At 53.6% G+C, this 140,160-nt stretch overlaps 2 protein-coding genes across 3 annotated transcripts; one reads left to right on the top strand and one right to left on the bottom strand.

The window, feature by feature from the left end:
• Positions 1-1,683: 1,683 nt before the first annotated feature.
• SCNN1G (sodium channel epithelial 1 subunit gamma) lies at positions 1,684-12,539 on the bottom strand. The gene is made up of 13 exons (XM_054993522.1): positions 12,466-12,539; positions 11,801-12,128; positions 10,419-10,719; positions 9,958-10,151; positions 9,287-9,387; positions 7,911-8,074; positions 5,435-5,533; positions 4,881-4,998; positions 4,166-4,244; positions 3,678-3,735; positions 3,090-3,151; positions 2,873-2,948; positions 1,684-2,758 (listed from the first exon to the last, which is right to left on the bottom strand). The coding sequence occupies exons 1-13, from the start codon at positions 12,506-12,508 to the stop codon at positions 2,357-2,359; spliced, it is 2,025 nt and encodes a 674-aa protein (XP_054849497.1). The 5' UTR covers positions 12,509-12,539; the 3' UTR covers positions 1,684-2,356.
• Positions 12,540-46,143: 33,604 nt separating this feature from the next.
• On the top strand, positions 46,144-102,555 carry USP31 (ubiquitin specific peptidase 31). Of its 2 annotated transcripts, XR_008597963.1 has the most exons (17): positions 46,144-46,850; positions 62,847-62,984; positions 63,374-63,462; positions 64,101-64,193; positions 65,096-65,231; positions 65,604-65,748; positions 65,998-66,169; positions 66,441-66,552; positions 67,048-67,142; positions 67,575-67,652; positions 68,035-68,164; positions 68,519-68,638; positions 69,010-69,235; positions 94,137-94,295; positions 94,759-94,911; positions 97,058-99,078; positions 99,795-102,555. XR_008597963.1 is itself a non-coding variant. In XM_054993045.1 (16 exons), the coding sequence occupies exons 1-16, from the start codon at positions 46,200-46,202 to the stop codon at positions 98,578-98,580; spliced, it is 4,020 nt and encodes a 1,339-aa protein (XP_054849020.1). In that variant the 5' UTR covers positions 46,144-46,199; the 3' UTR covers positions 98,581-102,555. The 2 variants fall into 2 exon arrangements, 1 of the variants encoding a protein (XP_054849020.1); XM_054993045.1 differs by having other exon boundaries at positions 97,058-102,555.
• The last annotated feature ends 37,605 nt before the right edge of the window (positions 102,556-140,160 follow it).

Here is a 140,160-nt window from a genome sequence, read left to right as displayed (position 1 = left end):
GCCTGGGCCCTCTCTCTGGACCAGGCAGGCAAATGGGCCGGGAAAGGAGGGTGGGCCTTTGCCAGTAGCTGGCTGCTCAGAGGGAGCTCCCGCGGAGGGGGCCTGCTGCTCAGGGTGGACTCTTTAAGATGTGAGACGCTGCAGAAGTGGGAGAAGTACAGAAGAGACAACCCGGATGGTCAGGGGCTGGAGCACCTTGCCTGGGAGGAAAGGCTCAAGTACCAGGAGCTTTTCCATTTAGAAGAGAGACAACTAAGGGGGCGGGGGGAGGTCGTGACAGAGAGTTATAGAATTATGCACAGGGGGGGGGGGTTAGGGCAGAGAGAGGCGTTTTTCTCCCCAAATCCTGGAACTTGAGGGTGTTCAATGAAACACATAGGTAGTAGATTCAGGAAATAGTTATTTACACAATGAGTAACGAAGATGTGGAAGTCGCTGCTAGGGGATGTAGTGACAGCCACAGGCACAGATTGCATTAAAAGTTGATGAGAGATTAATGGGGGAGCCGTCTCTCGGGCTACTAGCCACGGGGACTAAAGGGAGCCTCCACATTCCGAGGCAGTCAACCTCTGAGTCCCAGTGCCAGGAGGCAACTTTGGGGGAAGGCCTTGGACTCCGTGCGCCGTCTCTTGGCCCTCCGGGGCAACTGGCTGGCCCTGTGTGCGAGGAGATGCTGGACTCGATCAAGTCTCCCAGGTCTGATCCAGCAGGGCTCTCAGGATGTCCTCAGCAGCAGCTGCAAGCCCAGCGTCTGCTGGGGGGCCAGGAAGGAAAACGCCGCCTGCCTCTTGTTCTGCAGTTGGTAGCTGGGGATGGGCACCAAGGTGCCCGTCTCTTGTGTACATTTACCATTCTGAGGGGCAAAGGCTAGAGGGCGTTTCCTGGGAGATCTGCCTCTGTCAACCAAGCCAGGAAATGGTGGCAAATCCCCAAGGAGGCAAGCAAGGCCCCCCCCCACACACACACAGTCATTACCCAGGAAGGGGGAACGTGCTGCACAATTGCGACTGATGCAGCTGCTGTCAAAAGGAAAGCAACACCCCAGCCTGGTACGGAGCCAGTGGCAAAGGCCGGCCCCGGCCCCCCACCCTCCCTAGCCCTGCCTGGCCCCAACTGCCACTGATCAGGTGGCACTTCTGGTAAACACACCGGCTGACAGCCCACACCCTGGGCAAAGCACCGAGAACAATGGATGGCACCGAACCTCCCTGCGATTGCAAACTGGATGCTCAGAGGTGCCAAGAAGCCTCCAGGAGTGGCTCTGGCTCCCCAGCAATCACATGGGCTCAGGATCATCCATTTTGTTAGTTACATGTATAGGCATTTGCACCCCTTGGGAACCCTCAATGGCTTACAACACACCATTTAAATAAACCCTCCTTGCTGCGCACGACACCCCAGGCTAGGCCTGTACCCTGCGGCCTGGCAAACCATGGGCTGGAGTCGAGGGTGAACAGTCCGGCTCGGCAAGTGTGTGAAGGGAGCTGGGGGCTTTCTGGGGTGTCAGGAGGTCAGGGGGCCCCTCCTTCCTGGGGGCAGCAATGCTGCAGGCTTTGTTCTGGGACCCACCTGGAGGCAAGCCCACTGCCTGTTCCTTATTCTTGGGGAGCCACAGAGGAAGAAAGGGGAGGGGGTCTCACGGAGATCTTTCCCGCCTTCCCACTCCCATTGCAAAGAGAGAACTTTTTTAAAAAAACATTTATTCAGAATCTCTCCCTCTTTACACACTTCCCAGGTTCGGGTCTCTGCAGATGTTAAATAATTTCACAGAAATGAAAGGCAAGAGAATGCGCTGAACACTCAATTAGGGACCTACAAAACACCCACGCCCAGGCTCTTCCGTGGATGGGCCTCGCAGTGGGGCATACTGGGGTGGGGGGGGCGGTGGGGCTGCTGCTTAGACCACAGGCGTTGCCAGGAGCAGAGAACCCCCTGCAGCGGGTCAGAGGGGTTCCTGTTGCTTACGTTGCTTATGTCCCTATTGCTCCGCCTGATTGCAGCTCCAGAGGTGGTCACCCCTGCCCTCCCCATCACCCCAGCTAGCTACCCAGCAACATCACACAGGGTTAGCTAGCCGGCCAGGCCTTCTGGAACACCGTCTGGCCTAGCTTGCAGGAAAACTGTGGCAAGCTTGGGGGGCGGGGAGGAAGGCCAGTTCCACCGACAGGCCACGGGCGTGGCCTGGACTCCACCCACAGCACGAGGGCTGGCTCACCGCCTGGGCCCTGAGAGTGCAGTGGCCCCCCCAGGTCTGCTCACAGGAAGCACAGCCTACGCCCGGCTCGGCCCTCCTGCCACGCTCACACAACAGCCCCCAAGCCCCACCCGAACCCTGCCCTCTGTCCCACGCTTGTCCTTAAGGGGCTCTGCCCTGGCAAGTGTCAGGCATCTGGCCCTCAAAGGTGCTGTCCAGGTGCAACGTGCTGTAGGTGGGCGGGGGTGTCCGGGGAACTTGGCTATCCCGGGGCAGCGGCAGCCGTAGGGCCGTATTGAAAGTGGGCAGGTCGTCGTCTGTGGTGCAAGTGGGATTGTCGTGGCCCTGAGAGCCTGGGGGGCCATCCTCAGGGCACGCTCCGGGCTTCAGGCCTGGCCCGCCTCTCTGGCCCTGCCACCATTTCTTGGCCTTTTGCCAGCGGCGACGTAAAATGATGGAGGAGGTGTCGATGAAGAAGACCTCGATAATCTCGATGACACAGACCACGGAGCAGCTCATCCAGAGGCCCAGCTGGCCCCCGAAATTGGAGAGGAGGATGACGATCTGGGGAGGAAGGAGGAGGGTCACACAGCCACGTCCGTGGGAGGGGGGAGTCCCCAGAGCGTGGGCAGGGAGTGTGGCACATCCTTTACCAGAACGTGGCAAAGCCAAACTCACGCTATTTGCCGGGTTCTCCTCAATCAGCCTCTCGTTCAGGTCTTTGTAGAACACCACGAGGTTCGCCAGGTCTGTCCTAAGGAAAGAAAGAGGGAAGGGGAGGCGGCGAAACCAGACTAGGACAAGGAGGCCAGGCCAGGGGCAGGATTGCTCCTGGCTTGGTGAAGGCCTGAACTGTCACCAGGGGAAAGAGGGAAGGAAGGAAGGACGAACCTACTTGTTTAAAACGGCCCTGCTGTCCTTCCCTCTGTTCCAAGTGAGGGCCCTGAGCAGCCAGCCCTTTAAAGAGAGGACAGACATTCAAACGCTTGGGTGAGGGGCTCTGTCAGCCCTCCTCTGCACCCCCTCCTCAGACCCATGCCCTCAGCCGGATCCTTCCTCCCAGGGCTGCTTCTCTGGCCAAGGTGCTCAAGCAACGGCTGAGGGCTGCCCAATGAAGAGGGAGCCAAAGACACCCCCCCCACACACACAGCAGGCCAGTGCTGCTACTGGCCTGCTTCAAGCTGGGCCCCTGCAGCTTGTGGCAACTCCGAAAGACAGGAGTTCTGTTGCTTGGAGTGCCAAACACCTGGGCCCACCCCGGTGCCCCCTTCCCCCTTGGCATAGCTCCCGTGTGAGTCTCTGAGGCTCTCACCCATCTCTCTCTTACGCATTCCAGCCAGATCAGAGGAGAGACAGGTGGATCCATTTTGTACACCACACAGGGCAGGACTGGAGCTCATGGAGCATGCGGCCTGTGGAAGAGCTCCACTCCGGATCAGAAGCACAACCCACCCAAAACCACCAAGGCAGGACCAGGACTCACTTCAGACACCGTGGATGGCCACTGAGCGAGGCTGGTGGTGAGCGTCCATTCCTTCAAGCTGTGGGGACAAGCCAGGGGTGGATTCTTAAACAGAGGCTGACAGGCCCACAGTTGCAAGGAGGGCTCCCCCCCCCGACCCCAAGCCCCCCCTCCCAGCTTCACACCCATCCCTCCTCGGCCACATTTGCCTCCCGCCACCTCATCGTACTGGAAGTACCAGGGTCGACCCAGCTTTGCTTCCAGGCTTTGACAAATTCAGGCTAGTCTGGGAGAAAATCTGGGAGCCACAGAGAGGCCACAGCCTTACAGAGGACCCAGCTACACCCAGGGATGTTTCACTTGAGATCTAGCCAGCTCAGCTCAACTTCTGGTCCCCCTCCCTCCTCCAGCCAGAACCGTGCAGAGGAATCCACGGGGAAAGGGCGGGCGGCAGTGAGCCCGGCCCACGAGACCGGCGGGCCCAGAGCCAGCGGTACCCCCCCCCTTACCTGCAGGCTTCCTTGCAGATCTGCTGGCAGCCCAGCTTCTCCTTCACAAAGTCCTGGTGGAGTTTGTAGTAGCAGTACACTGCAAGAGAGGGCCGCGAGGGAGGGTGAAGGGCCGGAAAGCAGACCCAGCACCCTCCTCCCGGACATCACTCATGCGGGCCGTGCAGCGTGGCACACGGCGGGCTGGCCCTGCCCAGATACGCAGAAGGAAGGAAAGCCTTTGGCTCGTGTGACACGGAAGGAGCTTCCGGGCACCGTGAAGGGGGACTGAGTTCTTGTGGCAGAAGCAGCCGTGGGACTGGAGCCCCCTTGCAGTTGGAGGCAAGGAAGGGGTCTGCCACAGACAGGTGTTGAAAAAAACGAATTGTCATGAGAGGGCTGGGAAGTCACAGCGGCACCTCAGGCTCTGCTGTGGGCTAGATAAGCCCACCGAGGCTTCCGCACCGTGACGGGGGGGGGCAGTTCCATCTCCCTCTGCCTCAAAGCAGGCTGCACCCCACAGAGGCGCCTGCCACCAAGCAAATCTCTGGGTCTTTATGGCACCCCATGGCTGCTCTTCTGGAACACGCCATTTGCTGAAAGATCCGGGGGCAGGGGGGAGCTGCCCAACTCCCCTCTCCCCCAGAGTAAAATGAGACACATTATGGACTGAGCTTCTCCCCCCAGACCCAAGAGCCGCGGCTAGAGGCGGGGGCAGCCGGCACAGGGGACTTACTCCAGTTTGGGTACTTCTTGTAGTTGCAGAATTCCGCGTTCCGGGGCAAAGGCTGAGCATAGTGGGCGCAGCCACACCGCTCCACCATCAGCTTCTGGAAACAGGAATGCAGGCAGATCTGCAAGGGAGGAGGGAAGCTGCTCAAAGGGAGACGGGCTGGGCTGTCGGCTGCCCCTCGCGGTTCCTTAGGGGCAAGAGAAATGCACTCTTCCCATGCTTAGAGGCTGCTGTTCCAGGACTGAACCTGGCTCTGCAACCAGGGGCTGGAGTGAAATGCCCCGGGAATGGCCGGCTGAACCCCGACATGTGAGACCACCTTCACCTCAGCAGAAGTCCCTGGCAACCACGAAAGGCTGCCCTGCTTGCCCGTGGGGAGGGCCAGCAGCCTTGCTAGGGGGCGGGCGCCTGCTCTCTTGCCCCGGCCTGCACACAGGACACGGCCCAGGAGACCCCAAGGGGCGCTGGCTGCTCCCTGAGCTTAGCCCCGCCCCCACTTGTGCGTGCGCAGAAGGGGTCCTCCAGCTCGGCCCTGTGGGATGCCGAGAAAGACTCACCTGCAGAGAGTAGCTTTTATTGTACAGATTCTCCACAGGGATGTCTTCCCCATTCTTTGTGCAGTTGCTATAGGGCTTGCTGAGCCGGGTAGACGTTGTCTGCAAAGGAGGAAAGGGGCGGGTGGGTGGGGCGGCTGGAGGAAGGGGCTTTGGGGGGCAGGGGCATGGCAGCCTGGCACCCGTGCTCCCCCTCGAGCTGCTGCCCCCCTGCCCCAGGCGTAACAGAGGCCAAGATGTAGAGGGTGGGGGTGCTTGGGCCCCTCTTGGAGGCAGGAGACCCTTTGCCTTTGGAGCTCCAGAGTGTCAGCCAATGGCTTTAGGGTGTGCTCTAATCTCCTTCTGAAAAGCCACCAAGACCCCCAAGGATAGTCCACATCGCCAGCGCCAGAAAGGACACAAAGAAAGAGAACGGCAACTGTCCAGCTGGTCCTGAAGGCGGATTCCTGCACACGCTGCCAAGGCCCCCCAGCCAGGAGTGAAGCAAGTCTCCTCCGGGGCCGAGCAGCAGCGGCGCAGAATGAAGCCAGGCAGAGAAACGCCTCTATTGACGGACGGCGGGTGACGGCCCTCCGGAAAGCCCCTCTCAAGCCAGAGGCGGGGGACATGCAGAGCGTGCACAACGCAACACAGGACAGTTTCAACAACCACATCCATGCCACACGGACTGCCTCTGAAAAAAATTCTAAAGCAGGCCAGTAAAGGACGTGGTGCCTCGAAAAGGAGGATTTCAACTGGCAGGAATACTCCTGCTCCACTGCTCTTGACGAAGCTTAAGTAGGAAAACAAAGCCAACTTCCAGAATGTAGTAAAGTGTTTTATAAAACATTACAGGTCTTGTCTTAACAGTCAGCTTTGAAAAGGTTTAATTACTATCAAAGAAATGTGAAAAATCAAGCTGCCTGGGTCTCTCTCTCTCTCTCTCTCTCTCTCTCTCTCTGGATCAATTATAGTTTCTCCAGCTTCAGGAGGTGCTGGGAGGAAGTTCTGATTCCTATGGGTATGTTCCTCAGAAGAAGAACAAGTGCATCGGTTTGAACAGGCAAGCCGCCCTACTTCAGTTGGGCCAGGATCAGGCCGGCCCCTCCTTTTGGAGCACCACGGCTTTCTTTCAAATGCAGACAAGGAAATGCAGACACTGGTGAATTTATAGGCAGGGCAGCAAATCTCTTTTCTCTGCTGCCGTCTTATCTTTAAATGTGCCCACCCTTTTAGCTGCTCACGCAGAAGGAACGTGCATGCTCCTGCACTCCTTTGCCCCCTGCCCTCTCTTTCCTCCTCTTGCCCCTTCCCTTCCCCGGGTGCACAGCAGCTCTCACTGTGGGAAATGTGGGAAATGAAAGAGCGGCGAGGGGCGGGGGAGAAGGGAGGCATAGGCAAGCCCCTTAAGTTAAGCCTCCGCCGCTTTGGGAATCCATTTGTTGGCTGAGGAGGGGAATGAAAATACCATCCAATTAAGTCAACCAATATATTTTAACAGAGGAGAGGGAGAAAGAACGTGAAATGAAAAACATAACCAGGTCACCTCACTGGAAAAGTCCCAGGAAGACGCTTGACCGTTTACTGAGCTCACCCCGTTTCTTGGTCTGCACTTTCTCCTGGGAAGAGCACAGCGCTGCTCTCTTGACCCTCACCGCTCTCGCGCAGGGGGGGGGGTCCACGTTGGGAATGCAAGTGGCAACCCCCCCCCAGCCACCACCCTTCATTTTGCCTCTGCTCTGACAAGGTCTGCCCCACAGGGATGCAGCCTCAATCCGAGAGGCTTGGAAGCAGTTTTCCCCTTGCGCCGGTAAGCTCAGCCCGGACTCCCACCTGCGCAGCTTGCAGCACAAAATGTGAAGCCCAGCCTAGGCTCAAGCTTCCTTGGAGGGTGCAGAGGGAAGCCCCTTGGGAGGCCACAAAGGTGCTGCTAGTGCAGGGACAGCTGCAGGCACAGAAAGCATAGGCTGCTGCACCCACTCCCTGCTCTGCGGAAAAGGAGGCGCAGGCTTCGGATTTCTATGGAAGTTCACGTCCCGCCTACACCTCCTCTCTCAGCACAATGCAATCTCAGTCAGCCTTTACGGGGAGGGGAAGGGGAAGGGTGAGAGAGAACGCCTCTTTTCCTTAATCCAAGATCCCATCCCGGTAGCACCTGAGCCAGTGCCCTGACTCCGCGAGTCTTTTCTTGCTGTTACAGCTGGAGCTCAAGATAGGCGAGGGAACTTGTGGGGCTCCAGTAGATCTCCTGTGCTCCACAAAACCGTCTGCGACTCCATTCCACCTCCCTTCCCCATAAACATCACAAATGAAGGCTTCCCCCCCCCGCCCCCCAGCTGCACAGAATTTAGAACAGTGCAGAGTTGTCTGGCTACATTTCCCTGGCCTCCGTGGGGCAAGACACGCTTTCCCCAACAGACCTCTTGCCCCGGCCCCTGCTAGCACTGAGCGCCAGCACGGGGAGGGAGCGCCCTCCACTCGCAGGAGCCCTGTCACTCACAAAGTGCATCCCAATGGAGGTGGCCGTGGCCGTCTCGATCTCAGTGCCGATGTCCTCAATGAAGGGGTACTCGTCTTGGTCGTGGACCACAATCTTGGCTCCCGTGGATGTCACCAGGAAGGGGTTGTATTCGGCTTCCTCTATGTACAGGATCACCTGCAGCCCTGAGAACAGGAAGGGACAGGAGGTGGGGCTGCCCTTCTAGGAGAGACATGGCTGCCTCTTGCAACAAAAGGCCATCTCAGGTGGCGCAGGGCGTACTGGTGAATGTTTAGCTGCCCTTCCATACCTGGCCTTCACCCAGCAAGAGGGTCTTTTAAAAGGTCCGCACAAACCAGATAATGGAACAACCAAGATAAAATTCTCATTGAAAAGTCACCCAGTCAGTTCAAGCAGCCCCCTAGAAAAGCCCGGCTGTTCCCCTCTGGCAGGGCTGGACTGAGGTTTGAGCCTTGGGCTTGGGGTGACCTTTGTGGCCTGAAACACGCTGGCCACCATCACCGGAAGAGCAGGCAGTGACATCGCCGCCATGCTCAGCCCTCCATTCCTTGTGGCAATTCACAGGGCAAAGGACTTCACTGCTGCCCATTCCATAATGGCTGCGAGACCCCCACACACTTTGCCCTCCCCTCCTTGCATTCTCTACCCATTCTTCACTCCTCCCCACTGCCCCCCATGTCAAGCAACGGAGGAGATGGTGGGGGGAACCTGTGGTGGGTCCCAGTAGACCACCCGATCCCTTCTACAACCAGCTTTGGCTGCCTCCGCTGATTGGTTCCCGGACAAAGTAAGCGAACACCCACAGCTCAGGCAGCAGAAACCAGGCAACCTTGAAGGCAAATCTTTGAGGAGGAGGAAGAGAGGCCGGAGGGCAAACCCATCAGATTTGGGTTGCCAACCTTCAGGTGGAGCCTGGAGACCTCTCGGAATTACAACTCGTCTTTGATTAATGGAAGTTCATACCCCGGAAATCTAGTTGGTCTTTAAGGGACCCAAAACTGATCTCCTGACTAGAGAGACCAGTGTCTACCCTGGAGAAAATGGCTGCTTTGGAGGGTGGACTCTATGGCATCACATCCCTCTGAGGTCCCTCCTTTCCCAAAACCCGGCCCTCCCAACCGGGAGTTAGCAACCCTTCCTCAGCTTCACCACTGCTGGTCACAGAAAGAACGTCAGTGTAAAAGAGACCACAAAACGTTTTTGCAGGGAAAAACACCCACGAGGCCCCGGCCCTTCACGGCCCTCAGCCCACACTCTGGGAAGGGCTTTCCAAGCCCACCCTGCCCCCGGGGTGTGTGTGTGTGTGTCAGGTGTCACACCTTTGTCCAGCCTGCCTGGGAGCCTCCCTGAAGAGCCAGCTGCCTCCTCGCCCTTACCGTACTCGCTGCCGCCAGTGGAGGTGTTCAGGGTCTCATCTTTCTTGCTGTTGAAGGTGTAGCAATTTCCATGGAGCGGATGATCGAAGGAAGTGAAGTTCCTAACAAAGGCCAAGCAGACCTCAGTCACCGCTCAGCGTCTGCCTGCTTATTTTAAGGCTGTAGGCTTAGCCTACGTATGTTTACTCCGAAGTCAATCCCACTCTGTTCATCAGGGCCACTCATAAAGCTCTAGATGAAGTTTGAATGGTGGGAGTGTTAGTAGGGTCCAGCTCCAGCCAGCAAAGAACGGGATCAGGAGACATTTATTGCCATGGTCAAAGAGGCCAGGATTCAGTGGGGCTTGTTGCAAAGTCACCACCTGGCACAACGAGAACACTGAGCGCAGTGGCACAGTTGTGTGACACCCCTTCCGGGACTGAACTTCCATCCTCTCGAACCCCCGACCCCTGTGAACTAGGAACAAGGGGGGGAACCCAAAGCTTGTGACGTGCAAAGCTCCACCTGTCCAAAGGCAGGCAGGCAGGCAGGCGGGGTATCTGGACACCGGCCCAGCCTTCTTGAGGACTCAGGAGAAAAGCTCCCGTCCCTAGCGCCTGCACCCACTGCATTCTTCCGGGGCAAGGCCTGAGTCGTTCCCCAGCCCCCGCTGGCACTCTCCCGGGACTGACCGGGCATCGCAGGAGACCCCGTCGAAGGAGCAGCTGAGCAGGAGCTCTTCTGCTGAGTAGCTCATCCGCCTTTTCTCCTCGGTATCCATCTGGGCCATGATGTTCATATAGTGCAGCTTGTACCACTCCTGGATGGCGTTGACTCCGGAGCTGAAGGTGTAGAGGACGCAGCTGCGGTTGTCGCTGGAGTCACACTGGGCGGGAGACAGGGAGAGGCCTCACTCAGGCAAGGTGGGGCTCAGTCAGGGCGGTTTCCATGGCGAGGAGCAAAGCAGCGACTCCCCCGCCAAGCCACATTAGCTGTATTTGGTGAGGCTGAAACATGCTCCAGGGGTTCAGGCTGCAGATCCCCTCTACCAGGGGTTGCTTGACCCACAGAACTCCTTTTTGCCTTGCCCCAACCGGCTGTAGGGCCAGCTCTTCCCTCCTATGCCCAATGGCCCCATGGTGGATAGACTCACCAGTTGAAAGCCCACAACATCTTTGGGGTTCTTCACCATGCTGGAGCCTTCTGGGACAACCACCTTGCCTGCAATCCGCCGCCGGTGACCTGTGGTAAGGTCCACGGCCGTCCTTTGCTGGAGGTTCTCGACCTTCATCAGGGGAAAGCGCTGGAGGTACTTGTTCTCCCCCAGGCTCTCAGCAGGGCCTGCCTCACGACGGGCCCTGGCCTGGGGGCCGCCTGAGAAGTCATACAGGGACTCCAGGGCAGCCATGGTCTGCTTGTCCAGCTCGGCCAAGTGCCCCTTGATGGCGCTGTACCTGCAAGAGAAAGGGAGCGGGTGGGCATGTCAAGGCAGCGGCAGGTGGCGCCGATTCTCACTCTCTGGTGCGGAGCTCTATGCTAGACTTGCCACAAGAGCTCCCAGGCATCTGAGGGGACAGCCTGTTAAAATTAAAACCGGAAAATTCTGGCTTTGAACTCAAATCCTAGGCAAAATAGCCCACTGAGAAATGTTAATGCCCAAAGAGGCCAGAGGCATGGAGTGGGACAAAGGAGCCAGAACCGCGAGGAGGCGAGAAAGCCGTTCAGGCCTGCGGAGGAGACACGTTTCCTCAGGCAGAGGGAGGGCACAACCCCTAGGCAATGCAGACAGTTTGGAAGTTTCTGTTCCGTCCCCAAAGAAACTGCAACTTTTTACCCTCCGCTCAAGCGCTGAGCTACAGCAGTTCTCTTTTGACTTCCCTTTCTATCCCTCTGCGGGAAGAAGAACTCGGCGTCTCCCAAGATCTTCTTGCCAGCATTTTGGACTTGGGGCGGTGGGCGGTGCTGGCTGCAAGCCAGGAAGGCTGAGGTGCGAATCTCACCTTTGCCATGAATCCTTGGGGAAGCTGCCAGATTTATTTCAAGCTCATAGAATGACGAAAAATGTAATAAACACCAACAAGATACTGTTATAAAACTCTTATTTAGTTATTTTCTTCCCAATGGGGACTCAACGAGGCTTCGGCGTTGTCCTCGCCTCTTCCAGGTCATCCCCCCAAGAACCCCCCCCCCGTGAGGTCAGTTGGGCTGGAAGCGAGTGGGCCTGGCCCCAGCTCACCCAGCGAGCTTCCATGGCGGAGCCGGGATCCCAGCCGGACTTGCCCAGAGCCTAAGAAAAACCGACCGGAAGGGACAGGCTCTGCAGGCCGGCCGCTCTCCTTCGGCTCATGACTGCGGCAGCATTTCCCCCAGAGGCCGTCCAAAGGGCGGACCCAGCAGCGCCAAGGCAAACCCTTTGACAGGCCCAGGCCCCAGGGATCGGCGGGGGCGGGGTTTCTACCGGCTTCGCTGGGCCGAGGCGCTTCAGCGGGGCCACCACGGGGAAGGCAGCGCAGCGCAGCCCAGCCAGGCGCTTACTTGTACGGGTTGATGTTGCAGATGGTGACCGCCGGGAAGGGGAGCTTGTGGAAGCGGACAGTGACGGAGACGGAGGCGGCGTAGTAGTTGAGGATCAGCTGGGCGCAGTACCACAGGATGAGGCCCACGGCCGTCAGGGTGAGCAGGATCCAGAGGGCGCGGCGCAGGCGCCCCCGCGACACCACGATGCGCCGGCAGCCGTGCGTGTTGGTGTTCATGCAGTACCAGCGCATCAGCTCGCGCAGCGTGGGCGCCTGCGGGCCGGTCACCGGCAGCGTCTTCTTCAGCTTGGCCTTGATCTTCTCCGCCGGAGCCAGGCCGCCGGGCTCTGCGGGCGGGGAGCGGGAGAGGCCGCGGTTAGGCGAGCGGGAGGGCGGGAGGCCCCCGGGGGGAGACGGCGGGGAGAGAGCGCCGCGAGCCTCAGCGCCGCCCCCGCCCCCGCCCGAGGCCCCGCCGAGCAGCCCCGGCAGCTGGCCGAGTCGCCCAGCCCGTGGCGCCGCCGCGGGGAAGCCCTTCTGCTGGAGCGGAGCGCGCCCGAGGCCGCCTCCCCGCCTGGGCGCTCGAGCGAGGCGCCCTCCCGCCGCCCCTGACGGCCAGCTCGCTGCAGCCCAGCCCGGAAAGGCTCGCCGGGTCCCGCCTGAGTCCGCGAATGGGGCGCGCCTCACCTGCGGGGCCGCCGCGGGCACTGGGAGCCGGCGGGAGTTGCATGCTGCCGGCCGCGAGCACCTGCCGCCACTGGCGCCGGCCGCCCTCCGCCGCGGCACTTGCTGCCCCGCCGGCCCCGCCCCGCCCCGCCCTCCTCGGGAGCGCCGCCGCCGCCGCCGCCTGCCCTGCAGCGCCCCCTGCCGGCCCCGGAAGGCCCGGCCGCCTGTCCCGGCTGATGCGCCGTCCGCGCTGCGGCTGGGGAGGAGCGCCGGGCCGGGGCCGACGGAGCAGGGCTGGGCGCCCGGCGGCGCCTTCCCTCCGCGGGGTCTCGGCGGCTGCCGGCCGGGCTGCGGGGGCTTCTGCTGGGCCAAAGGCGGGCGGCTGGGCATCGGCACGGATTTCTTGTCCGCATTTTGAATCTAGAACGAGCCTGAAGCCGCGTAATCTGCCAAGGGAGCGTTAATGGGGCGGGTTACAAGCAGGCGTCCTGGTCGAGGTGCATTTGCGGGGGGGGGGGGGGGACCGCCTTTGCGATGCGACGAGGCGGCGGGCAGGAGCGCGCCGGAGGTTTCTCTGCCTGCGATTGTTTCTATCCCAACCACGGGAGGGCCGGTGAGGAGGAAGCGGCTCTAGGCTGAGCTCAGCCGGAGTGACCGCCCCGAGACCCCCTGCTCGGGAAGCCGGCCCCGGCCGGGCGCCACCTTCAGGCACGAGGTGTGCTGCCCGCCTGCCCCGGCCACTGGGCCAGGCTCTTCCCTCGGCTCGGAGGCGGAGCGCGGCTGGGCGAGCGGGAGGCGCCGGCTTCAGGTCTTGGCGTCGGTCAGAGACCAGGTGATGGGAGAGCCACGCCTCCGCCCCAGCCCTGGGTGGCCCCGGCAGAGGAGGCGAGACAGCCCGGAGCTGGGCAGCGGGGCGGCTGCTTGCCTCTGCGCGATCCAGCGTGGAACCCCCCCAGCTCCGTTCGTGTTCATGACATCCGTGCTAGACGCGCTCATCGGCTTCTGTTGCATTCGCTGCAAAAGGCATTTCCGAATCCTTCTTGGTTTCCCATGAAATTGTCACGGATTGTATGTATCCCTCACCCAAAGAATGCTCCCTGTCCGATTTCTGAGAGACGGGCTTGTGTGTGTCCCAGTTTTATAAAGAACTGAAATGGAGGTTCATGATCTTAAATGCCAGAGAAGAAAAACCAGGATCCACACGGATTCTCACGGATCCTACAGGGTTTTTTAAAAAAAATAGGACACCCACAAGTGTAACATCAAACCACATCCCCCTGCCAGGTCCACAGACTGAAACGTAAAAAAAAACACAGATCCAAAAAAATGTGGCTCGACTATGGCACACAAGTGTAAATCTGAGGCAGGGATCCTCATGAATTCATAAGATTTATACTTCTAAACAAAATAAAAAACATTGTAGAGCCTGTCGTACTCTATAGGCAGTACCAAAACACCCACACGTTCCCCACTTCATTGTATTTATTTCTTTATGTCATTTATAGTCCACCTTTCTCACTGAGACTCAAGGCGGATTACATATGGTGAGATTGGTACAATCAGTAGCAAGGACAAGAACAGGACAGTGTCAAGGACATTTCCATAAACAACATCATAGGGTAAATGAATACAAGTTTACGAAGACATAGCATTAGCAAGGATCCACTATGTGGATGAAGAATCGCTGAAACAGAACATAATCAATTCTAGGGCTTACATTAAACAACGTGAAGCGCTGGTGGTACATAAGAGTATTTAAAGCAACAGATAATATGTAAGGCAACTTAGTGGTGAAGTCTTTGGTTCCTAACTCATTAGCAAAACCATACTGCTAAAATGTGGTTTGAAAACGCAGATCCTCAGGAATCCTCTGGATTTTTACATAAGGTCACCCAAAACTCACCATCCAATGCCAATCATGGCCATAGCCAAAGACTGAACCACAAAAATCACCCACCCATCACTTGGTGGTACCACCATGCCGCAAAAATGTGGTTCAAAAGCATGGATCCACTAGATTTTTGAACTGATTCACCCAGAACTCACCATACAATCCTATGCCATGTCCATAGCCACAGACTGAACCACAAAAATCTCCAACCCATTACTTCGTGAAGTCACCACAGAACAAAATATAAATTAGAGGAACAGATCCTCATGGATCCTCTGAATTTTACATTGGGTCACCCAAAACTCACCATCCAGTCCCATACCATGCCCATAGCCACAGACTTAACCACAAAAAGATTTTTACATGTGGTCACCAAAAGTCACCATACTGTCCCATATCATGTCCATTGCCTCAGATTGCACCCAAAAAATCATGCACCCACTCCTTCATGGCACTCCCATGGCGCAAAAGCGTGCCTCGAAGCACAAATCCTCATGGATTCTCTGCCTTTTTATATGGGGCCACTCTAAACTTACCATGGCTCGTGAAGTCCAGTGGGGTGAATCGGAAGGAGTGGTGGCAGGGATGGGCAGCAACTTTAGCAAATGGTGCCCCTGGCACCTGGTGGCCACAGCTCAGCATCCTGCTTAGGGGTGGCCTGCCCACCTACTGCAGTCCGCGACTGCTGGCGAAGGGGTATGCCCAACAGGCAGGAGTGACTGTTATGCAGATCCAGTTGCCATCCATGTGCCGAGTCAGTTGTTGCTCATGGTGGGAGGCCAGGACAGGCCCTGTCCCCGGCTGTGGGCATGCTGTGACCACCTAAGGCCCCTGCTGTTTTGTCTGCAGTTCCCCGCCGATAAGGCCAGACAAGCCTGGTGGTGACGTTGAGCATGGCTTCACGATGTGGTCACCACTTGGTCCGGAAGGCTCTACATCTGATGACGCAGAGGCCATCAGGCTGACATCTCCTTGAGGGCCAGATGGACTTACGGCTAAATTTTATAAGACAATGGCTAATGAACTGGCACCATTCCTAAAAGAGGTGATGAATGGGGTTTTAAGGGATCAAAGGATTCCAGACACTTGGAGTGAAGCGAACATATCATTGATCCCAAAAGAGGGCCAAGACCTGACTAACGTGAAAAATTATAGACCTATATCGCTACTCAATAATGACTATAAAATTTTTGCGAAGATATTGGCGGAGAGATTGAAGGGGTGGCTCTCGGAAGTTATAGAGGAGGAACAAGCAGGCTTTTTGCCAGACAGACAAATAAGAGACAATTTAAGGACAGTGATCAATGCTATTGAATATTATGACAAGCGTTGTGACAAAGAGGTTGGTTTCTTCTTTGTAGACGCTGAAAAAGCGTTTGACAATTTAAACTGGGACTTTATGTTTGCCACTATGGAAAAGCTACAATTGGGAGAAAGATTCATCAGAGCAATTAAGGAAATTTACAGAGACCAGACTGCAGCAATTGTGGTGAATGATGAATTGACCAAGAAATTGACGATAAGTAAAGGAACAAGACAAGGTTGCCCGTTATCTCCATTGTTGTTCATTCTAGTATTGGAGATTCTGATGATACAAATACGTCAAGATGAGGAAATTCGTGGAATAAAAATAAAGGACTATTCATATAAGGTCAGAGCATTTGCGGATGACATAATGTTAATTGTAGAGGACCCATTGGAGAACATGCCAAGAGTGATAGATAAGATTAAGGAGTTTGGAGACTTGGCAGGTTTTTATATTAACAAAAAGAAGTCAAAGATATTATGTAAAAATATGACTAAGCAGAAACAACAATTATTAACGGAAACAACGGACTGTGAAGTAACAAGTAAAGTGAAATATTTGGGAGTTGAATTAACTGCAAAGAACATAGATCTATTCAAAAACAATTATGAAAAACTATGGACTCAGATAGAGAGAGACTTGATTAAATGGAATAGACTGAATTTGTCATGGTTGGGCAGGATTGCAGCAGTTAAGATGAATGTGTTACCAAGAGTAATGTTTTTGCCACAGACAATACCAATCATCAGAGACTCTAAACAATTTGAAAAATGGCAGAGGAAAATATCAGATTTTGTTTGGGCAGGCAAGAAGCCTCGAGTGAAAGTGAAAGTTTTACAAGATGCAAAGGAAAGAGGCGGAATGCAACTGCCCAATCTGAGACTTTATCATGATGCAATCTGCCTAGTTTGGTTGAAAGAATGGATGACATTAAAGAACAAGAAACTACTAGCCCTAGAGGGATATAAAAAAATATTTGGATGGCATGCATATTTATGGCATGACAAAGTAAAGGTCAACTCGATGTTCCTGCATCACTTTGTACGGAGAAGTCTATACATAATCTGGAAGAAGTACAGAATTTATCTACAAGAAGGAACTCCCTTGTGGGTGGTTCCGTATGAGGTGATAGACCCGAGAGCTGTTGATAATGAACAACAATGTTTAACGTACAAAGAAATAACTAAAACTGAAGCATCCAAACTCAGAATAAAGACACAAGAGGAACTATCACCTAACTACGACTGGTTCCAGTATAGACAGATCAGAGACTTATATAATTCGGACTCTGTAAAGGGAGGTATACGAATAGAGAATTCGGAACTAGAGCAGACCCTTCTTAATTTAATTTAATTTAATTTATTATATTTATATTCCGCCCTCCCTGCTTTCGCAGGCTCAGGGCGGATAACAAATACAAACATGTTTAAAAACATTTAAAAACATTAAATAATACATTTAAAAACATTCTTACAGCGCAATCCCATGGCCGGCCCCAACGCCGACGCGGCTGCACTGGTGGTGTGGTGGCGCCGCCGGGCCGGATCCTGTGCTAGCAAAGTGTGGCCGCAGCGGCGCCCGCAGCAGCGCAGAGATGCAATTTTGGAGAACCAGAAAGTGTTGTGGGCGGGTCTGATCCACGGCCGCCGCCAGGCGCAGCCAAAGGGCGCTGTTCCTGACAAGCGTCAGGGGGAGGGGCCAGGAAAGGTGCAGCCTATGGGCAGCACGCGATCCCGGCCAGGCCCCAGAGCAGCAGGCAAACCGCGCCCATGCTGGCAGACTGCCTCGGCTCGTGTGTCGGGCGGGGCTCGCAGTCGGGAAGGAGAGGGGTGGGCGTAGTCTGAGAAGCCTTTCCCCCGTTTGCCCAATGTAGCACCAAGTCCGTGGCGGCCGCATCCAGAGAGGTTGGCATGGGACTGGCAGGCGCCCTGCCATGAGGAATCCAGGGCAGCAGCCAGTCTCTGGCAGCAGGGGACAGCCCCCAAGTGGCGCCGAAGGGGAGGGCTGGCCTGAGGCCGCCACCAAGAGGCAGACACAGCGGGCCTGCCCCCTCGTCCCCATCCCAAGGCAAAGAACACAGACACCCATTGCACAGAAATCAGCCTTTATTATTATATCATCCCACCTCCCCCAGCAGACGTGAGGAAGGGGAGGCGTGTAGGAGAGCCGCCTGTGCAGCAAAACACCCCACCCCACCCCCAAGGCGGCAGCGGCGGTCACCGGCGAGGCCGGCGGCCAGACCCCCTTGGCCGTCCACGGGCCCGGCCTCTCGCACGCAACTGGGCCCGAGGGAGGGGTGCCTCTGGGGCGGGTGGAGCTGCTGCAGCGGGTGGGGCTGGAGGGTCGAGGATGGCGACGAGCCGCCCGAGCAGGGCTTCGGCACGGACTTGAGAGGCACGGACCCCTTCCCCCACTTCCAGTACCGCAGCCATGAACTCCGGGCCGCGGTTGTTCGCCTCCTCCCATGCAGCGTGCACCTCTAGCCGCTCCCTCTCGATCGCCACCCACATTGCGGCTAGTGTCGGGGGAAGCCGCTGGGCAGGGCGGGGGCCGCGAGCCCGTGCGCCTGGAAGGATCCCCTCCATGGGCCCCTCCCCCTCAGAAGTGGAGCCAGGTCCTTCCCGCACACGGCCCATGGCACCCGGGGGCGGGGGGGCTGGAGGGGATGGTGCTGCAGGCTGGGACAGCTCCTCGAGCGGCTCTGTCGATGAGGTGTCCTGAACCGGCGGAGTCCCAGGGCCACCTTCACCCTGCACCGACACAGGGAAGCCGAGCGACTGCAGGAGAGCCGCTCCGGCAGCAGAGGTCCTCCGGGAGGGTGGCAGCTCGCGCAGCTGGGCAATCACCTCCCCGCCTATCTCCAGGCGCATGGTCCCTGCTGGAGCGAGACATGGGTGGGAAGAGGCCCCAGGGAGGGAAGAGCAGCGGCCCAACATGGGCTGCCACAGGCCACCGAGCCGGGCCAAGCACACCCATTCCAACTGCGGCCGCAGCCCCTCGTCTTGAGACCGGTCGGCGCCATGAGTGGCCTTGGATGTGTGGCCGAGGCCGGCGGCCGAGCCGGTCCCTGGCCCCACCAGCAGCAGGGCCACAGATACATACCGTGCTCCGGATCCATGCCCCCCGACGGGCCCGGTTGAGGCTCCTCGTCGCTGGCAGCAGGGGCTTGCTGTGGCGGTGGAAGGGCTGCCTGTTCCTGGGCCCCGCTCTCTGCCAGGGGGGGCACAGACTCCGCTGCCTCTGCCTCCGCCTGGCTTGGGTCTGGACCCTCAGGGGCCGTGCCTACTCACGGGAGAGGCCCTGTCACACATGTGCCACGATCCATACGTCCCCCCCCTCGCCTCCCTGAATCCACAAATACTAACCGGGCAGGACCTCAACGCCCAGGCCGCCCACCACCGCCTCCGGGATGACCGCTCGCATGACCGCCTCTGGGCCTGGGAGCCCCTCGTCAAGGGCCCGCTCATAAGGAACCCCCTGAGACATGAGGAGGCGCACTCGTTTGCGCGCGGGCCCGAAAGAATCATTCCAGCGCTTCATTGCCGAGTGAGCAGTGCGGGGCGCGTTGCCCACAGCCGAGACCCTGTCAGCTGCCATCTGCCAGAATGCCCGTCGTCGAGACCGGGACGAGGCGCCCCTGTGCGTGCTCAGGGCGACCTCCGCATTCTCCACCACGAGCCCAAAAAGCAGCACTCTCTCGGCCTCTGTCCAGTTTGCCTGGCGCTGGCTTCCGCCGCCACTAGTGCTCTCAGCAGACATGGGGGTAGTGCCCGCTGGAATGTCCGGTCCCCGAGATAAGTGGTGGGAACCAGCCACCTAGTCATGTGCTCACCCATCCCCTCGGCAAGATGGAGGAGGGCACAGGGGGTGCAGGACCGGGAAGGGTGGCTGGGACGGCCCATGCAGTGGACAGAGGACCTGCTCCTGAGCACCACTTGCAACGGGCCGCTGAGACCGGTAGGCCTGCTGCTGTGCGTGGGGGGGGGGGTTCAGGGTGCTGGAACTCAACCTGCGTTCCTTCCAGGCAGGACCTTGATCATCCCCGCCTGGTGCCCGCCACTGCCGCCGCGGCTCCCAGCCATCCGGACCAGCCACCTCCTGCCAGCCATGTTTGTCCGAGCGGCCCTCAGGCGGCGCCGCCTCAGACGCCGCCGCCGGTTCCAGGCCAGGGTGCCATCCCTGCTCCTGGGCGACATGACTTGCCTGGACCGCTTCCGCCTGGACAGGGCAGCCATACAGGCTCTGTGCGAGGAGCTCGCGCCCGCCCTTCAGGGGCAAGCTGCGGCTCCCCGGGGCATCCCCGTCCTCCAGAGGGTCCTGCTGTCCCTCCGCTACCTTGCGACCGGCTCCTTCCAGGGAGTCATGGCTGAGGCCTTGGAGGTCTCCCAGTCATCCGCCAGCCGCTGCCTGCATGCCTTCCTGGACGCCCTAGTTGGTCGGATCCGTGAGCACATCCACTTTCCCACCTCGGAGGCAGAGTTGGCACCCATCCGGGCTGGCTTCTCCTCCTTTGCAGGCTTCCCCAATGTGATTGGAGCAGTCGACTGCACGCATGTGGCCATATGCGCTCCCAGAGAGGAGCCGCAGGTCTACAGGAATCGGCACTGGTTCTACAGTATCAACGTCCAGGCAGCCTGTGACCACCAGGGGATCTTCACGGACCTCGTTGCCAAGTTCCCGGGAAGCGTCCACGACGCACAGATCTTCACCACCTCCGGCCTGAACAGGCTCCTGTCATCATGGCCTGAGGGGAGAGGCTGGCTCCTAGGTCAGGAGTTGGTGGGGGAGCTGTGAGGGGACGGGGATGGGAAGGGAGATCCTAACTCCGCCTCCCCTTGCAGGTGACCGTGGCTATCCATTGCTGCCTTACCTCCTGACGCCATACCCTGCGGATGAGCCCGCCGACAGAGCCAACTACAACCAGGCCCACCGGCGCACGAGGATGGTGATCGAACGTGCTTTCGGTCAGCTGAAAATGCGCTTCAGATGCCTCCATCACACGGGCGGCCGCCTGGCCATGCAGCCGTTCACCGTCGCCAAGCTCGTGGCTGCCTGTGTCATGCTGCACAATATTGCCGTGCGCCAGCAGCTCCCCTTGCCAGCCACAGAGGGCCCAGGCGAGGACCCCTGGCTGCCACCCGCCGGTCGCCATTCTCCTGACGCCCCTGCAGAGCCCCAGGAGCATGACCGAGCTGTGCGAGACAGGGTCGCGGAGCACCTGTGGCATGCTGCGCGCTGAGGGCCATGCCTGGCCATGGGGGGCTCGGCCGGCCAAACACTCGCCCTTTACGCCCCTATGGTGTCCCAGGCGGCCCCTCCGAGTCCCCGCTCCCTCAACCCCTGCATGTAGAGAGCATGGGAAAGCCGCCCCGGCCAGCAGCCACCGCCCCCCATGGACGGGCTGCACGGGAAAAGTGGTTAACGAACTTGGCTTTATTCCCAATCGATTCCAGGGCCGCATCAGGCGCCCAGAGAGCAGCTTGCCAACCCAGAACCCCGGCCTCAGCAGCCAGGAGGGTGAGGGCTAGGTAGCGCGTCGGAGCAGGGGGAGGCCAGCGGCCCCGCCACGGCATCCCCGTTACAGAGCAGGGGCCCGGCTGGGGTCCAAGATGCCTGTGCCTGGGATGGCATATCGGCAGCTGCCCGGCCGTCTGCGGGGACGGGCTCCAGCTTCGGCCGCTTCCTGCCAGGCCCCTCCACTGGGTCACCCTCTGGGTCTTCAGCGGGTGGCGGGTAGCGGGGTGGAGACCAGGCGGTGAAGCCCCTCCCAAGTTCCTCCTCATCTGGCGAGGGGCTCCGGGCGGGCGCCGCTGTGGGGGCAAGAGGTGGGGGATGGGAGCGTCAGGGCCCCTGTGGGCTCTGGGGTTGTTGTCGCGGCCGCAGGCCGCCCCACCCCACATGCCCGTGCCCCTCCTGTTGGCGAGACTCACATGGTGCCGCTGCCCGCGCCTGCTGGAATGCCCCGTGAACCCGGTCCATGGCAGCCATCCACCTGTCATTGATGGTCCCTGCAGAGGGGGGAGAGAGGGAGGGGGGGCACCCGTTGGTGGCAGCCCGGCATCTGCTGCAAGCACCTGCAACCTGCGCCTCGACGGAAGTGGCTGGGACGCCTCCGGGCCCTTATGGCCTGCCCTCTGTGGCAGTGGAGGAGGCTCCCTGGATGGCGCCGAGGACCCTGACTTACTGCGCGCAGGGCCCGCAGCCACCTCCTCTTCCAGGAGGTCATGCTCCACCTCGCACAGCGCCGTGTCTAGCCACGCTCGTATGAGGTGGGCCTCCTCCGCACGGCCAGGGAAGAGCTCCTCCAGGTAAACTGGCCGCGCAGTCATCGCACCCTCATCTGCCAGGAGGTCATTCCCGGCTGCCTTGGCAATGAGCTGGGCCCCGAGCCTGGCCGCCCACTGCTCCCGCCACCCGTCGCCCTCCATGCAGCCGGGACCGCTGTGGGTATAGTGTTTCTGTGCTGCCCACCGAACTACACCGCCCGCCGGCATGACCTTGGAGGGTCTGAGATGTAACAATTCCCTATCTTCTGTCTGGCAGCTGCATAGTTCATGGATAGGTTCAGCACAGGCCCCCCCCCGTCTCAGACCTGTGGGTTGGAGGGGAGGGGGCCGTGATGGTTGGCTTCCTATGGCCCCAGGGCCCTCTTCCCTTGCGGGGATGCTGTGCTGCTCAAGTGCATCCTTGCGGGACGTGAACCCTTGGGCCTGGCTGTACGTTGCGCCGTGGGACTGGGAATAAAGCTCATCTACACATGGACCCGTGTCTTCCTGCGATACTTTGGTGAACTGCCAGCCATATCCTGCCCTGGCACCATGAGCGCATGACCAGGCCCGCGGTGACAGTGCATCCCTTCCAAGGGGGGGGGGCTTAGGATGCACAAGGACTGGCCAGGGGCCGCTCTGGCATGTCTTCCATATTGCCCTAACGCACCTGCCCTGCCTGGCATGCCGCCCTGAGCTGGGGCAGTCACGCAACCTGCCATCGGGGGGCCCTCCCGGGCCTGGGGTGGCCACCCAGCCTGCATGGCCCGGCCGGGGAAGGGGCACGCTGTGGCAGCCAGCCGGGAGGCCTCGGGCTCCCGCATTTTAGCCACTTTGCGCAGCTGATGCGCTCTTCCACTGCCCCTGTGGGCGGGGCCAGCGGCCTTCCCTGCAGGATTGGCGGGGCTGGCAGCCTCGGAGTGGTTCCCCCCCCCCGGCAGGGCAACGCGAGTGGCCACAATTGCTGAACGCAGGAGACGGCGCCGAGCCAGGGCGGAGCCACGCGCAGCCTCGGACACACCCCACCCCTCCCAACAACCATGGCCTGTTGGCGTGGGAGGCTGGCAACTGCTCCACGGGATTGGATGCGAGGCAGGACGCCCTGGGGTGGAAGGTGTTGGAATGACCAATGGGGCTGCTGCAGACGCCCGAGGGGCTGGACCCACTCTGGGAGGCGGCCGCTCATGGGACTGTGTTGCTGGGGCTGCGGCTGCGATGGGGGCGACCCTCCCCAGGCGCGCGAGACCTCCTGCCCGGGATATGGCATCCGCCTGCCACCACCCTGGATTCTCCATTGGTGGGGGCTAGGGTTCCCGCGAGTGGACCGTTTCCCCTGCCATCTCCCGCCCCCTTGCAGCGGCAGCTCGCACCACCCTCTCCCTGGCTTATCGGGTGCCAGCTACTCTCCCCACCGGGGATTGATCCCCCTCCCCGCTCACATGCCCCGCCCCAACCCTCTACCTGGCCATAGATGCAGGGGGGTTAGCCGTGTTAGCCTGTGGTAGCGAATTCAAAAAGGGTCCCATAGCACCTTTAAAACTATCCAATTTTATTGTGGCACAGGCTTCTGAGAATCAAGTTCTCTTCGGCAGATGGGTGGTACAGACACTGGTCAAATACAGAGGAGGAGGGGGGGAGGAGGAGGGAGGGAGGGGGTGGGGAGGCAAGACGGGGTGTGTCGGATACATTTGTGGCAATGTGCAGGTGGGGAGATGTGACGGGAGTGTTGGGGGAGGGGCGGAGGACGAAGTCAGACTCGCAGACACAGAAAACAGTTGTTGTACATCTCGTTTTATTGCACTGGAAAGAGCGGGCTTGCGTTTAGGCTGGCGAGGGAGCCGGAGCATTCCACACAGCCCTCCTTCCCGCTCGGAGGGGCGGGGCTGGGATGCAGGCCGCGGCGCGACGGTGCTTCCTGGGCTGCAGCCAACCGTCCGTCAGAGATGTTTGGGGAGGGCGGGGCGCGGGGGAGCAGCCATGCCCTGGACGTGCCTGTGGGGGAAAAAGACACGTGTGGGCTTTGCCTCGTTCCACTGGCAAGGCAAGCCCCACACTCCGCCATCCGGGGGGGGGGGTTGCACATGGTCGAGGGCAGCAGCTGATGCATGACGGTCTGGTGAGGATGCACTCGGCCTTGGCAAGCCTTTACCTTTAAGGGAGAGAATGAGCTGGTCACAACAAACACCTGGCCACATGTGGTTTTCGAGGCGCCTGCCTCTGAGGCAGCCAGGGGCGGCCGTGGTTGCCCCCCACCCCTGCTGGGCCTCACCCAAAGCGGCAAGTGAGCGGGTGGGTTCAGGTGAATGGGCGGTTTGCACTAATCTGCGGAATGCCCCCCCACCTCCTCCTTACCTGTCAGCGCTCCGTCGGTCATCACCAGGTGGGAGCGCCAGAGTCAGGGCACCTGCAAGGAAACGGGAGAGCATGCGGTTAATTTGCAAAGTGTCATTCCCTTCTGCCACGGAAGGGTTAGTTTGTTTGTGCTTAGTTAGAAGCAACTAGCATGCATCAGTTAGCTGTGGAGTCATTCTTTCTATCACGGTAGAAAGAGAGTTAGGCAGACATTTGCACCTCTTCCCCTTTATGCGAAGTTCCCCCAGTTTTTCGCAAAGTCCCCCGAGTGCATTCTGCGCCTGCCAATGTGAATGCCCTCAGCCAGTTTCGGTTTTCAAAGGGGCAATGCCACTCAGCAGACGGGCAGAGCCTCCGGCCGAGTGCTCACTTACCTGGGGGTTTGGGCGGCGCTGGCCGGATGTTTTGTAGGGCGCGGTCGCAGGTGATTGGGTGCAGAGAGGGGGGCTCGTCCACGCCGGGCGCGCACGCTGATTGGTCCCCGGGATAGTTCTCATCCTATGCTCCTTCGGGCCATAGGGGCGGGGCGAGGCGCTCAGAGAGGGGGCTGATTTTTCGCCGTTCCATGGACGCCTATGGGCTACGCCTTCTTTTTCCGTGGCGTAGCTTTTTTGCGCCGCTGTGGGCGTTCCCGCTTCTGGAGGAGCTTAGGGAGCGGACTAACTCCGACCCCGCCTTGCTCCCCGCCCCCCCCTGCGTCGGCGTAGGGCTCTACGCCACTTCTGCGCCGCCGCCCGGGCGCCTGTGGCTTGCACCGGTGCTGGCCCGCCGGCGGGCCAGCGCCGCGTCCCAGCGCAGGCGGAAGGCCACTTACGCGGGCGTACGGGCTAGATGCGCCCTCGCAAGCCTTAGTTCGGTTCCTGTTCACTTTCCGTGCCCTTCTTAGGATTGGGCTGCCAAAGAAGATAAGAAAAGAATATCCAAGGTATACCAAGTACTGCTGAAGTGGTATACCGAGGATGAGATAGTTAAAACACAAATGGTGAAATGGGCTATAAACTTTAATAAAGAAATAACAATGGAGGCATGGGAATACTTGTGGAAAACTACAATGAAGACAACGACGTACTAATATCAAAGAGAACATCTACAAAATGATCTATCGTTGGTACATGACACCAAAGAAGATTGCGCTAGGGAATTCGAATACTTCTAATAAATGCTGGAAATGTAAGAAGCATGAGGGCTCCCTCTATCATATGTGGTGGTCATGTGAGGTAGCTAGGCAGTACTGGGGGGAAATAATAAGAGAAATGAGTGAAATTTTACAATTTCAAATTAATAAGAACCCAGAACTCCTGCTACTGAACTTGGGAATGGAGGGAATTCCAGCCCAATACAGGACGTTGATATTTTATATGACAGCAGCAGCTAGACTTTTGTATGCGCAAAAATGGAAAGTACAAGAAGTGCCAACTATTGAAGATTGGATTTACAAATTGCTGTATATGGCTGAAATGGATAAGATGACAAGAAAACTGAGAGATCTGGACTCAGGGCAGTTCAACACAGACTGGGAGAAGCTGAAACAACACCTGGAGAAGAAATGGGAGGTGGGAGGAAAACTGTGGCAGTTTGAGAACTACTGAAGCACTGAAGTAGAGGGGGGAGACTTTACCGGGGGGAGAAGAGATAAATGTGAATTAATAAGTAGTCAGATTAATAGATTGATATATATATAGATATATATAGGTTAACAAATAGAACATAGATAGAAAATAATTAACTATAAGGATTAAATATAAGGATTGATTAACTAACAATATTTTCTTTCTTTTTGGTAAGTTTTGTACCAAACTGAATGTCTGAAGATATAGATGAGTCAAATTGATTGACTACGTGATGAGAGATATATAGAATTATTACAAAAAGATAGAATGAGTAATATATAGAGAATAAGTTCAATTGTTTGATATAAATGAATGTATGATCTATATGGTTTATGATATATAGAAATATTCGAAATTGAAAAATGGGATAAATTGTTTATCTAAGATGGAAACAAAGACTTACAGTTTGGGCATACAATGTTAAAAATAGTTAAGGATGTACTGCTTAGAATAATGGAGAATATATATTTGTTTTAGATAGAGGAAGCTAATAAAAGTAAGGGAAAGGGGACAAAGGGTTGGAAAGCTGTTGGAAGTCAACAAAAAGGGGGGGAAGGGAGGGGGTTAGAGATGAAAAAATTGGGGAAAATTGAATGTAAATGTAAAAATAATGGATTCTAACCCAATAAAAAAATTTTTCAAAAAAAAAAAAAAGGCTGACATCTCCTTGGAAGTGGCGGCGGCTGGATCCCGACGCCCAGGAGGGGGATGACATTGCTGGACCTTTCTGGGCATCCAGACTGGGCACCCCGGTGGCCAAGGGTGCCCTGCTGGCTGATGTGGCCTCCACCATAGGGGACTTCCACCCTGCGCCACCTCCCAGTCCCCCACCCCATAGAGTTTCCCATCCCGATAAAGAAACGTTCTTTTTCTGTGAGTATGGTGTGCCATCAATAGGAAGCCCTCATGTGATGTCTGCTGGGGGGGCATGTCTCATTCTGCCTGGTATGCGGCGCTGACCCCCTGCCACTGCCCCTAAAGGGGAGAGTGCTGTTGGAGCAGTGCAGCACCAGTCAGGGCTGCGGACGGACAGGGATGCCTCGGCTGGTGGATCTAGCCACGTGGCCAACAGGGCATCACATGTCCATCTGGATGAGTCAAGTGGCAGACACCATTCCACCCAGCACGAGACTGCCCAGTGCCTGCGTCGCAGCAGTCTTGCCCTTGCGTTGGGCCTGGGCCTGCCCCCTTGGGGTTTCCAGGGCCTGCATGGGAGCACAACACAGACCCGTGACGGTGACCCCCGCGCGTCATTGTGGCCTGCAGCCGATGGGAGGAGTGGGCAGCTCATGCAGTGCAGGTGCTGCTGACCAAAGGGCCTCGTGGGCCCTGGAGGAGGAGGTAGCAGCGGCCCTCAGGCCTGTGTGCCTGGAGTCCCTGTTTCAAGTCCAGGAGGAGGAAGCCTTGCGATTCGCTGCATACTGAACATCATCATGGAGGAGGTGGAGGAGGCCATGTCAGGAGCTGCCCACATGAGTTTGAGAGGGGTCCGCAGAAGGGGGACCCTCTACATTGGCTGCTGCCAGGTTGCTCTGCTGTGCAGTGTGCTCCATCTATCCACGCAAGCTGCAGGCCACAGGCGTCAGCTTACATGGCCACCTGGTGGTTCTGGGTGGCTGGCGGGTCCTGCTGTCCCTCTATCCCTCTCCCCAACACGCAGGGACCTGGAGCAGCACTTAGCGGCGATAATGGAGGTCCACTGGAGTGTGGAGCGGACCTGAGCAGTCCTTGGAGGTGAGTAACTCCTTTGCTGGCCCCCTCGGGTCGTGACACCACTGTCGGCATACAGCGTGGGCAGAAGCTGCTAGCTTCTTTTTTTCTTGCAGCATCCATCAGACTCTTAGTAAGAGATGGAATGGTCAAATTTGGAATATTTTTCAAGACTGTAATATGGCTCTCATATGACTCAGGGAGACTTCCCATTATAGCTGCAAAAATTTCAGATTTAGGCACAGTACTGCCCGCAGATTGGAGTTGACTAACACTGTGGAGTATTCTATTAATATGCAACTCTTATGTCTTCTCCATGTGTATATCTGATCGTGTACAAAGTTAATCTCAGGTCTCTAATTTGATCATCAGTTTTGCCAAGATTTCTCTCTCGGATTGCTTCGTACAGCTCCTTTGCAGTTTCACACTGATCAACTAATGGGACTCCCTCATTTAGGGAGGTAACAATCATAAACATCACTTTTGCATTTTTCATTGAGTATTCCTCAAATTGAGGATCATCGCCGGGAGGCGGATCTTTAGTTAAGACATCGAGCATTTTGTTTGCCTTGAGGGCGAGCTTTAGACTATTGTTCCAGATTGTAAAGTTGGTTTGATTCAAATTAGGTATTTTAAAGGAATTCATCTCCTCGCCAAAATCAAAAAGAGTCCAGTAGCACCTTTAAGACTAACCAATTTTATTGTAGCATAAGCTTTCGAGAATCAAGTTCTCTTTGTCAGATGCATGATACAAACTGGTCAAATACAGAAGAGGAGGAGGGAGAGGGGAGAGAAGGGGACATATATCAGAAGGGGACAACACTTCAATCTACCAGGACATTCCATCAAAGACTTAAAGGTCGCTGTGGTTTAACAGAAACCTTTCAAAAACAAAATCCAACGGGAGGCTGCTGAATTGGAATTCATATGCAAATTTGACTCTGTCAAGCTGGGACTGAATAGAGACTATGAATGGTTATCACATTATCACAGGTAACAGATTTCCTTTACAGCGGCGTGGTCTGGGGGAGCCCAGTGGCGCCTGGTATGGGCTTTTGGGGACCACAGTTCTCTTTGTCAGATGCATCTGGCAGGCAGAGCTGTGGTTATCGAAGGCTTATACTACATAGGAATTGGATGCTTTTACTGCTGCAAACTAACACGGCAAACTGACTCCACACCAAAAGGAGATGTTTACATTTACTAGCAAAGGAATGTTTTGGTTGCCTCCCCGCTAATTGCATCTTGTCCCCTTCTGATATATGTCCCCTTCTCTCCCCTCTCCCTCCTCCTCTTCTGTATTTGACCAGTTTGTATCATGCATCTGACGAAGAGAACTTGATTCTCGAAAGCTTATGCTACAATAAAATTGGTTAGTCTTAAAGGTGCTACTGGACTCTTTTTGATTTTGCTACTACAGACTAACACGGCTAACTCCTCTGGATCTCCTCACCAGTTTTCGAAGTGGTGGATGTGGTGGCTGCGGCAGCTCCGGTACTCATCTTTACCTTTGATGTGGATGCCTTAGATGTCCTTTCTTTTCAGATGCAATTTTCTTTCTCTCCTTGGGGCCGAAGTTGTCAGGGTGATTCCTCAAGTTGGCTCCAAAAAGCTCCACAGCTAGAGGGAGTGAGCGTGGAAGAGAGGAGACCTTCAAACTTACAAAAGCCAAAAGAATATTTCTTCCTTTAGCTAACACATGGAGCTATTCTCCTTATTATATCTGGAGAGCATAACCTTGTAGGAAAATATAGCAGAGATTGTGCAAAAATTGCGCGTTGGAAGTAATGAGAATAGATTCACACACACACTCCAGTGTAGCTTTACTAAACGATAAAAATTAAGGTTACATTTGGAGAAAATAACAAATTGCTAAGCTGACTACATCTTGCTAGATAAGTGACTTAGAGAAGAGACAAGAAGAAGTGAAAAAGTGGAAGTGGACAAAGTGAACAAAGAGCAATAAAACTTCAGTCCATAGCATCAATTAATTGCCCCCAATAAACAAACTGCCCAATAGAAAATCCTAATCCTACTTCATTATGCTTAGTGACTCCCCTTTCTATGGCAGGAATCTTATTCGAAGCTCTAATGGTTACATTCAAAGTATGTTTACTAATTAAGTAGGTAACACAAACAGTTTAACTCTTTCATGACTGGAATGAAAACACTTGCTAATTCCCACACGTTAATCCCTTGGTAATCCGTACACAGCCTCAGCCCCCCATCCTTTTTCTTACAGAACAGTACTGGAGCGGCATGAGAGGAGCTGGCAGGCCGAATGAACCCCCCAGCCAGGTTCTTATCGATAAATTGCTATAGTTCCCCTCGCTGTCCTGGGCTCATAGAGTATAATTTCCCCTTTGGGAGTTTTTGACCAGGAATCAGTTCAGTGGCACAGTCCGTGGCCCTGTCGGGGGGAAGCTCGTCAGCCTCCTTTTCATCAAACACTTGACTCAAGTCTCTGTACTCTGGAGAAATTTGTTCCTTCTCCTCCCTGGTCAATATGGCTACATCCGGGAGGGAGGGTGCTGCCGAGCCCCACTCTGGGTTCCATTTATGATTGTGGCAATTTCCCCCAGCAAAACACAACTCCTGGCTTTGCCACCTTATGTGAGGGTCGTGATCCCACAGCCAGGGCATCCCTAACACTAGTGGAAACTTAGTGGTGGCGCTTACTACGAAAGTCTGGGCTTCCCAATGACTCCCCATTCCCACTGGAGTACGTTCAGTCTCATAGCTCGAGGGATTCCCTTTCATCTGGGAACCATCCATCTGTTCAAATACAATGGGGTGCTCCAGCTTACACACATTTAGTCCTAGTCTTCTGACTAGTGCGGGAGCTATCAGGTCCCAAGTGCATCCTGAGTCGATTAAAGCTTGCACTCAGATATGATTTCCCCTCCTGGGGTTAACTAGCGTGATTGGCACATAAAACGGCCCCTATATATCTCACCTCCTCAGGCGTAAATTCCTTTTCGACCTGCTGGCGGGGCCCCCTCACAGCAGGTTGTTGGCGTTTCCCTCTGGCATGGCCAGACCCTCTTCTCTCCCCGAAGGATCTCTGCTTGATACTTCCGATTCCTCTCCAACCTTTAGGCCAATTTCCACCTCACTCTGTCTCTTGGAAGCTTTGCTGGACAGCTTAGTCACAGGGGTTGGGGTTTTCCACGCTGGGCGGCTCTTTTTCATGGCTTTTCTTCCCGCTGGGGCAATCTGCCACAAAATGGCCCGATCCTCCACACTGTAAGAGACCCTCCTCAAGCAGATGGCTCTTTCCGACTCTGGTGAGTGGATCTTGAGTAGCTTCTTCTCTTTTGCTCCCGTTTCATGGGAAGGTGTGCAAGTACCAACATTGTGTTGCATTTTCAGGAGCTTGACGGTCTCAGTTCTCTACTTCACGGGTGACCTGGATCCATCCCAAGAGAGAGTTCTGGGGTCATCTTGCACCAGAGCCTTTGGACCAACTCTGGGTTCAGCCCCGCTCAGAAGAATTTGATTTTAATTCCCTCTGTCCAGTCTTGTACTTTGCCTGAACTCCGCAGCATATTCACGCAGGGAACGGCTACCTTGCCGTATCTGTTTCAATTTGGTTCTGGCCCGCTCCTCCTCAAGAGAGTCTTCAAACTGGGCTCTTAAGGCTTGAACAAATGCTTCCAGATCTTGTAGTTCCGGGGCCCACGCTCCATATAGGGTGACATACCATTTGGCTGCGGGACCCCCCAATTGGGAGCCCAAGTAGCTTACCCAACAGTGTTCATTCGGGAACGTGTGACTCCACTCTTGGAAAAATTCCATTGCCTGAACCAGGAAGAAGCCCAACTCCTCGGGGTCTCCTTCAAAGCAGGCGTCCAGTTTGTCCCACTCCTGAGGTGGGGGAGCCGCAGGAGGAATCACTGGCGGGGCACCTGGTACTCCTTGGGATTGTGGAGCTGCGGGGGGATCACCGGCGGCCTAACCGGTCCATCTCATGGGCCCGGCCCAGGTATGGGTCCGTCTCCATTAGGCCCCGGGCCGACCGGTACCCCGGTAGGGGGCAAGCGTTGCATCAGCTCTTGTAATCCTCCCATCACCCATGTCATGCCATCTTTCAGGTCGTCCAACTCTCCCCTGATGGCTCGCATCTCAGCATGGACGGCTTTCTGACCCCTGCATGGCTTGTGGTCTTGGGGGTTGCTTTGGTCCAATTCAGAGACATCATCTCTCTTCTTGTCGTCCTCTGTTTCATCCTCATCAGAGTTGATGGAAGGGGTTTTCTTGGGGTCAATCAACGCCATCACCCCCCTTCTCCTCGTCCCCTGTGCTGTCATCATTGAATTTGGTGGGGACTTCCTCAGGTTTCACCAGTTCCTCAGGTTTTACTGTTTCTTCCAGTAGACCCAACAGGTCCATCGGGCTGCGGCTGAATAGCTTCCTCGTCGCCTTAACTAGTCCTCTTGATCCTCCAATTTGTGGGGCACCCACTCATGCAGGGTGGTCAACAGCCAGTTCTGATGCATAGCCCCCACTTTGGGAATCGTCCCAATCCCTTTCCCTAACGAACTTCGCTCCTGTGGGGGTAGGGTGGAAGACTCCTTAGGTATTTCTTTAGGTCCCGTATCTGCCTTGTTTGGCATTGTGCAAGTAGTGGATATCAAGGTATTAGTTCCGAAAGAACAGCAGGACTTCTGCCAAAATGTCAGGGCCTGCCAGTTAGAGCCCCAATTACTTCACTGTAGACACTCCAAGAGTCCAGTTAAAGTTTCTTTATTAGAGATCTATCAGTATCAGTGCACTCAAACTACAGCATTGGCAGAAGTGATGTAAAGGGATAAAGCAATGTTATCGGGCTGCGGCTGAATAGCTTCCTCGTCGCCTTAACTAGTCCTCTTGATCCTCCAATTTGTGGGGCACCCACTCATGCAGGGTGGTCAACAGCCAGTTCTGATGCATAGCCCCCACTTTGGGAATCGTCCCAATCCCTTTCCCTAACGAACTTCGCTCCTGTGGGGGTAGGGTGGAAGACTCCTTAGGTATTTCTTTAGGTCCCGTATCTGCCTTGTTTGGCATTGTGCAAGTAGTGGATATCAAGGTATTAGTTCCGAAAGAACAGCAGGACTTCTGCCAAAATGTCAGGGCCTGCCAGTTAGAGCCCCAATTACTTCACTGTAGACACTCCAAGAGTCCAGTTAAAGTTTCTTTATTAGAGATCTATCAGTATCAGTGCACTCAAACTACAGCATTGGCAGAAGTGATGTAAAGGGATAAAGCAATGTTAGTTATAGGGCAAGGTTCCTGCCTTGGGATAAGGACCGTTAGAATTTAGGCACGCAGGGCCTAGAAGGTTGGATGGGGTAGGGGAGGGGAAGACAAGGATGAGCTCATTTCAGGTCTCAAGGAGATATGGCTCCAACCGGCACTCCCAGGACACTTTCCCAAGCCAGTCGAGAAAGTGAAAGTAGCCACCGGCAAGATAAGCGATTCACAGCTACACAGTTAGACAGCTACACAGATATTTCTTTACACATTCTCAAGAGGCTCAGAATACGGTACAGAGTATAATAGACACACATGGCAGATAAGCAGGGCACATATGACAGCTGGAGGCAATTGCCAAGGGACAGGACGGTGATCGAGGAGGCCTACCATGAGCAATACACATTGCTGGCAAGGGGGGAGGGCCTGCTGGAGGTTCTTCTGTTGGAAGGGAAGGGGGGACCACAGGGGCAGGGCCAGCCTGGGCGAGGCAGGCCGTGGCCCAGGGCCAGCTCCACTGTCACAGCTTTGGACTTGGCTGCCCACCCTGCTGTTGATGCAAGGCTGGGCACCAGTTCCCTCTGATCACAGATGCTGAGGCCAGGCTGGTTGTTCCACTTGCACTGCCTCCCTACCTGTCCAGCACCTGGCTGGGTGCATGGGCTCCCCCAGCCCCCCTTGCTACTTTGGGGGAATCCCATAGCCTCCCCACAGTCCTCCCAGCTGGGTTTGCCCGCAATGCAGGGGCAGTCCCTGTGGGTGGGATGGGGTGTGGCTATACGACTCCAGCCGGTTAGGCAGGCTGGGCCCGTATTGGGCTTGCTGGCACCTGAAGATCATGCTCTGGCTACTGGATATGCCACCCCTTGCCCTTCCCATGGCCATCAAGGGGCCATGGTGGCCGTTGGCTGACCGAAGTGGGGATGGCGGCGGGAGGCCCATGTGCCTGTATCCTGTTCAGGCCGCACCACTCCTTTCTGGCCTCGGCTGCCAGTGCCGCTCATCCACTGACGTCCAGAGGGAGCAGCCGAATGGCTCCACAGCCATGCCAGCATCTGGCTGCCGCAGCAGACTTGACCCTTTGGATGGGGCTGTTAGTTCTATAACTTACACCTACAGAATTATGGTCTGAAAAAGACTTTGGCAATATTTCCACTTTAGCAATTTTAGTCACCAAGTTTTTCGATATCCGGATCATATCTATACGAGACAAAGATTTATGTCTCTCAGAGTAGAATGTATATTCTCTTGAGTCCCTAATTTTTGTGTCTCCAAATAACCCATATTATCAATGTCAAAACAGACCTTTGGTAATTTACCTTGAGTATCTTTTACGTTTTTCTCAGAACATCTATCTGTTTGTGGAGAAACCCCCCCTTTCCCTCATTTGGTGCACAGATTCCTACCACCAAAATTTTGTTCCCATAGGCAGTGCAATCCTAAGGAGGGCGGGGAAAGTGAATAGGAACTAAACTAAGCCTTGCGACAGCGGATCTGGCCTCTACATCGGCGTAAATGGCCTTCCGTCAGCGATGCTACGAGGCGCCCAGCCGCCAGCCGCCACCGGGCCGCTGCCGGTGCAAGCAAGAGGTGGCCGGGCGCAGGTGGAGAAGCAGCATAGAGCCCCGCGTGGATTCGGTTTCATTTTCTCGGCCATGTCGGATGCTCCTCTCCGCAGGTCCGGGAGGAAGCGTCCGAGCACCCTGACCGGGCGGCTGATCTGCAAAGATTAGCCCCCAGGACTCCCAGTGAGGGAGGCAGGGTCCGGGACGCTGCGGGAAGAGCCCCCTGAAAATCAATGCGGGGGGTAAATTGCCCGTTTGTCCCTATGGAGGCCGGCAGACGTGCGCGGCGCCTCGAGTGCTGCCGGGCCATGGAAAACGGCAAAGAGCAGAACTAGGCGGAAGCCTGTAAGTAAGCGAATCCCTTCTGTTATTACAAGCGCACGCGAAGGAGTGGTGGGATCTGAAGCTAAGAAGGCTCGTTCTTCCCCCTCGCTGAGTTTCAGAATTCGGCTGGCGGTCCCCCCCCCCTAAAATGGCAGCGAAAAAACAGAGTCCCGCTTTGGGCAAGTCAATCTCGGCTGCCCTGCAGGGGAAAGGAGAGTCGCTCGAGGAATTGGTGAAGAGGTCGGTTATCGAAGCCATAAAACCCTTTGTTGACAAGCTGAATGAAACAGATCAAAGGGTGGGCTTAATTGAGAGCGAAGTGAAAACCATTAAGGAAGTAGTGGGGGGGCAGAGAAGTCTGCTCGGGAAAGTGCGTCACTCGTGAGGGCTACGAATAAAGAGTTAAAGCTGGTGGAGAACCAGCTGATCGGGCTACAAGTGGAACGAACACAGACAATTTTGCGCCTCCAGAATGTGAAAGAGGAGGAAAATGAGGATTTATGGGGTCTGGTCTCGGAACTATTGGCGACACCCGCGAAGGCAACTAAAGAAGAGGTTAAAAGCGCCATTTTGGAAGTCCGTTGGGCTTCTTCAAAATATGCAACGAAGCATCAGCTGCCTCGTGAGATCATCATCGATCTTTCATCTAAAAGGGTCCAGGACACTATCCTATACAACTCATACAATGCGGATCTGGATTTTTTGGGCAATAAAGTCAAGATACTGAAAGACGTCCCATTTTTAGTTCGGAAAAGAAGATTTAAGTATAAAAAGCTCGCAGCTCTTCTGAGGGAACGTGGAATAAAGTACAAATGGTTATTTCCGGAAGGTATCTGGTTCAGTTACAAAGATCAAGCTTGCAAGATAATATCAGAAGATCAACTAAGGGATTTTGAGGACAAAAATCCGGAATTTCAGCAAGACACCAAGCAAGAAGAAAAGGCGAAGTCTGAGGGGGGGGAGGAAACGAGCACTGCGGCTGCAGTTGCTCAGAGAGAATTGCGTCCGGGGCCCAGGAGGGGGAGGAAGACTTAATTTGAATTGTAATTTGTATTTCGTAAGGTCAACCACTCCATCAATATTATACAAAGCTTTAATTTTTTTTTTAATAATGGCAGTATGAAGGGAAAGCATTTTGTGTAGTGTAGTGCTGTTACATGTTGTTGGTTTTTTTTTTCTTTCCCTCCCTTGTTCCCCTTCTTTTCCTCTGTATCGTTAGTTAATGTAGTTAATAAAAAGAATAATAATAAAAAGAAAGCATAGAGCCCCGCGTTGGTGCAGGAGGGGGCGGGGAGGAGGGCGGGGCCGGAGTTAGTTCACTCCCTAAGCCCTTCCAGAAGCGAGAATGCCCACAGCGGCGCAAAAGAGCTACGCCACAAAAAAACAAGGCGTAGCCCATAGGCACCCATGGAATGGCAAAAACCGAGCCCCCTCTCCGAGCACCCCGCCCCGCCCCTGTGGCCCAAAGGAGCATAGGATGTGAACTATCCCAGGGTCCAATCAGCGTGCGCTCCCGGCATGGACAAGCCCTCCTCCCTGCACCCAATCACCCGCGAAGGCACCCTATAAAGCATCTGGCCGGCGCCGCCCACACTCTTCAGGTAAGTAAGCACAGGGCAGGAATCTCTGCCCGTTTGCTGTGTGCCGTGGCCCCTTTGAGGCGGGGGAGAGGGTCGCACAGTGGCAGGCATTGGGCGCACTTTGGGGACTTTGCAAGAAAAGAGGGAGAACTGCACTCGCTGAAAGGAAGAAGGGCACAGTCTGGAATATCTGGCTAACTAACAGCAGCCCCTCCTGTTTCCTTGCAGGTGTCCTGACTCTGAAGTTCCAGCTTGGTAAAGAACAAGGGAACGCTGACAGGTACGGAGGAGATGGGGTGATGGCGAACCTGTCCCGCTGATTACTGCTAACTGCCCCTTCACCTGAACCCACCTGACCACTAGCCTCTTCAGATGAGGCTCAGTAGGGGAGGGGGCGATGGTGGCCGTCCCTGCCCGCCCCAGAGGCAGTTGCCCAGAAAGCTACTCTTGACCAGGTGTTTGTAACTACCAGCTCGTTTCCTCCCTTAAAGGTAAAAGCACCCCAAGGCAGAGTGCATCATCGCCAGACGGTCTGGCATCAGCTGGTTGCTGCCGCTGCCGCTTTTTACTTTGTGCATCTTCTCAGATGTTGGAGTGCGGGGTTTGCCTCGGCCGTGGACCGAGGCAAAGCCCACATGTGTGTTTTTCCCTTGCAGGCACGTCTGGAGCATGTCCACTCCCCCCCCTGCCCCCCAATCCTCTGCGAGTGACATTCAGATCCCGCCCTGGAAGCAATATCCTACCGCAGCCCGCGTCTCAGCCTCGCCCCTGGGAGCAAGAAGGAGGGTTGTGTGAAATGCCTTGGCTCCCTTTCCAGCCTTGAAACAATGGCGCTTTTTCCAGTTTAATAAAACGAGTCGAAAAACAATCAACTTCTGTGTATTGTCGAAGGCTTTCACGGCCGGAGAACGATGGTTGTTGGGGGTTTTCCGGGCTGTATTGCCGTGGTCTTGGCATTGTAGTTCCTGACGTTTCGCCAGCAGCTGTGGCTGGCATCTTCAGAGGTGTAGCACCAAAAGACAGAGATCTCTCAGTGTCACAGTGTGGAAAAGATGTAGGTCAATGAGGAAATTAATCATCTAAACCACGCACTTCAGGCAAATGGCTACTCCAGAAATGAAATCCGAAGAGCAATCAAACCCAGGATGAATCAAACAACCAAGGAAAAACAGTCACCTACAGGAAAAGTGTTTTTGCCATATATCAAAGGAATTACTGATCAGATGGGAAAGCTTATGGAAAAGCATAACCTTCAAGCAGTATTCAGACCCACCCGAAAAATACAACAGATGCTACGATCAGCAAAAGACAGCAGAGACCCCCTCACCTCTGCAGGAGTATACCGTATACCCTGCAGCTGTGGACAAGTTTACATCGGGACCACAAAGCGTAGCATCCAGACAAGAATAAAAGAACATGAAAGACACTGCAGACTTGGACAGCCTGAAAAATCAGCAGTGGCTGAACATAGCCTAACTCAAACAGGGCACAGTATCTTATTCCAGGACACCAAAATACTGGACAACACTTCCAACTACTTTGTCAGACTGCACAGGGAAGCCATTGAAATTCACAAGCATAAGCAAAACTTCAACAGGAAAGAAGAAACCTTAAGAATGAACAGAGCATGGGCTCCAGTTCTGAAAAACACCAGGCCAACAAAACACTCCACACCCGACAATAGCCCTGCAGAGAAGATTAGCACATCAAGCACCAATCCATATGCAAAAGAACCTCCTCAGGTTACAGTGAAGCCTCCCGCCATTAGCATTCCACACCCTGGGAAACTCTTACAGAATGACTCAGCTCAACCCCACCCCTCCTGAGTAGATACAAATGACCTACATCTTTTCCACACTGTGACACTGAGAGATCTCTGTCTTTTGGTGCTACACCTCTGAAGATGCCAGCCACAGCTGCTGGCGAAACGTCAGGAACTACAATGCCAAGACCACGGCAATACAGCCCGGAAAACCCCCAACAACAATCAACTTCTGTGTTTGCGTGTCTGACTTTGTCCTTGGCTCCTCCCCCAACATCCCTGTCACATATTTCCACTCACATATCCCCACAAATGTATCAAGCGGACCCCGTTCAGCCTCCCTGCCCCCTTCCTCCCCCCAATGTAACGTCAGGCAGAGGGGTGGGAATTGAACTGTGGCCCATGAATGTCTGCAGGGAGTGGGGAGGCACTGAGGACTTTCATTCTCTGTTAGGCTGAGGGGCTGGCATCTGAAAAGCCAGGAAGACGGGGTGCAGGTGGAAAGCTGCTGCCAGGGGGTGGGGGTTGTGTTTGCAGAAGCAGGGATGGGCTTGGCAGGGGGAGGGTCTCTCAGTTGGCTCTGGGGGGGGGCATCTCCCCAGTACTGGGACATGGCTATCAAGGCCCAGCCCCCGCTCTCACTTTGTAGAGATGCAGTGATGTGTTCCCGTTGCGCGGCAGCAAGTCTGAGCGCGCTTTTCCTTCCCCTCGTTTCCAAACAGCCTCCCGGCCTCCCACGTGGTTTTCAATGGGTGTTCCTGTCACTCTTTGGCGGCCCCGCCTCCCCCCCACCTGCTTCTTCGGAACCTGGGGACTGATTAGGGTTGCCGGTCTCTAGGTGGTAGCTGGAGATCTCCCGGAAGTACAACTGCTCTCCAGGCAACAGAGATCAGCTCCCTACTGTCTGGCCCTACTTTTCAGGGGGGGGGAACCTTTTTCTTTTGGTGGTGGCAGTGGAAGTGGGCATGTGCAGGCGCTCTGAGCTGCGGCTACTGGCCTGGCCCTCATCAGAAATGGGGGCTGAACGTGTAAGGGAGGGGGTGTTCAATCTGGACCCTCACTGTCACCCCTGCCCTCTCCCTGGCAGGGATGCCCGCCCCCTGATGGGGGCCTATTGGCAGCGGCGGTGGCAGCGGCGGCGATCGCAGCCTCCTCATTGGCTGCACCACTGCTGTTCTCTCACCGGGATGTGAGGGGAGGGGTGTGGCCATTGGCTGGTGTGAGCGGGGTTGTCAGGGGAACAGTGGGCGGGACCTCCCAGGGGCTGCTGCATTTTGCCTTGCCATGCTCGGGCACTGGCGGGACTATCCTGCGAAGTCATTAGGGTGCCGTCCAGCACCGCCCCATTTACTCAGGCACACGAGCGATGGTGCAGCCTCGGGGGTTAGGATTGCACTGTTAATGTCAAACCCTGTCCCCCACAAATCTACCATGATTGTCAGGTACTATAAGTTCTGGTTTCGATGCTGGTTTTAGATACAACACCACCCCATTTTTCTTTTTGTTATCTGAAGAGACAAATTATTCCCCCCCCCCCAAATTTTGTAATCTAACAGTGGAATCCTAATGGGAGGGTGGAAAGTGCATAGGAAGAGAACTAAGGCTTACGTGGGCGCAACTTGCACTTACACGGGTGTAACCCCCCTTCCACCAGCAGGTGGAGAGGCGTGTTAACGTGAGTGGGTGCCGCCCATGACCATGCTGGGTGGCCGAACGAACATGTGAGGCATGAGTCCCTGCACCTGTGCTGGGGGAGGGGCGGGCCCAACTTCATAAGCTGCCCCAGGCCCGGGAACACCCTCTGCAGTGGCAAAAAGTTATGCCATGAAAAAAAGAGGCGTAGCCCATAGGTGCCCATTGAACGGGAAAACTCGGGCCCCTCTCCCTAGGCTCTGCCCCACCCCTGCAGCCTGAACAGGGCACAGGATGGCGACTACTGAGCAGATCAATCTGCATGCACTTCTGGAGTGGGCGATCCCCCCTCCCCGCACCCAATCACCTTCCCATGCACCCTACTAAACCTCCAGCTGCGCCACTCGGGAACTCAGGTAAGTGGACGGTTGCCAGAGGCTCTGCCCGGCAGCTTCCTGCTGCAGGGACTTTGTGCGTGAGGTGTGTGAACGGGTACTCACAGTGGTGGGCCATGAGTGCACTGGGGGGACTTAGTGGAAAATTGGCAGCACTTTGCACTCTCTCAGGGGAAGAAGGGCAAAGTCCAGAATGTCTAACCAACTAACGATAACCACCAAAGTCCCCTTGCAGGTTATCCGACTCTGGAGTCCCAGCTCGGTAAGGAGCGAGGGAGCACTGACAGGTAAGGAGGAGCTGGGGTGGCAGCTAACCCCGCTCGCTGATTTGTGCCAGCTCCTCCCCTCTCCTGAACTCTCCTGACTGCCAGGCTCTTCAGGTGAGGCTTGGCAGGAGAAGGGGCAGTGGCAGCAGTTCCTGCCCTGCCACAGAGGCAGTTGCCCAGAAAACTGCTCTTGACACAGCCATGGAAGGTGGTGCTACCTATGTGGGTGGTTTGTTCAGACTCCCTCAGCTGGGGCCCCTCCAGGCAGAGGATGAAGTGCAGCCACAGGTCGGGTTGACTGGAGGTTCATAACTCCCTGTTGCTGAAGGATGCTCAGCCACCTGACTTTCACCCTCACAGGATAAGATCATCCCAAAGCAGAGCTCTTTCTCACCAGAGGTTCATCCTCTGGAGCTGCTGCTGTTGCTTCCACCCCTGGACGCCTTCCCAGACATTACAGATTGGGCTTGGCCTCGGCCGCACACTGGGTTCGGTCACTTGCAACACATGTGTCTGTTTCCCTTGCAGGCAGGTTGCGACTCATCTGGGAAACCACGGAGCATGGCTGTTCCAGCCCCGGTGATCCTCCTCGAGTGCCATTCAGGTCCAGCTCAGGGAACAGTTTGCCAAAGCAGCCCGCATCGCAGCCTCACCCCTAAGAAGGCAGGACGTGGGATGGATTTGCTGATCTGACGGCTGCACAAACTGCATTTGCTCCCTTTCCAGCCAAGAGAACCTCTGCAACTTTTCCAGTTGAATAAAATGTGTTGAAAAACAACAAATTGCTGTCTGTTTGCTCATTTCCCTGACATTGACAGTAGCCACCGCTGCTCCAAACTCCCTGTCAAGATGTCTTCTCACACAACCCTGCAAATGTTTCCTGGGTCAGGGCTGGGATGGATAGGGTGGGCTCTGCTGCCAGGAGGAGCAGGTGTCAAGTGGCGCTCCATGCAGCTTCCCTGCCCCTTCACCCCCTCAATATAACTTTAGGAAGTGGAGTGGGAAATGAAGTGTGGCCTGTGAATGTCTGGCAGGACAGGAGTGGGGGGGGAGCTCCACTGAGAACTTTCATTCTCTTGTCAGGTTTTCTCCTGGGCGCTGCTGTGTTGGGCGCCGGTATACCTGGCTTTGGCACTGGGACGCTGCTAGGGATCATGCAGGGTCCGGAGAGGAGGTACACATCGCCCATGCACCCTCTCAAGCCACCAGCAAGCCCGCTTAACCTAGCTCTGCTCCTGTGTCTATCTTCCTCGTTTTCCTCCTTTGCTGCCTTCTTTCCTTGCTCATTTTCCCCCATCCAACCTCCAATAACCCTCAACCCACCGTGCCCTGTGGGTGGACTTCCCTTTTATCCCTTCAGCCTTTCCCTGCTCCACCTGTCAACCACGCCCTCCTCCTGCCCTCTAACCATGGCTCTGGCTGGCCTAGGCAGCTGCATCTGTGCTCATTTGGCTGGAAGCACTGGGCCGGCCCACCTGTGCCTCTCTGGCTGAGCTGACTGCTGGAGGCAGGCACAGCTGTGTCTCCTTGGCTGGCTGCCCAGCTTCTCCTACAGAGTGCCCCAGGCAGCTCCACCTGGAGTTGCTTTGTTTCTGGCACCCCCGGACCAGGCTATTGCCTTTTAGCTGGGCTGCAGGCTGGGGCGTGGCTCTGAGCTGCTGTGGCTGCTTCTCCTACCTGGCTGGTAAGGTTTCTGTTTGGATAGCTGCTGTCTGTCTGTCCCTGCTGCCTTTGCCCTCTCCCTCTGTTCTGGTCCCCTCTGGGTTGACCCCACTCTCCCTGCCTGGCCTCCTAGACTCCCACTGGAGGGTGGGACTAGCTGGCTTCCACCTGCCCCTTCTAACCCTCTGAGGCTTGGGTGCTTCTTCCCCTCCCTCCTGTGTAGGCAGGTTCTGGCCCTGGGTGTCTGCTGGGACGACTGGGCAGCTGTCTCCTGGCTGTCTCTCGTCCCCTCCTCCCGGCAAGTCTGAGGGCTGCGCCTCAGACCCTGGACATCTCTATCAGACTGAGCTGCTGGCATCTGATAAGGCAGGAAGATGGTTGCTGCATGTGGGAAAAGGAGGAAGTTGCCGCTGGAAGGTGGGGGATCTGAAGCAATATTTTCAGATCTCTGGGACTCCTCCTCTGGGAAGATGGACCACCCTCGTTTTTGCTGTTTGCGGAAGCAGGGATGGACTTCTGAAACCTGGCACTGGGAGGAGGTGGGTGGTGGCCCCCGGAGTAGTTTCTTTGCTCCCAGTCCAGTGGCTGTCAGTCCACTGAGGTGGTGTCACCCCTGGACTGGGGCATGGCTCTTGAGGTCCAACCCGTGTTCTCGCATCGTTGTGATGCAGTGATGTGTTCAAATGGCGCTACCACAAGTCTGTGGGCACTTTGCACTCCCTTCTGGCCTCTTGAATGTTTTCCAATGGGCATTCCTATCACTCATTGAAGAACCTGCCTCCCAACCTGCCTCTCCAGGACCTGGGGGCTGATCCCAAATGGTACAGGCTGCGAGTGCGACCCCTGCTGGGTCCTGCTGCCTTTCTGGTCCCACTTTTCAGGGAGGGGGAACCTGTTTCTCGCGGTAGTGGCGGTGGCTGTGGGGATTTGCAGGCGCATCAAGCTGCGGCCACTGGCCTGGCCCTCATCAGAAATGGGGGCTGGATGGACGAGAGGGTTGGCGTTCGATCCGAACCTTCACTGTCACCTCTTCCCCCCTCCTTGGCAGTGATGCCTGCTCGCTGATGGCTGGGTTGTTGGTGGGCAGGGGGGAACACAGTGGCTCCATTGGCTGCGCCGCTTCTTGCTCCTTGCCTGCTTGTCAGGGGAGCGGTGTGGCCATTGGCTGCTGTGAGCGGGGTTGTCAGGGGAACAACGGGCAAGTACTCTTGGCGGCAGCTGCGTTTTGCCTTGCCGCACTTGGGCGCCAGTGTGGCTCTCAGCGGTGGAGCAGTGCTCCTTTTACGTCTGTGTGAGCACGGATGCCAAGCCTGTTCTTAGGATTGGGCTGTAAATACAGAATATCTTTTTTTCTGATAGGAGTTTCTTGTAGACTTATTCTTGGTAACACCTTCTTCTTTCTCTGTCACATATTAACCTCTTGCTCTCCATCTTGGACCATGGATGCAGGACTTTTCCTGCCATCCTTAGACTAGATACCTAGATAGGCAACTGTCTCTCTTTCCTATCCAGTATGGAGTTCTTACAATAAAGAACTCTCATTTCTTTTCTAATGCTTAACCAAGTCTCTGAATATAAATCTCTCTCTCTCCCCTAGGCACATGCTGAACGCAAGCTCTGACACTCCACATTTCTGTGCATACCATGCTATTCTGCTCATGCTCTGGCTGGACCTCTTTCTCACAGTTCAAAGTCTCCTCTCATGCCTTCGCTGCTCCCCTGGAGAGTTGAGCCATTGGACTTCCTGAAGGTCAGCTTGTCGCCCTTCAGTTTCCCAACTCTGGAGTGAGTGAAGTGAGCACATACCTTATGCCTGCACCTCTGTTATTCTGTGTCGGGAGGAAGGAAAAAGCACTCTTCCTAAAGTTAAACTTAGGTAGAAAATCAGCAGGAGCGACACTTTATCCACTGGGCACGCAACAAAATGCACACTCCAGCTTGGAATCTTCTGTCCTCAAAAAAAAGAAAAAAAAATCTTCCAGCCCTGTGAACACAATCCTTGGACCTCAGCAAAAATCTGTACAGACAATTAAGAAAATCAGCATCAAAAATGCTGTTCTCTTACCACTGGAAGAGGAACATTCAGAGAGATATTAGGGAAAACAGAGAATTTGACACCATAGCCATACCAAAATGTTAAATTAAAACAAGCAGAAGCAAACCCACAGAAACACCAATAAAAGAAGGTAGCAAATGCTGTTTTGTTGTTCTTGTGTCCTGTTAACTTTCTTCTTTGCAGAGGTGGCAAGGAACTGGAGGGCCAGTGATGAAGGGCAGCTTCTGCATCTCTGTCTCGATGCAGACTGTAGGCAGACTGTAGGCCGAGCGGAGAGCTCGGACGGCCCCAAACTCTCCCTTTCCCTCTCCCTCTGAGGCCTTCCCTGCTAGAAGGATCTTATACCACTGTGTGTGTGTGTGTGTGTGTTTGCCATTGCCTGTGCTTGCGCCAGGTTGGTTGATGCTGGTGCTTGGTTCTGTCCTGTGGTGTTCCCACATTGGCCCTGGTTCTTCCTGGCATTGACTCACAGTGGTTCTATTGGGCTTGCAACAGTGTCCCTTGCTTTAATTTGGTTCTGGGCAAGAGTCTCAGGTTTGATGTTGGGTTCTGTTGAGCGTTCTTGGTTTAGCTTGCATTGGGACTGGCTTTTGGCCAAGGGGTGCCCAGTGTGTCTCGTTAAGGTATCTTAGCCCTGGAAAGGCTTACCCCATCTCTGGAAACAATAGAGAGTGGCTGGGAGCTGCTTTTTCAGGGGTACATAGAATTGGACCTCTATACTGAATGGAACCTGAATTATCAGGAATATGGAACTTTAAGGACATTTTTATTTAGTCTGTCATGATATATTGCTGGGTTGTTGACTTTTGTGATTCTCTCTGTATTGCTGTTTTTCCTCTGTGGCAGCTTCACAAAGCAGCAGATTCTGGTATTTGTAGTTTGACCTATGGCTATGGACATGACCTGTGACTGAATGGCACATTTTGACTGACTCCATGTAAAAATCCCTAGGACGCATGAGGATCCCTGCCTCGGAACAATGTTTTTGTGCTGTGGCAGCACCACCAAGTGGTGGGTTCATGATTGTGGTTCAGTCTGTGGCTATGGACGTAGTCTGGGATTGCATGGTGGGTTTTGGGTAATGTCATGTGAAACCCAGAGGATCTGAGCCTTGAAACCACATTTTTGCACCATGATGGTGCCACTTAGGGGTGTGTGTGTGATGCTTGTGATCTATTCTGTGGCTATGGACATAATATGAGACCGTATTGTGAGTTTGGGATGACCTCATGTAAAATCTGGAAGATCCATGCTTTTGATGCCTGTTTTTGCTGGTGGTGGTGCCACGAAGCAGTGGGGGCATGAACTTTTGGGTGTAGTCTGTGGCAATGGGCATGATATGGGGCTGTATTTATTTTATTTTATAAATAAATAAAAGGCTGTGAGTTTTGGGTTGACCCCATTTAAAAATCTGGAGGACCCATGAGGATCCGAGCTTCAGTGGGGGAGCTACGGAGTAGTGGGCTGTGATGCTTTTGATGCTCCGGCCTTCTTGTTTCGTCTCAATATAACGATCATATGAATTCCTGAAAATCCGTTTAAAATAACCTGCCAGTCCCGACGTTTCCCTCCTCCCACCAGCAACCAGCCACGGGCCCTTCGGCGCCCGGGGGTCGCGCCCGCTCGTCCCACCAGGCAGGGCGAGCGGTCAGGCGGCCGGAGCCAGGCGCCGGGGAACTGCCCGCGGGGAGGCAGAGCTCGGCCGGGCCCGCGGGCAGGCAGGGCGCGATCCCCACCTCGGCCCCCCGCGACCGCTTCAAGCGGCCCCCCGCGTCCTGCTGGCCGCTTGGCCCGCTCCGGAGCGCCGCGGAGGCCGGAGGGAGAGGCGGGCAGCCCGGCGCCCCGAAGCCGCCGCCGCACTAGGCCGCCCCTGGCGCAGGCCCGTCCCGCCTCGCCCCGCCTCAGCGGCGTTGCCAGGAGCCAAGATGGCGGCGGGGCACTGGCGCTGGGCGGGCGCTGCCCTACTCCGGCATGGCGCCGCCGGCTTCGCACGCGACAGCCGGGCTGCGCCGGCTCCTCCCCGGCCGCCGCCGCCGCCGCCTCCTCCTCCTCCTCCGCTGGTCCCCGGCGGGCGGGCGGGCGGGCGGGCGAGGGAGGGGAGGCGGGGATCGCAGCTAGGCCAGGCCGCGGCCGGGCCGCCAGCATGTCGGGCCGGGTGAGCGGCGCGCCGGCCGCGGCCTCGGCCAAGGAGAAGCGCTCCTTCAGCAAGCGGCTGCTGTTCCGCGGGCGGGGGCCGGGCGGCGGCGGCGGCGGGGGCTCCGGGGCGCGCTCGCTGGGCGGCTTCATGAGCCGCGTGCTGAAGACGCTCTCGACGCTCTCGCACCTGGGCTCCGAGCACGGGACCCCGGCCGCCGCCCCCGCTCCCGCCGCCCCGGCCCTCGCCCCCGCCCGGCCCTCGCCGCCGCCCGGCCCCGCCGCCCCCGCCCGCTGCCTGCAGCCCCGCCCGGAGCCCGAGCCCGAGCCGCCGCCGCCCTCCTGCTCGCTGCCGGTGCCCGGCGTGGCGGGCCTGCGCAACCACGGCAACACCTGCTTCATGAACGCCGTCCTGCAGTGCCTCAGCAACACCGAGCTCTTCGCCGAGTTCCTGGCCCTCGAGCACTACCGGCGCGCCCCGCCGCCGGACCGGGACCGGGAGCAGGACCAGGACCGGGAGCCGCGCCCCGAGGGGCCCCGGCGCGGCGCGGAGGGCGAGGCGGCGGCGGCGGCGCAGGGGGAGGTGACGGAGCAGCTGGCCCAGCTCGTGCGCGCCCTCTGGACCCTCGAGTACACCCCGCAGCACAGCCGCCACTTCAAGGTGGGCGCCCCGGAGCCTCCGCCTGCCCGCCGCACTCTCCCCGCGGGGCCGGGGGCCGGGAGGAGACGCCGGGCCGGGCCTCCCCCAGGGGCCGAAGGCGGCACCCCCCCCCCCGGCCCACGCTTTGGCCTTGCGCATGGAGCCCGCGGGCGGGCGGGCGGGCGGGGGGGGGGGTCCCCTGCCGAGGCTTCTGCCTGGGGACGGAGGGCGACTCGTGTGCCGGGGGGGGGAGGGTCGGCAGAACTCGCCCCCCCTCCCCTCCAGGGCTGCCTGCAGGGCCTTCATGCCGGTGGGCACTCCACACACAGGTGCAGGTGTTGAGACCAAACCGGTCCCGTGGGCTGAGTTCTGGCTCATGTTAACCTTTGCGGGCAACTTCAGTCTCCCACTAGCACTTAGGATTCCGTGAAGGCAGAGTTTTCTCTCGGGGCCTGCCGGCTGATTGAGAGAGAGCGCTTGTCTGAGCTTAACAGCCCCCAGTTTCCCCAGTTTCCCAGGGCCAAATTCTGGCATTCAAGTTACATTCTGAGGCCGGTTCTTGATATTTAGTCTTGCATATGGAGAGTCGTGTAATATTTGAAGCCCTGTGAATGAATCTCCCACTTTAGGGTACTTTTATGGGAAGTGGTGAAAACTGGCTCTTGATTTTAAATGCCTGGGTAAGGGGAACAGGGAATGCTCAGCAGAACCCTGCTTCGTCCTGCATCGTCCCATGAGACAGGGGGACTGGCCGGAGGCCACAACAGCACAGTCAGGATTTATAGTTGAAGGATTCCAGAGGTTTTGCCGTCAGCTGCTGGTGAAGATTGGTTTGTATAGTCATAAAGTTATGAGCTTCCAGAATCCCTGTTTAAGTGTGTCCATTAAAGTAAGGGCAAGTTAAGAGCGCGTGCGGGTTGTGTGAAGTAAGCTCTCTCTGTGTGATGTCCTTCCGAGGTAAAAAGGGCCACTGCTTGCCCAGGCAGCGTTGCCCCCAAAAGCGAGCTTTGCCCTTCTGGTGTGCCAGATGTAGGTCACTGGTTTAAGCAGATTTCCCTCTTGTTTCAGCAGCAGCTGACCTGGCTTGCGTGTCTAGCCAGTGGTGCCCAAGTGATGGGGGATTTTTCAGAACGCTGCAGCAGTTCTTGCCCTGCGAGGAGGGTTTGACACGCACAAGCAGCACATCTTTCAGGCGAAGCTAAATCACGTTTTTGGCACGAAATTTAGTAGGGGAAAGACTGCCGAGGAGGATAGTCTTGGGTAGCAAGTGCTTTGTTGGCATTTGTGGATCATTTCAGGTGGGTAGCCATGTTGGTCTGCCACAGAAGAGCAAGATTCAGATCCAGTCAAACCTTAAAGACCAGCAGGATTTCCAGGAGATAAGCTTTCGAGAGTCAAAGCTCCCTTCGTCAGGTACAGCTTCTCCCCAAACTGCTGCAAGTTGTCAGCGAGCATTTTCTGAATCCATGTGCTGCTACTTCCATGCAATATTTTTCTTTTGCAGCGCTCATTTGCGGGTGGGAGGAATCCCCCAAGATATTGTGCCACCTTGTTACCATGCAGAAAACCTCTCATGCTGTTGGACACTTGACACATTCTGATTGGTTTAGAGACTGTATCACACAGGTTTTGGGAGAACAATTTTACAACTCAGGACAAACCTGAAGTACCTTGTAGTTTCTAAAATTTATTTGGAGATGGTGCTGTTGAAGATTCCAGCCTGTGGCAGTGGGTACGTGTACTGCCAGCCCCCAGGTATAGCAGGCAAACCGCTCCACGGGCTTCATTCAGGAAGTGCTGTGTTCTTTGTCTTCCGAGCCTAATCATCTTGGGGCTCACAGTGTACTAATTTTGTGTGTTCATTCTAGCTTGGGATCTAATCCTCGGTAGGAGTCCAGCAAAGTTAGTTTATCCTTGAAGTCATAGGATACGTGCGGTAGAACAACACCGTGCTGGGCGATTTCTTCCGTGGGTTGTTTGCAGTTGCACTGCTTCTGCAGTTCGTGGATCTGCTTTTCTGCGAGGGAGTTGAAGAGTTGTTAGCACAGGCTTCTGGAGTGTTTGGACTCCCGGAATTTTGGAGGACAGCACGGAGCAGCTTAAATCCAGAATGGTGCTGCCAGAGGTGTGCGTTGTGAGTTTCTGTATACTGCAGGGACTCCCAAGTCCTTTGTGGAGTTTGAATTGAAATATTCTTTGGGGTCAGAATTTCAGCCAAGAGTTCTTTCTGGCATGTGCCCCATCAGTGGTGATGGGTCTTACACAGTATACCAGTCGGTGTTCTTGGGCCATGCACGCAGGAGCACCTGGACTAGGCCCTGATGTGCTTTAACTGTTGGGTTGCCTTGCCAAGAGAGGCTGTAAAGGTGAGGATGTGTCGTCGTTAATTCAGGCTCTTGAAACTGGAGAAGAAGGACTTGCCCCACCCTTCCTGGGGTGCCTCTTCCCAGAATGGAAAAGCGCCTGGCATATTCTAGAAAGGAAGGATTTGGAATATTTTTCGTGGAATATTTTTCATAGTAAATTAACTCGGCGTGTTGATGCCCTCTTGGACAAGGCGTGAAGAACTCCCCTGGGCTGTTGGTCTTCCTCCACCTGAATGTGGGCGTTGAGTTACTCGCATCCTACTCTGTGGGCCTTGTCACAGTTGATGGCGCCAAGGGAGGTGGGCGAGTGGCTTTCCTATAGCCAAGTAGTTTGGCAAGTGAGTTTTCACCCCTTACATCTTGCTTGTGAGAGATTCGATTGAACACATTTTCTGCACAGCTGCGGCAGGCGGTGACTTTCGGAGGAGGGGCGATTTCTTGCTGCTTTGTGCTGGATGAGATGCTTTTAATCTCTCTGGTTGTTAACTGCTTCCATCAACGGCATCCTGCCTGCCTACCCACTTTCCAGGCTGTTTGACTGGATACAGAAGAGGTGCTGATTCCTGGCCTGGATTTGTCAGTAGCAGCGGGCAGTTAAAATAGCTGCAGAGGAGTCAGCCGTGTTAGTCTGTGGTAGCAAAATCGAAAAGAGTCCAGTAGCACCTTTAAGACTAACCAACTTCACTGTAGCATAAGTTTTCGAGACTCACAGTTCTCTTCGTCAGATGCATGGTACAGAAACTGGTCAAATAGCTGTGTCTTTGTACTCTCGAATGGGTGGCTGGAGTGGGGGATTCTGACACTGTATCTTCAGCCGTAGATCCAGAGGAGTTAGCCGTGTTAGTCTGTAGTAGCAAAATAGAAGAGAGTCCTGTAGCACCTTTAAGACTAACCAACTTTACTGTAGCATAAGTTTTCGAGAATCACAGTTCTCTTCGTCAGATGCATCCGATGAAGAGAGCTGTGGTACTCGAAAGCTTATGCTACAGTAAAGTTGGTTAGTCTTAAAGGTGCTACTGGACTCTCTTCTATTTTGTATCTTCGGTGTCAGTAATTTGCTGGTATCTTTATCTCTTCAGTATGTCATCCTAACCCTAATGTTCCCCAGGCGCCTCTTAAAAATTCCTTATACGACCCTCCTCCCTCCCCCCACCCCAGGCCATGTTTTTTAAAAAAACTCCTCAGTCCACCTTTTGGCAGACTCTTTGAACTGAGGGTGCCCTCTAAATGTACTATACTTAGTGATTTCTTTCTGCGGTTGTATTTTTATAATAATAATAATAATAATAATAATAATAATAGACTTAGTCCACTCTGATGTAGTTTCTTTAACTGCCGCAAGGGTGTATCTTGGATGGGAAACAAGACACAAATAAAAGCCGTGCACTGATTCCACAGTTTTCTCTTGGAAAAGAGCATGGATGGGTGAAAAATGGGTCCCCATATGTTAATAGGTGGTGCAGTAAATGAAAGCTGTGTGGAAGGATGAGTAAAGGAACAGTCCATTAAAAAGATCCCCTCCATAGACTTTTAAAATAAAAAGTTTCCATTTCCTCCTCTCTGCATCTTCAGGATGTTAGCAGCAATTTGCAAATACGAAAGGGTATTAAGGATTCTGCTGTGGGCCAGATTTCATGCCACAGATACTTCTGATTTTTCTAATAGGGTTAACTGTATAAATCATTTGACTGGGCTTGTTAACTGTTCTAAACAGCTACTAAGTCTTTTGAGTAATGAGATTATTAGCTTATTGACAGATTAGCAGAATGCTGTTTTAAACAGTAATTTGTGAAATACCTTTTATTTGAGAACAGACACAAGCTCAGAATAAACAAACATTCAGAAAGAGAAAAAGATATACAGAGGGATGCAGAGATACTGCTCCAGGGGTCATCGTTTACCCCCTCCCCGGACCAGATTTCCAAGTCCGTCCCTGCTTCCGCAAACAGAAGAAGGAAGGAAGGTGGTCCATCTTCCTGGAGAAGGAGATCCGAAGAGATCGCTCCAGATCCCCCACCTCCCGGCAGCAACTTCCTCCTTTTCTTGCATGCAGCAACCGTCTTCCGGCCTTCTCAGATACCAGCAGCTCAGTCTGATAGAGAATGGAAGTTCTCAGTGGAGGCCCCCCCCCCCCACCCCAGCCAGACATTCAGAGGACACCTGCAATGTCTGGAAGCAGCAGCGGCAGCTCCACAGGTGCAGCTTGTGACCAGATGATGCATGACCCTCTGGTGAGACAGCACTCTGCCTCGGGAAGATCTTATCCTGTGAGGGAGAAAGTCAAGGGGCTGAGCGCACCCTCCAGCAACATGGTGTTACAAACACCCAGGCAGCCTGTCCCGCGGCTGCCCGTCCTCCTCTGCCGGGAGGGCCCCTGGATGAGGGAGTCTGACCAGAGCCCCCAACTGGGTAACCGGCACCCCCCGCTCCCCGCTTAGCCTCGCCTGCAGAGGATGGCGGTCAGGGGAGTTCAGGTGAGGGGGGCAGCTGGCACAAACCAGCGAGCCGGGTTAGCTGCCGCCCCAGTTCCTTCTTACCCGTCAGTCCTGCCTCGCTCCTTCCCAAGCTGGGACTCCAGAATCAAATAGGGGACTTGGGTGGGTGTCATTAGTTGGCCAGGCATTCTGGACTTTGCCCTTCTTCCCTCGAGCGAAGTGCTCCCAGTTTTCCGCCAAGTCCCCCCCACTGCACTCATGGCCCACAACCATGAGTAACCATTCTTCCACCTCGCGCACAAAATCCCTGCGGCAAGAGGCTGACGGGCAGAGCTTTCGGCCGTGTGCTCACCTACCTGAGTTCATGAGCGGCACAGCTGGAGGTTTTGTAGGGTGCGTGGGCAGCTGATTGGGCGCAGGGAGGGGGGTTTGCCCACCCGGAAAGCACCCGCGGATTGGCTCTCGTGGTAGTTCCCATCCTATGCTCCCTTGGGCCACAGGGGCGGGGCTCGGTGCAGGGAGAGGGGCCCGAGTTTTTCCATTCAGTGGGCGCCTGTGGGCTATGCCTCCTTTTTTCATGGTGTAACTGTCTGCCACTGCAGGGGGCGTCCCTGGGCCTGGAGCGGCTTTGGAAGCTAAGTAACTTGTGGCATGCCCCCGCCCCGCCCCCTCCACCGCTGGTGCGGGACCTTGTGCTGCACTTACGCTTCCGCCCGGCTGACAAGCATGCCTGCTGGCGGCAACCCATCTGCGGTAGTGCGCCTCGGACGGGCACCGGTGGAGGGGGAGTTACTTAAGTGCCGTTTATGCCCGCTCAAGCCTTAGTTCTCTCCCTATGCGCTTTCCACCCTGCTGTTTAGGATTACACTGTAAATACCTTTATAGGCAAACGAACTCTGATGTAAGGGCAGTGATAAGCCCCGTGGTTACTTTATCCCTTGAGTTCAGATCAAAACTGCAAGTTCATTGTTCCTGATTTTATCTAACCACACTGTCTGATTAGAAACGTTGCGTCTCTTGTTTAGGACAGAACATGAGATTTGCAATCTCTGGTGTCATACGTGACAAGCATTTTAAAGGACAAAAGTTACAAAGCAACAGAAATGCCACATCAAGGGTTAGTCAGAAACAGTTTGCTTGGAGGCTCTAAATGTGTGTGAGGGGGTTGGACAGAGAGAATATTTTGGGATAGATGCATTTCCCCTGTGGATGTTTTCCTTCCTGAAGGCATGTGGATGTTCTGCTCTTCCTGAAATTGGTGTGATGAGGGTTAAAAGGGTTTCGTTTTGGGGCGACTGGACTGATCCATATAGGTTTTCAGTCACACAAAGTGTAGATGTTGCACTTTTGGCCGGGGGAGGGGCGGGCAGGGTCTGTTTATATTCAGTAGATGTAGAAAACAATACTTGGGGGGGGGGAATGCTTGGTGCCTGGCTGGTCAAGTTCCCAAAGGTGTGATCCAGTTGGGGTTTGAAAATTGGCTCTTGCTCTGCGTCCGAAATGTGCCAACTTGATTTCAGTGGCTTATTACTCCTGCGAGCAGCGCCAACGTGTGCTTCTCAGTCAGGGCCCCTCAAGTTGTTAAGACCGCATGAAACGGCCCTCTCTGGCTGGCTGGCTGGGGAAGCAGAAGAAGCAGCCTTGGCCTCTGCCTAGACTTGGGTGAGGTGCTGCCTGTTTTCCCTTCTCAGCCAGAACCAGTTTGCCAGGCAATTGTTTGTTAAATGGTTAAAGAACCTGCCTGGCTGCATGTCTCTTCACTGCTTGTCAGGTTACAGAAATGTGGCCTCCGAGAGAGTAAGACGGGTGTCTGTCTTGTCCTGTGTGTGCCTGCTTTCTTTTTAACACATTACTAGGCTTGGCCCGCCAGCCAGCACCGAATGGCACTTCAGCACTTCTTCTGCATGAGCAGTCCTCACAGTCAGAGGGGATCCACAGAAGGCCCTGTTGCTGTTGTAGAAGCAGAATGTGCTGCTGGACCCTTGGCGCCTTTCCCCTCTCCCACTGGCATTGCTTGCAGTGTGCCCCTCAAAGCGGGGCGGTGTGTGCTGCAGTCAGGCAAGCAGAGAATTTGTATCTTCCAGTAACACAGCCCCACCGAATATGCGGGCTGCCTGGCAGCTTTGAAAATCCTTCTGCGGCCACGTAAATCTCCTCTGACTGACCTATATGAGGGCTCAGTATTCTGCCTGGTTGGGTGCCCCTTAGACAGACTTGCGCATCTGTTTCAAGAAGGACATGAGAAGTGAGCAGGGTGGTGGTTCAGAACAGGCGGCTGCCGGGGATGGCACAGATGGTCTCAGGCACACTTTAGCTGTTTGCAGGAGGCATGGATGTTCAAGGTTGCCAAATGCGCTCAAACCACTTCAGTACCTGAGGAGTTACACGTTTCTGGTGGTGTCACACACTACTGAGTGTGTGACAGCAGCAGGCGGTGTCCTTGCGGCCTGACCCGTTCAGTTCCACGCGAAATTTGGAAGCCGAAGGCTACTCCCTTTCCGTGCACTGCTGCGGTGCTTCTGCATTTCACTCGAGGTTGGAAATGGGCAGCGGGGGGCTCATGCGAGGCGGGGGGCCGGGTTTTGCACCTTCTGCTTTTGCCCTTGGCTGGACAGCGTGTCCTCTCCCTTTTATCTGGCTAGAGGGGTTGATGGGTGGGTGTATGGGTCAGTTGAAGGAATCATTTCAACAACCAAGCAGAACCCCCTTGTTTGAAATAATTTGCTGTAATGATTTTTTTTTAACATTTGTAGCTCATTTTTGTAGGTTTACGTTTGTGTTGCTTCCTTCCTCATGCCTTAGTTTCCGGTAGCAAGGTGCTCCTAGCTTTCTGCACAAACAGCCCAAGAATTAAGGGTTGGTCAGTGCTGCTGGGGGGAGCACTTGTCTCTGAGTAGTGGGAACCTTCCCGGGGTGGCCTCTTTACAGGGGCTGTGTCCATGTGACAAGGGAGTGAACTGAAGGTTGCAGACCCCTTCGGAATATAATTTTATTTACAAAGACATGCAGGCTCCTAAAACACAATGATTTAACCTTGTTCTGGATTTCTGAAGAGCACAGCAGTTGCCTCCCACTTCTAGTCCGCTCTGCTAAACTTCTAGTCCTGCCTTCACGTCTCGACATCTTTCTCTTCCTGCGTGCTGTCAGTAGGTTGCATGGTCGGAAGGAAACCCATCCTGAGCATTGGTGGTTCTTGCCCGAAGATCAGACCTTCCTGGTCACCAAGCAGTTCGTTTAATGCAAGCACATCCCTGGGGGAAGGGCAGGTGGTGCCTCCTCGGTGGCAGCTGTCTCCTTGGGAGCGAGTCTGCGTGGCTTGCTTTCCCAAAGAAGGGTGTGTGAGGGAGTCATCGACATGCTTTAAAGCACAGCCTTTCTCCCATGTGGTTGCTGAGGACTGTGTCTCCCCTCCTCCCCTGCTCTGCAAAGGTGTTGCTGAAACCAAGGCCTGGTTGCACCCTCAGCTCAGGCACCGCTCTTGCTCTAGAGGAACTGGGCCTTCTGCAGGGACCTATTCCTTCTTTCACACGCCTGGATTAGACGGTGCGGACTAGACTCGAGGGTTGGTTGTGATGAGAGTGCTGGGAAATGACGGGGAGGAGTGCGTGCGACCCCTTTGGAAAGCCCGGCTGGTGCTGCGCAAAGTACACCATTGCGGAGGACGGTGCTGTGTTTGGCGTGGATCTCCCCAAAACAAATAGAGCAGTGTGAGGATTGCCAGGGAACGGGAAATGAAGGGAAATCAATCCGTCGGAGCATTGTGGCTGGCCACTCCTGGGCCAGAGAGACCTAAAAGCTTCTTATAATGAGAGCTGCCATCTCTCGGGGGGCCGTGAGGCGAGCTGAAGCTCTCTGTCCTGGCAGCCCAGGCGCCGCATTTTGTCTCCTCTCGATAAGCAACCCATACTTGGCAAAATTAGGTGAAGGGCTTTATCTCTGGGAGTGGACGGAACCTGTGTCCCATCCCTAAAAAATCCTTTCAGGTAGGTAACGGTGTTGGTCTGTAGTAGAAGTGCAAGCTTTGGGTCCAGTAGCACCCTAGAGACCAACTAGAGTTCCAGGGAATGAACTCTTGACAGTCAGAGCTGACAAAGGGAATTTTGACTCTTGAAAGCTCACTCTCTGGAAATCTGGTTGGTCTCTAAGGTGCTACTGGACCCAAAGTTTGCTCTTGAAAATCCTGTTTCAACACGGATGTCCTGACTCAGACTCTACCGGCAGTTTCTCTGAGCGTACCTAAGTCTAGTTTTTAAACCGCCGTTCTCCCCCTTTACATACTTCACACCAGCTTTGTGCTGCTGGTTTCTGGGTAGAGACAAAGGCCGGTTCTTGTCTCCTGGGCTTAGCTCGGAGAGGGCCACAGAGTGACCTCTCAGCTGCTGTGCTCTCTCTGATAGCTGATGACATCCTCTTCCTCGGTATCTCTTGCTCACTTATTTTTCTCTGGGTCAGCAGGCTTTTCGGCTTCAGCTCTAGCAGTTGCCTTGCTCAGGATATCTCGAATGTCAGCGTTATCATCCCATTAGATGCACCGATACTGGATGTGCAGAGCAGAAGATGCCTGCATGGACGTGGCTGGCCCCTGCTGGATATGTCAGCTTCCTCTTTCGGAAGGGAGCTTAGCTTCTGAGGCTTCTAGTTGCAGAAGGGAAAACTTCACAAATCTTGAAAGCTAGAAGACAAATACGGTGGGATGCTTTATGCTGTTTCGCATTGGGCAGAGAGTTGGACTAAATGGTCTGTAAGACCCCTTCCCACTCTATGATTCTGTGACTCAAACCTTACCTTTGGGGTTGTTATGGAAATTGCCCAGTTGGGTGCAAGGGAAACGGATATGGGGGAGGGCATTCTACGGCTAAAAACCCCCTGTCTCCAGTGTGAAGATAGGTGCGTAGGGAAAAAACAGACTTTTTACTTTGCAGGAGGACTGAAAAGTTCGCCTTCTGGAATGTGAGAGATGCTTTTTAAGACAACTTTTACTCAGAATGTGTAGCATGAAAATGTTTATGCGAGACGACTTGCTACAGCATTAGATTCATGTACGTTGTATTTATTTAGTTATGTTATTTATAGTCCGTCTTTCTCAGACTCACTCGAGGCAGATTACACGGTGTAAGTACGGTCGATGTCGAAGACTTTTCAATGCACATCGTTGGGTATTTACATACACATTTGCAAAGATTTAAAACCAGCAGAAATCCAATACGGAGTTGACAGAATGCTGAATCAGAGCATAAGTAGTTCTAAGGTTGGCATATTAAACAACATAAGATCTACCAAGTAGGATTATACTTATTTATTTATTTATTTATTTATTCAATTTATATACCGCCCATCCCAGGGGCTCTGGGCGGTGAACAGTTAAAATTGATAAAAACAAAACTAAAATCAATATACAAATAATAAAACAAATTAACAAGGTGCAGTGGTGGGGAGAACCTTCCCCACCCCAAAGGTGGGAGGCCGACATGGCACCGCCCCCTTCAATCACCAAACGCCTGGCGGAACAGCTCTGTCTTACAGGCCCGGCGGAACGATAATATGTCCCGCTGGGCCCGGGTTTCCATTGACAGAGCGTTCCACCAGGCTGGGGCCAGGACTGAAAAAGCCCTGGCCCTGGTTGAAGCGAGGCGGGCTTCCTTAGGGCCGGGGACCACAAGTAAATATTTATTCGCTGATCGGAGCGATCTCCGGGGAACGTACAGGGAGAGGCGGTCCCGAAGATATGCCGGTCCCAACCCACTCAGGGCTTTAAAGGTAAGAACCAACACTTTGAACCTGATTCGGAATTCAACTGGAAGCCAGTGCAGCTGGCGCAGGACAGGTGTGATGTGTGACTGGTAAGGTATACCAGTCAGGACCCGTGCCGCCGCATTCTGGACCAGTTGTAGTTTCCGGATCAGGCCCAGGGGTAGCCCAGCGTAGAGTGAGTTACAGTAATCTAGCCTGGAGGTGACCGTTGCATGGATCACTGTAGCCAGGTCCTGGGGCGTCAGGTAGGGGGCAAGTTGCCTGATCTGACGAAGATGGAAAAATGCAGACTTGGCAACCGCCGTGACCTGGGCCTCCATCGATAGGGAGGCATCCAGGAGCACACCCAGACTCTTTACCACTGGCAAAGTTGCCAGTGGTGTCCCATCCAGGGCAGGGAGCTGGATCCCAACATCTGGCAGCCCCCGTCCCAGCTGCAGGACCTCCGTCTTCACTGGGTTCAATTTCAGCCTGCTCTGTTTCAACCATGCCGTCACAGCCTCCAAAGCTCTGGCCAGATTGTCTGGGGCCGTGTCTGGCCGGCCGTCCATCAACAGAAAAAGTTGGGTGTCATCCGCGTATTGATGACAACCCAGCCCAAACCTCCGCACCAACTGGGCGAGGGGGCGCATATAGATGTTAAATAACATTGGGGAGAGTATCGCCCCTTGGGGAACCCCGCACACCAAAGGGTGACGGGCCGATAGATCTCTTACAGCAGTAGTAGCGAAGTCTGTCATCACTCTCTATCCCTTTACTGATCCGTCAGCTTCCTTATTATTATAGAATCATAGAGTTGGAAGGGACCTTACGGACCATCTAGTCCAACCCCCCTGCCCAGTGCAGGAACAGCCTAAAGTATCCCCGAAAAGTATGTGTCCAGCCACTCCTTGAAGACTGCCAATGAAGAGGAACCCATCACATCCCTAGGCAGCTGATTCCATTATTACAGGCCTCCCATGTGAGTAAAAAAGCCCTCTTGAATAACTCAGTTTTGCGTTGTTTGCGGAAAGCCAGGAGAGTGGGAGCTTCCCTAACCTCCTCAGGTAGGCCGTTCCATAAAATGGGGGCCACCAGAGAGAATGCATGTGTATGGGCAGCTGTTGATGTTGCTGGTGTGCAAGGTGGTACCTGCAGAAGGCCCTGTTCAGATGAGCAAAGCTGCTGTGCTGGAACATCGGGAGAGAGGCAGTCCTGTAGATATGCTGGACCCAGGCCATGAAGAACTTTGTATGTGAAAGCCAGTGCCTCAAACTGAGCCCAGTGACTGAGAAGCAACCAGTGGAGTGACTGCAGAATGGGAATAATATTCATGCTCCTCCTGACTCTCTATAATAGCTGAATTGCAGTGTTCCACACCAGCTGGAGTCTCCGAGAACTTAAAGGGGAGACCTGTGTAGAGTGCATTTCAGCAGTCAAGTCTTGATGTTACCATAGCGTGGATCCAGGTAGCCAGATTGGCTGTGTCCAGGAAGAGGGCCATCTTCCAGGCTAGACTTGAGTTTGTGGAAAACATTTTTTGCAGCTTCCTTAACTTGCTTTTCTGCAAGGAGCACTGGATCCAATATAACCTCTAGTCTCTTAAGTGAGTCTACAAGGGTCAGATGAAGTCCTTCGAAAGTGGGGAGTATGATGTCTTCCAAGACCTCTGCCTTCCCAACCAGCATCACTTCCGTCTTGTCTGGGTTCAGTTTCAATTGGTTTGCTTTCAGTCATTTGACCACAGTTGTCAGACAGCAACCTAAGATCTCTGCCGCATCTTGCGGTGATTTGGATAGTGAGATTGAGAGCTGGGTATCATCTGCACACTGTCGGCATCCAACTCCATAGCGACAAATGAGTTCTCTTCTTTACACAGAGGTTGAATAACATCAGGGAACCCCACAAGATAATTCTCATTCTGCAGATAGTTGGTCCCCAACAGCTACCCTTTGAATCCGTTCCATGATAAATGATTTAAACTAGTTTAAGGCATGTCCCTTGATACCCACTTCTGCCTCCAGGTGCCTCAACGAGATGCCATGGTCTACTGTATCAAAGGCTGCAGATAGATCCAGGTGGAGCAACAATATAGCATGACCGTTTGTCTACATTCATACAGAGCTCATCAAGTAAAACCAGCAGAGCTCTCTCTGTCCCATAGCCTGACCTGAATCAAGACTGAAAAGGGTCCGAAGTACCAGAGTTATCCAAGAAGACCTGGAGTTGGTAAACCTTGGAACTGGCTTCCATCCCAAGGGTCAGAGAAGTTGGTAAGGAGCAATGTTGTCAATGGCTTTGAGGAGCTTCACATTCCAAGCTCCTACCACAGTCTCAATAGAGCAAGTGTTTGGAACCCTAAAATTCCCCAGGGCATTTTGGAATCTAGAAGGATCCATGCGCTTTTATGGGTGAACCATTTTAACAGGTTTCCTCCTTTCGCCTTCAGCAGATGATGGTCAGACCATGGTTTAGGCCTAATCTCCGTCCCTGAAACAAGACCTTCCTTCAAAGGCTCAGTGCAAAATACTAAGTCTGAGGTGTGGCCTCTTTCATGCGTTGGGCCTGTCACTATTTGAGAGAGGCCCAGGGCTGCCAGGGAAGCTCTACATTCTGGGGCTGGTCCTGGTGCGGAGCATTCGGCATGGGTGCCGAAGCACCTCCAAACACTCAGCTTAGGTGTCTTCAGCACCATATCTGAGAGCACCTCTGCCAAGTCAGAAAGGGGAGCAGGGCGGTTAGTAGACAGACAGAATTCCTAGTCTGTCTTTAGTTCCCAATGAAAAGAGCAATACAGTCCGTGGTAGATACGGTTTGTACTGGAAGCCTGCAGAAGTTGAAGGGCATATACCACATACTTTTAAATACTTTTTTATAATTTAAATGCAAATAGTTTTGAAAACAGTATGCTGTAGGGTGGTCAGTGATAACACATTATTAACAAGGTCACCAGTTTCAGTATTCTAATGTTTAGATGCAACACTGCAAATTGTGTCCAGAACTGTGCAGGCTGCTTGTGAGTACAGAGTAGTTTATATGAATACAAACAGAGCATCAGTCCTGTCTACTCAGGCCGGCAGTCTCTCTCCAGGGTCTCAGGCAGAGGTTTTTCTTTCACATCATCTCGTACCTGATTTTTTTAACTGGAGATAGATACTGCTGGAATTGAGCCTGTTGTCAGTTGTACCAGTGAGGGCTTTGCTGCTGCAGTTTGTACCAGTTGTGGTTACTGAACGGTCTTCAAAGGCAGCCCTGCATGGAGAGAGTATTATAGTTATCTGTCCTGGTAGTGTCTGGAGCACGGATAACTTGCTTTCAAGGGAGGGCTGTGGGCAGCATACCAGCCAATGAGGATTAGATGCAAACCTGCATGTCTGCCTGAAGCTGTGAGTCTGGTATCACTGCAAGGTGTGAACTTGCTCCTTTTCCAAACCGAGCTGAACCCCAGCTTCGTGTCTGGCATTTCCACCTACCGATGTGGCAGAAGGCCTAAAACCACGTGTTGTACTACCTTGGACTTATTTTGATGAATGCCATCCTCGGACAGCGTGGTTAGAGAGAATTGCAATGTAGATTTTAATCTTGGTAGCTGTAATGTTTGTCTCCCAGTACGCAGAGAGAGGGGGGGGGGGGCTGGTGCTGTGTAATGGTAAACGGCAGCGGAAGCCTCTGGTACACTCGGGAGGTAGCGCAGCAAATCCCCCAACCCAGGGAGGCCAAGATGCCTTTTCCGAGATGGCGCCGGGCTGCATGTTGTGCTGGGTCGTAGCATTGTGGTCCTGGATAAGAGGAGAGGGGCTGCTCTGCCTTCTTGATGCTCCCTTTTAAAAACATTTTAAGTTTTGCCTAGCCACCCTTCAGGATCGACAGGTTGCCTTAACCCATAAGGTGATTCGGAGTTCTACATTTCAGGATGGAGTGGTGGCACTAACTGATGAAGAGCATGGCCATTTGGGCTCAAGGGGGGGTGGGGAGGTGGGCTCAGGCTCAGAGCAACCCTGGCGCTAGAGGCTGGCAACCAGCGGGGGAGCCGGTCTCTGTCTTCAGAGCTGCGCATGGCCACTCATGCATCCTTCCTGTGAACTGAGAGCAGAAACCGTATAGCTGCAGCACCTCTGACTGATGTCTTTCCAGCCACTTACTGCAAAATAAAAGGCTGTCCTATGCGTTAGCGTTTATTTATTTATACTCTGCTGTTCTCCCCAGCTGCAACTCAAGAGTGGCTTACAACATCATTCTCCCCTCTTACTTTCTCACACCCTGTGAGGTAGGACAGGCAGAGAACTGTGACAGGCCCGAGGCCATTCAGCAAGCCTCCGTGCTGGAAGCGGCGGTGCTCCCAGGCTCTGCGCGCTGTGCCCTGTGAGCGTGGCCTGCCCGTCCTGGTAATTCTCACTTTTCTGTTTTTACCAGGAATAAAATAAAAAGGCGAAAGAAGTTGTAAGCAGCTGTGTTGGCCCATGCAAAATCCAGAGAAAAACAAAGTCGTGATTGGTTTCTTTTTATATGAAAAAGTGGGTCAGATTTGAATGTTGTTCCTGATGCCTCATTAACTGGGGGTGGGAGCTGTGCACACACAGGCAGGGTCAGCAGCGCAGTCTGGTATTCCTGTCATTCCTTTGGCAAACAAAGCAGTTGACCGCACTCTTTCCGCATTTTGGTTCTTTATTTATTGCGTGATCCAGCCCTTCAAACACCACAATTCCCACCCCTCAGCAGACATCCCTCTGTCTTGCGTGCCCTCCAGTGCTCAGGAAGAGGCGGCTGTCCTGTGCTGCCCGCAGGCGGCACGTGGGAGATATTGGGGGGCTGCCGTGGGGGGTGGGGGGTGGGGAGCTGCTGCGTGGAGTTGGCCTTTGTTTAGTTCTGCAGAGCATCGCTCCCCTGTGCTGCACTCTCTTTGTAAGTTGGGTGAGAAGTTGCTACACTTTGCTCTCCTCGCTGTGTTGTGCGTGGTTGTGCTTTCGTAACAGGCTAAGGCCTTTTTTTATGTGGGCAAAGAAAATCTTCATGATACAGTTGTTCAAGTGTGTTCATATTGGATGGGTGTTTTGTGTGTATTGCGTATAAGCTGTGTATATTGTGGAGTGGCAGGAAAGTTCATGGAAATTGGGAGTGTTGCACGTAGCTGAACCCCGTGCTGTGTGCAGTGCCATGTGTGAATGGCTGCTGTTTGTGAGGCTGGCCTGAAGTGGGACCCGCAGTGACGAGTCCTCGGCAGCCAGGCCAGCCCACCCAGTGGCCGACCTCTCCTCACAGCACTGAGCAAGGGGGGCTCAGGTGGGGCAGGCGTGAGCTAACTAACTTGCATCTTGTGCCAGTCTCAAGGAGGGCATGGCAGCTTGACCCACGTGCTTTTCAGTCACGCGGATCCTGCTGGCACACAGGCGTCAGGGCTGCCCCCTGGGCACATGGGGTGGGAGAACCCGAGTGGCTGAGCCAAGCAGTAGCTTTGGGGGCTCAGTGGCTGTGCTGTTTCTCCACAGAGCATCATTTCCAAAAATGCAATGCAGTATCGTGGCAGCTCCCAGCACGATGCTCAAGAGTTTCTGCTCTGGCTGCTAGACAGGGTCCACGAGGACCTCAACAACCTGGTGAAGAGCAATGGCAGCCCTCCTCTGAAGGTAAGGCACTCCTGAGCAGGCAGACTATGGCTTGGGGCTTGCTGCCGGCTATGGCTGTGGCTGTGGCGGGCACTGCTGAGGAGCAAGAGTTGTGGACGCAGAGCTGAGGCGGGCTTGTCCCCACTGCTTGTCTTTCTGCTGCCACAGAACACTCCTTTTTAGGGCACAGTTTGGCCTACTTCCGGGGGGAGGGTATTTTAAAGTGGGTTTACCCTAGTAATTTCCGGAACCTGATAGGATGCTCTCAAACTGCCCACATAGCGTCCCCCCCGCCCCCGAAAGATTCCTGCTGGGTTCTTCCCTTTGCGTAACTTGCAGCCACGCATGTGACGGTTGCAGAGCATCCCGGAGCATCTGCTCGCCTGGCTGAAATGCCTTTTCTTCCCCAGCCTCCCTTAGAAGAGCACACGTTGATCGAGGGACCAGCATTTCCAGTGAACGGCTCTTTTGTCCAGGAGCTCTTTCAGGCCCAGTACAGGTAATTGCATCCCTTCGTGGGGTTATGCTCGGCACCCAATTCCTGGCAAAGGGATCCCAGCAGGGTTTCTCTCTGTCTCAATACTGACGTCTACATTTGGGCTGAATATCTAGTTTGCCCCTTGACCCATTGGGTCTGTGATGAGAGTCGTCGCATCTGCCCTCTGTGGATGGGAAATGAGGCCTGTGGCTCAAGCTGGTTCGTACAAGCGGCAGAAGAGGCAGGTCGATCTGTCTCCAGGCGGCGTCTCTTCAGATTGTGGGCGTGGGCTCCCTGTAAGAAGTCATTCTCTACGCATATTAAGGAGAAAAATAAACGAGAATCCCGTCTTCCAACACAGATGTAGATTTTGCATTGGAAAAATATTTTTTTAATCCTTTGAGTCTCCGTCTGCACTCTGAAGGGGCTGAGTCAAGAAACAGGTCTCCTTCCTCGGCTGCTGTTTGCAGGGGCAAGACCTGCCTCTTGCTCTTTGTGAGGGGGGCTGTTGGGGAGGGGGGCCGTGAGTGTTCTTCACATCCCAAGCTCTTACCACAGGGAAATTTGGGGTGGGGGTGGGGGTGGGGGTCTTCTGCATGCTGCTACTGGGCGTTGTCTTCCGAACGAATCCCCCACCTCTTCTGTGTTGTGTTTGGCAGATCCTCTTTGACGTGTCCTCATTGCCAGAAGCAAAGCAACACCTTTGATCCATTCCTGTGCATCTCTTTGCCAATCCCACTGCCTCACACACGGTAGGTGCCTGTGTGGCAGGCCGCGGCACTCTTCTGGCATAGCACAGGAGAAGGCTGATGGGAATGGGCGGGAGGCTGTGCCTGAACGGCTCTCAATTGACTGGAGCGGGCAGGCTGCTCTCTCCCCCCCAGGGCCTCTCCTAGCTGGCTTTCGGGATCCATTCTGGGCAGTCCAGCCAAGCTGAGTGTTGTCGAGTGGCCCAGGGGAAGAACTGCCGGGCTTCTTCTTTGGCACAGCCTGTGGGAAACTCTGAGAAGAAGCTAGATTCACTAGTTCTCTGACTGGTTCCACCACAAAAGGGACAATGTCTCCCCCCAGCCACCAGCTAGAGAGAAGTAATGTGGGCTGCGAGTGGGAATCCTACGGGCGCTGGGTGAGTTGGTGCACTTCGATGGCCCAGCCATCTGTCGACTCAGAACAGCAGTGCATGGTTGCACCCCTTGAAAAGCTCGGTGGGTGCAATGAAAGCTGCAGATAGCCTTTTCTAGAGTGAGAGAGAGCGTGAGGAGGGAGAGCTCTGCAGTCCAAATCCTTCTGCATTGCCCTTTTCTGCCCCCCAGCCAAGCAAAATCAAGAGAAGGCAACTGAGTGTTGGATGCAGTCTGAGGCACTTGTATATGGTCGAATCTTCCTTTGTGTATTCTTGAGCTCAGTCATTGATCTAATAGCTTTTTGCTATTTGAAGCAGAGAAAAGGACTCCCGATAGGGAGCCATAGGGTATGAATTTGGTCCTTGGTGCTTGGAAGCTATTGGCTGCCAGCCTATGGGGAGGAGGTGGCCTATCGGTGCCTGTGGCCGGTCCATTCTGTGCTTCCGTGGGGGCGTTGCAGGGCCTCAGTAGCATGGCAGCAGCCTCCCTCCCACTTCTGCCTCCCAGATGGTTCCTTTTGCTGTCTGCAGGCCGCTGTATGTCACTGTGGTGTACCGAGGGAAGTGCTCTCACTGCATGCGCATTGGGGTGGCCGTGCCTTTGTCTGGCACAGTGGCCAGTCTGAGAGAAGCCGTAGCCAGAGAAACCAAAATCCCCTCCAAGCAGGTAAGAGGTTCAGTTTCAAGGCCAGTGCTTGGAACTGGAGTGGACCAGACCTGCCTTCCGCTGAGCCGCTCTGTTCTGCACCTGCTGCTGGTGCACCCAGCACTTTGGGATGCGCAGGAGCCTCCACAGGGGCGGGGGGCTGGCTCCACTTTTTCTTTGTCTTGGGAGCTGGCAGTACAGTGTCGGGGCTTCTGCGGTCCTTGTCCAATCCTGGGAGCTTCCAGCAAAAGCATCTGGGGGAGCTGCCGTTGTGGCCCCTCGGCTCTGCGGTCCCTGCCGGGGCGGGGCTTTCCCAACCGGTGTTCTGAGGCTTCGTCTGCTCAGTTGCGGCAGAGCTGCTGATCGGCCCTGTTGTGTTTTGGCTTCCTCTAGATTGTGCTGACTGAGATGTATTATGATGGTTTCCATCGCTCCTTTTCTGACACGGATGACCTGGACATGGTGCAAGAGAGTGACTGCATCTTTGCCTTCGAGACCCCTGAGATTTACTGGCCGGAGGGGATCCTTAGCCAGAGAGGTCAGTTGGGCTGTGATGGGTTGGCCTCCGGCCTCCAGGCTTCAGGCTGCTCTTTTCCAGCAAGACTGTGGAGCTGTGTTATGGCCCTTCCGTGTACTTCAGGCCTTTGGCGTTGAGTAGGGAACCGGGAGCCCCGCCTGAGCGCCCGCATGTTGAGGGCTTTCCGTGCTCTCTGGGCTGTCACTGGTTGTATCATTGAGGGACTCTCTGGCTGCTGGCCGCACTGATGTCTCTCCCTTGCTGTTCTAGGGATCCACATGAACAGTAACCTGAACCACTTGAAATATGGGGCTGACCATCTCCGAACATCTCCTTATACTCAGGGGAGAATGGAGAACCCCAGTGCCAGGGCGGCAGCCGGTGACGACAGGATTGTGGTGCTGGTGTGCAATCGAGCCTGCACAGGGCAGCAGGGAAAGAGGTAATGGCCTCTGTGGAGGCAGCGCTCCCGTCTTTTGCACCTTGACAAATGAGACGGGGCCAGATCCTTCCTTCCCAGAAGCAGCTACCTGTCAAGCGTTGCCCGGAAAAACGTGCTCCTGGCTACAGCTGGAGCTCAGACCTGTTTCCCCCTAGTCGCATCACTGCTCTTGTTGCTGGAGTTGTGGGAGGCGCTGTGCGCCCAGGAGTACGGAGTGGTGGCGAGGAGCCCGTTGCCGGTGATTCTTGAACGGTCCTGCTCTTCTCTGCAGGTTTGGCCAGCCCTTCGTGCTGCATTTGGAGAAGACGGTTCCTTGGGATGTCCTGCAGAAGGAGATCTTGGAGAAGATGCAGTATTACTTGCGACCCTCGACCTGCATTCAGGTAAGACGGCCTGGAGTTGGGCATCCTGCACTTGAGCTTGCCTGTGTCTGGGCTTTACTGTGACTGCGCAGCGAGAATTGTGTGTCGGGGCGGGGGGGGGGGAGTATGCGGCAGCAAAGGCACAACCGTCTCAGCACTGCTATTTAAACTTGGGTGCGATGCAGTGATTGTACCAAAGTGACGCTGCAGTTGTGGGGAGTGGGGCAGCGGGGAGCTGCTAGCGGTTCACATCCCAATTGCTTTTCGTTCTGCGTAGTGAGAAAATGCTTGTCAGGGCCTGGGCTGTTCCTGCTGGTCAGGGGAGAGTCTTTTCTGGGTAGGGCTTGGAATGCCTTCTGGGCACATGGCAGGTCAGGGCAACCCTGAGTGCCGTGTGCCCAAGGACAAGTTTGGGACCATGTGTGCCCAGACAGACCCCTCCCCTCCTGCTTGTCCCCCCCCGCCTTCCACAGCTTCAGACCTCCTGCCTGTCCTGTCTTCTCCCACTCACTGCAGGTGTGCCCCTTCAGCTTGCGCGTGGTGAGTGCTGTGGGTATAACATACCTTTTACCTCAGGAGGAACGACCCCTCTGCCACTTAATGGTGGAACGGTGAGGAGGACATCTTTGTTGTTGGGGGAAGGGAGTGCGTGTGTGTGTGTGGGGGGGGGGGGGCTGATGCAGGAATGGACCCCTCCTAGGCAGGCAAAGAGTAAGTATGCCACCTCACGGGAGATGGCTGGCCGCAGTTGTTCGCCGCGTACGGCTGCCTGCGTGCCCTGCTGGAGGTCAGCCTTGGGGCGGGGGGGGGGGTTGCAGCAGGGTCCCACCCACGAGGGGTTCCGGAGACGGCAGTGCAATGTGCGTTCGCGTCTCTCTGGTGTCTGTTGAACTGTTCTTGTAGGCTGGCTTCTGTCAGATAGTAGCATGGGGTCTGAACAGGGGCTGTGCTGGGCCCAGCTGGGCTCTGGGACCTTGATGGGTTTCTGAGAGAGGGTCTCTGCACTGACCCTCCTCAGCTGCTGTGGCGGGTTCTCTCTGCAGGGCTCTGAAGTCGTGTGGTCAAGGCGGGGCTCCCCACGTGAAGCTCGTAGTGGAGTGGGACAAAGAGACGAGAGATTAGTAAGTGCTGCGTTGCCTGTTCGGGGCTGGGGCGGGGGGTGGGGGGTGGGTAGCTGCAGTGGCCCCGCTCCCCAGGTCTTTGGGATGGTAAAGGATCCTTCGCTCTGCATGTCTGGAAGGGATTTTCCCTGTGCTGCTCTTGCCAGGCCCTGCAGCTCCTTGCAGGGCTTCAGACTCCCTTGTGTTGCAGAGGAGGTGGGGGACAGCTAAAGCACTGCTCCCCCCAGCTTGGGTTTGTATCCGGCTAGGCTGCCTGATCTTCCGCAGCCAGGCTTTCCCAGGTGTTTGGGTCCATGGAGGGCTTTCCAGCTGGGGCGTCTAGCCTGTGTGCCGCACTCTGCAGGACACAGGGGCTCAGCAGAGGCCTACTTCCTTCCTGCAGTTTGTTTGGCAACACTGAGGACGACTATATCCCTGATGCGGAGAGCGTCCATCAGCAGAGGGGGCTCCACCACCAGCCTCAGTGCTGCACCCTGGCTCAGTGTTTCCAGCTTTACACCAAAGAGGAGCAGGTGAGCGGCTGAGATATAAAAATACTGACTGCGCTTGTATGCCACCCTCCTGGATCGGCTAACGCCCCACTCAGAGCAGTGAAGAGAGTCAGCATGGGGGAAGGGGCTGGGCGGGCAGCTGGCACGTGGCATTGCTGCTTCATGGGGCGTCTGCATCTGGATATAAATCTACGTAACTCACAAAACTTGACAATCTTGTTCTGCATTCAGCCTCATACTACCATTCGAGGTGAGAGGTCATGGCAGGCAGCTCCCACCCTGTCCCCCTCCCTTTTAAGGAGCAGATCTGTCCCCTGAGGGGTGTGTGTGTGTATATGGTGTGCTCACGTGTCTTAACAGCTGCTCTGCTTGTAGTTGGCTCCGGATGATGCATGGCGTTGCCCGCACTGTAAGCAGCTGCAGCAAGGAAGCATCACCCTCAGCCTTTGGACGTTGCCCGATGTCCTTATCATTCACTTGAAACGCTTTCGACAGGTAAAGGAGGGCTTGCATGGAGAGGAACTGGGCTGCATCGTGGCCGATGAGAGCAGGCGCTCTGCTTGTATGGTGGTGGTCCCCTGACTTCCTGGTGCCTGTCCCAGCCTCTCTGCATGCGGGGGGGGGGAAGAGGGGTGGATTCCAGCATTCCACACTCAGCTTTCAGGACCCAGGTTTGCACACCAGGCATTCAGGGTCAGGCCCCCTCCTGGTACCTTCTACCCACGTGTCATCTGGGCCTCTTGCCACATGAGCTTCTTTGGTCTGGCGCACGTTCAGCTGCCTGCTTGGCCTGGGCTGTGCCTGCCTACATGGCATTTCCCAGGTGCTGTTAGGGCATGTGTGCACCTCTCTTCCACCCCAAACAGGAAGGAGACAGGAGAATGAAGCTGCAGAACATGGTCCGATTCCCCCTGACTGGCCTGGACATGACACCACACGTGGTCAAACGGAGCCAGAGCAGCTGGAGCCTCCCGTCGCACTGGTCCCCCTGGAGGCGGTCTTGTGGCCTGGGCAGAGACCCCGAGGACTTCATCTATGACCTGTATGCAGTGTGCAATCACCATGGCACCATGCAGGGGGGGCACTACACAGGTAACTGGGCCGTCTTCCAACCCCCCTCCCCCCCAGGTCTTGATTTCTCATTGCCTGCTGCCTCCCTGGCTTGTTCTTCCTCTGCTCTGAGGTGGAGGCAGCCAACAAAGAGCCCCCTGGAGGCCTGGATTTCCTCTGCCCTGCCCACCGTCTGTTGGTGTGACTTCCTTGGGATGCATTTCTCTGGGGTTCCTTCAGCCCATAAAGCAGCACTTGGCTGTCCCCCCCTCCCCCTTGGGGGAAAGTGTGGATGGCATGGGAAGGAGTGTGCTCTGGACGACTCTGGTTGGACCTGATTCAGACACAGGCATGCATTTCCATTTGTTTGGACCACTGCCGCCCTTTCGTCTCCCACCCCATAGAATGTTTGATTGGGGCTGGGAAATATGGGCTGCCAGCTAGAGTTGTTTTATTACTGAAGTATATGTTTATGGTTTTAATGCAAATTTTGTTGTATTTTTAATGCTGATCTTATCTGCTCTGAGCTCGTTTGCATGGAGAGCAGATTATAAATCCAATCAATCAGGAAGCCCTGAGCATCTAGTTATGCTTTCTTGTATGGGCTGTTCATTCAATGCTTGGCAGAATTTGTCCATAGTTTTGGCAATAGTCTAATGACAGAGGTTTCTGTTGGCCACATCTATACTCACTATATGATAAGGTACTTAAATTCTTGAAAAAACCCTTTTTCTTCTGTGTTTACCAGAAATCCCACATTTTGCATTTTCAAATGAGTGAAATATATTTTTCAGGAATCTGTATATCTAAATGAAATTGTACTTCCCATCTCGTAGCAACAACTGGTTGCCTTTTTAGTAGAACTTTGGTCTCTAAATCTTTTTATCTTGAAGATTCTAGCGACCCCTGTTGTCCCCATCTTCAGGAAGGGGAAAAAAGAGGTTCCAGGTAACCACCGACCCGTCAGCTTGACATCTATACCTGGAAAAGTCTTAGAACAAAGAATCAAACAGTTCTTGAGCATTTAGAAAGGATGGCTGTGATTACTAAGAGCCAGCATGGGTTTCTCAAGAACAAGTCATGTCAGACTAACCTTACCTCTTTTTTTGAAAAAGTTACTGATAAATAAATTGTTATGTAGGCCCCAGATACCCAATTAAAGGATTCTATATTTGGGCCGTTAGCAGAGTCCTTTGTTTGGCATAGGAAGTGTGATTATAGGTGGTTATGAGCTCGTTCTGCTGGTTGGTGTGCGTGCAGGAGAGAAAATAACAATCATACACTTGCTTTATATTTAGATGAGTTCTTTATTGTAGGAACTCTATACTCTGATAGGAATGGAGGAGAGATAGATCCTATCTACCTATCTAGTCTAAGGATGGACATAGATGCTAGGACATGTCCTGCATCCATGCTGCCAAGATGGAGGGAGGGGAGGGATGTTGCCTGGAACAGAGCTAGGAAGTGAGAGGAAGGAAGTCAGGAGGAGGAAATTTGGAGAATAGCAATCTACATATCAAAGGACGGTCAGAGCAGTAAACAGAATGCCCTGACCTCTCTGTCTTTCTAACTCTTTGGTTTGTCCCTCTCTGAAACCTGAGGAAAGGGACAGTGCTGAATCCTCCTCTTCCAGCACCCCCTCTCGCTGTTGCTTGGATCAGTCTGTGAGATTCATCTTGTCTCGTAGATTCTGAAAGCGAAGTCTTGGTAGCGGTTTGGTTAGGGCGTCGGCAGTCATCTCTCCAAATGGACAGTAGATCATCTTCACGATACCTTTCTGTTGTTCTTTCACAAGGCGATATTTCATGTCAACAGTTTGAGAGCCAGTTTGGTGTAGTGGTTAAGAGTGCAGGACTCTAATCTGGAGAACCGAGTTTGATTCCTCACTTCTCCATGAAGCCAGCTGAGTGACCTTGGGTCAGTCACAGCTTCTAGGAGCTCTCTCAGCCCCACCCACCTCACAGGGTGTTTAGTTGTGGGGATAATAATGACATACTTTGTAAACCGCTCTGAGTGGGTGTTAAGTCATCCTGAAGGGCGGTATATAAATTGAATGTTGTTGTTATTAACATGCTTGGTTCACATGTGAACATCATCTCTCTGTAGGAGCTTGATACAAGGTTGATTGTCTTCATAGATTGTCACAGGTTGTGAGATCTGTATTCCAAGATCTTCTAGTATTCGCTTTAGCCATGTTATCTCTTGGCAGCATAGACCAGCTGAGATGTATTCAGCTTCTGTTGAAGACTGAGTGACTGCATTTTGCTTTTTGCTTTCCAGCTTGTCATTCCATTTCCATAGAAGAAAGTATGTCCACTGGTGGACAATCTGGTATTCAATTCTCTGTAGTTAGCATCTGTGTACACGATTAGTTCAGGTTTGCTGGTAGCTTGAGCTTGAAATGTGCTGTACCTTTCAGGTATCTCACAGGTCTCTTGACTGCATTCCAGTCTTGAAGGTTGGTGCTGAAGACTTTCTGCATAGTAGACCCACTGCAGCACTTATGTCAGGTCTTGTTAGTGTACTGACATAGAGTAGCTTGCCTCTGGCAGCACAATACTTGATGTCTATTGGTAGTTTCTCAGTGTCATCTAGATCCTTTACATAGCATGGTTCCATAGCAACTGCGTATGCATCTTCCATGTTCATGAAATATATAAGGTCTTTGATCTTTTGCTCTTGGTTAATAAGGAAACTTCCATCTTGTTCTCTGTAAAGTTGCATGCCTAGGTAGTGAGTAACGTTACCTAGTTGCTTGAGTTCAACATATTTGCTTAGGTGTTGTACAACTTCCTTGCTGTCATCTGGATTTTCATAAGCCAGAATCAAATCATCTACATAAATCAGCAGATAAATCCGTTTGCCATTCTTCTGCTTGGTGTATAGGCAAAGGTCATTCTCACTTCCCTTGAATCCTGCTTGGATGAGTAGATTATGCAGTTTTAAGTTCCAAACGTGAGCAGCTTGTTTGAGTCCATAGATGCTCTTCCGTAGTATGTACCCAAGGTGTTCTTGTCCTGCTTTCTCAAAGCCAGAGGGTTGGAGCATGTAGATATCCTCTTCCAGTTCGCGATGTAGAAATGCTGCCTTGACATCAAGATGTTCCACTTGCATGTTCTTGCTTGCAGTAACATGTAGTAGTGTTCTCACTGTGGTGTGTCCCACAACAGGTGCAAAAGTTTCCATCAAAATCCTCTCCATATTTCTAACAGTAGCCTTTAGCAACTAGTCTTGCTTTGTATCTTTGGACTGAGCTATGTTCATCATGCTTGACCTTGGGGACCCGTTTGCACCCCACTGCTTTCCTCGTCTGAGGTAGCGGTGCAAGTGTCCATGTCTTGTTCTTGTGTAGGGCTTCAAGTTCTTCTTGTGCAGCTCTTCTTCATTTCTCAGCTTCCTCTGGTGGTTGCTGGGATAATTCTTGTGGGCCAGGTGTCTCCGGTGGTGAACCATCTGGTACTATAGTTGCACTTGGTGTGCCAGTGATGTGTATCATAGAGTCTCCTGGTTCTTCACCTGAATCAGGATATGTGATTTGGCTGTTCTCTTCAGTGGTGGCCCCCTCTCCAGGTGTAGTCTTGTCACTTTCATTGAAGTATACAGCTCTACCCACAATGGTTCTTATGGTTTATGGATCATAGATCCTGTATCCTTTGCTTTGTGCTGAATATCCAACAAGAATTCCTAGTGCCTCTCTTCTCCATTGGAATGTAGGAGTAGGCCTTACTTCCAAAGTTCAAATGGGGTAGTTTCGGTAGCTTTTATTGGCAGTCTGTTCTGTGTATATGTAGCAGTCACGACTGCTTCTCCCCAAAATTGATTTGGTAGTTGAGCGTCATGCAACATACATCTCACCATGTCTAGCAGTTTCCTATTCTTCCTCTCTGGAACTCCATTTTGCTCAGGAGTGTAGGCCACTGTAGTCTGGTGTTCTGTGTCTTCCTGTCTTAGGAATTGCTGTGTGGCATTAGAAATGTATTCTGCGCCATTATCTGAGTGCAGAATCTGTGGTTTCCTTCCAAATTTATTCTGGACCATAGCTACAAAGTCTTTAAGGCGGTCCAACATCTGGGATTTCTCTCTGAGGAGATATACTACTGTGTATCTTGAAAAGTCATCAAGGAATGTAACAAAATATTTATTTGTTCCCAGAGATTGTACAGGTAGAGGGCAACAGATATCTGAATGAATTAAATCATGTGACTTCCTTGTTTTATGCTCACTTTGCTTTGGAAAAGGCAGTTAACAAATTTAGAAATTATGCAGCATTCACGTTTCTGGTTAGGTACATGACAGTTTTCTAGATCAAGTCAATTTGCTAGGGCTTCCCAACCATTTCCTCTCCTGCTCCCAAAATGGAGTTTGTTTGCAAATTCTGCAGACATGCTTTTATTAATATCAAGCAAGACACACTTGGGGCATGTGTCTCTGAACTCTGGACTTCTCGTGGGCCAGGTATCTCTGGTGGTGAACCATCTGGTACTATAGTTGCACTTGGTATGGCAGTGATGTGTATCATAGAGTCTCCTAGTTCTTCATCTGAATCAGGATATGTGATTTGGCTGTTGTCTTCAGTTGTGCCCCCTCTCCAGGTTTCGCCTTTTTACTTTTCTTGAAATATACTGCTTTGCTCACAATGGTTCTTCTGGTTTGTGGATCATAGATCCTGTATCCCTTGCTTTATGCGAAATATCCAGCAAGAATTCCTAGTGAAACTCTGACAGGCTGGCGATTAGCATAGTACTCACTGTCTCTGTGACCAATTCGCATGCAAATTGAACAGTGACTAAGTCCTTCTCTTTGCCCCTCTGGCCATGGAGAGCTGAGCTCACTTGAAATCTGATGCATTCTCTATCTCTCTATGAAACGACCACTTCCTCTCCTGCTCCCAAAATGGAGTTTGTTTGCAAATTCCACAGACATGCTTTTATTAATATCATGCAAGACACGCCTTCGATCGCATTCCTGGCACAGAGAATTTGCTACCCAGGTAAATGAAGTAATATTATTTGTTTCCAAATTACTGGTCACGCTAGCAAAGCTGCTCGGTAAGGAAATGTATAATGCAGACAGCTGATCCTCATCTGAGAGGGGTTTTCTAGTATCACTTAACTGGTTGAAAAAAATGCGTTAACTTGCCAAGATGGTCATCAGATGATTCTGTCTCTTTAAATTTTATATCAGCCAGATTTCTTCTCCATTGGCTCACAAAAGGCCAACTTGGCACTACAGATTACTGTCTTTTGTTGGTCATTATGGGTGCCATTCATTAGATAGATTGTTTTCTGATCTTTAAATTCCCACTGGGGATTTGTAGGAGTAGGGGGTTCATCAATAATTGCCTCCAAAATGCCGTGAAGTTTCAGGGAGAGTTCCAGGTCTTCCTTCCAGCCATCAAAATTCCCATTTCTTAGATGTTCCTGTGGATGCCAGGCTCCAGGCAGGAGATCCTTCCAGCTCGACCTCTCGTCAATGGGAACAGAATTGGAGTTTGGCTGGAAGCTGCTGGAAGCTGCAGCCCCAGCCCCTTCGTTTCCTGGGCTCATCTTTTCCTATTGTTGTCTAAGCTTCTGTAAAGTGCAGTTTCTCTGCTCAATTAGTAAAACACTCAGCACAGCTTTAGTTTTGCTCTTTTCTACCTTTAAATTAGCCAGCGAGCAAATAACTTGAAGCTGGGCCCATGACCTGATAAATAAATCGTTATGTAGGCCCCAAAAACCTAATTAAAGGATTCTATATTTGGGCTATTAGCAGAGTCTATTGTTTGGCATAGGAAGCGTGATTATAGGTGGTTTTGAGCTTGCTCTGCTGGTTGGTGTGTGTGCAGGAGAGAAAATAACAATCATTCACTTTCTTTATATTTAGAAAAGAGATAAAGAGTTCTTTATTGTAGGAACACCATATTCTGATAGGAAAGGAGGAAAGAGAGATCCTAACTACTTACCTTGTCTAAAGATGGGCATGGATGCTAGGACGAGTCCTGCATCCATGCTGCCAAGATGGAAGGAGGAGAGGAGAGGGATGTTGCCTAGAACAAAGCCAGGGAGAGAAGAGGAGGGAGGAAATCAGGAGGAGGAAATCCTGAGAATAGCAATCTACATATCAAAGGACAGTCAGAGCTCCCTGACCTCTCTGTCTTTCTAACTCTTTGGTTTGTCCCTCTCTGAAACCTGAGGAAAGGGACAGCGCTGAATCCTCCTCTTCCAACAGTTACTACCTTGCTGGATCAGGGGAATGCTGTAGACATAGTTTATCTCGATTTTAGTAAGGCTTTTGATAAGGTTCCATATAATATCCTTGTCAACAAGTTGGTAAAATGTGGTTTGGATCCTATTACTATTAGGTGGATCTGTAACTGGTTGACTGATGTGCACCCAAAGAGTGCTAGTTAATGGTTCCTCATCCTCTTGGAAAAGAATGACAAGTGGAGTGCCTCAGGGATCGTTCTGGGAACTGTTCTGTTCAATGTTTTTATAAATGATTTGGCTGAAGGAATAGAGGGAATGCTTATTAAATTTGCAGATGATACTAAATTGGGAGGGGCAGCAAATACAGTCAAAGACAGAGTAAGGATACAGGATGATCTTGACAGGCTAGAAAACTGGGCTAAAACAAATAAAATGAATTTCAACAGAGGTAAATGCAAAGTTCTCCATTCAGGAAGGAAAAATCAAATGCATAATTATAGGATGGGGGAGACTTGTCTTGGCAGTAGTATGTGTAAAAAGGATCTAGGGGTCTTAGTAGACCATACATTGAACATGAGTCAGCAGTGTGATATGGTAGCTAAAAAGGCAAATGCGGTTTTGGGCTTTATCAACAGAAGCATAGTGTACAGATCATGAGAAGTGATGGTATCGCTCTATTGTGCTCTGGTTAGACCTCACCTAGAGGGAGGGTAGTTGTGAATTTTCTGCATTATGTAGGGAGTAGGACTAGATGACCCTAAAGATCCCTCCCAACCCTATGATTCTATGATTCTGTCTAATCACGCACATATGTTCATCTTCAGTCTTCTGTGCAGTCCCTCATGGGACTACGCACGTGCAAGCCTGCCGATTCGGAGATCTTAAATTTCCACCAGGGGGTGCCCTTGCCTCCCACTGTGCATGCACAGATGCCCCTGCTACCCTCAGTTTCTCTTTTGCTGCCGTTGGAAGAGGTTCTAGCTGATCGAGTTGGAGATGCTTGTTTATTTCTTCTAATCTTGGAGTGGATCAGTACTGAGACATGTCAGAGAAGGCTCTTTTTAAATGCTGCATGAAGTGCAACACTAAAATGACGAAAACCGATGGGTATTCTCTTTGTCTGATGTGTTTGGGAGAAGGGCACAGTACTCAGTCATGGAAACACTACCTGAGCTTTACTCTAAAGGCCCGAGCAGAAAGAGCCGGTAGGCTGAAAGCATCATTGTGGGAAAGAGCCCTTACGGTAGTGGGCCCCTCACCAAAGGCAAAAAAAATCAGCCCAGGCTCACAATGCCGAATCATCAGATCTGAAATCTCCCTTGGTTCCGAGACCATCCTCAGCTCCACGACCCAGCTGATTGGGGTCTAAGACGCCTCGGAATCGAGCTTCATCAGTCTCACTTGAGGTGTCCAGCCTTTCGGATCCAACCTGAACCTGACTCGCTGCTTTGGAGTCGAGATCTCCTGCACAGTTGGATCCGACGACTAGGGTCTGATTATCAAAGTCGAAGGAATCAATCGCAACACCAACCCTGATTGCTATGCAATTGGATCCAAGCACCAGGGAGACATCAGAAGGAGGACCACTGAAGAAGAAGACAAGAAAGACGAAGTACCTGTCTATAAAGGAGCCCCCCAGAGCATCACCAAGGCGGGACTGGGTGGAACAGGGTATTGGTAATTGAATTCCCTCCTACCCCTTCATTCCACTCAAAGTATCCTTTGGTATGTTCCAGGTCATTGAAAGGTGAAATTCCTTGTAGAAAAGAGCTGTCCCAATGCTCCCCGAGGGAGCATCCCTTCCGTGGAAGGGATGCGTGGTACCATCAAGAATGGTCTTGCTATGAAGTGGACACAGGGAGAACTTTTTTCACTGACGTGATTTCCAGGGAACCATCACCAGCACCCATGAGATGGCAACACTCTTTCTCAAGGTTAAGAATGGGCTTCCAGTTGTCTGAGCCTGACATTGATAGAGACCCTTACCTAGAAAGGAGTAGTCCCAGCTGGCCATCAGATTCATCTCCAGATGAGGTGGTGGAAGAGTCGGGGGAAATAACGCCTACCGATGACTTCCGATCGTATACAGAGCAGTTGTTAAGGATGTCCAGACCACTGGAGATAGATATCTCATCAGCGGAGCCCAAACCAAAAGACAAAATATTACAACTCCTGTATTCAGGCTCCACCTCCAGCATTGCATTCCCAGTGATTGAGGGCTTTTATAGAAATGATGGGCACATTATACCAAAAACCCGGATCTGCCTCAGCTACCACCAAGAAGGCAGAGAGCCTTTATAAAATCAAGGATGAATCATGCCCATACCTGTTGAAGCACCATCCCCCTTCCTCCACGGAGGAAATACAGTCAAGACAGAGGCGAGGCACTCCCTCAGCACCTTCTGATGAAGAAGGAAAGAAGCTGGACGCTCTGGGGAGAAAGATTTATTCTTCAGCTGTGCTGAATATAAAAATAGCAAGTTACGCCACAATGATGGGGGCATACCAGCTTTTCTTATGAAATAAGACTGTGGCTTTCCATGAAAAGCTGCCTGAGGACCAAAAGTCATTTATAAAAGTCATCCAAGAGGAAGCCGTGAGATTGGCAAGACATCAAATAAATGCAGGACGGAACGTTGCAGATACTTCTGCAAGAGCCATGGCATCTATGGTTGTGTTGAGAAGACGTGTGGCTGAGGGCTACAGTACTGCCTATGGAGACAAGAAATAGGATGGAAGACCTGCCCTTTGAAGGAAAGACATTATTCTCAGAAAAGATAGACAAATATCTGTCTCAAGAACAAAAAGACAGGCTGACAGCACATTCCTATGGAAACATACCTGCTACTCAACAGAGGCAAAGGAGAAGCCAATTCAGGCAACAATCATAGTATAGGGGAAGATCTTATCTCTTCCAGCCCTATCAAGGGTATTCGTATCCTATGCAACATCCATATCAAGGCACCCTGGGCAACTTTGCAGGAGGAAGCAAGCCCACAGGTCGAGACAAGGGTTGCAACCCCACCACTCTAAGGAACAACCCTAGAACCAGAAACGGTGCTGACTAGAATGGGGGTTGGACCCCTGTTTTGAGGAGAAGTGACATGTTTACTGTTCTGTTTGGTGTGGTATTACCACAGATGTTTGGGTTCTCAAAATCGTTAACGCTGGTTATAAAATTGAATTTAAAAGTTCCCCATGTCTGAGTCTCCCTAATTTCTTAGGTTCTCAGAGATGCCCTCAGTTGGGGACAGAGCTTAGAGCTCTGTTGGACAAGGGAGCAGTACAACAGCTGCCTGTAGGGGAGTCAGAATTAGGTTTCTGTTCCAGATAACTCCAAACTGTTGGTTTGCTATACTTGATCTAAAGGATGCGTACTTCCATATCTCTATTTCTGAGGTGCATAGGAAATGTTTAAGGTTTACCTATGAAGGGAAGGTATATCAATATTGTGTCTTACCCTTTGGGTTGTTCATGGCACCCCGCGTCTTTGCTAAGTGCATGATGGTGGTCATTGCCTATTTGAGCACTTTAAATCACTGCATCTGTCCCTACCTTGATGACTGGCTGATCATGGGCCGATCAGAGGAGGATGTATGCAAGCAGGTTCACTTAACCCTACATACTTGTTTGTAGCTGGGCTGTTAGTTAATCTGAAGAAATCCAAATTGATCACAGCAAGAAGGTCCAATTTATACAGCCGGGTTTCAGTGGCATTACGAACAAAGCCTTCTTACCTGTAGAAAGGATACAAAAAATAAAAGGTCTGGTTAGGACATTCCAGAGGTGTTGTTTCCAAGCAGTAAAGAGAATCCAGACCTTTTTAGGTTTCATGGCACTGCAGTGGTTCCCTTGGCTAGATTAAGAATGCAGGAATTACCACATTCATTTGGTTCATTTCTGTGTTTCATAATGAAAGGGACTTGCAAGAAAAAAGATTCAACATCCCTAGATGGGTTATAAGATCTTTGCAGTGGTGGCTAGTAAATGCACATTTATCAGAAGGGGTCACGTTTGGGCACACTGCCTCAGAAGTGTCCACTACTATGGATGCTTCCAATTTAGGATGGGGGAGGCACACTGTGGGGACCTTTCCGCTCATGGTACATGGGATGAGAATGAGAGGGAATCACACATTAACGTACTCAAGTTAAAATCTATCAATTACACCTTAATCTCATTCTCAGATGTGGTGAGAGACAGATCCATTCTAATCCTCACAGACAATTCTACTTCTATGTTTTATATCAACAAGCAGGGGGGCACCACGTCCCAAAGTTTGTGCAGGGAAGCCATTTTAATTTGGAACTGGGCAGTGGAGTGCAGTTAAATGCAGTGTACATACCAGGGTTAGCCAACACCTTCGCAGATCACCTCAGCAGATTGGGAGACAACTCTCATGAGTGGTCTGTAAAGGACATATAAACCCTGTCTTTCAAAGGTGGGGGTTTCCAGACATAATTTTATTCACGACAAGGAAAAATTGAAAGGCTGACTAATTCTGTTCAAGGGGAAGCTAGGGTCGAGATTCCCTAGGAGATGCTTTCCAGCCACATTGGTCAGGCTGTTTCCACTACGCATTTCCCGCCGATCCCATTGTTAGCCTGGGTAGTAAGCAAACTTCAAGCAGAGGGCACAAGGACGATCGTGATAGCCCTCTACCCCTGGTAGTCTTGGTTTCATGGACTAATGAGATGAGCAAACGAGGTTTACTACTTACCCAGGGAACCGGATCTCCTGTCCTGGATGGGAATACTCCATCACAACATATCAAAACTCAAACTGACAGCATGGTTGATAATGCTAGCGGAACACTCACTGACAGCGTAGCACGCTAGAAGGCTATCAACCAGGCAGTCCTATGGACTGAAATGGGAAAAATTCAGAACGTGGACAGAAGGGGAAAAATTAAGCACTACTGACTATCCTGGAATTCTTGTTAGAACTAAAACAGAGAGGTTTATCAAACTTGTCAGTTAAAGTGTACCTAGCAGCAATTCAGCTTTCCATGCTCCATTTGATAATAAAACAGTTTTCTCCCACTATACATCTAAGATGTTTATGAAAGGTCTGAACATGTTTCCACCCACCAAAAGGGTAGTGCCTCAGTGGTCCCTACAACTGGTATTGACAAAACTGATAGCAAAACCTTTTGAACCGTTAGCAAAGTGTCACCTGAGGTTATTGTCCATGAAGGTCTCTCTTCTGGTGGCTATCACATCAGCAAGAAAGGTGAGCGAGCTAGCAGCTCTGAGCGTCGAACCACCTGTCCTTAAAATTCACCTAGAAAAGGTGATGTTGAGGATGAAATTGGATCTTTTACCAAAAATTGCATCAAAGTTTCATATGTCCAAGGAGGTAGTGTCACCCAGGGCTTTTTTTGAGCTGGAACGTCCCAGAATGGCTTTCCTGCACCTCTAAAAATACCCATATCATGTGGGTGTTTTTAAAATGCTCCGGCCATTTTGGGCCTGAATAGGGCCCGAAATGGCCTGGATCGGGCTGCTGCTGGGCAGGGGAGGGTTCCTGCACTGGGAAGCAGCCTGTTCTAGGCCATTTTGGGCCCGATCCAGACAGTTTCAGGCCTGTTTCAGCCATTTTGGGCCCATTTAGAGCCTGAAATGGCCAGGATCGGGCCCCAAATGGCCAGAATTGAGCCTCTGCTGGGTGGGGGAACACTCCCCTGCCTGGCAGTGGGCTGATCCCAGCCATTTTGGGTTCCTTTCGGCCATTTTGGGCCCAATTCAGGCCCAAAATGGCCAGGATCCTGCCCCAAGCGGTCAGGATCAGGCCTCTGATGGGTGGGGGAACATTCCTCTACCTGGCAGCGGCCCAGTCCTGGCCATTTAGGTCCTGATCTTGGCCATTTTGGGCTCCTTTTGGCCATTTTGGGCCCAATTCGGGCCTAAAATGGCCAGGATCGGGCCTGAAACAGTCAGGATCAGGCCTCTCATCTTCAGAAAATGCATTCTTCCCATAGTTCCAGTGTTGGCTTTGGAACTCCATTTCTGCTGAGGTTGTAGATCTTTTCCTCACTTTGACGTGTTCTAACTGCAATACGCAGAATTCCACACATGTACTTTATGGGATTCCACATCTGCTTGGTTGCACCATCTCTTAAATTCATTTGTATGATTCTTCTGCCTGAGCAGCACTACTCTACATGCTTCTTCATAGTCTGTTCTGTTCAATATTTACAGGTGACGTTTATTATAAAAATCTTCCTTGCCAGGTCTCTAAACACCAGTTCTTCTGCATAATCTTGCAGAGAAGGGGCTAGACATCTTTCTTTTAATTTACTTGTCTTCATCGTGAATACATACCTTAATCCGGTTGGTGAGCTGGTCCAGTCCTCCATCCTCAGGTTAATAATTTCATATTTATATTTAACTGGATACCTCTTGCAGCTTGGATGGTTGGGTCTCAGTCATTGTCTTAGCTCTCCATCTATGTTAAAATACTTAGGCCTCATTAGAGCTCCATTATAAGTAGTTTGGAAAGGGGTCTGGGCAAACCTGTCTGCAATGGCATTGCCCTCATATGCACATTGGATCCTTTCTGGTCTAACCTTAATAGCAGGCTATTGGGCTTTTATAGCACCAATTTCCCCCCATTTGGCTATGTGTTTGATGGGTTTGTGCATGCTATTCATTAACCCATTTGACATCCAGTCTGATATATCCTTGTCGTAGGCATTAACTACATAAGAGTCTAAGGCTGTCAAGATAGGCAGATCTTGTTTCTTGACATCTTGCAAAGCCTGATGAAGAACTGCCGCTTCAGCAGATTGAGCAGTGTCTTTCTCCAAAGGTCGCTGCTGCTGCCTGCTTGCTTCTAAAGAACCTGTGACAGCGAGTTTACATCGGGGTATTATGCAACGCTAGTTGTAGATCCATATTGTGAAGGTCCTGATTCGCAGGTTTTCAAAAATATAACCATATGACCCAGGCTGTGAAAAGTGTTATGCTCCAGTATAGCTAGTTTTTGTAGATGCTGAGGGGTGGCTGGGTCATTTTGATTATTATAAGTGTACCTTGAGCTATGTTTAGTGCTTTTAGAGCAGCCACATGAATTAAAGTCAGCAGCTTTTCTGTTCTGTTGAACTTCAGTTCAGCCTTGGAAGACATATGATAAAAAACACAGCAACTGCATTTCTCCCTGATTAAAAAATATCGCTAAGCCAGAGAGAGGGCAACCTGGCAAATGAACCTCTGAAGGCTTTGTTACACATCGAGATCCTGGGGTTGTGGAGCTGGTAATTTTTTTCAGTCAAAGTGTCTATTGTCGTCTGTGCTTGTAAATTCCAGAATTGTTCTCTCTTTTTTTTTTTGTGCTGCTGGTAATAAACCATATCTGTGGATCAACATCAGGAATTGATGTCTGTGCAAAATTCAAAAATCTTAGAGTAACCTGTAGCTCTCTTTTAGGACTTGTAATTCTGAGCAGCTTCTGTTTGTAAGAGTTTGTTAGACCTGTGTCGTCTTGATGTATTTTAAATCCAAGGAAGCTAACTTGTTCTTGGGCCAGCTGGGATTTTTCCAAAGTGGTAAGATAGCCAAGTCTCCCCAGTATCTGAATCACCTGTTCTAAAACGTCCAGGTGTTCTTCTTCTGTAGAATGTATAAAATAAATGTCATCAGTATAGAATTCTGAAACTGCTCTGGGGACCCCCATCCCATCCCCAGAGCAAGATTCCTGAAGTCCATCCCTGCCTCTGCAAACAGCAAAAGGGGGAGAGGTCTGGCCATGCAAGGAGGAGCCTGAGAAATCCTGAGACATCGCCCCGTATCCCCCTAGCCCAGCATCAACCTCTCCCCTCGCATGCACCGATCTTCTGCATGGCTGATCAGATGCAGATAATGAGAGTCCTCCATGGCGCGCACACATCCACTCACCAGACGCACTTAGGCAACACTCCCAAGTCCCACCTAGCTGCCTGCAGTGAATTCGAGGGGAAGAAGAGGGGTCAGGAAGCTCTGCGGGGCTGGAGCCTCCAAGGTGCCTCTAGATCCCTGCTCTTTTTGGCAGCAGAGCCATACCAAAGCACGGAGGCACCTGGAGCCTCTTCAGGGCCACCCCATCCTTGCCAGCCCAGATCCAGAGACCATCCTCCCGCATGTGTGAAAGGGCAGTCCTACAGGGAAGTGGCGGGGGGAGCTACTGTCATTCACAGGCAAGCAGACAGACAGAGAGGGAGTCGTCGTTTGACCCAGGCTTTATTAAATTGCCAGAAGTGAAGAGAATGTCTGGACACGTATTGCCGATGTCCTTTGCCTGGGAAGGGAGCTTTGCCTGTTTGCACCGGAGTTGGAGCCGGGGGAGCCGTTCCTCCTCCTGCTTCCTCAAGAGCAAGGTTGAGTCACGGGCTACCTGGGGAACTGCTCCTGGAATAGCAGTTGACAAGAATATTTGCTTGTTTCAAGTCTTTATTTCTTCATAACAACTGTATCAAAATGACAGTAACATGCAGTAATAATAAATATAATTTTGCTCAAACATGACAGTTCCTCAAGGTAGTCTTTAAATATGATGAAATCAAAATGTGCACCAGCCTGAATGTCCTGCCTGTTCAAACGTGTTCCTTTTGTCGGCTTCATCACAGCACTTCTCATGATGCCGTTTCATTCGGGCCACCGGGCCTTGCATTTCTTTATGGCAGTGTTTGCATTTGGCACGCCTGCCTGCCTTACCCATTGGTAGAGGGCCTTCATTAAAATATTCCCAAACTGGGTCTCTTTTACGGCCTGCTGCCATTATAGGTTTTCTCCTCCAAGGAAAGAATAATATGATAAACCTCAGGCTATACACACAAAGATCCAAAGACTTGTGAAGTATTCTGCTCAAAAGGTTTGACTTTCATTTTTACTCTTTGCCCCTCCCTCCTCACACTTAGCTTTTTGTGCAGATCTGTTCCACTCCCAACAATATTCTATTCATTGAATTTTTTGAAACTTAGCACTTAAGAGGTAAGGGGTTGATTCTGTGTATATAGATTTGCAAAGGAACAATGAGATTAAGGTCTTTTTCTCAACTCTGTATGTTTATGTTAGAACATTTTTTCCGTGAAGAAGAGGCATGCGATCTCTGCAGACACAAATTCACAGTTCTGAGGTCTGTAAAAAAAACCCCAAGCATCAGTGATAATATCTTCTAGATAGAAAAATTGCCCAATCATCTCACAGAAACCCCTTGGGAGAGCATGACATTGTGAATGGATTAATGGAATCCCATTTACCAAAAAATTTAAACATTGCATGAATATATAGCCTCATGCTACATAATTAAAAACTAATTCTTATTTCATGATGGACTATAATGTATCTTAAATAGAAAACTATCTTTAGGTAGATTTGTCCTCAAAAAGATTTTATTTTAAAAAATCTGATTTAAATTTTAAAAATCTGGTTTAAATGTAAAAAATCCATTTTTTAATTTTTTTAAAAAAATAATTGATTTTTATCCACCCTGCCTCTCTGCACTGCACCTCGTCCCCCCAGCTCAGGGCTCTTGGGAAGAGCTTCGGGCCACCCCTGTACTTACCTGAGTGAATGGGCACTCGGGCTGGGGTTTATATAGGGTGGAGGGGGGGGGCTGTGATAGATACCAGGGAGGGGGATCATTCCGTGCCAGGGTGCAAGCAGATTGGTTGTGGCAGTAGTCGATATCCTATGCTCTTCTGGGCTGTTTGGGCAGGGCCAGGTGTCGGGGGAGAGCAATTTCCCCTGCACAATGGGTGCTTATGGGCTACGCCATCATTTTTTGTGGCGTGACTTTCCACTGCTATAGGGGGTGTTCCCAAGCCAGAAACAGCTTACAGAGCCAACTAACTCCCGACCCAGCCCACCGGCACAAGGATTTACGCCACAGACCTGCCTGTGTTCTGCTGCGGCAGCCAGGCGCAGACTGGGAACCCATGAGCAATGGCACCAAAATGAAGTTGGATAAAGTGGGTTTATGATGGCTTAGCAGGCAGATATGCCGTCATAGGGGCTTGGTGGCTTCCTAAGTCCTTTTGACCTGACCTCATAGGATTGCATGGTAAATCTTTTAGACATTTATTTTGTATACTTGTCTTTTCCAACTGATCTTGAAGCAGGGCTTCTATGTCTGAAGAATTACACAGTGACAAGTGATGGACACGCAAGATTAGGTTCTGTGTAAATTGTTTCTTGACTTCATTGTAAAGAATCGAAAAAGCAGGGTCTAGCCCTTGAAACTCAGCAGCTTCCGGCTCGTATTCATGTGCATTTATCAAAAGTTGGATGTTCTAAATCTTATCTTTCCACACATCATGGCAAGGTTTTATGAATTTATAGCCACCGATAATCTCTTGAGATAAAAATCCTGATCTTGCATAACTTATTTCTGCACCCTGCCTATCAACCCTGGGTGTTCTTTGCCCGTATAGGTATGTATTACTTGAGGGAAAGGTGTTCAGTTATTCTTTGGCCTTTTATGGGTTCCTTTTTACCCTCCGCACTCGTCTGATCACCTTCGGATTTCCTTTTTTCTCTTGAGGAGGCTGGGATTGATGAGATTTGGCTCCTGTTTCAGCTTGCTTATTTTGGAGCTGTCTCCGTGGGCATGTTCCTTCTTGTTTAGATTTATAAATAATAATCATAACATTTGATTTATTTACTGCCCTTCAGGACAACTTAACGCCCACTCAGAGCGGTTTACAAAGTGTGTTGTTGTTATCCTCACAACAATCACCCTGTGAGGCGGGTGGGGCTGAGAGAAGTCTGAGAGAGCTGTGACTGACCCGTCACCCAGCTGGCTTCAAGCAGAGGAGTGGGGAATCAAACCCAGCTCTCTAGATTAGAGTCCCGCCGCTCTTAACCACTACACCAAATTGCAGTTGTCCAGAGGAACTCTCTATTTACTTCCCTGATATCTCTCTGGTTTTCAAGTTTGGGATCTTAAGTTGTATCTTTGCTCAGAATGGTCTAGCTGAGCATCATATCTTATCCCATCTCTTTGTCTGTCACTTTGGTTTTGGAGGCTGCCTCTCAAATAGCTTCTGGAAAAATCCTGATTCTCTTTCAGGATTTGGTCTTCTGTTCTCTTTGGGGGTTTAGGCTGTGAGCCATTCTCTCCACAGAGCCGCCTTCTTATTCTGCTCCATTCTGGGGTGTGTGGGATTCCTAGGAGATCCAAGCCCCAAATCTGATTTTTTGAAAAAACATTCTCAAATTCTGTTATGCATTGTCTATCATCAAGCATTCCTCTCAGTTCTCTTATCCATTTTAAGGACAGCTGCCAAACCTTGAATGTTTTCCTTGAAAATTGCCTAAATGGTGGTAAAATTTTGCTCAGATCTCATCCCTGTCTGGAAAATGGTCACAGAGCCACGTTTAGTGGCTAGCTCAGTAATGCTTTTGTGCAAATTAGCCACTCCTGTTGTGCCATGAGCTTGCTGATGCAAAGCTGCCACAACAGAATCCCATGACTCTGTTGCAAAGTTAAGGCCAGAGCTTCAGGCGCAAGAGCTTTCATAAGGTGCGGTCTAATCTCAGGCGTGTTCACTGGCTGGACAGCCTGCAGTGCCTGTATGTGTCTGTTTATAAATAAAGCTGTATCACGTGGTTCTGCTGGTGTATTTTCCACTACTGCCTGTATATTCATCATAGAAACATGGAGCCCACCCAAATCTTGCTCCTGGCAAGAGGTACACCACAGATAACATTTTAGGTTTGTTACTACACAAGTAAAACTGTAACAAAATCTCTGCTTCCATCCTGAGCCTGTATTATTACAACATGATTATTTCAGGTTGGTAACCATGTTGGTTTGTAGTAGAAGAGCAAGATTCGGGTCTAGTAGCACCTTAAAGACCAACTAGATTTCCAGAGTCAAAGCTCCCTTCATTAGATAGACAATAGATACCTTTTTCCACTCCATCTATACGACAAGAAAGAGATTTGACTCTTGAAAGCTCATACCCTGGAAATCTAGCTGGTCTTTAAGGTGCTATGGACCCCGAACATGATTATTTAGCATTCGTAATAGCAACTTCATCAACAGAAAATCATACCATCTGTCAGGCTCCTGTCCGGGCGCAGCTACACCTGGCGCCTTGCTGCCTGTCGGGGCTTCAGGGAAGCAGACTCGCCCCGCCTGGGTTGGGGCTCAGCTGCACTTGGCCTCTAGCATCTTGCTGGGGCTTTAAGAAAGTGGCGACCTTGCCCCAACTTGGCTGGGACGCCGCCACACGGGGCATGTCTTGTGCTTGGTGGGGGCTGTAACAAAATGGTTTCCAGGGGTGAAATGAGTGCCAGTTGCTGTTAATCCGTCTTTAAAGAAAGGGGAGGAAATGTTCCCCCTGAGGGTTGTTGGGCTGTGGGGCCAGGGAGGGGCCTGCAGGAGTCTTGGTGTGGGACGCCCTTCTTCCTGGACTACAACTCCCAGCTGCCCCGGGCCACGAAAGTGTGGGAAAAATAAGGGGTGGAGCCGGAATGGAGAGACTCAGCCGATCCTGAGGGGAAAAAGGTCAGTTAGGCTCCTTCTTGGTTGAAGGAGGAGAGGCTCCTGCTGCTGGGTGAGACCCGGGTGCCGAGGCCCTAAGTGTGGAGGGTCTGGGAGGCAGCAGAAAGGAAGTAAAGGGTGAACCTTCCCTGAGACCCCCCCCCCTTAAGGTAGAGTAGGGGACAGTGTGGTAGGGAAAGCAGACGGCGGTTCTCTTCAGTTTGATTTTCTGCCCTATGAGTTCTGAACAGGGGGGGGGGGTCTACCCCTATGTGTGGTGCCTTTACCTGCTTTGTATATAGTGCTCTGTATATAGTTAATAAATTACACTTTTTTGGAATATAAAGGACCTTGTGGTGCTCTGACTACGTAAGCTCCCCCACTTGGCACGCTACAGGAAGAGAGGGAGCCCGGGAGAAACGAATACGGCCAGACCTTGGTGGGTTGCCAATTCTCCAGGGCCCACCCAAAGATTGGGGAATTCATTTCCCAGTAGGGAAATTCAGCCAGAGAGGTCTCACTGCCCCTCAGTCAGGAGGTGTACAAATCAGTGAGTGGTGGCAGCGACGAAGAGTGTGAGCCATGCCCACCAGAGACGGTGGGAGGCAGATAGCGGGGCTAGCAGGCCATTGACGGCGGCGCAGTTGTCCGGACTGAGAGCCAGCACCCGTTCTGCCACACGTGGTGGTAGCGGTGGGATCAAACACCAGAGCACCAAATAGTGGGGGGTAGACCTACCCCCACCCCAGAGCACCTAGCAGGCACAAACACACTGAACAGACTAAAAAGGGCTTTCTGTTTCTTTTTCGGGCTACGGAGTACGGACATTTTAGCTAGGTAGCATGGAAAAAGAAATCCTTGCTAGACTTTCGGCGCTGAAAAAGCATGAATTGCAGGAGGAGTGTAGACTCCAAGGCATTGATCCAGGAGACATGACGGTGGATGAACTGAAATACCATCTGACATCTCGTTATAAAGCTGCTGCCCCTGAGAAGCCCAGCTCTTCCGAGGCAGTAGAATTGGAAAGAATGCGCCTGCTACAGATCGAGCGACAGGCAGAAGCTCGCAGACAGGAACTGGAGATGGAGATGAAGAAAGCCGAGATGGAGATGGAAAAGCAGCGTCTTCTGGCACAAGAGGAGCAGTGTAGACATGAACGCCTTCAAGTGGGTCAAAGCAACAAGATCAGAGTCCCTCCCAAGGATTTCGTCCCCTACAAAGAGGGGGAAGACCCATCAGTCTATTTGTCCAACTTCGAAAAGGCGGCAACTCAGTGGGGTCTGGCAGAAACAGACTTCATGGCCTACCTCTGCAGCATCTTGACAGGGGAGTTGGCTGCAGTGTACCATAGCATGCCTAGCCAGGAAGGAGGAATCGCCTTCAAAGATTTCAAGTCGTCTGTGTTTAAACGGTTCCAGTTGGGACCCAACCATTTTCGCAAACAGTTTAGGGCCTTAAGCCCACTGCAGTGTAAATCCTATATGGAGTATGGTGCTAAGGTGGGAGAAATGTGGGAAAGGTGGCTAACTGAAGCCAAGGTAAATGATATGAAGGGGGTGTCCTGACTGATGCTCCTTGATCAGTTGTACTCCAAGATGCCTAGGGAGTTAAAATGCCTGATCAAGGACAAGGAGCCCAGAACCCTTGCTGAGGCCACTGACCTGGCAGACAAGCTGATAGCCAACCAAGAAGGGGTGGAGTGGAAAAATGGGGCAGGGGGGCGGGGCCAGAGGGTTGGAAAACCAAGCCCTCCTCCTTGGAGAAAGGAAGTTAGTACCCCAGCGGGCCCTAAGAAAACCCCAGAGATGCCCATGAGAAACAACCCCCCTAGTCGAACATGTTATCATTGTGGGGACCCAGGGCATATAAAAATTACTTGCCCTAAATTGCAAACAGCATCTCCCAACCCCACTCTTACGGTGCCAGCTGTCTCAAAGGTGAAAGAAGGGGAGGTGGCATTAATCCAACATGAATGCCTCTTTGCCACAATGAAGGCCCTTGATGATTGGGCTGATTTTGTAGAACCAGTGAGGGTAAAAGTTGGTTCTAGGGTATGCTGATACGGGTTCATCCATCTCGCTTATAAGGTCTGACCTTGTATCTGACGCTGATGTACTACCAAACAAGGTTTTTAAGATTGTGGGGGCTTGTGGAGGATCTCAGACGGTACCAGTGGTAAGGGTGCCCCTGGAATGGAGGGAAAAGGTTTACCTCGTGGAGATGGGGGTGAAGACAGACCAACCTTATCCAGTACTGCTAGGCAGGGACCTTCTGGCAGGCCAATTTCCCATAAATGTAGTGACCCACAGCCAGACCTTAAAGGGTGGAAAACAGCTGGCCCCAGTTCCAGGGAGCAAAGAGACCCATGGGGAAAGTGAGTCAGTTAACCCTGGGGGGAAGCCTGAAGGTATAGGCCAGGTAACCTTAGAGGGGAGGGTCCCACCCATCCCTGATCCAGAAAAAGGGGGCAGCTGTAACCAGCTCCAGGGGGAGGAAGGTGAGGCCTCAGAAGCAGAAGGTCTCCCATTGGACCCCCCTGAAGCACTAGACGATGAGATAGTAGGAGGAGAAAGGCTCATGCAGGAGCCACAAGAAGATAACCTAGTAGAAGGGGTCAGCAGGGAACAATTTACAGGCAGTTTAGGAGATCCAGGGGAGTTCAAGGAGGAGACTCAGAAGGATCCTAGCCTGGAATCCCTTCGACAGGCTGCTATAGAGCAGGAAAGAGAGCCTTCTGAAAATACTATGGATCAGATCACACGGGACCAAGGGAGGCTGTATAGGATGTGGTGGCCGCAAGAGAATCCAAATCCCGGGCAGGTGGTGAAACAGCTAGTAATACCAGCCAAGTACAGAAGAGACCTACCGGGACTAGCCCATGATATCCCTTGTGCCGGGCACCTAGGTGCCAACAAGACAAGGCAGAGGTTGCGATTGAATTTCTGCTGGCCTAAACTGGCACAAGATGTGAGGGAGTATTGCAGGACCTGCCTAACAGGCCAGAGAGTGGGTAAGGTGGGGTGTAAGACCAAAGCCCCCTTACAGCCCCTTCCTATTATGGGAGAAGCCTTCCAGAGGGTACGCATTGACATTGTGGGGCTGTTCCCAAAACTCACCCAGAGGGGGAAGAGCTGCATACTGACATTAGTAGAGAATGCCACACGATATCCAGAAGTAGTACCTTTAGTCTCCACTGAGGCACCAGTCGTAGGTGGGCTTACAGTGAAACTAAAAAAATGTCAATTTGGATTGTCTGAAGTCATGTACCTAGGACATCGGGTAGGGAGTGGGACAGTAGGCCCCCTAAGGGACAAAGTAGAGGCCATCCAAGATTGGGAACCACCTAAGACTAAGCATCAAGTGAGAGCGTTTCTGGGACTTGCAGGACACTACAGAAGATCTGTTCCTAACTTTGGGGCTGTTGCAGAACCACTCTCTTCACTCACCAGAAAGAGACTGCTGGACAAAGTAGAGGGGCCACCAGCCTGTCAGACTGCATTCGAGGGGCTGAAGCAGGAATTGGTGCCTATGCCAGTCTTAAGAGCCCCGGATTTCTCTAAAAGATTCTTCGTAGCTACAGATGCATCTGACCAAGGCATTGGTGGATTGCTGCTACAAGAATGGGAAGGGTCTAAACACCCGGTAGCCTACCTTAGCCGAAAACACATCCCAGAACGGGCCAACGTAGTGGCTGACTCCCTATCCAGGAAGGACGACGGAGGCTGAAGAGACTATATCCTCTTGAGTAACGTATTGTTAGGTTCCATAGGTTATATGTTTGTTTTGTTGTTGACACATCAGTTACTGAGTTGACAGACATGATACCCTCTTTTAGGGAGGTTCGGCTCCAGTCCCCCCTTCTTCGGAAGAGGGGTCCTCCGCGTCGAATCTGAGGAGGGGGAGGCGTAACGAAATGGTTACCAGGGGTGAAATGAGTGCCAGTTGCTGTTGATCTGTCTTTGGAGAAAGGGGGAGGGAATGTTCCCCCAGAGGGTTGTTGGGCTGTGGGGCCAGGGAGAGGCCTGCAGGAGTCTTGGTGTGGGACGCCCTTCTTCCTGGACTACGAAAAATAAGGGGTGGAGCCTGAATAGAGACTCAGCCGATCCCGAGGGAAAAAAGTCAGTCTCCTTCTTGGTTGAAGAAGGAGAGGCTCCTGCTGTGGGGTGAAACCCGGTTGCCTAGTCCCTATATGTGGAGGGCCTGGGAGGCAGCAGAAAGGAAATAAAAGGTGAACTTTCCCTCAGACCCCCCCCTTAAGGCAGAGTAGGGGACAGTGTGGTAGGGAAAGCAGACGGCGGTTCTCCTCAGTTTGATTTTCTGCCCTAGGAGTTCTGAACAGGGGGGGGGGTCTGCCCCTATGTGTTGTGCCTTTACCTGCTTTGTATATAGTGCTCTGTATATAGTTATTAAATTATACTCTTTTGGAATATAAAGGACCTTGTGGTGCTCTGACTACGTAAGCTCCCCCACTTGGCACCCTACAGGAAGGGAGGGAGCCCAGGAGAAACTGATCAGGCCAGACCTTGGTGGGTTGCCAATTCTCCAGGGCCCACCCAAAGATTGGGGAATTCACTTCCTAGTAGGGAAATTCAGCCAGAGGGGTCTCACTGCCCCTCAGTCAGGCAGTGTACAATTCAGTGAGTGGTGGCAGCGACGAAGAGAGTGAGCCACGCCCACCAGGGACGGTGGGAGGCGGATAGCGGGGCTAGCAGGCCATTGACGGCGGCTCAGTTGCCTGGACTGAGAGCCAGCGCCCGTTCCGCCACAGGGGCTTTGGGGAGGCTGTCTTGGGGCTTGTTGCCGGCGTTGGATTCGTGGCCAGAGAGGGGTATACATCACCCTCACACCCTCTTGTCCACTCCATTGCCTTGACAGCCTGCTGCCTCCTTCCTCACTCCCCTCCATATGCAGCCCCATTCTCCTCCTCCTCCTCTTCATCTCTCCTCCTCCTGTTTGCTCTCAACACTACACGCTCGCTTCTCTCCCTCTTCCCGCCCCCCCTTGGCCAGCTGGGGAGGCCTCCAGGTGTCCCACCCTTCTTCTCCTGGGTTGACTGCCTCTGATGCGGGCCAGCTGGGGAGGCTCCCAGGTGTCTCTCCCCAGCTCTGGCCTCTCCCTTTTCCCTTATTCCCTACTTGGAGAATGGGACTGGCAGGGCCTTTCCAGGCAAGCCGGCCTGATAGCCGCTTCTCCAGGGGCGTCCATGCGGCTAGACAGTTTCCTTGAGCAGGGGGCATTTCTGTGTCCCTGACGCCCTGCTTGCCGGCTTCACCCCATGTTTGTCTGGGCGGGGGGTGGGGTGGGGGTTCCTGCCTGTCTACTAGGCGCTTTGGGTGTGTGTTTTGCCCTCCAGTGCCTTCTGCCTGGGGAGAGGTCTGGGGCTTGTCTGGGGCTGCTCCCGGGTCTCCTGGCGTCTGCAGGCTGCCCTCTTGCCCATCTGTGGCTCCCCCAGGCCCTGGCATCACCCTGTTCTCTGCCTGCTGTGGCAGTGGCAAGTCAGGCGGGGTGCAGGCAGCTCAACCCCGGACACCATCCATTTTAATAATAACAAAAATCCTCAAAAGGAGAGTACTTACATGAATCCAAAAAAGTGTCTTGGCCAAAGATATGAAGGTCACAGTCGAGCAGTCCCTTCAGGTTAGCTTGTCGTATTTGTAGGGTTTCAGAACCGCCTCCGAACAACAGCTGTTTGTCCCGCTTCAAAAGGCTGCACATTCTTGCCTAATAACTTCAAACACCAGACAAGGTTATCCATGTTTGAAATATCTTCTCAAAATATATAAAAATAGTTCATTCTTGCTACCTATTATCTTAGCAAAGGCTATGTAAAATTAGTGATTACAAGTTTCTCATACATATGAATATCGTTTGGCCCTCATCCAATACATCTATCCTTGAGTAATACCACCAGCTTCTGTGAAGTTAGCTATTCCTGCCACTCTCGGGACACTTTCTGCACCTGGGGCTTAGTACATTGTATGTATATATTGATGTGAGGCTCTTCTAATTTACACAGAGTCATACAGCTGTGTTACTCCTCTGTTTTATGCTGTCCTCTTCTAGGCCTCTGGGCTCCCTTTGTGGCCTGCCTCGCTCGGGGTCTGAGCTAGCCCTGTTTGTGTGTGCCGTAGCATCTCCTGTGACGTTCTTGGTCATATCCAGCCACTGTTTCCCTGCAGCTCTAGCTATATCCATGACGGGGGGTTTCCACGGGCTGGCCCCAGGGGTTAGCCCCACAGTGTGGCCTTGTTGCCTGCACCTAGCTGTCTCATATGTGCATTTTCTTGCAGCCTACTGCAAGAACTCCATTGACGGCTTATGGTACTGCTTTGACGACAGTGATGTGCAGCAACTGCCTGAGAACGAGGTGTGCAAGCAGACAGCCTACATCCTGTTTTATCAGCGACGGACGGCCATCCCTTCCTGGTCAGCAAACAGCTCGGTGGCAGGTACTGTCCCCTGGGTCTGGCGTGGGGCGTCTGCTTGTCTGGCTGTCATGTCAGTGCCATGGGCTGCCCCACCTAGAAAGGCGGTGGGGGGATCCCTTGGGTCCTGCTGCAGCTGCTGCTCAGTTCTTACACTGTCCTGAGCTCTTCAGGCCCTCCATCTTTTGTGCCTCCCATGCACCCTCCACCCATTGCTGCCCTCCAAACACCTGCTCATTTCACTTCCCTTCTGCTCCCAGCTCTTTCCTTTGGGGCAGCAGGCCAGAATCCCCCCCCCCCCCACGGCCCCGGTTTTATGTTGCGCTTGGGAGTCTGTCATCCCATGTCACTCTGTGGCTTGGATCCAGAGTGTGTCCCCTCCTGAGAACACCAGCCAGGGCCCGTCTCTCGTGTGGTTGTGCTCTCAGGCCCTGCGCCTGTTGTGCTGGCTTTGCTCGGGTCTGTGACTGGCCTTCCTCTCCTGCAGGCTCCACAAGCTCCTCCTTATGCGAACACTGGGTGAGTCGGCTCCCAGGCAGCAAACAGCCCAGCATTGCTTCTGCTGCCTCTTCCAGGCGCACATCTCTAGCTTCCCTCTCGGAATCTGTGGAGCTCATGGGGGAAAGGAGTGAGGATGATGGTAGGTCTCATGGGGAGGTCTGCACTTGGCTTGCTTCTTCTTGTGGCACCTGCTGTGTACCATCTGGAATAAAGCAAGGCCAGGAACCTTGCCAGCCACTGAGGGCTGCAGCGCTTCCTTTCTGTATGGGATCACTAGCTGGGACCCATCAGGGAGTTGGAAAACAACAGCAGGTTTGACCCTCCCCTGCTTGGGGTTTCTTTTTAGAGGAGGGGGTACACATCCCCTTTTACTCTTCCTGTTTCTGTGCAGATGAGGAGTTCTCATGTCTGCCAGGGGCACTGGGGGCAGATGCCCTCTCCTTGGGGTGGTCTTTGGGTCCCAGAGAGTGGCAGCAGTGCCTCTGGATTCTAGAGATGAGGAGCCCCATTTAGCAACCGAGGTGGATCAGCACGACTGATATTATTAGATCTTTCGGCCATGTTCAGTACAGTTGATTATGATCTCTTGACCCACCACCTCGCCGATGTGGGGATACAGGGGACAGCACTACAGTGGCTTGTCTCTTTTCTCCACGGTCGGGGACAGAGGGTGGCGCTGGGGGAGAAATTGTCCTCTCGCTACCTGCTGGTATGTGGTGTGCCGCAGGGGGCAATACTCTCCCCATTATTGTTTAACATCTATATGCACCCCCTCGCCTAGCTGGTGCAAAGCTTTGGTCTGATGGACGGCCGGCCTGGCTTCGCCCCAGATGCCCTGGAGCGGGCTTTTGAAGCCGTGGCTGGATGGTTGAGGCAAAGTCGTTTGAATTAAACCCCACGAAGACGGAGATCCTGTACTTCAGTCGCGGACAAGTGGATTCAGGCCCCCAGCTGCCTGCCCTCGACGGGGCACCGCTTGTACCGGCCCCGAGAGTCAGGAGCCTGGGAGCGATCCTGGATGCCTCCTTGAATATGGAGGCTCAGGTCGCTGCGGTTGCCGGGTCTTCCTTTTTCCATCTATGACAGACTAGGCAGCTTGCCCCCTCTCTCTCGACCCGCGACTTAACTACAGTGATTCAGGCAATGGTCACCTCTAGGCTAGACTACTGTAACGCACTGTATGCAGGGCTTCCCTTGAATCTGATGCGGTGGTTGCAACTGATCCAAAATGCAGTGGCATGTGTCATCACCGGAGTCCGAGAACTGCACATAATACACCGGTACTGCACCAGCTGCATTGGTTACCAGTGGAGTACCAAATCAAATTCAAGGTTTTGGTATTAGCCTATAAAGCCCTATGCAGATTGGGACCCGCGTATCTTTGGGACCACCTCTCCCCGTATGTACCCCAGAGGACGCTTTGATCCAGTGAAAAACAACTATTAACGGTCCCTGGCCCCAGGGAGGCCTGCCTAGCGTCGACCAGAGCCAGGGCCTTTTCAGTCCTGGCTCCAACCTGGTGGAACGCCCTGTCTAATGAGACCAGGGCCCAGCAGGATCTGTTACTGTTCCGCCGGGCCTGTAAGACGGAGCTGTTCCGCCAGGCGTGTGGTTGATGCTGGGCAGGGCCCCGGCCAGCCGAATAGGGTAGAGCGGAGCCCTCCCGTTCAGAACATCCACCTCCAAAGACACTTTTAAATGCTTAATTATCGTTAGTGACGGTAGAAGTGATTGAACTGAATTATTTTAGTGCTGCACTGTCTTTGTATTTTTAAACATTTCTATTGTATTTATTGTGTTTTAATTGTAAATTTTTATATGCGTAAATGTAATCCGCCCTGAGCCTGCCAATGTGGGGAGGGCGGAATAGAAATTGAAACAAACAAACAAACAAACGTTCAATCACTACTTCAAATGCTGCCAGTAGAAGAGCAGGCACATCTCTCTGGTCTGCCAGTGGAATGGCTGCCGACGGTGAGAGGCGTTTTCCTTTTCAAGGGTCTCTGAATTCCCACCCTCCTGCCCCCCCCCCCCCCAGGACTCTGCTCTTGAGTGATCTTTGCTTTCCCAGATAATTGCTTTGGAAGGTGCTCTTGGCTGACCTTTGACAGCCAGCTGGGAAGGATTCTGTCGGCCTTTCTGTCAAATTGCCCTGCTTTGTGGCGGCAGCATTGATGCCCGCAGGTTGGATAGGGAGGGTAGCTACCACCTTGACTCCGCTTCCGACAGGGAGGATTGGGTTGTTGACTGCATGGCGCTCACACGTCTGTCTCCTTTTGCTGCAGGGGGTTTTTCAACACGGCCCTTTGTGAGGAGTGTTCAGCGTCAGAGTTTGTCCTCCCGGTCGTCAGTGACCAGTCCCCTGGCCGTGAGCGAGAATGGGATCCGCCCCTCCTGGTCCTTGTCGATGAAGCTGCAGATGCGCTCCAGCTCGCCCTCCCACTTCTCCGGGGACTCCCCTGTGCATAGTTCAGCCTCCACCCTGGAGAGGATTGGGGAGACTGCAGATGACAAAGCCTCCACCTCGTGCTTTGGCAGTTTGCGGAGCCTTTCTGGCAGTGAAAGCAGCAGCCGGCAGGAGCACCGGGCGACAGGCAGGGCCCCCCTGGCGGTCATGGAGGGGGTCTTCCGAGATGAGGTTTCCGTGCAGAAGCCAAGCGTGAGCGCAGAGCCCTCTGGCAGAAACTCCTTGCTTGCTGACAGGGGCTACCCTGCCTTGGACACTTTGGATAACAACAACCAGATTGCTTTTGTGGATCAGAGCGATTCGGTTGAGAGTTCGCCCGTCAAGGAAGGGAGAAGCTTCAGTGGGCTGGGCCTGTCCCCAGCCAAGGCAGACGGCGCCCTGCAAAAGGCAGCAACTGCGGCTTCCAAAGACACCTTTGAGGCAGATAAAAATGTGAGGAAAGGAAGGGCACTTCTGTCTAGCCACGAGGCCCGGACGTCTCACCCGTCTGCTGCCTCGCCCCCTTCTTCCAAGAACTTGCCAAAGGTTTCCCGTTCACGGAGCAAGCTGGATTCTTGCCGGGCAAGCGGGAGGCACAGCTCTCCTGCCTCCAGGCATGCTCAAAAGGAAGCTGGTTCCAGGGCCCGAGACGGCGTTGCCAGTTGTGCTCAGCAAAAGCAGAAGTCTGCTTCCTCCTCTTCTGGTGCCCCTCGACGAAACTCTTCAGGACCATCCGTGCGAGGGCCAGGCCCTGTGGGGAAAACCAGGACCGCCGACCGCAGCCTTAGCCGGGAAGGCTCCAAGCTCAGTCTTGGCTCAGAGAAGGCCAACGTGCCCATGAGTTCACGCACGAGCTCCCCACGGATAAGCCAGTCGAGAAGCGAGGGCCGGGCGTCGGAGAGCAAGCATGTGCGCAGCTCCTCCATGGCCAGCCTCCGGTCACCGTCTTCTGGTCCCCGGTCCAGCTTGAAGAGGGACAGCAAGTCAGAAGACAAAGGCCTGTCCTTCTTCAAGTCGGCCTTGCGCCAGAAAGAAACCCGGCGATCAGCTGACCTGGGCAAGACCACTATGTTGCCAAAGAAGATGGCATCCGCCTCTTCTAAGGCAGCGGGCAAAACTCTGCCGGCGGAGAAGCAGGAGAAGGGCCAGCTCCAGCCTCCCGCCAGCGCTGCCGCGAAGGAAGCCTCTCCGCCCAGACACTCGCTGCTCCTGCACCGCAAATCCAAGTCTTCCCAGCTGGAGGCGGCCCCCCCCACCTTGCTGCCTGGCTGCAGCAAGAAGTCTGCCGACAGCAAGGCCTCCTCGCGCAAGCTCTCCTCCAGCATGCCCTCCTCCGCATGGCCGTCCTCGAAGTCTCCGTGATGAGATGCTGCGAGCCGCGGGTTTGGTTTTCTTCCATCGAGAAGCACATTGATCGGCCGGAGCCCTGTTGGTTTTGCTTTTCTGTTCATGTGCCTGATGTCTGCGAGAGAAACGTGACTCCTGTCCAAGCGCCTTCAAACCAAATAACTGCAGGCAGTAGCTGGCATCCCCAGTGAGCCACGGGGCCACCAAAGTGTATTTCTCCCCTTGTCCCCCAGCAGCATCCAGGAGCCTTTTTAGGGACCCTCGCCACTCTCCCCTCCAGAGAGCCACTTGGGAGCGTGTAAATGGCTTGCTGTGTTGATGCGGCAGAACTTTGGGTCTGCCCTGGGCAGGCTGCAGCCGGGCTCTAAGAGTTACAAAACAAGAGCTGCAAAGGGAAACTGTGAAAGGCCAGACTCTGTTGCTTCATTTGACTGCCCCCCCACCCCTCCCGCACTCCCATTTTCCAGGCTTCTTAAAGGGCAATATCTCAACGCTAATGTTGTGGTTTCTCAGGTAAATGTTCAGCCAGTACTGGAGGGAATGGAGGACTTTAGACAAAAGGGCATTCTTCCTTGTAGAGGGGTGTGTATGCGCGAGTGTGACCGTGTGTGTGTCTGTTGGAAAGGCCTGTGTTTGTGTTTGCTGCTTGTGTTTTTGTTCATTCACTGCTCTTAGAAGTTGTCATCTTGGGTTCCTGGTGGTCGTTTTAGATTGGAGGTCCTCTCACCCCCTTAGCTTCCACACTGACTGACCAGTGGAGGGAGGGACCATTGTGGGATAGCCAGATGTTTTCTCCAGGAGTCATGGGGAGTTCCAGCAGGGCAAACCTGAGTGAAGGCTGCCACCCTCTCTGTTCTCCAGCCCCTCTGTTCCCTCTTGTGGAGTTCAGGTGCAGCGACCTGGCTGCCTTCCTCGCTGTGGGAGGAGGAGGAGCAGCAGCATTTCCGCTCTGGTCCGTTCTTGCCGGTCTTTCCTGGTCAGTGCCTTCCTCCAGTCCTTTTGTTCTCACTCTTCTTCTTCTTCTGGCAACTTTGTTTTGTGTAGTTTTGGCAATGATTGGCCACTCCCAAAGGTGCTTTTTGGGCCGCATCCCTAGCAAACACACCCCCAGCACTGTGGTTGGCCCTGGGGGATCTCTCAGCCTCCTGTTTCTTGTGTTTTGGGCGGGAATCTGCCGGGAGGGATTTTTGCTCATGCATCACTGACGAGCTTCTGCTTTGTCATTTTAGTGCTGCTTTGCAGATGTGTTCTTTCCCTAAACGATGTCATCTTCCAGATGTGTGGAACCGGCTTGTCCCTTGCAGTGCCTCTTTTGAGCACTGAGCAGCTGGGCTTCAGACCTCCTCAATCAATGCCGCAGCTTCCCGTTCTCGCCATGCTACTTTGGATCTGATGCCTCGCTGCCGGCCTCTTTCCGGAACTGTTGATTCTGCCCCACTACCAGAGCGCGTCTCCCCCTCTCTTCATCACTGTGTACGCTGAAAGGAAGGGGCACCAGGAGCTGTTGCTCTGGAGCTGGCTGCTAGTGGGGCAGGCAAGGGCATGTTTCCTGGCTATTCAGCACCCAAGGGCAAAGTCTCTGCTGCGCTCCCATGGAAATGGCGCTCTTGATTCCCCCTTCCGTCCTTGAGCTCAATACTATAAATCTTACAGTCAGAAGGGTCCTTTAAGGCCATCTAGACCAGCCCCTGCACGGTGCAGGACTGGGGGGGGCGGGGGGGGCAAGTGAATCCGCCCCAGTCCGTGAGGAACGAGAGTCAGATGGAGCAACCTGAGGTCTCTGTGGCTTGGCTGCTCTTGACTGCTGCCCGAGAGGGAAGCGGCTAGATTGGGAAGGGGCCGTGACCTCCGACTTGGCTCTCTCCACCGGGTGGTGGATTTTCCTTCAGCGAACAGATCTCCTGGCATTTGGGACAGGAAGTCGCCTTTGGGCCTTGACTCCTCAGTGCTGACGGTGCCTGATCTCTCGGGCTGGGTGCCCTTTGCTCTCCCACCTGAGTCAGAATCACAGGAAAGGCAAAGGCCTCTTCCGAAGAGGAAGGAGATGGTGTCGGCCCGCATCCTGTAGGCAGCCACGTCTGCTGTGTCGTGGATGGGCCTCTTCTGTGCACAGCCATGAGATTGTCCTTTTACCTGCAGGAGAGGTGAATTCACATCCCACAAAGTATCCTCCCCCCCCTCCCCGCACACACATTGGGGACTATATTTTTGGCTAGTATGATTTAGGAGACAAATTCCAGGAATTTGTATTATGGAGGCACTTTGGACTTGGTGTTACTTCATTTGCCAGACAAAGAAGTGCTGACAGCCACCCTGCTAGTCACTGTGAGGGGCGTCTCTCTTGAGTGACTTCCAGACCTGGACGTCTGTCGACCCCGGAGTGTTTAGGCACAGGGGCCCTCCGTGTCCCAGGCACTCTTAACCTTCTTCCTTGCGTGGCAGTTGCAGCGGGAATTCTGCGTGGGGCCGGCAGCTCCCCTCCCCAACCCTGAAGGGAGCCTGCATGGCCTCGATCCCTCGCTGTCTCTCTCACCCCAACCCCAGCATCCTCTTAACTATGCAAACTGCTCTCAAGGGAGATCCGCCTGCCCTGATGGGACCGGGGTAGGGCTGGAGTCCTCAGTCCGCTCCTGTCCAGTGGGGCCAGTTCTTGGCATTTGTTTGGGTGGAGTTCCTGCCTTGAAATTTTGTTTGATTTTTTTACGGCTTTTGTGTTGGAATGAGAACAGCTAACTTCTTTGAGAAAAGGAGTGCCCAGCCATAGAGGGAGCTTCTGGTGGGGAGGCTTCAGATTCGGTCACGGAGGTGCCTCTTCCTCTCACTTCCCATCCCATCCCTCAGCGTTTTCGCTTCAGTCTGGGGGGGGGGGAGCCTTCTCCAGCCTTGATCATGTCCTGGCTTAAAAGAGGAGCTGGCCGCTGAGTGCCCAGGCTGGTCAGGAGCCTCCCTGGAAGGCCAGCCTGGTGGAACTTCGTTGCAAGTTAGGTTTGCCTTTTGCCCCACATCTGCACACTCTCCCAGCAGCTGCAGCTTCTGCCCGAGGAAAGGTTTGCATGAAACCCCTTCTGTGGATTCTTGGACCTACCCAAAGCTCCACAGCAGCCCATGTTTTGGATGAACGTGGCATTTCCAGTCATGTGGACTGCGGCCCTCTTCAGAGATTTGCTGTTACTTGCTAGTCTGTAGTTGCTTGGCAGGGGCCAACACGATTGGAACGTTTGGTTTTAATCAGTGGTGAGATGAAAGCACCACGTGTGGGTTTTTTTCTTAATTAAAAATATTCATTAGTGTTGGCGGTTGGATTTGGCAGAATTAAGGGCCAAATGGCAATGCATCACACATTGTTTGTTGCTGTTGCGTTGCGCTATCAGCCAACGCAGTTTCGAATGTCGGGGGCACGAGTTCTTCTTAGTGCCCCAGGCTGGTTCTCAGTAGGAAAGAGACTGATATAGCTGCTGCCAAAGGCAACGTGGAACCTGGTCCAGGAGTTCTGGTTGTGCCAAATGTAGCACCTTCTGCCACTGGCCCGAGAAAGTCCTGAGGTTTTCAGGGCATTACGCTCAGAGGCTGCTAACAAAGCATGTCTCACCTTTCATTGAAAGGGAATTTTCAGTCCTGTTCCTGAAACACTGGGATTGCTTTCCTGTATGAAGAACTGCCGCTGACATTACTGGATCTTTCCTCTTCTCCCCCCAAGCTCCCTTTCTGCTGCCAGAATTAAAGAAGGTGGAGGGAGGGGTAACTAAACACTACTCTGGGAAGAGAGGAGGCGTTTCTCTTGGGGCTGAACTGTTGTACCATAAAGGATTTTAACTTATTTGAGGGCAAGTGCATGAGACTGTCAAGACCTTTTATTTATTTGTACGCACTTTTAATATGCAGAATTTATATTTTTATGTTTTAAAAATCATTTTCTTTCAGAAAGAGAGTTTGGATACAAGGGTATTGGATGATTAAAAGTGGAAAATGTAATAAAGTACATTACGTTTATTACAGGGCATGGGATGTGAGGATGATGTGTGGTTCCTTCAAACACTCCAGTTTCCGTCAGAGATGTCTGGCCCCATGTTCCAGAAGGCAGGTGCTTTGCTCTAGCCATTGGTTGCCCCTGCCAAGAGCCCCACCTTCCTTTGTAGTCTGAGAGAGCAAGGGCCGTGCCCAGACTCCATTGGTGAGCTGTTCCCCTCTTCCCATGCCCCCATACGTGTTCTGAGATTTGAAAAGAAGCAAGAAACCCTCCCTGCTCTTTGCAGGAGAGCTGAGAAGGGGTCTTGCTGCCCGGTGCTTTGTGTCTCTGCAAGGGGGCCCTGGTGTTCTGACGGGCTCCATTGACACCATGCTTGAGTGAGTCTATTTAGTTTGATTCCAGCAGTTGTTGTTTCTTCTTGGTTCACACTGACAATGCTAACCTGCCCCACCCACTGCCAGAAGTGAACTCGTTTTCTCAAACATCAGTTTTACTAAGTCAGTTATAGAAAAGAGGGAGGGAAGGAGGGAGGGACAAGCAAGCCCGGGCGCTCCTCTTTACCCCAGTTGCCTTTCTCTTCCTGGCCAGTAGGTGGCACTCTATCCTTGTCCCTCCTTGTAAAGGGTGAGGACCAGGGACTGCTCAGCTCAAGGAGGCATCTTTGAGCTCAGGCTAGTCAGCTGCACACACACACACACCCGAGGCAGACCCTGCTGGGACTTGGCTGGGCCAGTTTTGGGTCTGTTTTCCTTTGCAGGTCACTCGTGTCGTCTTGGAGGGGAAGCCCTGTTCTGTTCAGCTGGTAGAAGGAAGAAATGGTTGACGCGTTGCACCTCAACTAGTGCTGCACTCGCAGGTTTGTCTTGGTCCTACTTGCATCCCCAAGTGGGCATCCCTGTACTGTGGACTGCACCAAAGCATTCCCCCTCCCCAGTCTATTGTGGGAGTCTGTGTGTGTCACGTGGTTTCCTGTGAGCTGTGAGCTCCTTTGGCCCACAGGTTTCCTTCCTTCCTTCCTCCCTTCGTGCCAGTGGTGCGTCTGCTGTCCGTCCTCTCCCTTGCAGCTTCCGGCAGTGGTGCCATGGAAGCAGCATTAACAGTTCCTCGGGAAGTCACCAAAAGAGGGAGGTAACGCACTGGCAGAGTCGAGGCACCTCTAAGGGGTGGATCTGACTCATGCCGCCCAGTCGAGATCTGAGCCAGCCTCTTTGAACATCTCCCGTTGGTTCTCACAGGGTTTGTGCTGGAGGGTTCTATTGCCGAGGGAGGGAGGAAAGGGGCCCCCTTGCTCTTCTGCCTCAGCGGCCCAAGTGTCTTGGGCTGGTCCTGGCCAGGGGCGTGCCAGCTTATAAAGACGGATCCTCTGCCTTGATGGAAAGCTTAACACAGTACCACCCACAAAGCGTTTGGCGTGTCGGCCTGTGGCAGTAGTGGTGCAGCTGGCCTCCTTCGGGGAAAGCTTTCTCCCAGCAAGCTGCTCTGGCCCTTCATCCTGTGTGTTGCAAAGGAAGGGGACAAGCTTCATCTCCAAGCCCATGATGTTTTTATGCTCTGTATGGAAATTGCCACAACAGTTACCATACTCAAGTGTAAGACTATCGTTTATTTACAGGCAATTGGATGACAGATGTATTAATCTTGCCTTGGGTGGTGCCGAACTAGACTTCATATATTCTTCTAGTTTGTTATATCGGCCAATATTTTTCAAAGTCTGGCTGGGGTTCTGCTTGCCAGTGGCCCAGGCATGGTCTGGAGCAGGGGTGGGAAAGCACCAAGAGGAGCTCAGCCGCGGAAGGGGGTGTGGAGTCCAGGAGGAGGATTAAGTAGCAAGGACCAAATCTGGGTCAGTGAGCAGGGCTAACTTGCAGGGCCCAGCTGCTCCTTCGCCTGCAATTAGGGTGGAGTAAAGCAGGATTAGTGGGTTGTCTGTCAAGCTGGGCCCTAGGAAAAGAGCCTGGGGGCCGCGGCTGTGGGATGGGCAGGACGGGCTTTCTCCCTGGGACCCGAGAAGAGCCTGGGGTTGGGGAGAAGGGCATGGGCTTGACATCCCAGGCCCCAGCAGTTGGAAAGGAGGTGATGGAGAAGACCCCGGTGGGCCTCTGCTGGTGACAGGTGCCTGAGTGGGGAGGAGAGACCCAGGAGGTGTGGGAGGGGGTGTAGCTTCAGTTGGGGGCTGCGTGATCCTCCATCCCACCCTGTAGTGCAGGCCTGCTGGCGAGGGGGGAGGCAGGCCCAGCCTTTGCCGGCCAGACTGGTGCCTTGGCCCCCAGCTGCCAGCCTTCCTGACTCCGTAGGGCCCCTTCCTTTCAGAGCGTGAAGGGGAGAGGCCATCCAGCCTGCCTCCCCGCCTGCTCTGCACTGTCGGGAACCGGGCAGTCCAGTGGGATGAGCTTGGCTCTCCTGCCTTGGTCCTCCCTGGGGGGCAGCGCTGCTCCTTGCTTCAGGGGGACGGCTTCTTTGTTTCCAGGCCTTGGCCGCTCTCCCCAGGGGACCTGCTCATGGTGGCTTGCCCCCAACAGCAACTGGGCTGCCCTAACCCTAACCCTAACCCTCCCTCCTCCTCTGCCCCACAAGAGCGCTCTTCTTGCAGCCACCGTAGCACGAAGTGGGCTGCCTGCCCAGCCATGCTGTGCCCTTGTCTGCAGGAGAGGTTTGTTTGGCTACCTGCTTCCCTGGCACCAAGGTGAGGTCCTCGTCTCCGCCCCGCCTGCCTCCTTGTGTGATGCACCGCAAAGCCTGCCTGGCAGGGGCTGTCCATAAATTACCCTGCGTGAAGGACTGTCGTTGCCATCCTCGGACTCCTCAGTTCTGGCCTAATGAGCATCTTGCTTTCCCTTCCTCAGCGTTTTCTGCTGCTCCTGGGTATCGATCCCTCCTCCACAGGGAAAGGACCAACTGTTGACAATTTATGGTAACATGAACCTGGCTTCCTCGCTTTTAGCAAAAGTGGCACTGGTAATAAAATGTGCCGACAGCACCCACTGTGCAGGCAGCCTAACGTGATTGCAGAATAGATTTGGCAGTTGTGCCTGTGTGGACCTGGGTGGAAAATAAGGCAGCTTTCGCCCCCAGACCCCTTGGTTGCAGAGGGCTCTGGACCCCTCCTCTGCTCCAAGAAGCTCAGACGCTGCTGGAGCTTGGGTGGAGGGGGGGCAGTGGCTTGGCTGCTCTTTCATGAGAGAGGGGTGTAGGAATGCACCAAAGAGCCCTTTTCATCTGGGCAGAGGATGGCAGAGATTTTGGCTGATCTCTTCTAGGGAAAGTTCTCATTTCCCTGCAAGAGACCAGTCAATGAGAGAGAGAGAGTGAGAATTAGGAAGGGGCAGCTTGGAGTGGGACAGGAGTGTTCTAGATCCAAATGTCACCTTGGGGAGGGATTTAGTTCACTGCACTGCTAGAGCTGGGAGCTCTTGGATTTTAGCCGAGGCAGGTAGTGGCTCTTGCATGGTCCATCCCTTGTTTACAGTTGCAGATCCACCGGAGAACATCTGCGTGTGCGGTCAGACGTCCAGAAGCATTTCACTGAAGTGCATTCTGAGCTGGGAATTGGAGTAGGCCTTAACTTCTGAGGAGGCCCTGGCTGGGAGGGGGAGAGCCATGAGGGTACCCTTTGTTCGGAGGTGAAACTTGCTCATTTTTAACGTGGTCTTCAAGCATGTATCTGAAAGGAACTGGCAGTCTCACAAGGTGCTGTGTGTGTGTGTGTGTGAGAGAGAGAGAGAGAGAAGCCTATTGACCCTGTTCTTAAGGAAGCCCATTGGTGGGGAAGGGTCTGACTTCAAAATGTAATTTGCCTCTTCATGAAAACCCTGGAATTCTGTGTGCACATTGGTGAATTCTGTTTTGCAAGATATCCTTGCTCTGTGTTGGGACGGCAGGTGTCCGTATTCCTTCCTTTTTTAAAAAAACTTTTTATTTTTTGAACTGTTTGCTTTTATAGTAAAAAAGAAAACTGTCGAAGACAATCAACAGTAAAACCATAACTCAATCCACAGCATGATAACTACAACAATAAAACCCAGTGTAAGGGTCATACAAGTTCTATATATATATATCAGCCAGGCAACATAACTTCATCTTCGTTCTTCTGTGCCTCCACACATGGGGACTGCGCAGGCGCAGGCCAGCCGCCGGAGAATTTTCCATAGCTTCTATAGCTCCGAAGGGGCCGTTTGTCGCGCGCCTCAGCGACCGTTTTCCCGCCCAAACGGTCACGTGCTCCTCCAGCGACCAACGGCCCCTTCCCTCAGTTCTCTTCTTGCCGCCGCTGGGAGAGAACGTTAGCTTCGTTGCTCTGCGCTTATTGCTTGTGATTGATCTTCTGGTTTATTTGGACATCGGTTTGGACTTCGGACTTCGCTTTTGGATACTGATTTGGACGGTAATTAACGGACGGTTTCTGACTCGGACTGGTTGACCTCTCTTATTTGCGCGCCCCTGAAGATGGCCTCAAAGGCGCTCTTCAAGCGTTGCCTGAAGTGCCATACTAAAATGGCACAGACCGATGGCCACGACCAGTGCCTTTTTTGTCTGGGGGAGACCCACAATGTGACCGCCTGCAAGATCTGTCAGGGGTTCACGAATAAGGCCCGTCAGGATCGGCAGGCCCGGCTGAATTCCTCCCTCTGGAAAGCGGTCATGTCAACGGCAACACCGCTGCCCTCCCCCAAGGCTGGCCCAAGCCCCTCTGTCGGAGGGCGCTCGAGGGCGGGTTCTGTGTCCTCCGCTCGGTCTGCACGCCCCGCAAGTGCCACAGCGTCGAAGACAACCTCTCCAGCGCAGGGTTCGGCGCGGCCGCCCCGAAGCGCTTCTTCCACCGCGTCGGATCCGAGAGCTGCCGCCTCGGGACCGAAGATCGTGGTTCCGAGCCCTCGGTCGGAACCGACGGCTGGGTCGATTCCGGTGGCTAAGCCGCGCTCGTCGTCATCCAGAGCTACGTCGGTACCGAGATCTTCTTCAGAGCCACCTGCAAAGAAGAAAAAGACCAAGCACCGTCATCGCTCTCCACGCTCGGTTCCGACGGAGGAGGTCATCCTGATTCCGCGCACACCGTCTCCTCACCTGGGCTCTCCGGTTCCGGAGGATGTGCCGGACCCAGGCGCGTTCGAGGTTGTACCATCGGCACCTTCCCCAGTAGCTGATCCAGGCCCGCCTCCGAGTCGGCGGGATCGGTCGTCTTCTGGTCACCGCTCACCAGCAGCTGCTTCCAGTCGTGAGCGACGTCGGTCCGAGGAGGGGAGTGTCGGTTCCGTGCGCTCGTTGGCCTCCCGTCATCGTCAAGCTTCGGATCTGCCTCCCGCTTTCCATTGCCAATGGGAAGGGGCTCCTGGTTTCGCATACTCGGAACCGAGGCCCTCGACCTCTAGGCAGGCATGGTTCCCTCCGCCGGCCCGGGGAGAGGAATCGCACAGTTCCGAAGGGGAGGACGTCGGCAGCGTCGGAGATTACGGTTCCGAGTCCTGTTCCGAACCTTCGCCAGACGACAACGTGGCGCCGAGCAGTAGTTCTCCATATGAAGATTTGAGAATCTACGCAGATCAGATGGCTCGGATGGCTCAAGCTTTAGAAATGGATATCTCCTCAGCTGTTCCCCAAACCAAGGACAAGCTGCTCAGGAGGGTCTATGCGGACAATCCTGCAACCGTTGGCTTCCCTATGCTTGAGGGGATAGAGGAAATTGTCGAGAAGGTGTGGAAGGTGCCCTGTGACCAACCTGCCACCTCGAGGAGGATTGAGCAGCTTTATAAGATTAAACAGGGCACCTGGCCATCATTGTTGAAGCACCCTCCGCCTTCATCGCTCGTCACGGAGGAGTTCCAGTCTCGCCGCTCTGGAGCACCCTCAGCGCCACCTGACAAGGAGGGGAGGAAGCTAGATGCCCTAGGTAGACGGCAGTATTCCATCGCGTCCCTAGGGCTGAGGATTGCCAACTACCAGACGATTATGGCTGGGTACCAACTCTACCTCTGGGAAAAGTTGGCATCCTATGTTGGCATCCTCCCCCCTGAACAGAAGGCAGTGGTGTCGCTCCTGCAGACAGAAGCTGTCCGCCTGTCGAAACAACAGCTAAATGCAGGGAGCCATGCGGCCGACACGGCAGCTCGTGGGATGACTTCCGCCATCGTCCTCCGACGCCATTCATGGCTGCGGTCTACGGCACTTTCCCAGGAAGTGAGGTCCCGGGTGGAAGGCCTTCCTTTCGAAGGGGAATCACTATTCTCCGCGTCCACCGATGAGGCCTTAAAGAAAAAGAAGGAGGACAGACAGACGGCACGGTCTTTGGGCCTAGCTCCCACTGACAAACCCGCCTACAAGCCACGATACACTCCCAGGTACGGCCCTTACCACTACCAGGGCAGGTACCAGCAGCAGCGGCCGAGTTACCAACCGTTCCCGGCTTATCAACAGCGGCACTACCCTCCTCAGCAGCAGCCCAAGAGGCGTAGGCCGTTCAAACCTCGTTCCTCGCAGCCTCCGTCCCAACAGAAGGAGCAGCAGGGCCCTGGGAGGCAGTACTGACGGGTCAACCCAGCCGTACCACATAACTTGCACAGTATCAAGGTTTCACGTGTGACCTTCTGTCGTATTCCTGCCTTGAGAGCCGCGGCAGTTGCGCAGGTGGCGGGGAGGGCCTGGGGCCGGTTTGGATCATGTTATGATCCCCGCTCAGCGTTTGCCAGCTGTGCCATCCTGCCAGCTGAGCAGGTGGTGGGCTGTTTATCCCTGGACTGGCTCCGTGTACTGCTGCTCCATTTGGGGGGCCTGGTGTGGAGATGGAGCCGGGGCTTCTCTGTTTGGCGGGATCCTTGGGCTGAGGTGTTGGGACATGGGACGATCTTTAAGTGGCTTTCATTGAGAAGCTGTCACGGTTAGACGGATGTGTGGTGGCTTGCTCTCCTTTTATCCAGTCTTCCTCCAGATGACGCAGATTATTCCCTTCATTTTATTTTCACGGCAACCCTGCGAGGTGGGCTAGGGGGAGGCGAGCGACTGCCGCAAAATCACGCTGTGTGCTTCCTGCCTGGGCCTGGATTTTGGACGGTCCCTCTCTAGGCGCAGTGGTGGCACCCTGGTCATGGCCAGTGGCTGCAGGCTGCCTCTATCCCTACCAGAGCATCCTGGGGACCATTTTCCAGTGTGTTTTACATGGGGATGGGACTTGGGCATGACCCGGTTCCTTTCCTCTTGGTCACATGAGGCTAGGAGGTGGGACTGTAGCCTTGCGGGGAGGCCCCTGTCAGCTGCAGACCCTCGGAGGAGAAGTAGCAGCTTCCGTGAAGCAGCTTTTTCAGTTACTTGGTGGGCTCTGGAGCTGGGCCTTCCTCAGCCTTCGTGTTTTCTTGCCCACACCGTTCAGGGCTGCTGGTGGTGATGGAATTAAAGCTGCTAAACATGCTCAGTATTTCTCAAAGTGATTTATCAGGTCCACAACAAATACAGCTGTCAAGTTCTGCCAAAACTCAATTTCCAATACCTCTTTCCCCTGCGCTTGTTGGCTTCCGTGCCTGAGCCTCATCATTTTTTAATGCACTGCAGTCCGTTGGCTTATAGAATATTGATGGCTGGGCCTTTTATTTATCAACAAAGGAGACAGCCTTGCTAGGCCTGGCTGGCCGGCCCGGTCCACCTCCCACCGCTTCTGGGTGTGGGAAGGGGCCAAATGGCTGCCTGTGATCTGGGGCTGATTTTTAAACCTTTTAAACTGGCTTTGCTTTGCATTTGTTCTTCCAAGGAACACTTCTTGCTGGACCCCCCCCCCCCCGTCTCTCAGCTTAGTCTCACTCACAAGGCTGTTGTGAGGCTAAAACCACATATGCTGCTTTTGAGTTCCTTGGAAAAAGGGCACGAGAAAAAGGCAGGAGGCAGACAGGGTCAAAGAAATGCCACAGCCGGGAAGCCCCTCTCAGTCTCCCCTTCTTGCTGAAGGTGGCCCTTTGGCTGTCAGCAACAGGAAAGGAATGAATGTCCCCACCAAGAATCGTGAAGCAGATTCTGTCCTCTGCCTCCCGCAATGGGATGATGGTGCAAGGAGCCTGGGGCTGGGGCCCAGAGAGGAGAGGGGGCGAGGAGCCTGGGGCTGGGGCCCAGAGAAGGGAGGGGACGAGGAGCCGGGGGCTGGGGCCCAGAGAGGGGAGGGGGCGAGGAGCCTGGGGCTGGGGCCCAGAGAAGGGAGGGGGCGAGGAGCCTGGGGCTGGGGCCCAGAGAGGGGAGGGGGCGAGGAGCCTGGGGCTGGGGCCCAGAGAAGGGAGGGGGCGAGGAGCCTGGGGCTGGGGCCCAGAGAAGGGAGGGGGCGAGGAGCCTGGGGCTGGGGCCCAGAGAGGGGAGGGGGCGAGGAGCCGGGGGCTGGGGCCCAGAGAAGGGAGGGGACGAGGAGCCGGGGGCTGGGGCCCAGAGAGGGGAGGGGGCGAGGAGCCTGGGGCTGGGGCCCAGAGAAGGGAGGGGGCGAGGAGCCTGGGGCTGGGGCCCAGAGAGGGGAGGGGGCGAGGAGCCTGGGGCTGGGGCCCAGAGAAGGGAGGGGACGAGGAGCCTGGGGCTGGGGCCCAGAGAGGGGAGGGGGCGAGGAGCCTGGGGCTGGGGCCCAGAGAAGGGAGGGGACGAGGAGCCTGGGGCTGGGACCCAGAGAAGGGAGGGGGCGAGGAGCCTGGGGCTGGGGCCCAGAGAGGGGAGGGGGCGAGGAGCCTGGGGCTGGGGCCCAGAGAAGGGAGGGGGCGAGGAGCCTGGGGCTGGGGCCCAGAGAAGGGAGGGGGCGAGGAGCCTGGGGCTGGGGCCCAGAGAAGGGAGGGGACGAGGAGCCGGGGGCTGGGGCCCAGAGAGGGGAGGGGGCGAGGAGCCTGGGGCTGGGGCCCAGAGAGGGGAGGGGGCGAGGAGCCTGGGGCTGGGGCCGAGAGAAGGGAGGGGACGAGGAGCTGGGGGCTGGGGCCCAGAGAGGGGAGGGGGCGAGGAGCCTGGGGCTGGGGCCCAGAGAAGGGAGGGGGCGAGGAGCCTGGGGCTGGGGCCCAGAGAAGGGAGGGGGCGAGGAGCCGGGGGCTGGGGCCCAGAGAGGGGAGGGGGCGAGGAGCCTGGGGCTGGGGCCCAGAGAAGGGAGGGGGCGAGGAGCCTGGGGCTGGGGCCCAGAGAGGGGAGGGGGCGAGGAGCCTGGGGCTGGGGCCCAGAGAGGGGAGGGGACGAGGAGCCGGGGGCTGGGGCCCAGAGAGGGGAGGGGGCGAGGAGCCGGGGGCTGGGGCCCAGAGAGGGGAGGGGCAAGGAGCCGGGGGCTGGGGCCCAGAGAGGGGAGGGGGCGAGGAGCCGGGGGCTGAGGCCCAGAGAGGGGGGTGCAAGGAGCCTGGGGCTGGGGCCCAGAGAGGGGAGGGGGCGAGGAGCCTGGGGCTGGGGCCCAGAGAAGGGAGGGGCAAGGAGCTGGGGGCTGGGGACCAGAGAGGGGAGGGGGCGAGGAGCCGGGGGCTCACCAAGAATCGTGAAGCAGATTCTGTCCTCTGCCTCCCACAATGGGATGATGGTGCAAGGAGCCGGGGGCTGGGGCCCAGAGAGGGGAGGGGCCAAGGAGCCTGGGGCTGGGGCCCAGAGAGGGGAGGGGGCGAGGAGCCTGGGCCTGGGGCCCAGAGAAGGGAGGGGGCGAGGAGCCTGGGGCTGGGGCCCAGAGAAGGGAGGGGACGAGGAGCTGGGGGCTGGGGCCCAGAGAGGGGAGGGGGCGAGGAGGCGGGGGCTGGGGCCCAGAGAGGGGAGGGGCGAGGAGGCGGGGGCTGGGGCCCAGAGAGGGGAGGGGCGAGGAGCCGGGGGCTGGGGCCCAGAGAGGGGAGGGGCGAGGAGCCTGGGGCTGGGGCCCAGAGAGGGGAGGGGGCGAGGAGCCTGGGGCTGGGGCCCAGAGAGGGGAGGGGGCGAGGAGCTGGGGGCTGGGGCCCAGAGAGGGGAGGGGGCGAGGAGCCGAGCCGGGGGCTGGGGCCCAGAGAGGGGAGGGGCGAGGAGGCGGGGGCTGAGGCCCAGAGAGGGGGGTGCAAGGAGCCTGGGGCTGGGGCCCAGAGAGGGGAGGGGGCGAGGAGCCTGGGGCTGGGGCCCAGAGAAGGGAGGGGCAAGGAGCTGGGGGCTGGGGACCAGAGAGGGGAGGGGGCGAGGAGCCGGGGGCTCACCAAGAATCGTGAAGCAGATTCTGTCCTCTGCCTCCCACAATGGGATGATGGTGCAAGGAGCCGGGGGCTGGGGCCCAGAGAGGGGAGGGGCAAGGAGCCGGGGGCTGGGGCCCAGAGAGGGGAGGGGGCGAGGAGCCGGGGGCTGAGGCCCAGAGAGGGGGGTGCAAGGAGCCTGGGGCTGGGGCCCAGAGAGGGGAGGGGGCGAGGAGCCTGGGGCTGGGGCCCAGAGAAGGGAGGGGCAAGGAGCTGGGGGCTGGGGACCAGAGAGGGGAGGGGGCGAGGAGCCGGGGGCTCACCAAGAATCGTGAAGCAGATTCTGTCCTCTGCCTCCCACAATGGGATGATGGTGCAAGGAGCCGGGGGCTGGGGCCCAGAGAGGGGAGGGGCCAAGGAGCCTGGGGCTGGGGCCCAGAGAGGGGAGGGGGCGAGGAGCCTGGGCCTGGGGCCCAGAGAAGGGAGGGGGCGAGGAGCCTGGGGCTGGGGCCCAGAGAAGGGAGGGGACGAGGAGCTGGGGGCTGGGGCCCAGAGAGGGGAGGGGGCGAGGAGGCGGGGGCTGGGACCCAGAGAGGGGAGGGGCCGAGGAGCCTGGGGCTGGGGCCCAGAGAGGGGAGGGGGCGAGGAGCCTGGGCCTGGGGCCCAGAGAAGGGAGGGGGCGAGGAGCCTGGGGCTGGGGCCCAGAGAAGGGAGGGGACGAGGAGCTGGGGGCTGGGGCCCAGAGAGGGGAGGGGGCGAGGAGGCGGGGGCTGGGGCCCAGAGAGGGGAGGGGCGAGGAGGCGGGGGCTGGGGCCCAGAGAGGGGAGGGGCGAGGAGCCGGGGGCTGGGGCCCAGAGAGGGGAGGGGCGAGGAGCCTGGGGCTGGGGCCCAGAGAGGGGAGGGGGCGAGGAGCCTGGGGCTGGGGCCCAGAGAGGGGAGGGGGCGAGGAGCTGGGGGCTGGGGCCCAGAGAGGGGAGGGGGCGAGGAGCCGAGCCGGGGGCTCGGGCCCAGAGAGGGGAGGGGGCGAGGAGCCGGGGGCTGGGGCCCAGAGAGGGGAGGGTTTCTGTCATGTGGCCCGAGCCAAACATCTTGGCTGGCGCTGCTGGCCTCTCGCTGAGGGGTGATGTGATGGGCCCCCCTGCCAGTGCCCTCTGTTGAAGATGGGCGGATGGAGTACCAAAGCCTGCTTGCCGGTGTGTGCGTGCGCCTGCTGTCCAGCACTCACATGGAATTGAAAAAATGAAAATATGAAAAATCCCAAATTGAGCTGCGTTTGTTTGTTTGTTTGTTTCAATTTGTGAAATTTGATGTTGGCCTTGCTGTGTTCCTAATCGATCCTGGCCCCTTGACCGGAGAGGGCAGGAATGAGACCTGGCACTTTGCCGAGGGGAGGAGAGGGGCACCGTCTTTCCAGGTGACGGGGGTGTGGTTTCCAGGGGCTTCCTCTCCTGCCTCTGATGGAGTGCCGCGGGTGGCCACTCCCTTTCACGCTCTCCTCTCCCATATTCTCCCCGGCCCTTTCTTAGAGGCCAGTGGGGCGGGGCGGGGCTGGCTGGCTGGCTGGCTCTTTTCAGTCCCAGAACTCAGGGTTTTTCAGGCAGAGCTGGCATTCAGGCCTTGTAAATCAAGCTGGGCCGGAAGACACGGCTCTAGCTCTGGAGAATAACATTTTCACTCACCGCTAGCCAGAGTCTCCACTTTCTGAAGCAGCTCTCAGGCCTGGGTGGTGATCTTTGAGGAGTTTAATGTTTCCTCAATGATTTATCTTTGGTAATGAGCAGTTGACACGCTCTCCTTCAAGGGTATGGATTATCTATTAAGGCTGGTGCTGCAAGAACCAGCTTGCCAGTGACTGATTGCAAGAAGCGCCGTTCTTCATGGGCGGAAGGATCGGCCTCCCAGGCAGTTCCAGAGCCAGCCGGAGGAAGAAACTCTGCTGCCTCTTGGCAGAGTCTCTCGAGGCCAGAGCCAGGCCGGTTGTTTCCTAAGGCTGTCAGCCTCCGACAGGCATTCCCCCCCCCACCCCCCCGTTCCTGGGTCTGTATACTGACCTCCTTGTTTGTGCCCAACTTGTCTAGGTGAGCCAGTCCTGTCGGGGCTTCTCATTCTACTGCTGGCCGATGTACACAACCAGAAGCTCCCCTGACCCCCCAAGTTGTTGTCTTTGGTGGTGGAGGGGGGGAGTCCAGAGCAAGGAGAGCGCTTGTGCTTTGCCCTTTGCTTCACTGTGGTGGGGTGCTAAAGCCTTGGTCCCCCTCCCCTCTCCAGGTTGGGTAGAAGAAAAGGGAAGAAATTGTTTTGGGGGGCTTGGAGGTGAAACCATGTTGATCCAACCAGCTTCCAAATGAAAACCAGCATTTGGACTTATTGCTTTCCACCTGGAAATTTGATTACATTTTTCTAGGGCTGTAAATCTGCTTCTCTTTCTGCAATGTTGTTATTAAAGCTAGTGCTGAATTTGTGTGATGTGTGTGTGTGTGTGTGGGGGGGGTGATACGTAAAATTTCAATCCTTGCTCTTGACATTCCAGGAAGTTAAAAAGCAATTACAGAGTGTGCTTTGCCTCGGGACAGAATGAATCACTGAACACCAGCCGTTCTGCTAGAAGAAATTAAAGGCTGAAGCAACCGCATTGGCGGCGGGGGGGGGGGGGGGATTAAGCTGAGCATCAAAGGTCAATTAAAGTAGAATTGACTCCATTTTATTTTTAATATTTTTACTTACATTCCACACCTTCCTAAGTGAACAAAAGAAGCCAGTGCCTATTTTGTGCAGTTATTTGCTGAGTGATAGATCTACTCTCAGCTTTGTTTCACAAACCTTGTGGTGTGGAAACTTCCTCTCAGACAGCATGCATGAATCTCTTCCTTACCAAAGTCAGTGCAAGGGTGGTTGTGTGTGTGGGTGTGTGTCTTTTTTGCAAACTACAGATCCAGCTGTTAGTAAAGGGGGGGGTGAAGAGGTGCTCTAATCTCTCACTGGATGGGAGGCAAAAGGGGGGGAGGGCCTGTGCAGTGGCCCCCACATTTCAGCTGCAACTGGAAAAATGCTTCATTGATGGTTGAGGGGGGGTGTGGGGCAGGGGGGGGGGAGTGGTTGCTTCAGTGCTGTTCCTCTTCAGGAGGCCCCCTGAGAGCTTTCCCACTGTGACCCATCTTTCCTTGCCGCATGCGGCTCCAGGGAGCTTAGGGGCAAGCAGGCAGCCTACCTGGAGTTGCAGTGAGGCCCTGGAGCGTTGTCAGCGCCCTGTGTGAGCTGTGTCTGCTGCCTGGAGCATTTCCCTGGTGTGCTGGGAAGCATGCTCAGGGAATCCCCGTTTGGAGGACCTTTCTGAAGCGATTGGCGGAGGCCGTGTTCCATAAGTGGTCTCCAGAGGTAGGTGTGCCTTAGGAGCCCACTTTTCTCCGGAGAGGCTCTCAGAGTGGGTGTGCTGACAGTTTTAGGGTAGGAAGCCCGTTTCATTTCTGAGTGAGAGGCAACAAGAGCTGCTCTAGTGCACCTCTTGGGCTTCCCTCCCCCTGCCTCCGTGATCAGAGCAGGTGCTTGACTGTAGGACCCTCCGCAGGGCCCTGGCTGGCCACCTGACGCCTTGCAGGCCGCCTCGGCCCGGAAGGGATGCCCCGCCTCCTGCAGTGGCTGCAGCCAGCCTGATTGGAGCAGAGGGCCTTGTGGATGAGCTGGGAGTGGCAGGGCTGGATCCAAAGGCATTGGCCGTGCCAAACACCCACATATCCTCTGTTAGCCTGATGGCTGGCTAGAGGTCATTCAGTGATCAGGAAGGGAGGGGAGAATTATGAGGGTTTTGAGTCATTAATTTGCTAATATTGATTCTTTCCTTGGCATCGGCGGGGGGTGGGGGGCGTGAAGTCGGTGCTGATAAGATGGATGCCACCTGTGGAGGGGGGGGGGTCCTTGCTGTGAGAGGCTCTTGCTAGCAAAGTGGGGCTGGAACTTTAACAACCCAAGAGGGTGCACAGCTTGAGGCAGGAGGGAGGAGTGGAGGACTTTCAATGGCTGTTCCTTGTAGGATGTGACCCCTCTCTCAGCATTTGCCTCACCTGCTACATAGCACTGGAACAGGATCAAGGAGAGATGCCGGTTGACCGCTTTCCTCCTACCCTGGTGTAACATAGCCCTGGGAAGGCCACACCGGCTGCTGTGGGATGCAGAAAGCTCCCTGCTTTCAATCCAGGTGAGGCAGGTGCGGCCTGCTCTTTGAAGGGCGGACCCTGCCTAGGCACCATGCAAGGCCACGACCGCTCTCCAGCTCATTTCAGTGGCCTCTCAAGGACTCCCTTGTCCACTTTGACTGGTAGTAGCTGCCCAGGGTCTTGTCGGGCAGAGGGAGGTCTTTCCTGTCACCACCTTCCGGGCCCTTTTAACTGGAGATGGCTTCCTGCCCAGTGTCTCCAGCTGCCACCATAGCTTAGCAAACCTCCCTTGCCTGACGCTGCATGGGAGGGACTGGTGGTGGATGAGGGCCCCCCCCCCCCCGCTTTTCCTTAGTAAAAAACTGGTGCCTTGGCACCTGTGGAGAGCCTCACGAACAGGTGCTCAGGCCTTCGTCCAAGGGCCTCTCTCGGAGCCTGTGCCTCAAAACCTCTGACAAGCCTGTTGCTGCCGCCGCCGCCGCTGCCTTTTCCGTCCTCCACATCTGGCCCTGGCTGCCTTGTGTTCCGTTCCCTGCTCAAAACTAAAGCGCGTCCGTAGCAGAGGGCTGCCGTTCCTCCCAATGGGCCTTGTGCCGCTCTGAATCCTGCTGGGCACAGCGGCCCTGGGTGGCCTCTTCGGCATCCCGACAGCAGGCCTTCTCCCTGCCCCTCTGGGAAAACTCAAACCCGCAACTCATCTGCACAACTTGGGCTTCACGAGTGATTTAATGGCCTCTCTCCTCCAGAAGAGCAGTGGTGGACTGTGGGTCATGAAGACCCACCGTGTGCTTCCAGGCGCATGCTTTTGTGGCTTCCTTTCCTGGGAGGGAGGGATCCAGACATGCTCTGGAGGCTGATCCTTGGCTTGTATGTGGTGGGTCCCAAGATATGCCACATGCTGCTTTCGCACAGCTCTCTTCTTAACCGTGCTGCCACAGCAGACTTAAAAACTGCGGCCTCTTCGTCTCGTCCCTGTGCTGTGTGTCACAGCAACAAAGGAGAGCATTGTTGATGGGGGCAACTAAGACTTCTTATTCCAGCGCAGAATGCTGACACTCTTGTTCAGCCGAATTGGGTGAGGGGATGATACAGCAAAAAGTGCCGATCCCCGAATACCTGTGTGGGCAGGCGTGGGTGGTCCTGGCGCTTGTGGGGCTTAGCGGGCCCAAGCCCGAAACAGAAGAAGCAGTTCCAGGGCTGACACTAGACCACATGAAGCGCAAGTAGGAGCACATATTTAAGACAACAGGTAGTATGAAGGCAACACAGTGGTGAAGTCTACGGTCCTTAACTCATTAGCGAAGCATCTGATACAAAAGCCTTTTTGAATAATTCAGTTTTGCATTGTTTGTGGAAAGCCAGCGAGTGGAGGCTCTCCTGACCTCCTCAGGCAGGCTGTTCCCCAGGGTAGGGGCCATCACAGAGAGAGCCCGTGAGCGGGCTGCTGTTGATTTTGCCCATGTGCAGGCTGGCACCTGCAAGAGACCCTGTTCAGATGAGCAAAGCTGTTGTAGAGGGACATAGGGAGGGAGGCGGTCCCCAAGCCTCCCATGAAGAGCTTTGTGTGTGATAACCATTACCTTGAATTGAGGACGGTAGCTGATAGGTAGCCAATGGAGTGACTGCAGGATGGGGGTGATGTTCACGCTCCTGCTTGCTCCAGATGGCAGTCAGGCCACAGCATTTTGCAGGGCTAGATCTGGGGGGGGGCAGGGGGGTAGTCTGCCCCTGGCGCTGCCAGGGAGGGGGTGCCGGGAGCAGCTCCCAGAGTGCGCAGGCGGCAGCATGGGCAGCCACGCTGCCTTTTGCTTGCCCTGCGGGACAGGGGGCGGCCGGCTTGCCGCGCACCCCCTGTCCTGCACGGCAGGCAAAGGGCAGTGCGGCCACCCACACCATTCGCTTGCCCCGGGGCAAGCCGGTTGCCCCCTGTCCCACGAGGCAGGCGAAAGACAGCGCAGGGAGCTGCAAAGCCGCCCACGCCATTCGCTTCTGAAGCGAATAGCGTGGGCAGCTTCCCAGCCCCCTGCGCTGCCTCTGGCGCGTGACGTGATGACGTCATCAAAATGACATCATCACGCCGTGTCAGGAGCGTGCACGCTGCCCCGGGCGCTGGGAGCACTAGATCCGGCCCTGGCATTTTGCACCAGTTGGAGTCTCCTAGTTAGGTTTGGATTGGAGACCCATGTATAGAGCATTACAATAGTCAAGCCTTGATGTTACCATAGCATGGATCCAAGTGGCCAGGTCAGCCGTGTCAAGGTAAGAAGCCATCTTCCAGGCTATAGTGAGGTTGTAAAAAGCATTTTTTGCAGCTGCCTTAACTTGTTTTTCTAGTAGTAGCCCTGGTTCCAAAATAACCCCTAGATTCTTAACCACATCTGCAAGCATCAGACGAACTCCATCAATGTCCTTCAAGATCTCTGCCTTCCCAACAAGTATCGCTTCCGTCTTGTCTGGGTTCAATTTCAATTTGTTCGTTTTTAGCCATTTCACTACAGCTGTCAGGCAGCGATCCAAGATTTCTGCTGCATCCTGAGGGGACCTGGATAGCGAGATATAGAGTTGGGTGCCATCTGCATATTGGTGACACCCAACTCCATAGCTGCGAACGAGTTCCCCTGGAGGCTTTATGTAGAGGTTGAATAACATGAGAGAGAAGATTGTGCCCTGTGGGACCCTGCAAGATAGCCCCCATTCTGGAGATAGTTGATCTCCAACGGCAACCCTTTGGGTCCGTCCCATGAGAAACGATTTAAACCAGTCCAGGGCACATCCTTTGATGCCCACGTCTGTCTCTAGACTTCCCGAGCCAACCCGAAGTCCCTCCCGTCCTGCTGTGTGTGGTGGTGGATCCTTCTCCACCCGACGTACAGTACCTCTTGCTGCTTGCCCTGAGTGCCAGGCAGATCTCCCCCAGCACGGGGGACAGGTGCCCACATCTGCATGGCCTGGGCCATCCAGCCCTCTGGGGACTCTCAACAGCACCTGCAGAAGTCCCAAGGGATGCTCAGCATCGCCCACTGGAACACGTGTCATGTTAGGAAAGGTCTCTCTGCTCGGCAAACTCTGTCTCAACAATGCTTAATGTATTTTAAGCTGTGGCTTCATCTCCCTCTCCAAGGTCTCCTCCGTGCAACCTCTGCAGGCTGCCTGCTCAGCCCCTCAGGTGCAGGGCCAGGGGGGCTGTGTGTTTTCTCAGCTGCCCGACGGGATGAAAGCTTCCTTTCTGGAGGGCCCAGTCATGAGTGGCCACCCATGACCTGCTGCTGCTGCTGCTGCTCTGAGCTGCTCCACCGCTCAGGCCTCCCAGGCAACGTGGTTCCTAAACGAAACACTGCTTCTCTTTCTAGGTTTCCAACTTTCAGTGGAGCCAAGGGGTAACTTTGCCTGTCTTTTCTGTGTCAGACCAGTTATAAGGAATGATCCCTCCATGTCATGAATGTCGGCAGGGCCCCTGAAGTGTGTCTGCAAAACTCCCCCCTTTGGGCTGGGTGTGCAGCTGCCGCCCTGGACTCTCCGAGAGGGCACCCCCCCCCAGTGCTTGGCTGCGCCAGGCGGAGGCTTCTGTCTGGCCCTGCTCTGATGAGGAGTCTCTTCTTCTTTTAATGGCGTGGGCCCAATCTGCTGCTGCCCCCTTTGGCTTCTTGGAAGAAGGAGGGTTGTTTCTAAGCTGAGCAGAATGACTCCTGGGTCTCTGGTACCTTCTGCTTTTGTGAAAAAGATGCTCCAGACATGCAGCCTGCAGAGAGAACGTGCTGTTTGGGGCCTGCACCCTCATCTTGTGTACATGGGCCTGGACAAAGACCCCTGAGGGAGGGCAGTGGTTGCTTACCTAACACTCGGGTTCTTTGAGTGGGCCTTCCCTCCTGCAGGCGTCTCTGGGCCCTGCCCCATCAGGAGCTAGGAAAGCAGTTGCACCTGGGAAGTGCTCGCTTCTCACCTCAGGGTGTGTACCCGGGAAGTGCTCGCTTCTCACCTCAGGGTGTGCACCCGGGAAGTGCTCGCTTCTCACCTCAGGGTGTGTACCCGGGAAGTGCTCGCTTCTCACCTCAGGGTGTGCACCCGGGAAGTGCTCGCTTCTCACCTCAGGGTGTGCACCCGGGAAGTGCTCGCTTCTCACCTCAGGGTGTGCACCCGGGAAGTGCTCGCTTCTCACCTCAGGGTGTGCACCCGGGAAGTGCTCGCTTCTCACCTCAGGGTGTGCACCCGGGAAGTGCTCGCTTCTCACCTCAGGGTGTGCACCCGGGAAGTGCTCGCTTCTCACCTCAGGGTGTGCACCCGGGAAGTGCTCGCTTCTCACCTCAGGGTGTGTACCCGGGAAGTGCTCGCTTCTCACCTCAGGGTGTGTACCCGGGAAGTGCTCGCTTCTCACCTCAGGGTGTGCACCCGGGAAGTGCTCGCTTCTCACCTCAGGGTGTGCACCCGGGAAGTGCTCGCTTCTCACCTCAGGGTGTGTACCCGGGAAGTGCTCGCTTCTCACCTCAGGGTGTGCACCCGGGAAGTGCTCGCTTCTCACCTCAGGGTGTGCACCCGGGAAGTGCTCGCTTCTCACCTCAGGGTGTGCACCCGGGAAGTGCTCGCTTCTCACCTCAGGGTGTGCACCCGGGAAGTGCTCGCTTCTCACCTCAGGGTGTGCACCCGGGAAGTGCTCGCTTCTCACCTCAGGGTGTGTACCCGGGAAGTGCTCGCTTCTCACCTCAGGGTGTGTACCCGGGAAGTGCTCGCTTCTCACCTCAGGGTGTGTACCCGGGAAGTGCTCGCTTCTCACCTCAGGGTGTGTACCCGGGAAGTGCTCGCTTCTCACCTCAGGGTGTGTACCCGGGAAGTGCTCGCTTCTCACCTCAGGGTGTGTACCCGGGAAGTGCTCGCTTCTCACCTCAGGGTGTGCACCCGGGAAGTGCTCGCTTCTCACCTCAGGGTGTGTACCCGGGAAGTGCTCGCTTCTCACCTCAGGGTGTGTACCCGGGAAGTGCTCGCTTCTCACCTCAGGGTGTGCACCCGGGAAGTGCTCGCTTCTCACCTCAGGGTGTGCACCCGGGAAGTGCTCGCTTCTCACCTCAGGGTGTGCACCCGGGAAGTGCTCGCTTCTCACCTCAGGGTGTGTACCCGGGAAGTGCTCGCTTCTCACCTCAGGGTGTGTACCCGGGAAGTGCTCGCTTCTCACCTCAGGGTGTGTACCCGGGAAGTGCTCGCTTCTCACCTCAGGGTGTGTACCCGGGAAGTGCTCGCTTCTCACCTCAGGGTGTGTACCCGGGAAGTGCTCGCTTCTCACCTCAGGGTGTGCACCCGGGAAGTGCTCGCTTCTCACCTCAGGGTGTGTACCCGGGAAGTGCTCGCTTCTCACCTCAGGGTGTGTACCCGGGAAGTGCTCGCTTCTCACCTCAGGGTGTGTCCCCGGGAAGTGCTCGCTTCTCACCTCAGGGTGTGTACCCGGGAAGTGCTCGCTTCTCACCTCAGGGTGTGTACCCGGGAAGTGCTCGCTTCTCACCTCAGGGTGTGCACCCGGGAAGTGCTCGCTTCTCACCTCAGGGTGTGTACCCGGGAAGTGCTCGCTTCTCCCCTCAGGGTGTGTACCCGGGAAGTGCCCGCTTCTCACCTCAGGGTGTGCACCCGGGAAGTGCTCACTTCTCACCTCAGGGTGTGTACCCGGGAAGTGCTCGCTTCTCACCTCAGGGTGTGTACCCGGGAAGTGGGCTCCCTCAAGGAAGGGGCTGTTGCAGCCAAAGGCTGGATGATGATTCTTTGCGTGTTTGCAGAATCCCTGCGTGTGCCTGCACAGAGAGCCATTTGAAGCAAGCGGCTTGTTTAAGTGGGCTGGTCCCTTACAAAAGAAACGCCGAAAGGATCCGGTCTTGCCAGTGTGAGGAGTTGGCCCCAGTCCCCCTTCATGGCTGCAGCCTTGGTGGAGAGTAAACAGATCAGTCGGCAGGGCTGGCCCTGGTTTGCTCTCTCCAGATGCTGCCTGCCTGTCTTCTCACCTTCCCTTCTGGGTGCTTCGGAGCTGGCTGGCTGATTGCAAGTTGCTGCAGGTTGGCTCTCCCCCTCTCCCACCCGTGGCTCTTAATTGGTTGCTGTTCTCTTTCTGAACTTCTCCTTGTGAAAGCCGAGAGCCATTTTCTGGAACGGTTCCCCAGCATGCCACCAATTCATCAGCAGGCCAAGTGGGTGGAGCAGCCTTCGGCTCTTTGTGCTCCTGATTCCTGCCAGGGCTGAACTCTTGCTTGCCAATGGGGGAGGGAGCCAAGAGGGCCTTGGGGTAGGCGGCATCCCATCTTCCCGCAGGTTGGCGTTGTGTGCCGAGCCCTGAGCCCTCCCTCCATCTGCTCGAGTTCTTTTCCTCACATTCCATGTCATGTTTTAAAAGCCTCAGGAAGACACGGTCCCCCTTTGGCAGCCATTGAGCTGCACAATATGCTCCCAGCTTGCTGTGAATTACATAGGCGGCTGCTTTGCCTGCCCTCATTAGAGCTGCCCTCACAAACTTCAGAATGCCTTTTGGCCTCTCCTGCTAATTGCCATGTTGGGCAGGGAGGTGGCTGCTGGGCTGGGCTGTCCATCAATGTGACAGGCAGCTTCTTGAAGGCCCGCTCCTTGCCACCGCGGCTGCAGAGGAGAGCCAGTGGCAGGGGAACAACAGGCTGGGCCAGGCTGCGGGCCCTGGAGAGAGGCTCCGGGGGACTTCTCGTCTCTGCAGTGGCCAGGTGATCCACGCGTAGAGTTTTCACAGACTTGGAAGGTGGACAAAGTGCACAGGGCCCTGAGTGCAAGGGAGCGTGTGTGTGTGTGTGTGTGTGTGTGTGTGTGTGTGTTCGTCCTGCTTTCTTTGCTCCTGTTGTCTGCAAATTGTGGAGTGCCTGGAACCCCTTGGTAGAAAGGCCGACAGAGGAGCAGCAAAGATAAAGAACTTGTCCTGCCAGGGCACCACGGCCGTGGTGTACACTCGGCTGGGGACCCAAAGCCATCGTTTTTGCTTGCAGCCCGAAGCAAAAACTTCCTCTGCCCCTCCCTACTATGAGCCACAAGAAACTCGAGTCCTGTGGCACCTTGAAGGCTACCCAAGTTCTTGCAGAGACAGTCTGAGAGTGCCACGCAGTCCCCAATAGGCTATCCGAGAGAAACCATTTCGCCCTCTCTGGACGGCACTCCTAGCATGCTGCGAGGCTCGCTGGGTTGACTGACCGTTTGTGTATTGGGAGTGGGGGGGATGCACCTTCATCTCCCCTGAATGGGGAGCTTCGGGGGTCTCCTGTGAGCACAAGCTGCTGCGCAGTGTTGTTAGTCAGGGGGCACATTCCTGCTATTGCCTGAGCCATCAGTCAAGGCTTGCAACGAAAGCAGAAGCAGCAAAGGGCTGTGGGAGTTGGATGCAGGATGGTAGCACTGAGCCATGCGCCGGAAGGCATGCTAATATATGCAGCTCAAGGTCACCCAGTGAACTGAGTGAGCATCTAAGCCAGTCCCTCCCTAGTCCACCAACCACTGCAGCACACTGCTGCTGTTCAGGGAGGCAGGGGCTTCATCACAAGTTGTTGGGGCTACGCTGCAGATGTGGGGGCAGGGAGGGAGGGAGGGAGTCGGCAAGGCTCTGTTCTTGCCCCAGGGCACTCTCTCTGGCTCTGCGGCCCAGCTGCTTGTCTTTACTGCAGTGGGGTTCTGCTTCCTATTGATTCCAGGGCCCCTTAATGACGGCACTGAGGGTGTTGGGTGTGCTATAAATGTCTCTCTGTGGTAACGGCTAAATCCAGCTCAAGGGCGGAGTGGCTTTGCACAACTTCCTGGGCTGGCCTTCCAGACTCCCGTGGCTTCTGCAGGAAGACTCTTTGCTGAGGCTCTTAATAGTTTGGTATTTTAAGGGCAGACACAAGTCTGAGTCTCTGTACTGGGAGGGGGCCAGATCCCGCCCTCCCCTGGCCAGGCACAGGGCCTCAGGTTCACCAAAGTCTAGAGGGGAGAAGGGCCAGCTGAGGCCAACCATTTCGAAGGGAGAAGGGGGGGGAGCGTGTTCTGTGTGTGTTTGCAGAGATTCTGAATCCTCCACTGATACATGGCCAAGCTCTGGCTCAGCTTAAATGTGCAAGGATGGCCTGGCTGGATCAGATGTGGAACCACAGAGACTATCCCACCCGCCCCCTGGATAGGCTGGGAGGAGGGCTAATCAGGAAGCCTGGGTGGGGATTGGGAGAAAAGCCGGGGATGTGAGAGGAGCAGGTCCCTGTGAGGGCCAAGGGAGTAAGCAAAGGAAGAGACAGTGCCCAGGGAGGAGAAGGAACAAGGGGGGGTGCAACCCCCTTCCCTCCCCATCTGAGGCCAGAGGACACTTGCTTTGTGCATCTGACGGACCAGTTGATAACCTGACAGGGCTGTTGGGGAAGGAAGAGCCTCACAAAGCGGTGGAGTGTGCAGAGACCGAGCCTGTTGTGAGAGACTGACTTTTGCGGACACTACTATGGATTTCACCCAGTTTGGACAGTGGCTTGTGGAGCACCAGGAGCAGTTTCTCTGTGAGATCACGCAACAATAACGGGACTTCCACTAGCCCTAGTCTTGGGCTAAGTGGGCTGAGGCCCAGCTGTTCCAGCCCAGATGAAGCCTCGGCTGCCTGTGTATGGTCTGACCCCCAAACAAAATGCATAACAGTAGGGGTGGGGGTGGCAAAGACCTTCCTATCCAGGACCTTTAAACTGGGAGGTAAAAGTAGCACGGCTTGGCAAGGAGCCCTGGGTCACAGCCTTTCCATTTCTTGAACACTTGCTGGCACTGCTCAGACCGGACTACTTTAGCACTCAGCTTTACTCCCTCCGGCCCCTTCCCTTTGGTTTTCAGTAAGTCAGTTAACAGCAATGCGGTCTGAGCAACACTCTTAATAAACGGCCTGTAAAAGTTTGCAAACCCCAGGAACAATTGCAAGTGTGCCATCTCATTTTTGGGGCCTCCCGTCCCAACACATCTTGGATTTTTGCGAGGTCCATTGCCAGTCCCTTTTGGGAGACCCAGTAGCCCAGGAAATCCAACTCCTCCTCATGGAACTCACACTTGGATGATTTTGTGTATGGTTTGTTCACATATAAGGTGCTCAGAACTTCTCTGATTGGCTTCACATGATCCTTACAGTTATCATAATAAATCAACACATCAAGATAAACATCCACACCCTTGTACAGATACTTGTGTAACACCTCATTGATCACATTCATGAACACTCCCGGTGCTCCTTGGAGCCTGAACGGCATGACTAGATACTCAAAACTGGCCCAAGGGGGTGTTGAAAGCCATCTTCCACTCGCCCCCCCTTCTTTATACACACTCTGAAGTAAGCATCTCTTAAATCCAATTTTGTGAAAGTTTTCCCTTTGGGACCCCCCCCCCCCGGAAGTCTCTGATAAAGGGGAGGGGTATGCACTTGACATGGAAATGGAATTGATTCCTCTATAATCCATACACAACTGCAAGTCCCCATCTTTCTTCTTACGAAACAACACTGGGGCTGCGTGGGGGGAGCTCGCAGGCCAAATGAAGCGTCTCTCCAAGTTCTTGTCAATGAATTTGTGGCGCTCCCCTCATTCCTCCAGGCTCATGGAGTACAACTTCCCCTTCGGGAGGGCTTGTCTGGGGAGCCGCTCAATGGCACAGTCAGTGGCTCAACGAGGGGGGAGCTCATCAGCCTCCTCTTCCTCAGACACTCAGCGTGGATTCTGGTACTCAGGTTCTGATACCCTTTAATTTCCTCTTTGGTGAGGCACACAGTTTCAGGCATCGTAGGGGGCATGGGCCCCCACTTTTTGTCCCACACATGTTTCTGACATTGCTGGAAAGATTTTGGCCCATCTTCCACCAGATATAGGGGTCATGATCATGGAGCCAGTGGACCCCCCAAGCCCGCAGAGAACTTCGTGGTCGGGCTTACTCTAAAGGCTCTTTCCTCCCAGCGACTCCCCATCCCCACCAGTGTCAACTCAGTCTCATATCTGGGAGGAGTCCCCTTCATGGGAGTTCCATCCATCCATCATTATAGGCTCCGACGCCTTCACCAGATCAAGTCCCAAGCCCGTTACTAAGGCAGGGGCAATCAAGTCTCTGCTGCACCCCAAGTCTGTTAAGGCCTGGACCCTGATATGAGTCCCCCTCTTTGGGTTTACTAAGGTAATAGGGATGAAAAACAAAACTTCCTGTGGTTTCACCATTTGTGGCACTGGCTTCTCTGGGACCTGCTGCTTGGCACCCTTCACAGCAGGTCTCCACCATTTCCTGCCTCTGGTGCCCGTTCTCTGTCACCACTGGTTGGGGCACTGGTCTGGGAATCCTCAGTTCCTTTGTCCAAGCTGGCCGCAACCACATTGTCACTGGGTTCCACAGCTGCTCCTCTGGACTTCAAGTGGCCTGACAATCTTTGCTTGAAATTCCGTTCCTTCCTGGGGAGAGCCCTCTTCTCACCGGGGCACTTCACCACAAAGTGGCCAGTGGCCCCCATATCTCAGGCACAGCCCTTGTCTCATCCTCCGTTTCTTTTTGGTTGGGCTTGTTGGCTTTCGTGGACGTGCTTCCTCTCTCCATCGGTATTCTGCTGTCCTCTGCGGTTCATCTCTCCATCAGTACTCCGTTGTCCTCTGAGACTCTTCTGCCCATTGGTACTCCGTGGACCCACATCCTTGGCCTGCCTGATGCTGGAGACAGAGCAATTTTACCATTTGCCTTGTTTTTCAACCTTATATGCTAACTGGATCCACTCGAGTAGGGTACGTGGGTTTTCTTGGATCATGGCCTTAGCTCCAACATTACTTGGGGTTGGGGTCCTGGCACTCTTTGCAGAGGCTGCCGTAGGAGCCTCCCAGGTTCCACCTGGCAGGATGAGTAGGATGGGAGGCTGTGCCAGCCATTGGGGCCCTTGACTGCCCGGGATTATTGGGGCTCCTTGCCCATCAGGAATCATGGAAGTGCCTTGTCATCGAACATCTTGGTCAGGCGGCTCATCCAGACCTCCCAGCTGCTCAGGTGGGACAGCACTTTGAACATCTTCTATGCATACATACATGTGGCTGAGGTTCTCCATGAACGCATATACATCATTCCTCATCACTCCTATCTCAGCCCGAAGCTCCTTTTTGGCGTCCTTGGAGGCTGCTCCCGGCATTTCCTCCAGCTTAGTTTCTTTGTCCAGATCCTCCTCCCCCTTGAGGATGCTCTCTCCCAGATCGAGAGCCTTTCCAAAGAGTTGGCGCCTCCGGTGGTCTCGTTGCTCCACTCTCCTGCTAGCTGATGCCATTCAGGGGTCCATCCTTGCGGGGGGGGGGTGCACTCCAGCAGCCCTGTATAACTGGGACCTCTTCTAGGAAGGCTGAAACGGGGCCTGGCCTCTCCTGTAGCCAGCGCATCCACACTGGGCCCATGCAAATCTGCAGGGTCTTCAGGGGTTCCCTCTGTAGCGCCTGTAGCTCCGACATCCTTTCCCATTCCAGCTGCCATGGCTGAGATGAGAGGATTCAGGATACTCAGGTTCAGCACTCAGAGGATCAAAGAGATTCCTGGTAAAAATGTCAGGTTCTGCCAGGTAGATCTCAATGACTTCACTGCATGAGTCCAGAACTGCATGAGTTCAAGCTTTATTGATAACCTGCGAGTTCAGCAATCCATTACAGGTTCATTGCCAGGAATGAAGTTCTGCGCCAAGCCACAAGCCCTGTTGCCTTCCCCCTAGCTACGCAAGCGGCTATACAGGAAAACAGAGAGGATGTTTTTGAAAGTTCAGAAGTTCCAAGGTTAGGTATCCACGATAATGGTTCTTCTTCCCAGGCTGAACACTAGAGGTAGGCAGATAAGTTGGAGACAGATAAGCTCAGGAGGACCCCCCTCCTCTGCACGCTTTCACAAGACTGACACAGGAGATGGCCACAGCTGTCTCTAACCTAAAAGCACAATGTCCATTAGAGTTCAGTCCTTGGCCCAGGCCTTTACACAGAAGTCCAGGGTTTGCCTCCCCTGAGGTATGGCAGGGGTTGCTAAGACCCTGACACCCTGTGAGCATGGCCCCTGCTATACATGTGGCTGATGGGGACACTTTCAAAGGGAGCGTGACATCACAGAATCAGAGAGGTGGAAGAGGCCATTCAGACCTTCTAGTCCAACCCCCTGCCCAATGCAGGATGAGCCTAAAGCATCCCTGACCAATATTCATCCAGCCTCTTCTTGAAAACTGCCAGTGAAGGGGAGCTCACCACCTCCCCAGGTCCCTGATTCCACCTTTGAACTACTCTGACCGTGAAAAAGTTTTTTCTAATATCCAGCTGGTACCTTTCTGCATGTCACTGAAGCCCATTGCTTCAGGTCCTGTCCTCTGCTGCCAACTGGAACAGCTCCTTGCCCTACTCCAAATGACAGCCTTTCAAATATTGAAAGAGAGCAATCATGTCCCCCATCAATCTCTGCTTCTCCAAACTAAACATTCCCAAGGCCCTCAGCCTTTCCTCGTAGGGCTCAGTCTCCAGACCCCGGATCATCCTCGTCGCTCTCCTCTGCACCCTTCAATTTTGTCCACATCCTTTTTGTATTGAGGCCTCCAGAACTGCACACAGTACTCCAGATGCGGCCTGACCAAGGCAGTATAGAGAGGGGCTATGACCTCCTGTGATTTCAGTGCAATGGCCCTTTTGATACTACCCAAGACTGAGTTTGCCTTTTTTGCCACCGCATCACGCTGACTGCTCATATTTAGTTTACAGTCCACTCTTACCCCAAGATCTCTTTCGCATACACTACTACTCAGAAGTGTATCCCCCATCCTGTATTTGTGCTTCACATTTTTGTGGCCCAGATGTAACACTGTGCACTTACCTATGTTGAATTGCATCCTGTTCAAAACCGCCCACTTCTCCTGAGAATTCAGGTCTTGTTGAATTTGAAGTCTATCTTCTTGGGTGTTTTCCACTCCTCTCAATTTGGGATCATCAGCAAATTTAATTAGTAGCCCGTTTACCCCTTCATCCAGATCATTGATAAAAATATTGAAAAGTACCGGGCCCAAAAACAAGCCCTGCGGCACTCCACTGAACATCTCCCTCCAAACTGATGAAACGCCACTGACCACCACTCTTTGGGTGCGGTCCTCTAACCAGTTCGCTATCCATCAAACTGTCCTATAGTCGTCTGCAGTTTTCCAGTTTATCCATTAGAATGTCATGGGGAACTTCATCAGAAACTTTACTGAAATCCAGGTAAATCATGTCGACAGAGTTCCCACAATCCAGTAAGCTCATCACTCGATCAAAGAAGGAAACCAGGTTGGTTTGACAAGATCTGTTGGGGACAAAACCATGTTGACTTCCCCAGATCACTAAGCGGTCCTTCAGATGCTTACAGATCGATCCCTTTAAAATCTTCTTTAATATCTTCCCAGCAACAGAAGTCAGACTGACCGGCCTGTAGTTTCCTTGGTCATCCCTCTACCCTTTCTTAAAGATTGGGATAACATTCGCTCTTCTCCAATCTTGTATGGCCGAGCCCCTTGTAGCTTCCTCCACCATTTGAAAGAGGAAGTTATCGGCCAGGCAGGTCAGGAAGTTGTGTGAGTCTTGTCACTTTGCTGAGCTTGTCTCCCAGCACATATCGGGAAAGTTGAAGTTACCCATAATTATAAGGTCCTGATGTCTGGATACTGGAGGGCAGCATCGATTTCCTCTCCCTGGTCAGGCGGTCTGTAGCAGACTCCAACAACGATACCCTTTGTCCTTCCTCCCCTTCTTTCCACCCATATACTTTCCACTGGGCTGTCAACCACATTCTCCAGGACTTGCTGACAATCAAGCCCTCTCCTCACATACAATGCCACTCCGCTTCCTCTTCTACCATTCCGGTTTTTCTTGAACAACTCGTACCCATCCACTACCACATTCCAGTCATGGGAATCATCCCACCAAGTCTCAGTAATTCCTACTATATTGTAGCCCTCTGTTTGCAAGAGAAGCTCAAGCTCGTCCTTCTTATTACCCATACTTTGGGCATTGGTATATAGGCACTTGTAGCGTACCTTTGTTTGATCTATCCTACTCAGGTGGGCTCCCACTGTTATCACTTCTTCATTGAAATCTTGTTGATTGTCCCCTTCCCCTTGCGGCATCAGTTTAAAGCTCTCCTGATGAAGCTCCAGGTTCTTTCCAAACATTTTCTTCCCTGCCCTTGAGAGGTGAAGCCCATCATGTGCTAGAAGGCCTTCCATAAGGAAACTGATCCCGTGGTCCCAGAACCCAAAGCGCTCCAGCCGGCACCACCACCTCAGCCGATTCACCTCGAGTATAGTCTGCTCTCTTTGCATTCCTCTTCCTTTGACAGGAAGGATAGAAGAGAATACCACCTGTGCCACCACTGTCTTCAACTGCCTTCCAAGAACTTTATAGTCCTCTTTAATTCTTGCAATCTTATTCACGGCCATGTAATTAGTTCCCACGTGAACCAGCACAAACGGGTACTGATGAGTCGGTCAGATCAGTTTTGGCGGTCTGTAATATCCTGAATTCTGGCTCCCGGCAAGCAATGTATCTCTCGGAGTAGGGGTCTGGCCTGGACACATGACATTCCATACCCCTGAGCAGAGAGTCCCCGATGACCACCACCTTCCCATTTTCTTCCACTTCCGTGTGGCCCCATGCCCTCTTCACTCCCTCCTCCAGGTCTTTGTGGTTCTCCTTCCACTCTCGTCTCCATCGCCATCTCAAGCACCTCAAAATGATTCTTGAGCTCCAGTGGACCAGAGCGTCACCTGAGTCCACATCTTCCGGTTTGTACTGCAGAACTGAGAGGAGGCGCAGAAGGGAGATCGACTCTTCCTTCTTCTCTTGGACTTATTTCTTCATACTTGTGCAGAGCCCCCAGGCTCTTCTCAATAAAATCCTCCCCTTCCTTGATCTCCTGAAGGGTGGTGATCCTCTCCTCCAGGCTCTGATTCTTCTCCTCCAAAAGCCTGACCAGCTTACACTTCTGACAAGTGAAGTCCGTCTTCTCTTCTGGGAGGAAAACAAACATGGCACACTCCATGCAGGTGACTGGAAAGGGGCCTTCTGTCAACATCATCGCCTTCAAAGCATATTCCAAGAGTACTCTTCTAGCTGTCATCCCAGGCCTGAAGACAGCCACCCTTGGAATCTGGCCAGCTGATAGCCAGACCCACACTCTGTTTTCCCCACAACAGCCAACCAGCTGCTTCGAGCTCTTCCCTACCTCTCATGGGTGCACCTTCAGAGGCCTTTACCAGGAGGGGGTAGATGAGTGGGTGGGGGTTCTTTTTTGGCACAGAGGCTCAGATGTTATACGGAGGTTTCCCTTTGCCCGTAGTTGACCCCCTCCCAAGCAAAGGAGGCTTGCTTGCCATTCTCTGAAGCTTATGCAGGTTCCACCATGAGTTGGTACCTGCTCCCTTGGTGGTGGATTCCTCCTCGTGTTTCCCTTTGCACAATCTCATGTCCCATAGAGCAATGTTGTTCCACTTCCATTCCATGTTGAGCAGCCTGGGCTGAAATGGCACAAGCAGTCACACAGACACGCAATATAATGCCAAGCCAAGTGTTGCATAAGCAAGGCTGGAGATATTTCTTGCAGTTCTAAGGCATTGTAATGCGTGGTGGTTGTGGGTGTTTCAGGAACAGCTGCAACTTTGTATGAGTGACAGGTGCCCTTCCGTACTGGTGGAGAGGGTTGATTTGTCCATTTTACAACATTGATAACCCTCCTTTCAAATCTCCTGGGGGTAAGGGGAGGAGTCTATGGGGAGGGAAGCAGAGACAAGCACCTCTGGTTTAGTCTCTTCCTGCCAAATCAAATAGCAGGATCAGTGCTGCAGCTTGAAGGAAACCTGACCCTCCCCAATGCCGGCAGCACAAATCCCACTAAAAGCCCTAGCAAACAAAACAGGCTTGCAGTGCCCCCCACCTTCCACGGATGGACTCCCCTCACTTCCTTGGGAAGTCCCCTTTACAAGCTGTGAGCACTGTTGAAAAGGACTTAACCTCTAGCTGATGCCAAGTGGGCAACCTGAAATGAGAAATGGCCTGTGTGGTTTTGCATGATTCCTTTTCGTTGAGCTCCTGCTGCAATCTCACGGAACCTTCCTTTCATGGGGCTTTTAAATGCCGCAAAGCCTCAGCAAGTACATGATAGGTGTTTAATAATGTGTGTGTGTGTGGGGGGGGGGTGCCTGTTGTCACTGTGTGGACGATTGTCCCCACCCCCCACCCCTCCTGGCTATCTTCCCATCATCTGGGCCCACGAGGCTTGCAGCTCAATAGCAGGGTTCCCCTTTCCGATTTACGTACCCAGACAAAGGCCGCCTGGCCCCAAATGATTTACTAGAGCTGTGAGTGTTTTGAAGGGGGGGGGCTTCTTCCATGGCTAGTCAGATCCCTGCAACGTCCCAAGAGCAGAGGAGGTGCCACTCCAGGCCCTGGGCCCCCATCCTCCTCTTCCTCCTCTTGGACATAGTGCAGACGATTTTATACAACTTTCTCTCCCTGATTTTGGAAAAGAAAGAGCCTGCCAGGCTCCAGGCAGCATGTGGCAGTCTTGACATGTAAGGCACATGCTGGGGCTCTTTCATCTCTTGCTTTCCTCCTGTGCTCCAAATGGACATGATTGTTCATTTTTCAACAGAGAGGAGGAGACGATTAAAAATGTAAAAAGGAACCGAGTGGCTCTGGAGGCGGGGGAAGAACATTCAGAGTAAAGTTGACATTGAAGGTAACGTTCTAAGCACACACTTTTGCTGCATTGATAAAGCTCCAGGATTTATGTATGGGCCATTTGTGACCTCATGGAACCTCTAGGGAACCTCACTGCGGTGCTGCCCATAGAAATGCATCTCTGGCCGTTTCTTCCTACCTGCCCTCGGCTTCCCGCTTTCCTGGTGCTCTGATACTCTCAGAGGTTTGTTTGTTTGTTTGTTGATAGCCTGATTTTCTCACTGAGTCCAAAGGCAGATTACACAGCGTGAATTAGTCAAATTCAAGGACATTTCAACAAACAATGTAATAAGGTATATGAATGCAAATTTGCAAAAGATTTAAAATCAGCTGAAATCCAATACAGAGTTGGAGAAATGCTGAAACAGAGCATAAGCAATTTTCTAAGACTGACACATTAAACAGCATAGAACTATCCAGTAGGATCATATTTCAAACAACTGGTAGTACATAGGAGTATATAGTAGTAAAGTCCATGATCCCTAAATCTTTACTGCTGCATCTCTTTGAGGCCTCTTCCTTACAGTACAGCCCACTTATCTGCATAAAAATCCCTCTTGAATAATTCCATTCAGCATAGTTTGTGGAAAGCCAGGAGAGTCGGAGCTTTCCTAACCTCTTCAGGTAGACCGTGCCATAAAGTGGGGGCCACCACCAAGAATGCACATGTATTGGCAGCTGTTGGCCTTGCCCATGTTCAAGGTGGCACCTGCTGAAGGCCCCGTTCAGATGAGCAAAGCTGCCGCGATGGAACGTAGGGAGAGAGGCAGTCCCATAGACACGCTGGATTGAGGACATGAAGAGCTTTGTATTTGCTAGCCAGTACCGTGAACTGAGCCATCATAGGTAGCCAGTGGAGTGACTGTAGAATGGGGGTAATATTCACGCTCATCCACAGATGAGCTGCAGCATTCTACACCAACTGGGGCCCCCAAGTTAACTTAGAGGGAGGCCTGCACAGAGTTCATTACAGGAGTCAAGTCTCGATGATACCATGGCATGAATCCAGGTGTCCACATCAGCCATCTTCCAGGCTAGACTAAGTTCATGAAAAGCATTTCTTTGCAGAAGCCTTAATTTGCTTTTCCAGCAGTAGCACTGGATCTAGTATAAACCCTGGGCTCTTGACTGAATTTGCAAGGGGCAGATGGACTTCATCGAAAGTGGGAAGCATGGCCCTTCAAGATCGCTGCCTTCCCAAACCAACATCACTTCTATCTTATCTGGGTTCAGTTTCAATTTGTTCACTTTCAGCTGTCAGTCAGCAACCTGAGATTTCTACTGCTTCCTGTGGTGATTTGGAGAGTGAGATATGGAGCTGGGTGTCACGTGCATATTGATGGCATCCAATTCCATGGCTATGCATGAGTTCTCCTAGAGGCTTCACAAAGAGGTTGAATAACAAGGGATAACCATCTAGCCAAGAAATATACTTCAGTTAGTAAGGGTTGCTTGTACGTTGCTTTTATGGATTTGTAGGTGGCTTTTGTCTCAATTCCACGTAGTCATCTATGGTATAAATTAGCCACGGACCCAAAGCTGCTCTCTTTGATTCGTCAGCTATATGAACCCACCATAACACAAATGAGAAGTAGTTCCAAAGGACATCTATCAAGTATTTTCCCCTTAGGGTTGGCAAGGGTGTCTTCTGGCTCCCATGTTATTTAATTTGTATATAAGTGATATCGTGGCCACCTCCAATAAGGTGAATTCTCATGCTCTGATCTTGGCTGAATCTGCAGTACCAGGTCTGCTTGACGCTGCTGAGGCCGTGTTGTGTGCCACAACACTGTTGGGTTTGCACCAACTAATAAAGGCTTTTGCTGAATACTGTGGGCAAGAAGGCCTCAGTGTTAACTATGCTAAATCTAAAGTCATGGTCTTTTCTAGGTCACAATCTCAAAAATATATCTGGAGAACTGGGGAGCAAATGTTAAGTAGTTTTGCTATCTTGGCGTTAGCTTCCAGTCGCATTTGCGATGGAAGGCCCATCTTAGGAATGCATGGGAAAAGGCCCTGATAACTTCTAGTGCTAATAGTCTCTCTCTTTTTTTTATGCTGAGGGTGCGCAATATCTTCCTGCTTCAGTGACAGTATTTAATTCCAAACTAGTAACCCAACTGCTATATGGTGCAGTGGTCTGGATTGAAGCCTATGAAGAAACGCTGGGTTCCTCGCTGGTAAAATTTTTGCGTGAACTTACCAAAGTCCCCAGATGAGCAGCTGGGATTGTCCTGAGATCAGAACTAGGTGTTCATTTCCTTGAAGCCTGAGCTTGGGCAGCTGCTCTTATAGGATGTGGCTGAAGATTGTATTTACTTCCGAAAATAATTATTGCCTTTTATTGTTATGAAAGGACTCGTATTCAAGGTCTTGGAAGCAACTGATAGAAACTAGGCTATCTAGGTTGGGAAATCAAACTTTGGATTTGGAGTCAGTGGGGGTGGAGAAAGCTAAAATGGTCATTTTTGACTATTTATATCAATTGGATTTTTAAAGCTCTCATTTTAGAGCGCATAGAGTTTGCTCTCCTATTTATTTGGGACTATCTTACCCTAGAAGTCTCCCACTGTATATTAAGCAACTGACTGCCCCCTGATATAGGAGAGCATTGATGCTAGCTAGGCTGAACTCAGGAAATGAAGGATCGATATAGGAAGGAATCTTACCCAGAGAGGCTATGCTTACGCGCCTCCAAGAAAATGGATACTTTGGAACACTGTTTATTGGAATGTCCCTTTTTTAAAAAAAAATACGAGCGATCTGAAGACGATGCTGAGACGAGATGTCAAGTGCATCACTGGGAGAACAATTAGGAAGACTTCTGGCCAAGCTGGACCTGGATGTTACTTTAGCTGTTACAAAATATTTTCATATGTCATAGCTAGTAGAAAATTATGACTCCCCACCACCACCTTGGTTTATATGTATTCTAGTGTGGCACTACTCTACACCTATAGGTTAAGTGAGTAGTATCGTTTAAATTAAGTATAGAAGACTGCAGACAGATCCAGGAGGAGCAATAAGGAGGCGTGGCCTTTGTCTATATTCAGGTGGAAATCATCCACTAAAGCTACTACAGCCGTCTCTATCCCATGAGAAGCGTCCAAAGCACCGGCGTTGTCCGAGATCTGGAGTTGGTGAGTTTTTTAAGTAGCTGCTGGATAACCGCTGTTTGAGTGGCTAGGGGAAAGTGCCCTGAGTTGGCGACTGATTTATAATAGACCTTAAGGGCTCATTTATGTGGTCCTTTTTAACAGCAAAGATGTGCAAGGATTCAGCGCACAAGTAGTGGCTTTCACAGATGCTAGGATCTTGTAAAGATCTCTGATTGTTAACGGGTTCAGAGTGATCCATATGTGAATCAGAAGGTGTATTAAGCATCTATTCCATCTTGTCTGTGTTATAGCTGGCATCCAGATCAGAGTGTGTTCATGATATTTTATCGGCAAAAAACTTTGCAAAGGCATCGCAGCTAATGGTCTCTTCTTGAGACAGTAAAAGTTCAGATTTAGAAGTCAGAAGATGTTGAGATAACTTGAACAGCGGAGATGGTTGTGAACTAGCTTATGTAAGGGTTGCGGGGAAATGGTGTTTCTTTGCCGCTCTCATTGCCACTTCATAGGTCTTTCAAGGGGCTCTTTCAGTTTCCGTGCGAGTTTTCCACCAGCATCTTTTTAGGCATCTTCCAGTCCTCTAGGTCACCCAGCTCTATGGTAAACCAGAGGTCGGTAAGGAGCAATGTTGTCAATCGCTTTGAGGAGCTTCACATTCCAAGGTCCTACCACAGTCTCAATAGAGCGTTTGGAACCCTAAAATTCCCCAGGGCATTTTGGAATCTAGAAGGATCCATGCGCTTTTATGGGTGAACCATTTTAACAGGTTTCCTCCTTTCGCCTTCAGCAGATGATGGTCAGACCATGGTTTAGGCCTAATCTCCGTCCCTGAAACAAGACCTTCCTTCAAAGGCTCAGTGCAAAATACTAAGTCTGAGGTGTGGCCTCTTTCATGCGTTGGGCCTGTCACTATTTGAGAGAGGCCCAGGGCTGCCAGGGAAGCTCTACATTCTGGGGCTGGTCCTGGTGCGGAGCATTCGGCATGGGTGCCGAAGCACCTCCAAACACTCAGCCTAGGTGTCTTCAGCACCACATCTGAGAGCACCTCTGCCAAGTCAGAAAGGGTGCTGCTTCCTGGGGAGCTGAGTGGCATTCTGAGACAAGCAGAATACCAAATTTATTTTTAGTTCCCAGTTAAAGGAGCCTACAGTCAATACCAGCTGTGGCTTATACTGGGAGTCTGCGGAAGTTGAAGGGCTCACAAAGAATCACAGCAGCCTCTCCTCCCTGGCAACCATTGTGAGATTGGGGTAGATCTGCATAGCCCAGCGGAGCTAATTGGAACAAACGCACCGTATCATTTTGCTGCAGCCGTCTCTCTGTTTTGCAAGCCTCATCTATTTCCTCTTCCTGAAGTATCCCAGTAAGGCAAGCAGCTTTGTTCCTTACAGATCTGGTCTTGCATAGTATTAGTAAAGCAGTATAGCAGTGTGGGAGGTAGAGGCCCTTGTACTGTTGACTTTTAGGAAACTCGAGCGGTTACCGAAGCAGCGAGCATCTTTACCCGATACTGGTGATAAACCCTACCCCCATAGCTACCAGCTCCCATCTGCACTGAAATAGCCCTTTCCCCAGACAGCCTGCCCGGGATTGTTCTTCAAAGGAGCAGGGACTGTGCGAGCCTCCTGCCGGTGCAGAGGAGACGCTCCCTTCAGGTTCAGCCTGGCTTTGAACGTCGTGCTGCTGACTTCTCCACCAGCAGTGAGGATGGGAGCGCCCTGAGTGAATGAATGCCTGGGAGGATGGCTCTGAACCAAGGGGCGAGGCTGGAAAGGCTCCTGCTAAGGCGAGGGATGCCCTTTCTCCTGGCTGGGGATTCAAGAAGAGTCCGGCTGCCTTGTACAGTTTGCAGTAAGGAGAAATGTGGAGTAAATGTTGCCAACTTCTGCAAGTAAATGAAAGCATCCCTGCCTGGATAGCAGGGTGTATCTTTCATTCCCCCACTATGTGAGAGGCAAATAACTTCTCGTCCCACTTCTGCAGGCAGGAAGAACTTGCACCTCTCTCTTCCTTGAGTTACACAGGATGGGAGCAAACGTCCCCTCTCTGGAGTTCTTCCCTTGGGACTGCTGTTCCTGGAGGATGCTCATAGGCTGTTTCTATCAAAGATGTTTCTGTTTAAGTGCATTAGCGGAAGCTTAGTCCTCTTTATGTCTTGTGGCTCATCCAGCCTCTAATGGCATCATTAGAAAACCAGCATCTTCTTTGTATTATGCACTGTTAGCCTAGCTGGAGATGAAGGGAGAAGAAGAAGTCTGCACAGAGTGTCAGCGATTGTAACTTTGCAGCCTTTTGCCTAAGAAAAACCTCGAAGAAATGGAAATTTCAGCATTGCAACACCCTTCCTGGCAAAATGTGTTTTATTGCTCAGCCCAATCAACCCCTTCACCGCTCTGCCTGGCTTGAAAATTTCATATCACCCCAATTTTAGTCAGAGTGGTCTCATTTTGCATCTCCCCAGCTCGAGAGAGAGTTTCAAATGTGATGATTCTTGCAGACCAAAGAAAGAAGGTTACATCCCTTCCTCTCAAAATATGATAAATTAGGCACAAAACTTGTGGGAACTCCCGAAGCTCTCTGCTATGAATGATAGATCATGGCACAACGTCCGCCATAAGCTGCTTTCAAGGGCTCAGGCATCAATGGTTTTTCACGCAGAAGCAAAAGTCTCCCTTCTTGACTTTCTCTTGATGGATGCTCCAGAAGGGATTTCATGTGGCCGGGGCACTCTTACAAGATGCCCCATGAGAGCTGGGTATGAGTTATCCTGTTCCAGGGAAATGTAGATTGGTTCCCTTCCCTGAAACGGTCTACCACCTCACTTGGACCAGCCCCTTAACACAGAACCTCCCTCGGAGCATCCAAAATAACCTCAGGCCACCAAGGTTTCCTTGGAAGGACGGGCACTAAGGCCAAGCCCACCTAGAAGGGAGGCGCCATCTGCCCTGGAAGATGCTCCTCTCTCTTCTGGTTGGCTTGGGTGGGGCAGGGTCTCTTCAGAGCTCTCCGCTGGGAGATCTGCTGCACCACAGAGCTCATGCCTGGGTCTCATCTCGGGGGCGGGGGGACTGGAAACGGATCGACTGGGGGGGGGGGCTCGAGTGGCTGCTGTGGCACCTCCGCTTCTTAGCCTGGGTGCTCTCCCTGGTTTTGTAAAGGGACGGCCCCCAGGCACTTGGAGCGCAGCTGCCCTCCAGGACCATGGACAAGGACTGCGCTCGCAGCAAAACAGGCAGAGACTGGCAACGTTTTAAAATCCGGTGCGACTCGCTGCTCGCTTCGCTTCTTCCGGTGCCGGTGAGGCGAGCTTGGCTGGGTGTGGCCGTTCCCTTCTGGCAGCAGCTGGAATGTTGCCTTTGGGAGGCCTTCATTCTATGACGGAGGAGACGGGAGGGGGGGACGTTTTGCTTCCTCAGTTACTTCCATCTGTCTCTTCGTTGAGCCCCAGATTGTGCAAAAAGTTGCTTGCTTTTTGGCATGCTTTTACCCCCTCACCTCACTTTGCCACCTTTCCCTTCACCTCATTTTGAGCCTTGGGTGTGATGT

The sequence above is a fragment of the Eublepharis macularius genome, chromosome 12, assembly GCF_028583425.1.
Source record: "Eublepharis macularius isolate TG4126 chromosome 12, MPM_Emac_v1.0, whole genome shotgun sequence".
NCBI lineage: Eukaryota > Metazoa > Chordata > Lepidosauria > Squamata > Eublepharidae > Eublepharis > Eublepharis macularius.
This window is presented reverse-complemented; position numbering and strand designations above follow the sequence as displayed.

Coding starts and splice junctions, on each gene's coding strand:
- SCNN1G (XM_054993522.1), bottom strand. CDS start 12,508: ATGCAACTCCCGCCGGCTCCCAGTGCCCGCGGCGGCCCCGCAG. Junction 9,388..9,957: donor GGGGTCTCCTGCGATGCCCG/GTCAGTCCCGGG, acceptor GGCCTTTGTTAG/GAACTTCACTTCCTTCGATC. Junction 2,949..3,089: donor AGCAGGGCCGTTTTAAACAA/GTAGGTTCGTCC, acceptor TTCTTTCCTTAG/GACAGACCTGGCGAACCTCG.
- USP31 (XM_054993045.1), top strand. CDS start 46,200: ATGTCGGGCCGGGTGAGCGGCGCGCCGGCCGCGGCCTCGGCCAAGGAG. Junction 64,194..65,095: donor ATCCCACTGCCTCACACACG/GTAGGTGCCTGT, acceptor TGCTGTCTGCAG/GCCGCTGTATGTCACTGTGG. Junction 69,236..94,136: donor GCAGGGGGGGCACTACACAG/GTAACTGGGCCG, acceptor ATTTTCTTGCAG/CCTACTGCAAGAACTCCATT.